General features: G+C 39.6%; 1 protein-coding gene, 2 long non-coding RNA genes and 1 other non-coding gene across 5 annotated transcripts; 1 reads left to right on the top strand and 3 right to left on the bottom strand.

Annotated features, from left to right (window-relative positions):
* Positions 1 to 6,870: 6,870 nt before the first annotated feature.
* On the bottom strand, positions 6,871 to 13,811 carry LOC147655894 (uncharacterized). The gene is made up of 2 exons (XR_015278007.1): positions 13,323 to 13,811; positions 6,871 to 11,573 (listed from the first exon to the last, which is right to left on the bottom strand). It is a non-coding gene; the product is annotated as an uncharacterized LOC147655894 (long non-coding RNA).
* A 50,265-nt stretch (positions 13,812 to 64,076) lies between these two features.
* LOC147655893 (uncharacterized) lies at positions 64,077 to 68,636 on the bottom strand. Its single transcript, XR_015277939.1, has 3 exons — positions 68,440 to 68,636; positions 65,809 to 65,964; positions 64,077 to 65,638 (listed from the first exon to the last, which is right to left on the bottom strand). It is a non-coding gene; the product is annotated as an uncharacterized LOC147655893 (long non-coding RNA).
* A 25,221-nt stretch (positions 68,637 to 93,857) lies between these two features.
* Positions 93,858 to 132,832, top strand: COL1A2 (collagen type I alpha 2 chain). 2 transcript variants are annotated; one of them, XM_086857229.1, is made up of 52 exons: positions 93,881 to 94,055; positions 96,510 to 96,520; positions 97,147 to 97,164; positions 97,849 to 97,884; positions 99,502 to 99,585; positions 100,851 to 100,907; positions 103,035 to 103,079; positions 103,176 to 103,229; positions 103,514 to 103,567; positions 103,944 to 103,997; positions 104,495 to 104,548; positions 104,807 to 104,860; positions 106,506 to 106,550; positions 106,756 to 106,809; positions 106,916 to 106,960; positions 109,008 to 109,061; positions 110,381 to 110,479; positions 110,565 to 110,609; positions 110,714 to 110,812; positions 111,404 to 111,457; positions 111,557 to 111,664; positions 112,474 to 112,527; positions 112,632 to 112,730; positions 113,591 to 113,644; positions 114,019 to 114,117; positions 114,875 to 114,928; positions 115,467 to 115,520; positions 115,647 to 115,700; positions 115,800 to 115,853; positions 116,680 to 116,724; positions 118,791 to 118,889; positions 119,544 to 119,651; positions 120,480 to 120,533; positions 121,102 to 121,155; positions 121,745 to 121,798; positions 121,907 to 121,960; positions 122,062 to 122,169; positions 123,092 to 123,145; positions 123,231 to 123,284; positions 124,236 to 124,397; positions 125,112 to 125,219; positions 125,666 to 125,773; positions 126,700 to 126,753; positions 126,862 to 126,969; positions 127,182 to 127,235; positions 127,561 to 127,668; positions 128,390 to 128,443; positions 128,575 to 128,682; positions 129,096 to 129,342; positions 129,760 to 129,953; positions 131,583 to 131,825; positions 132,411 to 132,832. In XM_086857229.1, exons 1-52 carry the CDS (start codon positions 93,986 to 93,988, stop codon positions 132,555 to 132,557), a joined length of 4,095 nt encoding a protein of 1,364 aa, XP_086713355.1. In that variant the 5' UTR covers positions 93,881 to 93,985; the 3' UTR covers positions 132,558 to 132,832. The 2 variants fall into 2 exon arrangements, with proteins under 2 accessions (XP_086713346.1, XP_086713355.1); XM_086857220.1 differs by lacking the exon at positions 96,510 to 96,520 and having other exon boundaries at positions 93,858 to 94,059.
* Positions 132,833 to 139,024: 6,192 nt separating this feature from the next.
* Positions 139,025 to 139,098, bottom strand: TRNAN-GUU (transfer RNA asparagine (anticodon GUU)). The gene has a single exon. It is a non-coding gene; the product is annotated as a tRNA-Asn (tRNA).
* Positions 139,099 to 144,179: the final 5,081 nt, after the last annotated feature.

Raw genomic sequence — 144,179 nt, 5'->3', positions numbered from 1 at the left:
GGGGATGAGGGACATCCAGAGTAAAAAAGGATCTGAGGTCTCACTGTGCAGGGTATATTCTCAAGATACGTCTCCACACAGGCTAATGAGGACAAGGGATCACTTTTCTCTCCTTTCATAGAGTCATTTAGTGCACTGGGGGGCAGTAAAACTGAACAGCTACATTAAAAAAAAAAAAAGTGGAAAAAAAATCAGCCATTCATTTCATGGGCAAATTACTCCTTTTCAGGATTTTCTTAGGGTTTGGTGATAAGTTTAGTCCTTACCATCATTAGGAATCCCTAATTTTTTTGTTGTTCGTGTTATGGTTCCATGCTTTGGAGCTGCAGGATATTGCTGAGAAGGAATGGGTTGAGGGAGCAGGAAGAAGAACACAGTTCCCTCCTGCCACTTGCTGATGGGAAGAAAGGATGAGACCCAGGTAAGAAATATTCACCCTTTCCAGTTCTGGCAGTTGACATAAAAATGGAGGAATGTCAGTGATTACAAACTTACTAATTCATCAACCTGTTCTGTCCAGCAAAAACTTTTACTAATGAATTCTTTAAAGAACTCTTCCTCACATATCCAAGTGATATATTATGAGTTTTTCTTTAACTGGAATATTGGATACAAGATGAACAGACAAATTCTGAAGCATATATGAATTTCAGAAGACTCTAGTAAAAGAAAACATTTTCTAAACAATTAATTAGTGCTTCCTAGTGGGCCTTTGTACATAAAGGTATAACAGAAGAAACTAGATGAGATTTTTTTTTGTTTTTTTACAAGGAGGGCATTAGGAAGCCAGCCTGTAGGAGAGGCATGGAGCTCCCAAAGGCCTTGGCAGAACCATTGGAAAAGTGGGGTTGTGTGGTTGGCTGCTTCCTGCAATTTTCTTCCAGTTCCTTATACCAAAATATTCTTTAAATATATAGTTTATTTCCCCTCTTTGTTTCATTGGGGTTTTTTTGTTTGGTTGAGTTTTTTGTTTGGTTTGTTTGGTTTTCTTCACACACAACTTTTGTGGTTATTAGACAGCAAACACTGTGAGGTTATTTAAATACAAAGTCACTAACTGCAAGATCTTGAGCTCCTCTTGCAACAGCTCTTTTGATGCTGGATATATTATTTAAACATTAGGAACTCAAGGAAAAAAATCACACACATGGCTGTAGAAATATGTACAGAGAGGATGAAATTACATCACAGATAAATGTCATTGAGAATACCTATAAACAAGTTACATGAAGTGAGAGAAATAAAAAGAAGTTTACAAAATAGAAATTAACACAGTTACAAGAGAATGTTCACAATAATATATCCCAGTTATTGTTTTTTTTTACTGACATAATTATGAAGATGTGGTAGTGCAGACTTACATGGTAATTAGCATGTCAGATCAGTCTAGAGAAGATTCACACTTATCACAACACCTCACAAAATGCTCTAAGTGTATGAGTGCTCTAAACACCTACTCAGCAAAATGATTGAGGTTAATAGTGGTCTGTGGTAGCTACAGTCTCTGCATGTTTATTACATCCTTAAAGTGGGTATAAGGTACAAATCTAAAGTGAAAAGAAATGAAAAATTAGTATGGTGGAAAAAAAGAAAATATGACTGCAAAGGTAGATTCTCGTAAAAATCCCACTAAGTTACAATGTCTGAGCCAGATATTTAACAAGCTGCTTCTTATTCACCTGGAGTTCATAACTGAAATCCTGCTGCTTTTGTGTATGCTGAGATAACATTCTTCCATTCCATTGCAGAGGAAGGACAGAAGGCAAAAGACATTGCACTTCATTATTGTAATTGACTGTTCCTTCCCATTATCATTCACTTTCATTTTTCTAAATAGAAACAATGGAAGAGTTACATAATGGAGAAATTTAGTAGGTATCAGATTAAAGATCAAATGAGCAATTATTTCCTGACATTTATAAAGTAGGCAACAGCTCCCAAGACATCTGAATTAGATCAATAGGGTACTATTAAATTGAATGAAAAGCTAAGTACATACTTATTAGCAAATTCTGAATGGCTAACTGAATGGATGATTGTAGCTGTTAATGTACAGCAATTGCAGAATATAAAATGTATTTAAAATTATGTCTTAATGGACCTTGGTAGAAGTAGTGATCCACTTCAAAAAAATAAATATGGACATGGCTAGTCTGCAGTTCAGTATTTGCAGTCAGCTTGTCTACAGGCTCTTCTGGAGGCTTTGGTATCAGAGAATAATTTGTATGCTAATTTACAATTTCATTTTCTCCTTTGCCACCTCATAATATCAAGGTAGTCTTCACTAATTCATAAAGAATTAAATTACTCTTATGCTTAAAAATCAGTAATGTCTCAAGTGTGTCACGAAAAAGTGCCTGGCTAGCTCCTCACCAAGAAAATTAGGGAGAATATGTAATAGATTAATAATAGATTAATAGTTGTGTGAACAGAAATAACAAAGCCAATTATTACCAATAATTTGATTTGGCATTTTGAACTTTTATACTTTAGAATTTCCCATGTAAGATTGTTCCCATGGGCATTATTTAGTTATACTGATCAGAGTATATGCTAAATAAATGAAATATTATTGTTTTAAAAATTAAAGTTAATTCAAAAAATAATTTACTGTAGATCAATATGTGCAGCATGAGTCTGCACACTGGAGAATCTAACACCATTCATGCTTTTAGATCTAATCTAATGTTTAGGGCAGGTCAAAACTCAGAGCACTAACATCTACACCAAATTTTTACTCTTTCAGTCCAGAGAGGGACAAATAGTTTAACACATTAATATTTTTCTTTTAAAATGCTAAATTTTAGCATTTGTTGTGTGTGCCTCACACACAACCTTACTCTTTTTTTCTACTGTGTTTTAATGTATATATATATATGTAGTATATGTAGTCAGACTTTCACAAAATGTTAAGAAACTTTTTTTAGAAAAACTCTTTTCTCTTTAGCCCTGGAAAAAACTAGGCTGCTTCATTTGCCTCATTAATCATAGAATCATGGAATCACTTAGGTTGGGAAAGACCTTTGAAAGATCATTGGGTCCAGCTGTTATTCCAGCGCTGCTGAGTCAATCTGCCGAGGCAGATAAAAGAGTAGCACTGGCACATCCATATTATACCCAGTCACTCTGTGGGACTTCTTTGTGCTCAGCACCTCTGTAGAAGTGCCTTTTAGGCACCAAAAATAGCTGAAAATAAAAAATAGCTGACACCAGGCAGTTTTAATATGCAAACCTATGTCCTATGGTATTATCAGGCCCATAAAGGAAATATGCTTATTTTCCACTCTGTTTGCTACCTGTTAGAGAAATGGGATTGCCAGCTTTAAAACCTGACAGTTTCTGATGTTTTGGGGCAAGGAGACAGCTCTGTGCTGTCTGCCAAGCTGGGGATGTCTCTGCAGGGGTGAGTAACGTTCCTGTCACTGATGCAGCAGGGCTGGAGGAGCTCAGCCTGCCACGATTCAGCGACAAACTGTCCTTGTGGAAATGTCAGTGAGAAAACCATGCTGGGAAGGGAAGCTACAGCAACTTTACCCACCCACATGTTAATGCCACCACGTGTGGCGTGTGCTTTTGTCACCCTACAAGAAGAGGCTGCCCAGTCACTTCCCCTCACCCCAATGTAGGACATCCATAGGTAACTCTAGACAACCATTTCTATTTTCCCATATATCTGTTCCAAAAACTTCATAAAACTATCCAGGAACATCTTAGAATCAGCTGGGATGATAGTTTGTGAAGACACTACAAATGAGTGGACTGATAAATCTCTTAAGCATTTGTGCTGCATATGATTGCATGTTATTAAGGGAAATTAACTAAATAGAAGTAAGTGAATATTTGATAACTAAAATATGTACTTGCTCTCTTCATTTAATAATTTAATTTCAAACTCATTCTTAGGGTAATTCATGCAAGTTAGATAAAATTATGAAAAACTCAAAAATCTTCAAGAGCAAAAAATAAGTTTATAATAAAATGGAAAACCTGGAATATCTCAGTTTTTTTCAGAAAAATTAGTTATCATATTCAAAAGTATTGTTACTCTAGGTCAAGCCTATCTTCTTGCTTTGATAACAACCATTCTAATTGCCTCCTGGCAATTGTTTCAAATACACCCAGTAGTGTTCTGACAAATCCTTTTCTTCCTTGGTGCCTGCCTTAGTTCTTTGAGGTTTTTTTCCTAATGTTACTCCTCTGACTTTGTGAGAATTTTGTGTTTTCCATAAAGACAGCATAAGCCAATCCTTTATATATAAATTTAATTTACTTACCGAAGATGTTTTGTTTCACCTGAGGTACGGAATAATCAGTAAAGTTTCATGCACCATCATACAGAAGGAAACAGCTGAATACAGTTGAATATAGGTAAGGCTTATCTTTTTGAAACATTCATGTCAAAGTGTTTTAAATTATCCCAGAGACCAATGTGCCACCAGTATCCATCAATCACAAAAGATAAAAATGTCTTTATGCAGCCTTTATCATGCATCCTTCCCTCTGAATCATACAGAGAGCAATGGGAACATTGCCCAGTGCCTGGAGCAACATTTTGCTTTTATGCTCTGATATTTACCACTGCGAATCCTTCTGGCATTTTCTTTCCTTACCAAAGAAGGTGCCAAATATTTTGCTAGGAAGTCTTGTGTTCTTAAAACTTATAAAAAACCCCTGACTTTTAGTCTTTGGCCAGCTTGTGCTGAGTCACACCAGAAGGTCCTTGCTTTAAGTTCTACAAGCAACCTGGGCATTGATGATTTGGGGTTTGCTCTGAGAAACCCACTGCTGGTTCCTTGCAGGGTGTAGGGGTGTCTCAGCTAAGCTGTCCATGTGCTAAAGAGTATACAGGGTACACCGCTATTCATGTGCTCAAATATGCTCAGATCTTTGGGAATAACAGTGTCCCTAAAGCATGACAGCAATGACACTTCAGAAATTACACTGCCAGGTGGTGCTGAAGCCATACAGTTCATGCATAATTGAATGACAAAGAGTTCACAGTGAAGGTAAACAAGAGGCTGACTGCTTTTTCATCAGCTTTTTGACTGGGAAAATAGCAGGAAGGGTATTTTTATAGTTGACCACAAGATTACCAGATTGCCTACACTTCCAACTACAGCTTTGCTTATCCAGCACTAAAAAGACAGTCAGACTTGGATGTTGAAAATTGCCTGATGTTTTCTCCATAATTCTGTTCTTCCTAATGACATCATTAATACCTGCATTTAGTCTTTTCACATTTATGCCCTGACAAAGACATAAGAACACTTTTTTCTCAGCTGTTTTACTTCAGTTAAGAGAAAAAGAGCATCACTGTCTGCTCTGGCTAATGCAAATTAAATACCCATTCTGAACATTATGACAACTATAGATCAAGTGTTTGCTGGCAGCAATAAAGAAGAACAAACTGTGTAAGAAAACCAAACTTAATCCATCAGATCTAAGGAATGTAATGAATATTCACATAGGACTCGGGGAGTAAACAATAAATAATCCTCCATCCAAGCATGCCTAAGACGAACAGATCCTATATTCCAGGGGAAAAATTCACCCTGACAGTGCAGGCAACAGAAATCAGTGTAACAACCATTTGAAAAGAACTTTGAGACAAGGGTTTCTAGGAATAAGAATAATTGGACAGTGATGGTGCCTGAAGCAACAGAAAAACAGAGACCGGAACTAGAAACACTGCAGACAACAGGATGCTGCAGGAGGCCTTGTGAATTGGTAGACTCTGATGTAAGTGGTGTGTACAGCAAAGTCCTGTCTACTAGCAGGTGGAAATGCAGCAGGAGATTGTGGAAGAGCTCATCTAGGGGAGTCATGGAAGAGAGGAAATGGAGCATGCACAACTCCAAAGTTTCTGACCCCCAAAAGTAGTTTTCTGAACAGTAATATGAGAGCTGATCTCTAGAAATATGTAATAATTTTAAAAATGTGCTGATTCAATTAATTGAAACTCAGTATACAAAATATCATCTCATATTGTTATGCTGCAGAAATAGTATTTGAATAAATATTATTAGAGAAAAATATCTTGTAATTTTTAATTTATGAATGACATGACTTCTGTATAAAGTCTAGCCTGTATAGACAACCCAGTGCCATGAAAACATGTTAAAGAATGAAAAACTGACAGCCACCTTTAGAGAATTCATCTTTCTATTAAAGTTCCTTTTACCTTTATCCATTTTAGATGGTGGTTTCTGAGCAAGTAATTACAGACATTCTCAGAAATTCTTACAGGGTAAGATTCTTCTAAAGGTGAGTAAACTTACTGTTCAATTCAAATTTGCACATAAGGATATCTTGAGAATAAAACTCCCACCCTTAAGATGGATATTAATTAAGATTGCATTATCTTAACATGCTAAAAAAGACCTGGAAACAGTCACAGTAGCTTTTAGTAGTTTCCAGGGATCTGAGCATTGCATTTTCCCATTCAATGCTCAATATTTTTATTTGGAAAAATACTGTGAAATGTCTGTATGTGCCATCTGAAGGTCATGTCCTGCCAGTGCTAATAACTTGTAGTATCTCTGCCATATTCCTATTAGGAGACTTTATTATTACAAAGTAACTGGAATAAAGTTTCCAGGGAGGAGGCAGAAATATTTATATAATCCCATTTCCACTATAATAAATTGGCAATTTGTTGTCATATATGACCATTAATGAGAAAAATAAAAAGATAAATATATAAACCCCCAAAACAAACTGTCATGATTTAGCCTTGATAATTGCTGCAAAATAAGGAGACTCTCAAGTAAACAAAGGAAGCAATGCATAAGTTGTTTTGTGAAGACATGAAAGAGCTTATGAAACTGGATGAAGCATGTGGATTCAGGGAGACATTTAAACAGGAAAATACACAGTGCAGAAAATATTGTCATTTATTGATAAATAATTACATGTTTGGCTGCTTCACAGAATACCAGAATGAAATCCCCTAGGAACATTCAAAGCTGGAAATGATTATGTAACAGAGACATGTATAAAGAAAATATTACCCCCATCTATTTCTCAAATATGTGATAAACCTTTGGACTCATTTCTAAATTTTTTGCGGCACTGGTATCTTAGTTCAGACACCTGATCTAGAAAAATCTAAGTCCTTGTGATTTCATCTGACAAAGCTTCTTCATTCTCCCATATTGTGGTGACACAACTGGCACCTGCCACTGGAACAAGGACGTAGCTTGCATTTGTTGGAAGATGCAGAGGTGCAGATTTAACCAACTTCAGCACAGGCTACAAATGATCTGTGTGCCATTCTCAGGAAACATACTTCTTTCTGGCAAAATGGAGAAAACAGCAAAATTCATTCTATCTTTATCTATTTTGACTGTAGACTCCTCACACAAAGGGACTGCCATTTGGCATTGACATGCAGAAAAACTGTGCCATCATTTCCCTCATGGCTTTGGGGTACTGTCATGGTTTAAGTCCAGTTGGCAGCTCAGCCCCACAGAGCTGCTTGCTCACTCCTCCCCAGGTCAGGTGGGGTACAGAACCGGAAGAATGAAAGTGAGGAAACTCTTGTTTGGGATAAAGACATTTTAATACATAAATCAAAAGCTGTGCACGTAAACAAAGCAAGAAAAATAATACATGGTCAGGTGTGGTCATGGTCAGGCAGATGATCAGCTATGTCCACGACATCAGGGCTCCAGCATGCACAGCAGTGGCTTTTAGAACACAAATACCACCACTCCAAACATTCCTCTTCTTCTTCCACAGCTTCATATGTTGAGAATGAAGCCATTTTGTCTGGGATATCTCGTGGGTCAATCTGGGTCAGCTGTCCTGGCTGTGCTCTCCCCCAGCTCCCCCTGTACCCCCATCCCACTTGCTGGTGTGGCAGTGTGAGAAGCACAACAGACCTTGACGCTGTGCAAGCACTGCTCAGCAATAGCTAAAACACTGCTGGATTATCAATACTGTTTCCAGCACAAATACAAATACAAAATACAGATACAAAACAGGCACGCACCATGGTATAGAAATTTAACTGTATCCCTGCCAAAACCAGCGCAGGGAGAACGGCAGGACATTAGTTACCAGTTCCAGGGCTGCCTTGTTTGTCATTGGCTCTGACTTACCAGCGCTGCAGCTCTCACCCTCAATTTTTTAGGAGTCTGCCACTTCCTAGCAGAGCAGAAAGGACGAGTGAGGAAAGAGTCCATTTATATCAACAGCCTACAGCACAGATGATGCTGGGAATGTTTTCTCTTAAAAGAATTAGTACTTATCAGTCAATTAAAGTCAAGCAAAGGCCTGCAGTGTTGCACACATGAGCTGTTTCATTCCTCAGCTAAGCTGAACTCTGGCAAGACCACAGCCCAGACCAGCAGCCTGCACCATGTCTTGTGTTTTTCCTGCTTACTGAGCAGAGAAATTGAGACAGAAAAGGCTTTAGTCCTGTTTTGAATTCAAAGAAAGAGAATTAGTGAAGGTTAGGAGAAGTGATTGCCTACAAAAGCCACAAGAGCATTCATCAGAGTGAGGCATCGTTCTTATTCTGTTCTTAATGCTCTAATGATTCATTTATGCATATAACTCTTATTTCTGAGGACTGGCCTCTCTCTCTCTTCCCATCAGAATTCAGGCTTGTTTCCAAAGAAATTCTTTTTCTCTGGAAAAAAAATTGCCTCTATGTAGGATAGCAAATACTATTGAGACTTCTTTTTTAAATAAAAATGTATAAATTCTAATAATACAACTTGCCACTATTTGGAACTCCATAGCATTTGCATTTGGGGGAAATTTGTTGATAAAAACTGCATATATGTATTAAACCAAACTTATTACTGGCCAAACCATTAGTGGATTTTTAGCTTGAAGTTGCAGTTTTTGTAGAGAAACTGGACTTTGAGCTGATTTGGGTGCTTCATAGAACAAAAGTTGAGCATAGGACCCCTGTTCCTGGCTGAGGTGGTACAGAGGAGAGACCTTGGGCCTTTACAGCTGGGAAAATGTGGCTGGGCTGCCTGCCTATTTCCCCTGGGAGAATATTAGTTTTTTAATCTCTGCCACTTGAGAGAATCTGTTACTTATAAAAGATAAACCATTCACTCCTTAAAAATACTGTGGAAGTTTCACAGAGGAACTTTCTCAGAGGAGTGCTCCCAAGTCTCTTGCTTTACTCTTTAAAGTGATCTTTACTGTGGAAGAGGAGCCATCCATAACTTTCCCTCAGTGCATTGTTAGCAAGCTCCGATTTTAGAAGTTAAGGGCTGGCATTTCCAGCATTCAGCATGTGCATATTACTGCTGTAAATTTATGGCACTGATATCAACACTCCTTTTTTTTATTTTTCACTGATTCTTTCCTACAAAAGGCACAGGACTTCAGATAGGGATGCTGTACTTTGGGATTTCTGCCAAAGGGCGTTTTGTGAATCTGACAAGTCTTTCAGCCACCCAAACTAGAAGAACATTGGTAATATGTTGTGGAGGCCCAAGGGTCTATGACTGTGGAGACCTGAGGGCCTATGATGAAAATCCCCATTCGCCAGTCTTGGAAAGGAGGCAACAAGCACTGCTTCCCAAGACTGGGGTTAGGGAAAGCCTCTTCCCCATAGGTCTTTGAAAATATATTTTAATATATTGTTGAGTTTTCTCTCCCATTACTTCTCCAAGTTTATGTCACCTGGTTCAGCCTCTGTTCCCCTTATCTGTACTTTCCCCAGAATGTTCTCTCCTCACCTAATCCCTATTGGCCCCAGTTTTGTGCAGTGGTGTTCCACTGTTTTCCTATTGGTTCCCCTGTTTTATTACTCTGCCTCTGCAACACTTTTCCATTTTCCCATTTGCTCTTGATCCTTTGCTCCGCCCCCTCTTTCCCATATATAATTCTGTACCGTCACTTGCCACCTGTCTTTGTCCCTGGACCTCTTCAATGGGTGGATCTGGGAAGTCCCTTTGGAACTCTGTACAAACACCCTTCCTGCTTTCTTTGCTGACAAGCTCTCGGGCTGTGTGTGGACTGAGCAATGGTTCTGTGCCTGCCCAAACGCCCCCAGCTGGAGACACTTTCAGAAGGTAGCAGCAATTTACCATCCACCCACACTGCTACAGTATTTCACTCACCCTTTCAAAAGCACTGACAATTTTTCATATTGCCCTTTCGATACTCTCAAGGATTCAGAGTGGGCTTGGAGAAATCTTATGAGAATATGTCTCATAAAAGGGCTGGATAGATGGAATAAATTTTGATGAGCATATGAAAAAGACTGAAATGAGATGAGATACAAATGGTCTTGGGCGCAAGAGCACTAAATCGAGAAGAAAGTGGCAACTAGGGCTAAAGAAGAGGAGAGCAAAAGTCTTTCAGGACAGAAAAGGGAAAAACTGAGCAAAACAATATAGTTGACCCAGCAGAGAGAGAAGAGTAAAATGGAAGGGACTGAACAAAGGAATTCAGATGAGTTCTTCTCTGTGGGTGGAAATGGACAGGCTTACTGAAAATTTTGCACAGAACCTTTTATTTGGGAGAAAAAAGATAGACTGAGAATAATCAAATACATATTTCTAACAATTAGCATTTTTTTCCCCAGCTCTCCAGGTGAACTATGACTCGACCAATTTCTCCCCTAGGATAAAATGCAAAATTTAGTGGATTAATTAATTGAATTCTCTTCAGTTTCTGTATTTCTACTTTTCTCACTTATAGGCTGACTATAGGAAAGTTCTGATTTTTGAACACACTCTTTGTTCTATTACTATTTGATCTGAAAAAATAAAATGGCTTATCAGTCATCTCAAAGTCAGTGACTCTAGCTAAGCAAATATTTTGAACGTTATTGTTATAAATACAGGTTTTTGTTTAAGTAATCTGAGCTTAACTAACAAATAGATCTAAAGAGCTATGACAACCAAAATAAAACTGGAATTCTATGAATGAAGACAAATGAGAGTCACCAATGAATGCCTTCTCTTTTTTTGAACTGCTCAATAGTCATTGCTTATATAGGTTGAGATATGGACAGGTAAGATAAAATGAGATCACTGTCTGCATCACCTGAGGCCTTCTGAATCAGGCCATGTTAATGGGATATTTTCACCCTAGCCTACCAGGAAACATGCCTAAAAGTAAGGTCTGGCTAATTGTGGCTCTTTTCATCTAAGCACGTAAAAACAGCACAGTGTGACACGAATAATGTGCAGCTTATTGTCAGAAGTGATGTTTTTTCTGTGTGATGTTAGTAGTCATCTAAAATAAAAATAAAAGATAATACAAAAACAAAAAAGGAAGAGAACAATTGCAAAACAGTTGGTGAATACAAATACATTCTTAGTCACCTCAGCAATAAAATAGGTTTTAACATGTTCCCAGGTCTGAAAATTGAGTGTTTTTCAAGGGGGGGTGGCAGGGACATTGACACCCAACACCCTGGATGGAAAGACTGATCTGTGTTTAGACCTGACCTCTGTAATTTAATAAGGATGTTGTGTTATAGCAGCAGTGGCAGTAGCCTGGTGGCTTTCTTCAGTGTTTTCCTAAGGAAATGTAGTTTATGAGGGCTTCCTCCTCAGAAGTTTAGGCACACCTTGAGCCAATCAACATCTTTGCTGAGGGAAATGAAGGTTCCAGTTGCAGATAGCAAAGCAGAAAAATAAAAAGCATTGATACAGTGTAAGTCAGGATCTTACCAATTTTGCATCTGATGTAACACATAAACTACACAGCTGCACCAGTTGGAAAACACCTAGTAACAAACAAATATCCACTGCTGAAAGAGTTTGATTTATTTCAAGAGTTTGGTTTCTACTGTTCTACCATTCTTCTCTTTGTTGTGAGATATAAGAAAAAAAATTTTTCCTCATGACATTACATCACATTACATTGGAAAAGGTTACCCAGAGAAGTTGTGAAATGTCCCTCAATAAAAATATAAAATACTTGGATTGACAGAGCCCTAGATAACCTGATCTAAGGGCTCCAGGTGAACCTTAAAGAAGCTCTTGGAGCAACAGGCAGAGAGTATGATAGGATGTTGCCAATGAGGCTGGTCAAGGCCATTAAGGCCTTTTGGTGGCCTTGGAGTCCTGAAAGATTCTGTAATATGTGACATTCCTAATAAAAATCTACCTTTCCAACTGTGAATAACATATCGCTAAAGATGCTATTCTTAAAATGGCTATTGGTTTTGGATTTAACTTGAAAACTAGGAAAATATTATGCAGACATGTGAACACATAAAGTTTTGGGGTTTATTTGGTTTGAGATTATGACTATATTCTCCAGCCAAGCCCTGTGCAGTAGTGCCAGTGAATCCTTTACATAGCAAAAAGGAAGACTTACTTAGATTCTGCCTTGGTTCAGCCATCACAACTTCATGTATTTAGTCAAGATACTTAAATATAACACTTCCACCTCTGTAAGTGACAGAGAGAAAGATGCATCTCTAAAGGGGATCCCAGTCCACCCAAGCTTTGGATGTCCCAAGGTAAGTTCAGAACACATCCAGGCCATGTGTTCTGTGTGGATTTCTTCATGTTTTGTGTGTGACCCTTAGCTGTTTCTCTGTCAGGTATTAGCTTTCAAACACAGAAATTCAAGCAGTTGCTGATGTATCAATCCACTTATTTGATACATAAGGCAGGGTGGAGACCAGCTGTGTCATGTAGTCATTCTCCTGCTCTCCTGCTGATTCTTGAATTACAGGGCCACAGGTTAAACTAGTAATGCTCTTGTTATATCACTACTTACAGTAAGATTGCAACCAAGTGAGCAATCTTTTCTTGGCATTCCTTAGCATTTTATGTTTCACAAACCTTAAGGGAACGTCAGGTTACTAATTTACTTCTGCGTATTTCCACAGCCATTTAACAACTTCTAAAGTGTAGTATGGAATGTAATGAATGAATATCGGCGGAGGGAAAATGTGTTTAGAATAGAATCATAGCAAAATTTGGGTTGGAAGGGCCCTTTAGAGGTCACCTAGTCCAACCTCTCTGCAATGAGCAGGGCCATTTTAGACTAGGCCAGGTTGCCCTGAGCCCTACCCAGTCTAACTTGTTTCCAGGGTCTAGTAGAGGATCAGGAGAAGATCATAGTAAAATCAGCCCAGAATGTGGCAGAAATGATCTTCAGGTAGGATAAAGCTGACCATTCTTACATTACTGCAGTCATTTTGTGTAAAGTACCTGAACGCAAGCTGGATTGACTCAGTGTCTGTTCCAGGGTCAATCTATGGTCAGGCCAAGGGCCTCGATTTAAGGCTTTTCAGCTTAAATGCAAGCTGCTTTAGAAGGTAAACATTAACTTTTGTCCCCTGTATAACAATGTTAAATTCACACAGTGTGAATGTGACTTACAATAACTCATGGTGTGATTCTTGAGGTGATCTTGTGCAAGGCCTGCAGCTGGACCTCGATGATCCTTGTGGCTCCCTTTCAGCTCATGAGATTTCATGATTCTGTGATTCTATGATGATAAAAGAGGATGCAGTGTAACTGTTACTCAGTCTGATGGAGTAAATCTTGGTCCATGTCAGCAGATGTCAAGTACAAGTATCTGGGACTGCTTTTCTGGTGACAACCTGGGTCTAAAGAAGATCATTTGTATAAAGATCAGTGCATAAGGCATCCTTGACACTTCAACTAGATCTTCATATCTAAGACTTTATAAATTTGTCTTGGGATAGCATTCTGAAACATACTATTCACAGTCAGTGTTCAGAAGTTTAGGAATAGCAAATTACTTGAAAGTGTCAATAAGTTGAAATAATATGCAATTCAAATTCTTTCTCAAGTCACTTAGCTTTCTTTTTTGTGTTTTGAAAACCCTCAAGCAACCTCTCGTATTCGTGTGGGTGTGCATCTTGTGGGCTATAACTGCACTGATTTTTCTTTGGAGTAAGCTGTTGCCTAGAAGCAGTAAAAGAGGAAGATTTGGGGTTTAAGCTTGAAGCTTCTTAGCTGGAGAAGGCAGCCCACACCTTATAATTCAGGACCAAGAGGATTCCAGGCTTAATCAAGTAGAAGGAGTTGAGATAAAATGTTTTGTTAATTTTATTTCATTCCAGAAAACAACACAAGCACATGGTGCACATTTAGTAAGCCTCAAACTTAGAAAACACTTGAAAATTTTGAACTGTGCCACAGGGACCACCATAAAGCAGAAAAAAACCCCTCAGCTTTAAGTGCAGGGAGGTATGATTTCTAGCCAGCTGCTGTTGCAACCAGAGTTTGTCCCTGCATCCAGTTCTGTACTGGCTGGTCAGTGTGTTACATTTCTAACTAAGGATTTATCACAGAGGTGGCAACATGTCCCTAACCAGGTTCTGCCCAGACTCCCAAAGGTTACATGCACACAGCAAGGGGAGCTGCACTTACAGCTCTCTCCAGATACCCCCTAAGACAAGGGTACCTGAGGGATCTACAGTGATGTTTAGTCTAAGGGTGGTTATCTGGAAGCAGGAAGTAACTAATTCCAGTTAGCATTAAATAAAGTAATTAACGGTTTGTATTTGCATTGTAGTCATATATCATCACATCAGGAAATAAAGTATTTCCAAACAAGCAGAAGATTTCTGAACAGTTATGAAGAAAAATTTAGAACCTTTGGAATGAAGTACTTTGAGGAAACAAAATCTGAGAAACATTTGGAGTGAGTTTCACTCAACCTAAATCTTATTTATTTTCCATTTATCCTGAAATTTAAACTCAGATTTAAAAGCTACGATATTTATTCTGAATTTTATCATTGCCCCGATGGTCTGGGTGTCTAAAAAAAAAAGAATTTACAAGGCCATCAGAGGTAAAAAATGACCCTATCGAGAAGGTTTTTTTCTCTCTTTTACTAGCCCAATTCTTTTTCGATTTCAAATCTCCTCTCAGACTAACCTTTGCTTGAAAAATGCTGTTCTTGTAAATCAGCACACTCTGCTGGTAAACCAAGAGAATGTGACTGACAAAAGAAAAAAACCCCAGAAATAATGCAGCCATTAAATTAAATTAAATTAAATTAAAACATAACCAGTCATATATTCTGAGAAAAGGAAACAAATCACAGTAATATGTAGCCCACAACTCTCCAACACAGCAGAGTTAATTAGTGAATACAGTTTGATTCATATCAGTATAGCAAAAAGGAGTTGGTTCATAGCCTTAACTCTTAACTCTGTATTGCAGACAGCAGCTGTTTCAGAAGGAATTATTTAGAGCACAGAATGTGCAGTGCTCCTCTGGGCCTACGTCCGGGTGTCATTGTTTCATGCTTGAAAACAAAGGAACCTGAAACACATCTTCAGATCCTGTCCTTGAATGCAAAGGGTTGGGGACAAGAGAAAACTCCTTAAATCTAGCTGTGATCACGGGGCTCTAGTTCTACTTTTGATCTCCAGTCACAAGGAAGAATCTTTTGGGAACTGATGACCATTGCTATTCTTTATGCTCTGTGTTCAACATAGATCTTGGTGCAGTGTAGTGGAGCACCAACTATTGTAAAACCCAGACAGGAAGAGTTGGATTTCCTTAATTTGCATGATGAAATTCTGGGTAAATATTTGTTATTATCATGATGCTGTTTATTTTAAAAGTAGATAATAATTACACAAAACATTATCTCTGAAATTGCTGGAGACTTCTATAAAGTCTCCTTGTGTGTCCTAATTAATTTTGCTGTTTGACCAAGAAGCCCCTGAATCCAAATTCTTTTTGATCTTATTTGCTGCTAGATATTATATACTTATATCAAAATTAGCTCTACTTTTGGAAAAGCTAATTCAGTGACATTAATCTATACTGAAAATGGCTTTGGAAGAGGCAGTAGAGGAAAAGGACAATAACTGGGAAGATGAGTTGTGTACATGTTGTAGATATTCAGAAGTTCTTATATATGCTGTTTTACATTTTGAAATTAATTTGCAATCCACTCTGCAGAGAAAACCAAGCAATTCTGTTTACTGTGGATATAATAGAACAAAGTCTCTTATTTGTAGGTGTCTGTCCTAAGTCCTAGCACAAACTCTTTCCACATACTACCTCTCCTTCCCATTTTCTCTATGCCCTTCATGACACTTCAGATTTCTCTTCTTGCTTTATTGATGAACTCAAAAAGTGTTGGTGCCCACTCCTGACTGTCCCAAGTGGTGCCTTGCTGCCTGACCAGGCAGTGCACATAAGCCTAGTGACCTCATATGGCTTTCAAAGTGTAAACAATATCTATTTTCACAAAACCTTTAGGAGCAAGATTATCCTGCTTCCACAGCTGGTTGAAAATGTCCAGCAGGTCCAAAAGTTTTCACAAAAAAAAAGAAGTACAGGAGCTGATGGACACACAAATTACTAAAAGAGCATCCATATTATGCAAGTGGAAATAATGACACAAATTCAAGTTAGTAGACAAGGAATGCTTTCCTTCATTTCCATCACCAAAAGAAAGCAGTATATTTTTGATTACAATTATTCTGTTAAGATGTAAAAGAACTTTGGGCTATGAGAAGCAATTAGCCACTGATTTAAAAATGCAGTAGCTTTAATGTTGATTTCAAGTGCATGAAACAGTTTTCTAAGAAGCATCAACTTTCAATTATGTTTAGTGCACAGTCAGCCATTGCAACCATTAACATTTTCCTGCTCAATCACACTGTCTGTAACCAGCCACTAATAAGAATTAATGAGACAAATCTGCCTTGATTTAGTTTCAAGGAACCTGCAGGAGTTCTGTCTTTTGGGAGAATTTAATTTATTCACCACCTGTATCCTCAACGTTTTTTCTCAATTTTGGAAGACCAAGAAAATCTGCCAGTCTCTTTGTTCCATTGTTCCTGTTCCTTGCGTCAAACTTCGCCTTCCTCAGGGGCTTTCCTGTTAAATCCTCCTTGTGTGTGCAACATATTTCTGAGAGGCAGACCCAGCCTCTTAAATCCCATGGACTCTGCAGGTCACATATGTTGCATGTGTCCTCTGGAGTGAATAATCTTTGGCGTCTGCTGGAACTTGCCAAATGGGTTCAAGTGCTTCCAGCAGCTGCTCCAGCCAGACAGTGCGGCGACAGTGAAGAGATGCAGAGCCAGAGGTGGCTGCAGAAGTATAGGTGGAGAAGGAGGTATTCCAACAGGAAAGAAAGCAAGGTTACTTCAAAAGAGGATTCTGCTTTCGTAATCTTTCAATTAAACTACAGTTTCTTCATCAGTTTCATTCATTGTTAGTACCATTTTAGATTTTTTTGTTGTTTATGTAGTTATCTTCTTTCATCTGACACATGTCACTTTAGGAGCCAAAAATAGAATGATACAACAATATTACAGATTTCTGTACTGGTGAGAGCACCCCTGGCTTGACTATGGCAATGATTTCTGATGTAATTCAGATATTTAGGCTTCACTGTCCTAATCGGGACCAGAAAACTGTATCATCATGTTTCTACTAAAGTGCCAAATTAAGTGCAAAGCTGTTTGTATCGTTAATGTCACAAAGTTTCTCATTAATACAAAATACTGAAACTGGAAATAATTCACTATTACCGTTCATCTTATATGCACTGTTTACAAAATGTGAATTATATTTACATTTTTTTAGCCAGAAGACATAAAATAACAAAGGAAAAATGGAAGAAGAAAATGAAGGAAGAAAAATTAGCAATCAATGAATTGGAAAAGCCATAAGAAATATTAGAAAGGAACAAAGAGATGTTACAAAAGAAGAAACCTTGTGGTATCATAGGGACCTCTCAGTTAAAACTGATCAGATCAGGAAAGCATTTTCCCAGCACCTTTGGACAGAAATTTACTTTGTATCGAATATTTTATTAGTAGGAAACAAACCATAAAGCCATTCTCTGAAATTGTGAAGGGCCAAAACTGTTTCCATCCTGCATCTCATTTTCATCTCTTGTGTTGAGGAGGGAAGATAAATCAAGAGAAGCAAAATGGAATGGACTGTTGCTATTCACACTATGCTGTATTGCAAACAAAATTTAAGAAACAAAGGTGTCACAGAGCAATCACACCAATTCTCCAGATAGCTTTTTGCAAAATTTAAACTGATAAATGGAATTCTTATTTTTAGGTTTTTGTTGCCAAGTACTGAAATACCTCAGCAGCTGAATTAAACTTCCGCAGCAAGTGAATTAAATTGCAGATTTCTTACTTTTAGAAGAAAATTGAAGGCAGCTTGAATTTTTATAATCCATATCAATTCATATGTGAAGGACTTCTCTTTCCATTACAGTAACTTCTAAGACTTTCATTTCAGATACATTCTTATCTTGAAATAATTAAAGCCTTATTGCAAAGATATTCTTCCTTGAAGTCAGTAATAATTTCCAATATGTGTAGCTTCAATGCTTGTGTGTAAATATGAGAATATAATAAAATGTACTGCATATATAGTAAAGGGCAATAGCATACATTACTATCAAATGGATGTGATTCCTTTCTGAGCACTCACCCTGAAAATGGCATCATTATAGATTATAAAATATCCAGATGATAATTTTATTGACAGCTGTGCACCCTTGATGGCTCTTCTCAAAATTGCAAATCTGATCCCATCAGTCAGGGTTCATAGGAAGCTGTGGAATTTCATTTCATACACTCTCCTCTTCCAGTACACCACTCCACTTGCTCACTCCCTATACTGCATCTTAAATTTAATTAGCCATGAAGTCTTTTCTAAGGTAAGACTGAATCTTGCATCTGACAGGTTATGCAGCCTTGAACATAAGCCCACATTTCTTCTCTGTGTACCTAGTGAATGATTAGCACACATCAGTATGCTGTAAAGGGTCCCACACTGCCTTCTAATGCTAATATTCCTACATTATAATATGGTACTGTCTGTTTGCCTCTGGCTTTTAATTTCTTTAATAAAATGGTAATGCGTCATGTTTTAATATTGTGGTTGTATAATTGTCTCAGGATGTGACTGGCAATTTCTTGGCTATGATTTTTTCATAGCAAAATGTACATTTATTGAAAACTAAATTGTTCCTGAGAATCCTGTAACCTAAAAAAACTGGAGAAAACATCAGAACGTAATGTATTGAACCTTTTTCAAGGGAAAATTCTCATTTTCCATTTAAAAATTACTTGCTTATACAGCACAGTAGATTTATACTTAAAAAGCCACATTTTAAACCTGTTGAAACAAGTTGCTTTAATACCAATGATTTGGCCTAAGTATAGTTCTAGTTCAACTGAAAAATTTGTCTCAAAAAACATTTGTCTCATGAATATCTTCAATATTTTAATTTTCTTGTTCCGGCTGATGGATGATAAACCTCAAACACTGCTGAATGGGGAGCCCTCATTTTCAGCCACCATGTGTCCTTACACTTCAAGTCTTCTTTGGTGTGTTTAATGTCATCCTTTAACATTGCTGTGCAAAGCCTGGTGATATCTTTAGTGTGAGTGCCATGTCTGACTGTTGCCATCCTGTGCTTGGATTACAGAACACTCCTGAATTTTTATCAGCTTGACTAGATGTCCAACCACCATCCCTCCTCATCTGACCTCAGCAGAGACCGCAGAGACCACAGAGACCTATGGTCTTCCAGATGTTCTGAGTATTTGAGTATTTGCTTTTATTTCTATGCATAGCATCACTGGAAGGTGTAACTCTGACTTCTTTTCTAAGTGAACCACATGTGAACATGTGCATGTGAGCCACAAACATTCAAAGCTGTTTTTTATCCCCTGGGTTGCAAGATGGAGCTGTAGTGCGTGTTCTTCACCAGTGGTTATCATGGAGCTGGGCTGTACTGCAGAGAGGGCCCAGACACAGAATCACAGGATCACAGAACAGGCAGGCTGGAAGTGACCACAGCAGCCCAACCTCGTGGCTCAAACAGTGTCATCCCAGCACACATTGCACAGATTTTTGTCCAGATGGTTCTTGAATATCCCCAGTGAGGGAGGCTCCAGACCCTCTCTGGACAGTCTGTTGCTGTGTGGTTACAGGAAAGCAGTTCGCCCTCATATTCAGGAGGAACTTGCTGTGCATAATTTTCTGCCCTTTGCCTCTTGTTCTATTGCTTGGCACCATCAAGAAGAGCCTGGTCCATAACCTCTTGGCACCCTCCCTTCAGATACTGACAGACATGGATGGGGTCCCCTCTCAGACATCTCTTTCTGATTCTTAACACACCTTTCCTTGTGACAAAGATGCTCCAGTCCCTTAATCACCTTGGTAACTCTTTGCTGGACATGCTCCACACCTCAGACACAGCCTCACTAAGACTGAGTGGAGGGGCAGGATCACCTTCTTCATCTTGCTAATGCATCCCAGGATACCATTGGCCTTCTTTGCCACAAGGGCACTGCTGGCTCAGGGCAGCTCGTGTTCCACCAGGACACCCAGGGCCTTCTCCACAGAGCTGCTTTCCAGCAGGTCAGCCCCTAGCCTGTGCTGGTGCCTTGGGTACTATATCTGGAAATTTTCAGATCAGGAAGGAGGTGAGAAGGGTAACAAAAGTACTAGTTTCAACACTGAGTAATAGGTTCTTAGGTCTGTCAGAGGAAAGTGCCCTGATTTCAGACTAGCTCAGCAAATGCATAAAATCACATAACCCTTGCCCCATCCCCCAAACTTCACCATGTTCTCTAGCTTATTTTGCTTTTCAGAGTCTGTCTGACTCTGTGTCCTAGTAGGCAAACTGGACTGTGACTGCTCATGTTGAACATCTAGGAGTGACCCTGAAAAATACAGAGGTAGGAACTACAAGATTTTGTTACTAATTTAGGTGGATTGATTCAAAAGAAAATAATCTGCTGGAGAATCAGAGCTGTTCCTACCCACAAGACCCACAGTCTCCAATGTGAGGTACCTAAGCCTTCCCAAAGCTAGTACTTGTTCTATTATCTGCCATGTGTGTATTAAATTTAACATTTTCAGCGTGAACTTCTTAAAGTATGACCCCTCATCTCCTGCGATAAAAATCTGTGCAAAATCTGCAGAAACTTAGAAGTCTGAAATTGCTTGCTGCCTCCTCAGGGCACATATGTGAATGCTAGTTGATTTGAAGAATAAAGGACAAAATGCCATTAGGATACAGCTGACTGATTCCACAGTCAAAATCTAGTGGTTTACAATGCGCTTATGTTTCTAAATCAGTATTGCTGTCAGCAAGGAATAGCCATTTCAGCACTCAGTATAATTTAAAGCTGCTAAAGGACTTTTCTTTGATGCTGTGGTTTTACTATGCCATTTTTAGGAAGCAGTTGCATTTCTGATTGTCCTTTTTTCCCTTGATTGGGCAGGGCTATTTCTGCTGCACTTAGAAACCCTGCTATTTTTGCTGATATTTGGAGCTAATGCTTAACAATACAAAATTCACTGACAAAAATCCTGAGACCAAATCCCATTCCACCTGCAAACTCACCATCTGAAATTGCAAAACATTTTTCTATTTCTAGACTCATTGCAAGCCTATCAATTTTCTGTGGGACTGGTGTGAGAAAACCCCATCAAGTGACCCAAAGGAGAACATTAAGGAGGACTGGGCTGCAAATGGACCACCAGGAGACCCCTTTCATTGAGGAGTCTCACCAGGAGACAAGTCACCTCAAGGATGTATCATGTCTTCTCGAGCATGAGTGGCTGATTAATAATTATTTGTGAAATTAAGCCTCACCACCCTAGCTGTCAAGGCAATGCCTTCATCAGTAATAAGAGAAATTCATGGGAGCCCAAAGTTAGGCATGAAAAGATTCTTGCCTTGGTGTCCCTGTTCAGCCAGTACAGTCAATTGCTAGAAGCTCCTCAGCATATCCAGTACTCACTCAGAAACCCAAAACAGCAACAACAATCACAGTTGCCACAGTTCCTGCAGCTTGGGAAGAAGTCCCAGAGCAGGGGCACAGACCTGGTGAATGTGGCCTCCCTTCAGAAATAACCAAGAGTTCCACTGCTGATACAGAGGCTTTTCTGGTTCTCTCGAAATTTGGAGCTTTTTTCCCTTGCAATTGAAATATTTTGCAAAGTCATCTCCTCCTCCTTAAAACGTATCCTAACAACTTCAAGGGACGTTGCTAAAGACAAAAAGCCTCAAGAAAGATGAGCATGCAAAGAAGTGCACTGACTTTGTCAAAATAGAGCAGAACATGATAGGAACAAAAAATTACTTCAGTGTGAGTGCAAGGAACTGGCTTATTTAGGGTAGAATCACTGTGAAACTCAAACTCCAAGCTGAAGGCAGGAGAATAGTGTTGGAGAAAGATTAATAAAATGAAACATGATTGCTCTAAGGCTTAGAAGGTGAATAATACATTAGCTAATTAAATATAAAATTATTCTCATTCATGAAACAAGGAAAAGCAGAAGCCACTGAATAATACTGAAAGTTAGTAAGAAAGTTCTCTGAAGCAGTTACATGGAGTTTTATGAAGGGGTCAGAGAAGGTGATAAATAACCATGGGAACTTCCTTCCCATTTCACAGGAGCAATTCAGGTTTTCCTAAAACATTGTCCATCAGTGATGTTGGTGAGATGAACTAGCAACTAATCCTTGGCAAGGACAGCTGTGGTGGGGATGAGCTGGTGATCCATTAAACTGCCCAGGCAGCAGCCAGCACTGGAGCTGCAGAGAGAGGTCACCTGCTGAACACAGCCACAGGATCCACACTGAATAAAGAGCTTTCCTTCTTCTGGCACTGTGCATGGAGGCAGTTTGTGGTTGCATGGTCAGATAAAAGCCCTTCCTGCTTTATTTGAAACACCTCATTGCTGGACCCTTACTGCCTCCTTGGTCACATCTGGTCAGCTCTCTCTGTGACCCTCTTCCTGAACCAGACTTTCACATGATACTGTTTAAATAGAAGGCAAACATGGATGGGATGTCAGAGAGCCAAACAGTTGTATAAGCACTCACAGCAGAGGGGAAGGCAGCCTGCAGAGGGGAAAAATATCTGGAGAAGGTGGGAGGTGACTAGGGTGATCCTCTTTCCATCTGCACTTCCAAGGCATCTAGGCAACTAGTTGACTAAAATGTCTTCCCAGATGCTCCCACAGGACTGGTGCTCCACACTGTAAAACCAAGAGTCCTGCTCCCAAAGTACTGCCAGCTGGCAAAAAGATAATAATCTCCAAAGTTCCAAAGCAAAGCTGATGCTTTTTTAATATGTGAGTCAGAACAACAGGGCATTACTTGTGGTCATGATCTAATGATCATTTTTAAGCATGGCAGTGACTAGACTTTAACACCTATTTTATGAATAGCTGTGATATGAACACCTGCTCATAATACCTATTTGCTCTTCATGCTCCATAACAGTATGGATATCTGTCTTTATAGCAAACACATTGACAAAGGATCCAGCAGCTTCTAGCCCTTCTGGTTGAAATTTCCCCTATTTTCTTATACAAAAATTCTAAACTATTGATTAGGGATGATATCAATGCCATAACAGAGTGCAGAGGGCCATAGTCTTTTTTTTATTCCTGACTTCACTTTCACAAAGTAGTCCTGCAGGCAACTTTGAGTCTTAGGACACATATCTGTTATATAAAAAGTACCATTTTTTGTGTGCAACTCATCATTGCAGATGCTGACAGTACACAGCTTGACTTGCTGCTTCCTTCATCACCTGTTTTGTTGCTAGGAAACTTTTGAACAGGAGCCAATACACCATTCAGCTTGTTCCTTCAGTGCAGTTGTATGGAAGAGGACCTAGGCTGATCATCACTTACAGTGCCCTCCAGTTGTGGAATTTTTTACCTGGCACTGCTAGAAGCAGGGGATGTGTGCTATACAGTAACATTGGTTATGTGTATGAACAGATGTCCCAAAGTGGAAGAAGAAGAAAGGCAGGATTCACATCCAGTTTGGATTTTTTCGCAGCGATCTCATTTATCTGGAGAGTGAAAATTCATCTGCATTGTTGTTGGCCTCTTCATTTGGGCAGCACTATACATTTTATTTTTCCATTATTTGGGCTACAGTTTGAGGTGTGGCTCCAGCCAGAATGACCCCTCCAGTGTGTGACAGTGCCCCTGCTTTGAAGAGTTTATAGCCTGACACTGTGTTGTCTTTTATTGGAAAATTATGCCTTTCTCCCCTGTTACCCCCCTCCTGAACAGAACTTGTCTGGTGGTTAGGGAATACAAAAATGCTACTGAGGCTGTCACACACTCTGTAGACCAGAGCACTCTGAATACTAACCCTCAGCTGTAGTGTAATTTCCCATTGTATTGCATTGCTCCTGTGCTTTCCAGCCTGAGTCACCTAAGCTAGCAGGAAAACTGTCATGCTGAAGAGCCAGACACCCAAGACTCATGAGGGGGTAACAATTAGGAAGACCTGTTCCCCTGTTCCTGATTGTGGTCACTGAGAAAGGCAATAGCTTTATTGGAGAATTCACACAAACTCACAGTTAAAACTTTCTGTACCTCGAATATTGTCAGAGATTTTGTTTCATTCCTTCACATTTTCTGTGAAGCTAAATTAAATACTCAGTATATAACTTGTGTTGAGAAACAACTTTCAAAAAAAGCTTTCAAAAAAAGACAGATTTTCCCCCCCAGGGTCACATATGGAGTCATGGCCCAGAGGCCATAAAAGCAACCTGGTGACACAGAGTTTTACTAAGTACTGCACTCCAGGAAAGTCAGGGAGGAAAGAGAAATAAAAATGGGGTTTTACTGCTCCACAGATGTGCACAGGTCCTGAAGATTTTACTCTTCTAAAATTTGGGTGAGCCAAATAAATTCAGAGAGGCAGGATGGTGTGATGATTTGGGATGATTTGGGAAAGACTTCCCAACACCTTCCTTTTCCTGCACAAATCTTCTGAATGGTCACTAGATGTGGTGAGTACTGAAGCTGCCAGTCTCACCTGTGTGGGACTGCTTATTTTGGACCAGATTTAGAGTACAGGATGATTTCTGTCTCCATCTACCCTTTGCTTTGCCAGTTCCAGGTCTTCCATTTCACAGAGTTGTCTGCCATTTCTTTGGAATTCCGTCACCATGCAGCTCAGAATATCCAAGGTTTTCAGCATCTATCCTGAGGTGTTCACCTATCCACAGAGGCTCTTTAAAATGCTGAGGTTCACTGCAGATGCTGGTTATGGATAAATGAATCCTTTCTTTTTTCTCTCTCACTTTTTAATTTCACGCCATCATAACCGTAACATCAATGCTCATCATACATAAATTACATAAACTTTGAAATAGCATCATCAGCAATGTTTCTTTAATGTTCAGTGTTTCACTCTGTACATCTAAAATTCTTCTGAAACAGATGTTGGATTTTTTTTTTTATGCTTTATGTCTGTTTTTAAATATTCATGTTGCACTGCACTTTGCATTTGTCAAAATTTGTATGTGTCTTCCTCTCAGGGAGTGTAATATTCCATTATCTTAGTACATAATGAGATACTACCATTATAGCAACATCTCTATAGCAACATAACTTTTCTTTGTGCTTTGTAAACCAGTAGTGTTTACTACAAAACCTTACAAAGTAAGATAATGCAAAGAAAAGGAGGAATAAAATGCAAGCATTAGCTCAACAACCAAATGCTGAAATCCAGTATTCCAGAGCTACTAATCAGGCAAGATGAACGCTAACCTGAGGATATTGATTCCATTCCATACCAGCTTTTCAAAACTGCTTTTTTTATTCTGAGTTGAATTTAGAACAAAATACGAACAGAATTTTGATGGAAAATATATTCTGGCATGAAAAATTAAGATTTTTGTGGATATGAAAACCTGATATTAGAAGACCAGCTTGTGTAAGCGTTTCAGGTGTTTTGCACTGACTATTCCAGCTAGGTCCAGTGAAGGCAGGGCAGCACAAGCAAGGATGTGCTGTACAATATACACATATTCACATGTACTGTATAACATATACACATATGCAATAACAGAAGTATTGATTGGAGAGGGGTTTTAGTTTAGTTAGAGGATTTTAGCAGGACCATTGCCAGCTCAGGATGAGATTGCTTCTCTCAGCCTTCTCACCACCATTCTTTTATGAAGCCCATACCAGTACACAGGTACTCCATAAAGGGTCTCACACCCCATTATCTCTGCAGCAAATTAACACTGTCAAGGAAAACACTTAACATTGTAGGCAGTTTCAGAGGACTTGCTTTTAATGGTTCAATGAGTACATCACTGTTTTATGTTCCTCTGTGCTTTGTTTCCCTTCTCTTTGGTTTTCGTCTAGTGGCAAATTGCATTTTCAATGTTACATTTTAATAAATTGCTTTTTACAAATGAATAACTTCAGGTTCCTCTGTGTTAGAGAAAAAGACAAAACCACAGAGATAAAACCATAGGTGTTTGAAGTGATTAATTTATTCTGAAGAAGTTTCTTCACCTGCTTAGATTGTTCACATTTTAGCTTTTTTAAAAAAAGTGACTTGTGTAATGTGGATGTCAATAACAGCAGTGAAGAGCATTTGAATGTTCCTTTTCTAAAAGAAACAAAATTTAGTCTGTAAACACAGGCAAGTTTTTAAGTCTGGCTTTACAAATGTAAAGAAGCACTTTGGATGGTTGGTCAGAGAACAGAATGTAGGGGGCTGGGGCATTACTTCCCCTTAATTTCTATCTGTTAAATACCTGAGACATGAACGGCAACTCTACAGCCCCATAAATTGTCATCTGGATGACAAATGCCTCCAGCCCTGACCTCTGAGGTTACTCTGCCAGGATGCTTTATCAGGTATCTGAGTTCAGAAAAAAACTTGGTCCCATAGTTTGGTGTGGCTACATAGCTCTGTTGGGGTGAAAGGCCACAGCTGACAGTTTGAAGGGCAGCATCTGTCTTCTTTGAACAGCAGACTGAAAAGAGAGGATAAGGCAACAAGACCTGCATCTGTTCTTTAGCTGTATTGCCTTAAATCACTGTCAACATAGTAATTAATTTCCTTCACATATGAAACATATTGTTAAATATCTCACCATTATTTTCTAATGGCTTATTAGAAGGTAAATATTATGATTCCTGCTTAGAATCCTTCTGTGTAACAAACCCTGTCATTTTCTCAGTTGATCACATAATTAGTGTAGCTTGGTTTCATCTTGTCCTACAGGAAGATCAAACAAATCACACTGGGCAATGTAATTCCTCCAGAATGGTCTATATATACATATACACCTTACTGGAAATAAATCAATGTCTGGCTTTTGTGACATTTGCTGTATGTGAGAAACTTCAGTGTGCTCTGGAATATTAAATACGCTGTGCACAGAAGACCAGACATTATGCTAACTGAACAAAGCACATTCAGCACATTACATTTCTAACAAAAACTAGGTAACAGCAACTTCTAGTGCAAAAAGACTTAGCATATTAATTTCACTTAAATATGTCAGGAAAGAAAAGTGACAGCTGAGAGGGTGCAGAAAATGTTGATGTTTTACAAGGCCACTTTCCAGGGTTAGTTGAGTGCACAGGTGAAGTGCATGGCACTGCATGGGATCTCTTCCAGATGGGATTACTGTCCCCTGGAAAGAAAGACAGCATGTCCCTGCTTCTGCTGTGATTCTTGTTAAGCATTCCTAACATCTTATTCAATATTCACATTTGAATGTGATTGTGAGAACGATCCTCACCTCAGATACTTCAGTGGCCCTCATATTTAGTGGGGAGATCTGCAGGTGAAAATGAGCTGAGCTCCAACTACTAGTACAAAAATCTTCAAATTATTTAAGCATTTTACTCAAAGCACCATGTGAGCCCAGCCCTCACAACATAACCTCTAGAAAGAAGATTGTTTGCTTAATTAGGACCTACGTGGATGCTACAAACTGAAGGATGCAATTAACTTGTCTAACTTCTCTCAACCTGCATAATTTGTTTCTTTCATATTAAAATGTCTTATGCATTCCAGATAGTGGCAGACAAAATTAGAATCATAGAATTATTTAGAATGGAAAGGACCTCTAAGATCTTCAAGCAAACCTAACACTGCCAAGTCCACTAATAATCCATGTCCTTAGGTGCCACATCTACACATCTTTGAAATACCTCCAGGGATGGTGATTCCCCTATTTCCCTGATCAGCTTGTTCCAGTTCCTAACTAACCTTTCCATGAAGAAATTTTTCCTAACATCCAACCTAAACCTCCCCTCATGCAACTTGAGGCTATTTCCTCTTGTTACTTGGGACAAGAGACCAACCTTGCAACAACCTCCTTCACAGCGATATTGTCACCCTCCTGTGAGCCTCCTGTTCTCCAGACTAGTTTCTCCAGGAGAAAGCTGTGGGAGATGGTTCCAGAGCTTTCACTGAAGTCCAAGTAGACACTCACAGCATTTCCCTTATCCACTAAGATGATCACCTTGGCATACAAGAACAGGCTGGTGGAGCAGGACCTGGCTTTCACAAACCCATGCTGGCTGGGCCTGATCCCCTGCTTCTCCTGTACATGCCATGTGAAGGCACTCAAGATGAAGTGTTCCATGACCTTCCCCAGAGATGAAGTCAGGCTGGGAGGCCTGAGTTTCCTGGATCCTCCTTCTGACCCCTCTTGTAGATGGGTGTCATGGGACCTCCCAAATTAGCCAGGACTGCTGGTAAATGATGGAAAGTGCCTCAGTGAGCACTTCTGCCAGCTCCCTCAACATCCTTTAGTGGTTCCCATCCAGTTCCATAGTCTTCTGTGTGTGTCTACATGTTGCAGCACGTCTCTGACCCTTTCCCCTTGGATTATGGGAACTCCATTCTTCTACCCATACCTGTCTCACAGCTCAGGAAGAGTTCCAGCCAAAATTCTCTGTTCAGCTGGGCTTCTTTCCTGATGACTCAGCTTTCAACACATGGGGTCAGTCTGCTCCTGTGCTTTACAGATTTTCTTCTTGAAGAATGTCCAGCTTTCCAGGACTCTTTTGCCCCAAAAAGAGACTCTGCCAATCTGTCTCTCTAGCAGGCCAAGATCTGCTAAAATCCATTTCACTTCCACTGTTCAAGAGGGGTAAAGGCTTGAAATTCTCATTGAAATCAAATGCTCAACACCTCATAAAATCAATCAAGTGATACCTCTTTGTTTATTATAGAACTGAGATCCATGTAGGAAAAAAAATTCTGTGGCAAGAGGAGAGTATCCAATTAAAGAGTAATTATCCAATTAAAAATATGTGTGTTGGTGGTATTTATGATATAAATAATTTTCACTGGAAAAAAAAAAACCACACAAATATTTCAAAGAGCAGATATGCACCATTAAACAGAATTAATATGTAGTATTGTGATCATGCAATGTGAAGGATCCATATGATTGTGTGATGTCTGTCTGCTGTGAAATTTCTTGGACTACAGGTCCAAATTTTCAAGATGGCTTGAGAAAAAGTTAGAATTTTATCTTTTTAATCACATGTAGCAATATTTAATCACAGGTAGCAATTAATGGTTATATCTATGATTTATTTTTTTTTATTGTTTATAGAGATATGACATGGCAGCTAGTCTGAAGCAGTTTCCAAGTGATATATCCTAGAAATAAAAGTAAAACCCACCAGAAAACCAGAATGGAGTTTGAAATTCACTGTGGGGTGGGATCCTGTGGTTCACTGCAATAGGTCTCAGATGGTAAGGTTTTGTAAAGAAACAAAACACACACATGTCCATGGAGAAGACAGCTTGTCACCTGTCACCTTGTACCCTGAGGTACATATTATCACTCTCTCCTGGGCAAAATGATCAACTGGAGGACATCAGGAGACACAAAAATGTGCCAGAGAATAATTCCACTGCCAGCTTATTCACCTCAGGATCTTCTGGGGAATGAAGTACCTTCTGGAGAGAAGGAACAAAACAAAACTTCTCTCATCCAAGAGAAGCCCTTTTGAAATGGAAAATAAAACACCTTTTTTTTTGGCCCATGATTATAGAAAAATGCAGCCAATGGTGGCAGAAGAATCACTTTTCAAACACCTATGGCTAAATTTCTGGTGTCTGTGGATTCCATTGCTTAGTACAAAACTGGTGGGCTTTAGTCTTGAGATGTTTCCCAAAGCATCCCAAGGTAAAGCTGGTTTTCAAAGGACTGAATGACAAAGACAGCAGGGGAAGGGGAAGGAAGGGAATGTTCTTGAGGCAAAATGTGAGCTGTTATGCAGAGAGGATCAATGCTTCCATAACAGCATCCTTAAAATGCTCCCACATCCAAGGGCAAGCTCAGACCAAGCTGCAGGATAAAGATTAAGCACATGCCAATTAAGCTGATTAATCCTGGGGACAAAATTAAGATCTACTAGGAAGTGGGAAAGATTGTAAACACCTGGAGTGTATGCAGCTTAAATAAATAGAATCATTTATGAGTTACCCAGGACCAAAAGATCCCAACCTGCTGACTGGAGTACCTTGAATGCTTCTTAGTGCAGTCATTTTTATCTTGTCTCATGAAGTTTTAATTACTATCCTAATCCACTTGGCTACTTTTTGATGGAGCAAATTTTTACTCTGAGGCTTTCTGAAGTCAGGTGACTCTGCTTTTAGTTCTTTGTGGTTCAAACAGGGCTTATCCTGCATGGAAAAGGTAAAATCCTGATAAAAATCAATCTTCTCAGCCTCAGGAAGGCAGTTAAATACAAAACTCTTATAAAACTGTATGAGAGCTATATCCAGTCACTTTGGAGTTAAATTTCCCAAGTCATCTGGATTTGAGCATTGTAACGATAAGGGGAGTCTTTCTGCTGACTGCATTTTATTCCCCAAAATCATGAAAGATTCACTTATACGCCAAACTTTGCATTTTAACCATGTATCTTAAATATCTGCAATGTTTGACGTATGCATTTTGTAGCTGTAAGTTAATCCAATTTAAAATTTTAAGAAATAGCTGTAAACAACTTCTGAATCACTGTGATGATGACAATGAGAAGTGAATTCTGAATAAACTTGTAGTTAGTCATTTTGGAATTGCTTTGTTCCTCAGAGCATTATTTTAAAATCCTGGGAAGAGTGCTGCCAGCAGAGTGTGCCATCTTTCCATTCACAATGTGTGAAGATGGAACCAAAGTTCTATCAGTGTATATTTGCCTTTAGAAAGCAGAGTGATATCATTCAAGCAGAAATATCAGAGAAATGTTCATAAAATATGGAAGTGAAAAACACCCTGGAATTATTTTGCCTCTGTGCTTTTTTATATGAGACCTTAATTTCATTCAACAATTAAAAAGCATATGAATTTATGAAAAATACACTATGCTTAATATAGTCAGATATGCTAGACTGCAAATTTTACAGCAGGTTAATGCAGCTCTGAAAAGCAGTGAGATTCTATTGCCATAAACAGCAAAGTATACATAACATATGGAAAAATCAAGAAATATAAGCCAGCTCAATATGATTTCTGTGAGCACTGTGTTGATTTTTTTTAAAATGTATTGCTTTTATTTATATAAGACTAGAAATAAACTTTATTTTGTATGTTATACTTCTGGAAACAGAGTGCAAACAAAACATTTCCAAGCTGCATAAGTGATTTTGGGTGGGTATATAATTACTTTGATGGTCCTGGACTCAAGATCTTCTATTTTGATTACTCAGAACTTCAGAGTCCTTATCAGAACAAGGATTTGGGCATCATCACAGCCTGAAAAGGTTCCCTTTCCCTTTCCCTTTCCCTTTCCCTTTCCCTTTCCCTTTCCCTTTCCCTTTCCCTTTCCCTTTCCCTTTCCCTTTCCCTTTCCCTTTCCCTTTCCCTTTCCCTTTCCCTTTCCCTTTCCCTTTCCCTTTCCCTTTCCCTTTCCCTTTCCCTTTCCCTTTCCCTTTCCCTTTCCTTTTCTGTAGTATTTTGGTTCAGGTGTCCTGGTCCACCATGCAGTGATAGCTGTGTCTGGTTGATGGCTTGGTTTCACATATGTGCCCAAACCATCTGATGTTTGACAACGGCTCTGCTGCACTACAGGATGTATAAAGACATAAAACACTGCTCAACAGAGCCTTCGTTCTTCCAGTGCCTCAGTTCAGACATAAAAAAATAATCTAAAAGTAGTTTCAAAGTAGTCAGAGCCCAGCCATTTCACACCCTAACCTTTACAGAAGTGTCCCTCTTGCCCCCTGGCTGCTGCCAGGACCACCTCTTCCCAGCCACTGCTGTCTGGTGTGTTGGTGGCCCACTGGAATTAGCCAAGGGCAGAGAAGTCAGATATTTTGCACTAACAATTGCAGTGTGTTTTTTGTTTCTCAGAGGTCAGCACTGAGACAAGGTAGTTGTTTTCATGTGACAGAAAGATTGGCATGGTGCCTTTTTGTTTCACCTTTTGTTTGTTAAGTATGGGCTTATGTTGGAGACAAAATGTGTGATGTGGGATTTGTCACTACTGCCCATGGGTAAAGATGCAATAAACTAATAAAGGCCATGCACTTTGATCTAATCAAAATAGTATGGGATATGCAAACATCTTCCAAGGGTGGCAATCCATCCTCCTCTAGGTGATTTCTGTGCTTCTACAAAAACCCCATAACTTGAAAGTAATTTCTACACCCAGCTCATGTCCCCACCAAACGCCCCAGTCAGCCAATGGCTTGGTATATACTGTGTCTGTCATCATAAAGGACACTGGCTATTAATTTCAACTCTTGAAAATACTTTAAAGAGTAAAAGTTTCCCTACAAAGGCAGTGGAGTGTGACAGGAAGAATTTAGTAGCTTGACTTTCGCAGAATTTTTAGTAGAGCTTTATTGTCAGTGATTTCTTTTCTTATTATAATTCTCCTCATTACTATTTTCACACCACTCCAAAATCAAGCTTTCAGCTGTGAATGTGTTGTGGGTGGCTGATTAAATAATGTATTTTTACAAAAATTTTGATAATAGATCTTGAATCTTTATCTTCCAGGTACCAGAGAAGGACCCCCAAAAGACAGAAAAACTCCATGAGAAAATGTGTGTCTTAAAAGGATGAGCAAGAAAATCATTCAACCACCAACTCACTAATAAAACAAATACTTTTATTATTATTCATGAAGGAGCAAAAATCCTGCCGTAAATCTGCAGACCTTGTTCTGCATCTCTTAGCATGGATCGAGAGGATATACATGCTATTTACAGGAATTAAGAACAGAAGGATCAGGTTTCACTTTATTTTTATCCCTTACTTATAATTTAAATGATTGCACATCTCAAATAGACTTACACAGGCCTTAAATAATGTGCAAACTATCCATGCAAATAATTTGTCCATTAAGTGCAAGTGTAGTTCCAAATGAGGGATAAATTTCTTTTTGATTAACAGTTGTACTGAGAGTCTTGTTAAATAGGAGAAGTGCATAAACACAGTTAAAGTGCCAAGACAAATCAGAAATGTAGAGGAGAATTAGGATACCAAACCATGACTTGGAACAGAGACTGAAACCTGGGATTAAGATACATATTTTGTAACAGGTCTTCAGCCTGTGTCAGCCATTCCTGGTTTCCTGCAGGTTTAGTCATTTGTGCCTGAACCTGCACACAGCCACAGCTTGGCAGAGAATTGGTGACATGACCTATGTGAACAAATATTATTCCACAAAGGAATAACTTGTTCAGAAATTGGAAGCAAGGCAAAAAGGAAACAAAATTTGCCCTTTAAGTCAAAGATAGATACAAATACTTTGATTTAGTTAGTGTGTTCTGCTGAAAGTTTCTCACTGATGATTAATAAAGAGAAAAATAGAGATTTCATGATGCTGATAAGGATTTCTTTATAACACCTTTTCTCAGGGCTAAAAGAAAAAGCTAGAAGGGAACAAGAATAAGTAATTATTACTAAGGGTAGGTGTTAATTATCCAGTTGTGGAGGGGCATAGGAAGTATAATATAAGATCATTTTGACAAAAAAATTAACAATCATGGAGTTCAGTTATCAGGCAAAAACAAAAAGAAAGGCTGAGCTACCAGGCATTAATACAGAGTTATAGCACAACTGCTTGGAAATGCAAGGAATAGAATGAGCTGCAATTAACACAAAGCATGCCCCAAAAAAAGTTAAAGGGAAGAATCAGTGAAGATACTAAGACACTCTTCAATAAAAAGAGCACTATCAAGTGAGGTAGCATAATTTATATGTGTCAGGAAAGAAAGACCTCATCTTTAAGTATTTAATATACTTGATTCATCTGGTTCTGATGACTGCATCCCACAATACCTAAAATTGGTTGGATAATTCTCTGCACTGCTAACAATTATTTTTAGTTATTCAAGGAGAAATGTGGTATTCATTAGCATAAAACATGCTTATCTTAAAAAAATTAAAAAGGAAGAGTCAGAGAATCAAAAACCCCAGTATCAAAACCTCAGTTAACCTGAAAAAAATGCCAGTCATGATCCAACAAACCGTTTGTAAGTCTCTAGGGGAAAAAAACCCCAAAAAAATAACAAAAAGAAAAACCAAAACCAAACAAACAAGCAAAAACCAAGCAAAACAGGAAAAAAACAAGGAAATTGCAATCAGCATTAATTAATCCACCATCAGACTAGGCAAGAGTAGCCTAGACTAAGCTATTGGAGAGTGAGTGAAAGTCATCCCCTGAGAGTGACTGTGAGTGATTAACTGTAAGAAGGGAAGACTGCATTGAGTGAAGTCCTGCAGAGGTCTCAGCTGCATTCAGATATCTTTAATGTCATCACTGGTGCTCAGGATCTGCAGACATGACTGCTTTGAGAATAGCACCAGTCATTGTGAAGATTAGAGTTAATCATACCCTTGAAATTTGGAGATAAAACTCTGGCAAGTCATGCTGCAGGGATGAGGTACTTCATTTGATCCAGAAAAATTAATTGGACAAGAAACCAACTTTTGTCTGTTACACAGAAAAAGAAAAGGGGGATTTTTTTTAGAGATGGAAACCTGAATAAAAATTAAAAATATTAAGGAAATACAAATACGACCCTACAATGGAACATACAATTTGAGCCAGCAAAGACCAAAAGTCATTACCTCTGCTCTGCTCAGAGCAGGTAAGGTCTCCTTTGAAGAGTTGAGTTCAGTCTGAGTCACTGTACTTCAAGAAAGATGTGGACCAAATGGACAAAATTCAAAGGAGCATGGTGAAAGAGTAAAGGAAAGATTTGGTTTCAAAGTCCATAGTGATGGGACATCAAGCAAGAAAGACTGAATGTAAAAAAAATAAAAATTAAATCAAGTGCTAATTCGAGTGAAACCCTGGAAGAAATTCCTTGAAGATGTAGGGGAATCTTACTTTTATATCTTCTTCTCTCATCATTCATGTGTTTTTTACAAATACTTGATGAGAATGACATGGATAAAGTTGCAGTACCAGATGACCCTTTGAGATCCCTCCAAGCCCTATCTTTCCATGTTTCTAGGTTCTCATCCCTGGACACTTTCCTGTAATGCACCTGTTAGAAAGCAGCAAGTGTTGTATTACTTTCGCTGCTTTCTCCCTCTTTCTCACTGAGTGTGGTCAGTTTCAAAGAAAAAAAAAAATAAAATCCACTGCTAAAATATTTCAAGTTGCATTTCGTATGAATTCTTTTCTTTAGCACTATGGACACCGTGTGGTGCTGCTGATAACTACACAAATCTCATAGCACTTTGGTGCTAGGAATACATTATTGCAAGATTAGAACTGGTGCATGTCAGGAAAGGGAATTCTTCCAGCAACCCTCTAAGACTGGAAAGAGAATCAGAGGTAGAAATCACCATGTTTGCCAGGAGAGTTAAGTACTGTTTGGGGTTACTCTGAGTTTCATTAGATCCCTGGCCAGAGGCTCAGTCAGTCCTTTCTTTTACAAAATGCATTTTTCTCTGACATTTAAGCTCTGAAACCAGCAGAGTTTCATATATATCCTTTCCTTGAATGTTTTGCAAAAATCAAAGTCACAGAGGAAAGCTATGTGCTTTTACAACAAAAGAGCACTCTTATTTTCATTACTGCAAGTGATTTTAATTCTGTCATTATTATAATTTGATGCTAGATAACATCTAGATCTTCATAATATGATTTAAAATCTGGAATAACTCCCTTGATTTGTGTTAAATGATTCATGTGTGGAGATAAACAGGAAAATATTCTAGCCTGCAATATCTGCTGTAAATAGTTCATTATTTAAATCCCTGTGATTTTCACTAGTCCATTACCTGTAAGACTGATGTTTTGTACTTTACTTTGCTAATATTCATCATATACAGAGGGAAACCATATGCTTCATTCTCATTTATCACAATTTTATATGATGAAAAGGAAAAAAAATACAAAATTTATAAGAAAAACAGAAAAACAAGCATTAATAGAGACCTTTATGTGTGTGATAGTTTTTTCTCCTTGAAGATAGGCATATTGGTTGCCTTTGAAGGTACATTAAGGTACCAGCAGTCACAGCTATAAAACATTGTGTTTTTAAAAAAACAGTCTTAGAATACATACATCTCCACAGCATCTATGCTAATAGCAAAGCTGTGCATTTTAAAGCACAGTAGTTTGGACTTCAGTAACATTGAAGTCTGAAGACAGAGTTAAAAATGGTCTCTGTTAGGAAATACTTACTAGTCCAGCTGCTTCAAATCTGGCCTTCAGAAGTTTGCTGTCTAGGAAAGGTAAGGAACAGCAGCTCTGAAGGACAAATTTCATTGTATTATATAGCTAATCAGGGAGCCTCATCTCATCTGTGGTTACCATCATTACAGGCTGTAAAGGGCTGCTGCTATGGCCTTCAGGGACACAGCACAAGCTTGTCCTCATAGCTCAAAAGGCAAGATTGCAGCAAAAACTGCACACTTGCACAATTGCAGCAGGAGCTGTACTTGTATTTTGCATTTGTATGTGCCCAACCTCCTTTTAGCAGAGCTTCTCTCCTCATCCCCGCTCCTTTCTACCTCCTCCAACACATGCTGCAGAGATTTTTCTAAAGTGTCACAGAGTTCTGACATGGATGGAGGTGTCTGAACTTCACAGTCCAAAAACACCCCTTGTGCCATGTTACTAAAGAATTCAAGTTATTTGGTCTGACAAAACATGGCCACTAAAGGGAAAACAGTTCTTTTGAAATAAATTCAGGCTCATTAGAGAGCCCTGGGCATCCAACCCAGCACACAAGCCTGTTTTCAGCTTTCACACCTCTGTGACCTTGTTCACTTGAACCATGTAAGTGCTGGTGCCAGCAGACAAAAGGAGGAGGAGATGAGAAATCATAGAATCAGAGAACTGTTTAGGTTGAAAAAGACCTCTGAGATTATTGAGTCAAGCAGTTTGACCCAGCACTCCACCATTAGTCCATGTCCCCAGGTGCCACATCTACACATCTTTTAAACACCACGAGCAATGGCAACTCTGCCACCTCCTTGGGCAGCCTGTTCCAGAGCTTGACAACCCTTTTTGAAGAAATATTTCCTAAGATCCAATCTAAAACTTTCCTGGTACAACCTGAGGCCATTTCCTCTTGTCCTATCATTTGTTACTTGAGAGAAGAGACAGACTCCCACCTAATACAACCCACTTTCAGGTAATTGTAGAGAGCTCTGGGCAAAGAGCAGGATTACACTGAACAAAAGTGACTGTGGACAAAAGTAGACACCAGCACAGTGTGCCAGGGCACTTGAACATCTGCAGCGGGCTTACTTTCACGTCCATCACAGACCTGTTTTCCTTAAACTATGAGTTTGTGTGTGCAACAGCTTTTTCCATCTGACTGGGTCTTCCTCCAGTAACTTCTGAAGTGGTAAGTAATCTCTGCAAGATCTGAAGGAATGGCAGCTATGTCAGCGAGACATATCCTGAAAACACCAGATAAAGCACCTGGAGGAAGAAGACTTAAATTAGTGACTTCATGGAGGTATTTACCCCAGGAAAGCCAGTCAACACAGGCCACCCTGTATGCTTTGAGGACTGCTTTGCTTCTTGCCTGATAAAGGATGAGGAGGCAGAGCTGTGGTGTTGGAAGAGGGAGGGCATGGACAAAGACCACGTGAACAGAGCATGGTCACACCTATTCATTACAATGTGATGGATGCACACCAGCTCAAAACCAACAGCAGATGGTCTATCAGTGTATAAGTCTATCAGTGTATCAGTACAGAAAAAAGGTCTAATTTAAGAAATTAAATACTTCACCAGAGAAATAATTTTAGGTATTAAATATTACTCTCCAAATAAGTTTGTTGTTCATTCTAAAGGAAAGTAGTTTAGAATGGTTTTGGATGGAAGAGACATTAAAGACCATTTTGTTGCAATACCTCTGACATGGGCAGGGACACCTTTCACTAGACAAGGTTACTCAGAGCCCCATCCAACCTGGCCTTGAACTCTTTCAGAGATGGGGCATCCACAACTTCTCTGGGCAGACAATTCCAGTGCCTCACCACCCTCACGGTAGAGAATATTTTCCTAATATCTAATCTAAACCTACAGTCTCCTTCAGCCTAATGTCATTTTCCCTCGTCATATCACTATGTGCCTTTCTGAAATGTCCCTCTTCAGCTCTTCTATGGCACCTTTTAGGTATTGGGGGGCTTCTTGTGGAGTGTCCCCTTGACTTGCTCTTCTCCAGGCTGAAAAGCCCCAACTCTCTCATCTTGTCTGACAGGCCTCTCAGCCCTTCTCTGGACTCACTCCAACAGACCCATGCTTTTCCTGTGTTGAGGGCCCCAGAGCTGGAAACAGCTCTGCAGGTGGGGGTCTCACAAGAGCAGAGAGGCAGAATCCCTTCCCTTGACCTGCTGGCCATTCCTCTCTTGATGCAGCCTGGGATGCAGCTGGCCTTCTGGGCTGCAAGCACACACTGAGAAGTCATAACTGAGTTTTTTGTCCACAGACATCCCCAGGTCTTTCTCCTCAGGTATCCAGTCTTGATCCAGTCTCTTCCCAGCCTGTATTTGTATTTATTGTCCCTCCCCAGGTGCAGGACCTTGCACTAGGCCGTGTTGAGCTCCATGAGGCTCAATGACCCAGTGCTCAAGCCCATGAGGGTCCCTCTGGATGGCATCCCTTCCCTCCAGCGTGTCATCCAAACCCCACAGCTGGGTGTGGTCAGTGACCACGCTGAGGGTGCTCTCAATCCCACTGTCCCTGCCCATGTTGTCAGCTAAGATGTTGAACAGTGCCAGTCCCAACAGCAGGGTTACCATTGTTGTTGTGCCTGTCCCAACACAGGGTTGTTGTTTTTTTAATTTTAATTTTTTTTTACTTTACATCTTACTGAAGCTCCTTTCATTTTCACACCTTTTTTCTTTGTTTTGAAAAAAAAAAAGCTAATTTTCCAGGCTTTTTTTAAAAAGAACTCTAAATTTAGTTTTTCTGTTAGCCCACACATCACTAAGGGTGTTCCATTCATTTATGTGCTGTAATTAAAAATCATCATTTGTGGCTTGCTAAATGCATACAGTGGAGACCCTGACAATGTCTATTGCCTATTAATATATTGCACCTTAATGTGTTTACTGTTGAGTTTAACACAATATATTTCCTGCCTTGCTCATGATTATGGAACACAAGCAATTTGACTTGGAGTGAATATTGTGTTTTATCTCAATTAATCAGAGTAAGTTTCCCACTTCAGGAGCATGTGCTGGCATGGTGAAGGTTCAGAAAAGTGCAATTCACAAAGCTACAGTAAAATAATATGCTTGGAATATTCTGGTGAGATTTTAACACTTTAGAAAAATGTTGAAGTATTTCTTACACTGTTCCATCTCACACAGGATAAATGTTATGCCTTGCTGTCCTGTTCCGTGGAAACTTTTACAACAATTCACAGATTTCTTCCCACTTTAGTCTCTCCTATTACTTGGGGGATTTTAAGACATGTCCAGGCTTTCATTCTGTCAGAGCATGACACAGGGCTTACATCTAGACCACAAAGAAGAGGTGCAACTATAGGTGTATAAAATGAAAAATACTGCATAAAATTCTTCTTTGTTTGAGCAGCTGTTTGGATTAATATGAAATAAAATATTTATTTAGATTTTTGACATTATTTAAATTCCTTTAAAATTAATAATGTTGATATGGAAGTAGAAATACATTTTGAAATCAAATTTGTTTTGAATTACTGACATTCTTTTCCCATTTTCTGAGATATTCTGCCAGCTCTTTCTTACTTTTTTTTTGGCAGGCTAACCCTTTTTGGGAAACAAAATACTTTCACAGACTTTTTGGATTGTGCAAAGACTTCTTTTTTCAATGAAAAAATATCACCCAAATTAATTGCTGTGCAGCAGAATCCCATTAATCAGACTTGTGGGGAGTGTGTTCCTTTTTTCCCTCCCTCCATGGCCTCTAGATGTTCTTTTGAGGAATTTCTTATCTGCAAACTAAAATTGATTGAGTGCCTCTATTTCCTTAAGATCCTCTGCCTCTTATTTTTCTTTTCAAGTGGGACTGTGGCAAGTTATCACAATTCACTAAAGTATTCTGTCCTATTTACCTTTTAAATCCTGGAAATGTTCAAGTGTCCAAGCATGGAAAGAGACACTTCTGCACTTCTGCTTGGCATCAAGACACAGATAATGTTTATATTCTTAGAACAGGTATTATTCCCAAACTTGCTGTCCTCTGCAAAAGCCTGAGACTCTGAAGGGCCAAATTTCTGTCTGCAAAAGGAGAGTGGGAGAGGAAAGGCAGTACCCTGTGGTGGAGGGGAAAGGCAGCAGGATATGCTCAGCCCTGGCTGGTGTGGGTGGGAATGAGGTTTGTAGCAAGCACAGCCCTGACACCGTCAGCCCTGCCTCACAGCTTCATTTCCAGCCTCATTTTCCCTTTCAGGAGCCCAGCTAGAGCCCAGCCTGCAGTCATGATATGCTCCACCCCATCTCTACTTCAGCATGTTGGAAATCCTCTCTCTCCTCCATACCTCAGCTGACCCAGGAACATCCTAATTCTCCATTTTGTCACTCCTAAATCTAATGGCAACCCCATGTCTCTCCCACGGGTGTCCAGCTCAGCTTTCTCTCACTGCATGTCCTGATCCATGCCCAGGCATCTCAGCTGCTGCTCTCCAAGCACCTCGTGCAGAGTGGAGCTTGGTGCCTTGTGCTGAATGTGTCAAAGATGAAAACTTTGGACTTTCTAAAGCCAGATTCTTTTGTCCTTTCCACCCTCAATGTATTTTCTACTTTGCCTTTAAAAATATATTAGCTGAAAAATAGGGATAGATTCTCTGCGATTATGTTGAAAAGCACAGTTTTCATTTTATTTAGAGAAGAACACCTAAAAAGACCACTCAAAAGTACTTTTCTCATTTTCTCAATTAGAACAGCTGAAAACTAGTTGTGCTGACCTATAGTATTCAGGTGGTATTTGATTTCTTTCTCTGAAATGTTAGATATTTCATCCAGCAGACTGCAGAACATTAACATCTGTGTTACACAGATACAAGGCACTGCTACTGTGGTGGTGCAGGCTGAGAACACTAGATGGTCCCTGTGATCCAGTTTTGCACTTCAGAGCCTCCATAGTTCCCTCAGCAAGTACAATCATGCCATATCCTTGCAGCCAAGGGGAAAAAAAACAATGTTGGCCATCGGAAGTTACCACCCAGAACCACATCAAGAACTGCAGAAGTAACCGTGATGGTTTTCTCAGCCTTTATAACGAAGGAGCGACGTGGCACTCTCAGTCTCCCAAACAGAGCAGTGCAGTCCATAGGAAAGTTCCTCAAAAACAATTGGCCAGAGGCTTTCCCTGAATTTGGATACACCCTATAATACAGAGTGGCAGTTAGACTGAAAAAGACTAGGTGAAAAAAAGAGAATATAAAAGTACAATAGGGAGGTTTCGAAAGTAGTGGTATGTGGGGTTTTTTCCCACTCTCAGATGAGTAAGTTGGAGCCTGTGCAGCACAAGGTAAGGAATTAATTTAAAAAGCAGCAGTTGCCCATCTTATTTTCAGAATTAAAGCCATGGAATGAATAAAAAAATCACTTGAGCCTAATTTATTGTACAAATGATCTTTTGGCCATGTTTTCAAGTCAGATTTATTTGCGGAGATCCCACTCAAGGTTTAAAAAACTCTTTTTCTGATATCACCTGGTTTTTGTCATGTGAGAAGTCATAAAAGATTGTTATTTTTCAAAGCTATTGTCCTTGTAAAAATCAGATACAATTTTCATTCGAAGTCATTCTTGATTTCAATTGCAATGTATGTTCAGACAGTTTAAAAGTCTTTCAAGGGTTAATGAGGTCTCCTAAGTCAACCCTTACTGAAATTTTCCAGATATTCCGAAATGAGTTCTGTTAAATAGGTCAGCATCAAATTTAACTGAAAAAGTCAAGCAGGAGGAGTCTGGAAAGAGGTGTAAAAGCCTGCTGCCTTGCTACTGTGAAAGCAAAGGAGCCAGACCGGTGTTACTGATGAAAAAAAGGATTGGCTATGAAAGCAAATGTACCACCCCCCCCCCCCCCCCCTTAGCTTGCTTGGGAGTGAGGGGAGTCAGAAATCTAAGGAATTACTTCTATTTCTGTGGTGTATGAAAACTCAGGGAGGATGGTGAACACTGTTGTCAGTTCCTGCAGCCTGTCCCTCTCCTGTTTTCCTACCCCCCTCTCAGCCACATTCCTCCTGCTTGAAACCAGCCCCACACACCATAGACACGCTGCTGCTCCTCTGCCTGAAGGGGAGGAGGGCTGGGCACCAGCTCCAAGAGCAGTCTCCAAAATTTTGGATTTCCTCTGGCGCAGGCTGTGGCCAGCGTGGATGAATTTGACGTGAGCACCGCAGACAAGGAGAAGTCTGGCCTGGAAAGAGCTGCCCCCTTCTGCCACAGCATCCATAGCCTCACTGACAGTCACCACAGCGATCCCAGATGGAGCACCCACACCCCACCCAAAGTGACAGGTACCTTGAACTGTATAAACACCAAGAATGACTGAGATTTCCTCACAAACAACAGGAACCTTCCTTTGAACTTAGGAGAGGAGAAATTGCCTTGGTCAGCACTATGTCTCTGAGTCTGAAGAACTGGAAGATACAGTCTACTCCCTGACACCCCTTTTATGACCCATCTTCATAAATAGCTCAGTCAGAAAGTATAACCTAGATCTGGGAGATCTTCTCCAGTTAATAATTTTGGCCATACAAGGTGCAGCATTTTTTATGTTACAACCCTAAAATTGTGACCTGTTTCTTCCTTAACCCAAGTCACCCTTCCTCTCTTTCCTCTCACACTACCTGAAAGCCTCTTCTGCTAAGATCTCTCCCTACACGCTGCTCATGCCTCCTGCCAGCTCACTGTTCTCCTTTGCTAATGAGTTGTCTGTGACACCTTCCTGAATCGTGCCTCCATCATCTTACCCTGCTGAAGGTAATTCTTGACCCTCCAGGTGTGTTGATTTTCTGGGGGTTTCTCCCACTTGCCGTAGTCCTGATTTCCCTGGCATTGAACATCTCCAGTTTCTCTTCACCATCCAGTGAGCACATCCAGCTAGGAGGCACAGCACTCTTCATGTCCTGCTTGAGGATGCTTTGGTTGGTCTGTAGGTTGTCTGCATTGCTTGTTGAGCTTGGGAAGGACAGGGAGAAGACACATAAGCTGCATATCTCAGGTCCAGTACAAGAATTTCAGGTGGGGCATAGGATAATTCACCATAGTGGAAGCTCAGGTGGTACATGGCATTTCAGAAAGAGCACAAGAGCTAAACCACCATTAATATTTATTATAGTTGCCAGGTCTTCTCATATTCACATCAAGTCTTCATCCTCCAAATACACATTTGGTTCACAAGTGCATCACCTTGCATCTATTTAGGACACAAACACTACCATGCAAATACACTTTCCCATACATGATGCCTAAAAATACATAGATACTTTTATGTGTATCTATAGATATTTTTTTTTCTGACAGGGAAATTGCTAGAGTACCATTAATAACAAAAAAAACATTTTGAGGCTAAATTTTAGAGGTTTTGTTCACATAAAAAACAAATGTGTAGTCTCAAACATCCTTCCAGAAGTGTTCAGCCCTTTGTCTCTATGTACATACATACACCATACACTCACAGACACACACATGCAGACATGTGCCAACACACTTTATACAAAATGTATACAGCCCCATTTTGGGGGTAAAAGCTTCCCATTTAGTTAGACTTTACCTCAGATCTGTCTGTATGTAGCTATTGAGTTCTGACATTGTTGTTGCAATCCACGTGACTGCTGGACCCTCATCACCAGGATCTATGAAATGGAGGGAGCAGAACAGACTGGCTCAGTCATCCAAGGAGCTGCTGAGGCACCACAGGGCTTCCCACAGACCTCACAACCTGAGCCTAGATGCTGCCTCCAGCTGTGCACTGCCCCAGGACATGACAGCTACTAGTCCCCAGAAGACACACACCTGCACCTCTGCACTGCAGTGTCCTGGTTTTAAAGGTGTGTTCTTTACGCCAGCTCCCTTTATTTTATCTGGAAATGAATGTGTGGATGTTCAGCAGGAACCTGTTGAATGCTGAAAGGCCTCATGGTCGTGATACTGTAACACCTGCAGAATGTTATCCAAAGGACCTAGAGAGGACCCAGTGCACTGAACCATTCTGTTGGTCCTACCAGACGACCTGTGTCAAGATTACAAGGTATTAAAATAAGTGTGCGGTATTGAGAAATGAATCAAAAAATTAGTATAAGTATCAGCTGATGGGTCCATTTTGCAAATCAGAAAAAGTTTCAAGAGACTTACAAATAAATACAAATAAAATACTACTTTCTGATTTGTGGCAAAGACTCAACCCAAAACTTATTTAAATAATAATATTTATGTTTTCCAGAAATATGCTAGAAATTTCAAAACGCTTTATGAATATGTCCCAGGATTTATAGATTAAAAAAAAATTAGGCACAGAAAATGCTGCTGTCCTTTTCTTGAATCTAGATGACATCCTGGTTTTCTATTCTGACTTCCCCTGAGGCTCAGAGCAAAGAAAAACTGCAGGTCATCAGACTACAAAGCTGTATTTGCATAATGCCACTCAGACATCTACAGACTCTGGATCATTTCACCAGTGTTACTCCTCTGTGGGGCCAATTTACTCATTCATATTCTTCAACCCTTGCAGGTAAAACTCAAATGGAAGTGAGTAGGATCTTCTTCTAAGGAAGATCTGTGGTCTTGAAAAATAAATAAATTTACATTATTTCTTTATCAATATCAAAACCAAATTTACATTATCAGAAAAAATGTTATAAAAATAAAAGGAAAAATTTGAAGCAGGGCAACTAGAAATTAACAAGAGTTTGGGGATGTAGGTGCACTGTCAGAGTGCTATCAAAGCACAAAAAAAAGTAAAAAATACTTGGGATAATTAGGGGTTAATGAAAGCCATCAGGCTTTACAGAAAAGGAGATGGAAATTTCTGAATCTCCAACCACACAGTTGGGGAACTGATTAGCTGGTATCCAATCATCTCTGAGCTGATGTTCCCTTTAGCACTGGTTAAGCTCATTAAGTGGGTGCTGTATGAGGCCTTCGCATTGTTTTACAGTCAGAGAGAAAGATGAAGACTCCTACAGACATACTCTGGCTGACTTCCCAGGAGCAGCTCTGTAATGAAACTGGTTTTCCCCAATACTGGCCTCTGCATTTTTCCAGCCTTTTCTCTTCCCTTCCCTTCCCTTCCACCGCCTACTCTTCTCAGTTTGAGTTCTGTTATCTCTATTATGTGCTCTCTCACTCTATTGCTTTCCTCAAGCATTTATTTAATTATAGCCTTTATTTATCAGCTGCCCAGGGAATTTCATCCAGTCCTCCCTCCCCTCTCCTCATAGGAAACGAAGGTGGTAGGAGCTTTGCAAGGACTGGATCCATTTGGGGCAGGTGTCCCATTTCCCCAATGGAAAAGGCATCAGTTGTTTTGTAGGGGAATGCTCCCTGAGGTAGCTAATCCCAGCTGCACAGAGAAGTCACCTGGGATAAGGATGGAGGAGCAGCTGCAGGAGGAATGTGGAGCAAGAAGTTCACATAACTCCACCAACCATATTGGTTAGGTATATTTTAAGAAAATTAGATGGCCCTAAATCCCGAGGTACCTCCAGTTTGAGGAACAAGTACTAATTATGTTAGAACAAAATTGGTCCCTGATGAAGATACCTCATTAGTTTTGCTTTCCCGTAAAAAACAAAGCAGCCATAGCAACAGGGCTGAGTGCTTATTTTCATTACTGCAGGGATATCCAACAGAGGCAGAGAATGTAATGTTTTAAAGCATCTTTCTTTCCCTCTACCTGCTTTTGCCTCTTCTCAGAATTTCTCAGAAACTTCTGCTGTTATGTGGTAATCTTTCTTTTTCACAGATTCTGGTTGTGCCAAAAGGCCAAAAGGCCCCTGCATCTGATAGCATATTATCAATTCTCTCTCTGTTACTTACCAAACCATTACATTGTTCTTCCTTCTTGCCATTCTTGGCACCTTCTTAAATACTTCACCAACCATCCTGAAGACAGTAACCCTCAGTGTGACACTGTGTTCAGCAGCCTGGAGGGCTCTGCTGTTCTTCCACACCACCCCATCACAGGTTTATGCCCCACAATCGTCCACAGTCCACTCCCACTCATGTTCTGCTTTTCCAAGTACAGTTTCCAAGCCCCCTGAGACTGCTATGCACATTACATGCACTTCTTACCTCAGCATGCAGCACATATATTTTTTTGGTGATGAGACTAAGACAAAAGGACAGACAGTAACAATTAAAAATGCTCTTAGTGCAACACAACATCTACATAAAAACTTCCACAGTGATTTGTGTTTGTGTTTATAATTAAGGCCAGGCTGATTCCCAATCTCTCACCTTGGGTAAAGTGAACCATATCAAGCTATGTGTCAAATAATCAGCAGGGATTTTAAGTGCTGGGATATGATCTGAGTTTTCAAAAAATATTGTCTAACAGATTAGGGGCTAAAGGAAAAACGTGAAAAATGGTGCTAAGAAAATGTTTCTGTCATAGAGTCAAACTGAAATTAACTGAGGCTGAAGATGTGGGAAATCACTGGAACTTCAGTGTGATTTGTATTAATTTGAATCTTTATTCCTTAAATTCCCTTTCTTTCACTGGTAAATGGAGAGCTGGAAGAAAAATTTCTAGATCTAATATAGCTTTTTGAAAAGGATGAAGAGTTCTGACAGAGGACGTGTCTTTCTGTGTCCCTTGCCCTGGCTCTGCTTCACGGTGTCCACGTAGTCAGTGGGCTGCACACCAAAAAACAGAAAGGGGAGGTGGGGAGAAGGAAGGATGGACAGAGGGAGGAGCCCAACTAGGCAGTTACTTAGATGAATAATTTTTCTTCACCCCGTTCTAAGGACAGGAAAAACAGTTCAGGAAAAGCTGCATGATGCAGGACTAATTCCTCTCAGTCATCCTCGCTTCTCTCCAGTGACGGTTCTTGCGGGACACCAGCAGCAGCGTGGCCACAGGCTCTGCTGAGCAATCCCAGCCCCCAACAGCAAGACAGCCTGGAAGCAGGGGAGGAAGAGGGGTATGGATAGCTGGGAAAACAGTTCCAAATCCAGTTTCCAGAGCTCCAGCTCTTTTTTTTGTGTTTCCCTTTTTGTTTTTCTTGTTCTTTGTGCCTTGGAGGAATGGTGCTGGCCATACAGCTCCTACTTCTGGATTAGCTTCTCATTCTCATGGTCTGGGATGATGCCTGACTGCAAAGAGCCTCATGATTTTTATTTTAGTAAAAGGGAAAAAAGAATTTGTGCATGTTGCTGACAAACTATTTCCATAGACGCACAGCCAGCCCTCTCCTGCTGCATGAAACAAAAATGTTTGAAGAAATGGAGCATGCACAGTTGTAGTTAAAGGAAAAGCTGCAAAAGGCAAAATGCGGAGGAATTCCTTTCTCCCCCTGCTTCCTCAGCCATGTACACACTTGCAAGTGACTACAGGCTTGCAGCAGAGAGGTGTTTTCATTGGGAAAGGTCCCAGCAGGCTGATTGGGTGGGCCAATGCCCTTTGAATAAATGCCAAATCCAGCAGTCTAGGAAGAAGGAAACTTTTTTTTTAAAAAAAATTCTGCCTCAGGCTTAAATCAACAAAAACTGGAATAGACATCCTGGAGGTAGAATTGTCGGGGTTCAGGTGGGAAGGCAGGTGTAACCAAGATTTCTCTCCACTCCCCTACTCATCTGAAAGCTCTTCTTTCCCATTAAATTCAAAACTGTTTTGCAGAGGTCTGCTTCTTTTGCCTTCAGCAACATTTTTTCCCAGTAGAACCTGTACAAAGCAGAGCTCAGCAGCAGTGCATGTGGCACCCACACCCTCTGCAACCCTCCTGCCACTGTAGCTCACCTCAAAGCATCCCTCAGACCTCCCTGCTCTGTGTCTCTTGCTAAGGAATGTGGAAAGAAAACATGAGTGGATAAGTGAGCAGCAGCTGGAGAGTCTTGGAAGGAAAACACTGACCACATATTCAAAATGTGGTAAATTGAAACAATTGGCAGCAAAATTATCTGTAACTTAATGATCTAGTCTGATTCTAGATGGTGTCATAGCACAGGAAATGTTCTGGACACTGAACTGACCTGTTTCTGGTGCAGTCATTATTTCAACCTGGAACAGTTTAATTAGGCTACATGGCCTTCCTGCTTCTTGCCTTGTCAGCTGATTTTGGATGGACAGGAAACCACTTCATAATTCTTCAGGGTTCAAGTGTTTGCTATCAAGAGTGCAGTTCTTTTTCTAACATCTCTAAATACAGTCACCTATGCAAGAGATAAAATCAGTAGGGACAGACGTGCACACACAAAATTATAGGTAGGGACACACATGTATTTATAGGACCATGCAAATACCTAGAACATGCTCTCATAAGAATTGTGCTTCTCAATTGTTGGTTCTTAGCCCTTTAGACAAAGGTCATTCTAACTGATAGAACATAGTTGTTGGAATATAGGCCAAAATAATAGAAATAACTGTCATAAAAAATATGGAAGTTCAAGGATGGCATATAAGCCCTACATCCTTGTAGCCAGGGTCAAAGTACTCAATGCTCTTTTGTTCCTTTTGTTGAAGGAGAAAACTGTTCTTACCCTAGTTTCAGGCCATTGGACTAAGAAGTAGCCATTTCTTAGAAGAAGGCAGGCAGAGGAGCAGGAAGCAGAGCTATCATTATCTTTTACACCTTTTCTAGATCCCCACTAATTTTATTTTCCTTCTACCAGAGAAGCTGGAGGAGAATACATTGCTCTTAAATCTGTTTCAATTAGATTCAACTTCTTTATTTCCATTTCTATTGCTTTCCATCTATTTTTATTGTTCACACAAATCTTCACATAAAGCTCACATAAAACCTTCAATCTTTAAATTATATTTAAATTATTTGAATGTGTATTCTCCACATGGAGAAAGAAAAAATTGAAAGACTGATATACTGAGCTTTTTTTTAAAAATGCTGATAAATGGGTAAGTCTGCCCTCATTTTTATTATTTGTGACTAATTACCTGATTTTTTAATCATGAAAGGAAACTGATCTTACTGCAGAAGTTGTGCAGCAGAGGATTTGGTATAAGTCCTTGGTGTGGGCTTGGTGGGTTCATATGAGGTACATATGGTACATATTGGCTGCTGAGTAATAAAAAAAGCAGTAACTCCTTAGGCATTCTGGTAAACCAACTACAAGAGACTGTTCTGATACAGGGGCTGCAGAAAAATCAGTAGTCCCACCGTGTTGCATGAGTGAAGCAATGTGTGAAGGGAGGTGGATGGGGTGAATGGAGCAAGCCCCCTACCCCCAGATGGCCAAAGGAAGGTTTGCACAGGAGGGAGCTCCCACTGCCGCCCTTCTTGGTGAGTCTAATTGCCATGCCTGGCACTGTGGTCCAGTGAGATCCAAGCAGACTGGCCAGGCTCTATTTGGAATCCCCACTCTATCATTTAGAAGAGCTGTATTTGGCATGCAGAGGCTGAGGCCTGAACTCCTCTGGTTGATCCTAACTAGCTGTTGCTACTGATAGCCACGTCGCGTCTCCTACCTCAGCCTGCATTCTTCAATTTCAGAAAATTCCCTGTCATCTTCATCCCACAGATCATTGCCTTGCTTCAGCAAAGCACTTAGGAAATATTTTCCTTGTAGGTCTGTTTGCATTAGACAAAAGTCACGTCTCTAAATTAGATGTTGGCTTGATTTTGCAGTTGGTTTTGCTTTAAAGACACTGCAGTAACTTCTGTTCCAAGCAGCCTGTAGTCTAAACCAGGCTAGCATGGAAGGCAGGCAGTTCTGGAGCTGCTTTGGGAAGAACTGATATGCACAATGAATGTATATACAACAGGAGATGAATGATCCTCCCAGACTAAGATTAAAGTGCTTTTAAAGCTGTGAAATTTGAACCTATTCCATAGACTTTCAAAGTGGTCCTTTGCAAAAGGTTAAATTTTTAGTACAGCACACTCAGTTATTCTGGCAGCATTACACTTTTTATACTTCTGCCAATAGCTGAATTTAATTACTGTTGTATTTATGGAAATACTTACCAAACTAGAAGAGCTACATATGAATTCCATCAGCTTCGTATAAAGCAAAGGCAGAGATGTTGGCCTATGGAGAGATTGTGGAGAACTCTGAAACAGAGCTTTGCATAACTGCCTCTAAGTTTCATTTCGTCTCCTCTCTGGTTCAAATGAATTGTAGCATGCATGAAAAAATGCAAGGAATTGGAGGAAAGCAAAAAATTGGGGAAAATAAACTCTCCTGTCTATTGCAGTAGAGTCAGCAGTCCCTCCCATGTTTTAAGAGGTGAAGTCACTGGGGAAGAAAAGGTTGTTGAGGTTTTCAAAAGCAACAAGGGTGGACTGTATCCCCCTCTTACAGTGTCTCTGGCAGTAGTTTTGTGCAAGAAGTACTGAGAGCAGGCATCTCGCTCATTCAACTTTAATCCAAATACCAGCTGCATCATCTCATTTTCCCTCCCATTCAGAAGGCAAAATGGCTTATGCAGAGCTCCACAGTCACAGTCCTACAACCTAAATGTGAGGCTCCTAAAAACTTCTTTCTGTTAAGGTCATATTTTTGTAGATTCCTTTTTCTTCTCTGCTTATCTGATATCCACAATCTGTCCTACAGCTGAGTGTCTGACTTTTTATTGGTCTCCTGGTTTACCCTGTGCTTGACACATACAATGATGCAGTTACCACCAGGGAAGGGGATCAGGCAAATAAAAGAACTTTAATTTAATTTCATTTAATGTCACGTCATTTCATTTCATTTTCAGTTGTTAGTACTCTAGAGAATAATTAATTGATAAAGAAAAACCTAGTGAAGATGCTTTTCTCTGTGGATTTAGGGTTGGACAGACTTCCTTGACATTTTGAATGTGACATTGATAACACAATTAAAAATATGATTTTCATTGCTGGCTTGAGTTGTACATATCATGGATTGATTATTCTAAGTACTGAGTAAATAGAAACATGGGAAAGCTAATTTCTTAACATTGATTTTAGGTAGATTTAAATCAACCTTCTAAGCTAGGACTTCAATTTATTCTAGAGTGCAACTCAGTCACTCTACAGGAAAAATATAGTCTCCCTGAAGCAGTAGAATTTTATTTTTCTTTTACAATGCTACCATTACTTCTTTCTGTAAGGGCTTAAAGCCTGTGACTGAAGCAGTAGAATAAAATAACTGAGTGCTAATATCAGTAGATGTCAAAGTGCTTCATGGCAGCAAAAGGTTAACAAAGAATTTAAGAGAGGTTTTTGGCACCATTAGGAAAAGTAGTGACTGGAAATTATTTTATTTTAAATCTGAGAGCTATTGCAAACAAATCAAAACAAGACAAAGCAGAGAAACAAACAAAAACCACAAACAAAAAAATGAAGAAAATAATAGAGAAAAGGCTGTTATGAGGTAGACTACAAAAATGTACAGGATTGAACTGTAAGTGGTGATACTGCTATGGGAACATAATAATGCAATATTTTGACTGAATGAATTAGGTATTCAAATATTATCTCTAATGTAATTTGATTGATTGTTTAGAACATTTAAGATGACACATAGGTGGCAAGCTGGCACATTTTCCTCAGCTCCCAGATAGGAATAAAAATTATCTCCACCTTATATTGAGCAAAATTCTTCTGTTGTCAGAAAGGCTGCAGTTAACTCTATAGATATTAATTTCAATCAGGCTGAATTTTAATGTGTGAAAATTTTACAAACTGTCATCATAAAAAATAATGTAGCCTCAGGTTATTATTGTCACTTTAAACACAGTCTACTGGCAACTATTGGGGTGGAAAGAATTCCAAGCATCCCTGATAATTTTTTTTCTTGTTTTTCCAGTGTTTTCAAGTGAGGCTGACAGCTTTGTGATTTTTTAGATCTGAGAGTATTGTTATGCAGCCATCTATGAAGTAAGGTTTATAGAAGAGTTAATACCTTTTATTAGCATATCCACGGTAAATATAGGTTGGGAATTGTTAATTCAATCAATTTGAGTAAACAAAGATAACTGCTTCCTATGGAGAAAGAGGGTGTTACCATGAGATGGAATAGGAGTCTTTTACCTACATGTATGGAGCACTGAGAGGAAAAGAAAAGGTAATCGTGTATCAATGAACAATTATATATATATGAAGCATAAGAAAAATTGTAATGTGCTGCAAAGTAAATACCTCTACTGGAGTTCTTGAAAATGAGAGTCAGCACCCTCACAGACTACATTTCCCAGTCTTGCCTTTTAAAAAGATGTTTGTAAACTTTCCCATCAGCCCCTCTCAATGATCAGAACTACTAGGTCAAAACTAATCACGTGTATTTTGAAAATACTCTCCCACTGGCTGATGTATGTTCCTGTACTTGCTTTTCTGAGTTCATACTATTTAATGTAGAGAGCTTGCTTGCTGTCTAGGACAATGCTCTGTAAGAACATTTAGGGAACCAGACAAAGTACATAACTGTCTAGGGAGCTGCCTGTGTTTCATCTTTGCCATCAAACACATTTTATGTGTGCCATGTTTCCATTGTTACTGGCACAGGGCCACAAATCCCCTCTCCTCTGCAACACTCAGGTGTGGCACATGCACAGCCACAGGGTGCTCACAACCAAATTCTAAACTCCTAAATCCTGTTGGATTACCAAGATCCTGCATATTTCTTCCTAAAGTGAATTAATGAGGCAGTTCTGCCAGCAACAGAGGATTTCCAGCCATGCGCCAAAACTAATGTTCTTTAAATGTGCTCCACAAGGCCAGCACACCCATCTGCCCATGGGGGTGAGAGAAGGTGGGATCTACACAGATCCTAAGTCTAAATGTCTTGGAGCACTTGCAAAGAGCAAAGATCACTTCTACTACCACAGATCTGTAACAGTACACCTGTTGCAATGGGTGCCTTCAGGAAGTAGTCACTAAACAAAATTTCATTATTGACACTTGTGTTGAATTATAAACCTAGTCTTAAATATGGAGTTCTAATTCGGCCAACACTGAAAATCAATTGTACTTTGGAAATATAATAATATTTACTTCTACTCTACAAAAAACCCACAGTTTATTAAAAAGACCAATAAAGGCTAGAAATATCTCAGCATTTGACAACCTGTTGGTGTGCCCCTCTTCCTGTCCCTGACTCTGCAATTTTTGCTTCAGGAGCCCTCATCTCTATATTCCTTCTCTGATGATCTTGGATAAACACTAAGATCTATTTTATTTTTCACCAGCTATGACATTCAATTTACAGCTTTGCCAATGTGTAGACAATTCTGAAGCCACTGCAGATGTTGTCCTGTCATAGTTCATACTCTGATTCTGAGTGATGATGTACCAATAACATGCTGCAGCGAAATGTCAAAATACCAGCCCCAGATGACTGTTCGAATCTCCTATTATAGCTGGAGGCCTAGTTCAGACACAAATTCCTTTGTTCTTGACATCTACCTTTAGAGAAACACAATCTACCCTGGGAATTCCAAATCAGAAAATGTGCTGAGTTTTATGTAGGGAAACAGAGCATAGGAGGGGATCATCAGGTTCAATGAGCCCAGCTGCCAAACATAAATTACAGTGTAGCAGATTTCTATTTCAGGAAGATCTGCAGAAAAATCACCCCACATGACCCTTCTAAGGAAATTATTTCCTTTTGAATTTTCAGGTTTTTTGACTGCTGAAAATATCTTTCCCTATGTCAAAAGCAATCTAGCTGACAAGTATATATGTGATAGTCTGAAAAATAAATAAATTTAATTCTTCATCTTCCTTTCATTGATGGAAACCACTCCTTATTTACCTTGTGAGGCTTTCAAAGGGCAGTTCTATCTGCAGTTTGATTCTGTTGTGCCAGCTATGGTACTGAAAGAAGTCTCATATTCTGAGACTTCTTTATTTGCAGCCTAGTTGGATCCATCTTCAGCAGTTTCTTCTTGTTATGTCTCGTGGAGTTTCACAAAAGCTGCAGCTCTCCACAAGTCCCTCCATAATAACATGTTGCAGGTAATTATTGACTTCTTGGAATGCACTACCCTTTACTTCAAGTCATAATTAAAGGAATCAAACTTTGGAACAGTCTCTGGAAATCTGAAAATAGGAGTTTAATTTACAAATGTCAGGGTGGAATGGGAAATGAGTGAGCCAAAATCAGCACACTACAATGCTTATTTGCAATGCTCTCAACAGGACATCCCTTTCGTTTTGGCCACCAAGACTTATCCAAAGGGTCTTGTATATATATGGAGTGGTGAGAACAAGAGCAGGTCCTCTCCAGAAAGAGCAGAGTGCATTTATTATCAAGACAGAAAGATATTGCTTGAAATTAATGAAGATCTACTGTCAAAGGGAGAATATTGCCATAGGGGAAAACAAACTGCTACAGACAAAGCCTCTTAAACCTGTTCATCAGTGTTGCCCACACACTGCATGCTGAAGCACACATTTTAAATGAGGATCTGGAAATATGTTTTGTTTAAACAAGTGGAGACCTTCAAGGATGTGAAAGGGTTGCAGGAAAGGATAAGGCTTCTGTTGGGCTTTCTGTATCTATGGCACCTTTATGTTGAATGGCTGATTTCAGAAAAGTCCCAAAACTTTGTTACAGACTCATGGCTAAATCCAGGTTATGTACTTTTAACTCTTTTTCCAAAGTTCTTCAGATATGGTCTATGAATATTTCTTCCTTACACAGTGCTGGGTTATATTCAATTCCAATAAAATACTAGCAGCAGTTTTATGGGGTGGTCTGTACAGAAATGCGAAGCTTCACTTGGAGATTAGGAGTCATGACAAGATAGGCCCAGAAAATTGTACAGTGCAATCAACCTGGATTGTATTATCTTCTTGGGGTTTTGTTGTTTTGCTGGTTTTTTTTAAGTTTTAGTATCACTGTGAAATTTTTATGAATTCTCAGCAAATAAAAGCATAATGTTGACTAAAAATAGAGCAAAGTACTTACCTAGGTACAGATTTGCAAGTAATTCTCTGCCTTTCTTCTGTCAACTCTTTCTCACTACTCACTAGTTCATTTCTTCTTTTGTGCCACCATCTCTCATTTCTATAGTTGGATTATTCCAGTTTTTTAGGATCTAACTCATTTTCCACTCCACTCCTCTCAGTACTTTTAGGCCATCTTTGAGGTTCAAATTAGAAACCCTGTGACATCACAACTTCCCCAGATCTCTCTCTTGTAGTTTTAAATAAGGTGCTTTAATTTACAGATTCTTGAGACATATCTTGAAAGTGGGGGGCGAGGTTTGTTTCCCTCCAGTTCATTCATAACGTGGAAAATTGAGTATTCATTTCTGTCCCTTCCATTTTCCTTCCAGTTCTTTACAGAACAAATATTATTTTTTTGCATAGCTTTTTTTTTATCCATAAAGTCTCTTTCTAATATCTAGGATTAAATATCTTCTCCTGTGCCTCAAGCATCTTCCCATACACTTAGAATTTCCCCCAATACCTATCTATATAAATATTTTTGCTTAGAAATTTAGGGTTATATTTGTAATAGAAACATGCACAGAAGAGAAAATTTCTATCATTTTGTCTCAACATCTTGATTTTCTTTTCCCTTATTTCCTTACTTCCTTATTTCCTGTATCCTGTGACAGGAGGGAAGATTAAGGGCTGATCACTGACTGATTCCTTAATCTGCCATTTCCTTCTGAAAAGGGATGATTTAACAGAAGAAAACAAGAATTTGGGGTGATGCTCCAATATGCAAGTCTTTGTTTTGACCTTGGGCAAGGATCTGTGTCTTTGTTTCCTGCATCACAGCTAAATGTCTAGCTCCACAGAATTATTTTGGATTGCAGATCTATTCCTGCATCATCTCTTTCCATTTCTCCCTCCCATGTTTAGTCTGCACACTTTGAAAGGCATGAAACCCCCTGATTCTTCAGGACTGGAAAAGCAGTCCCCACACCCACTGTGCTTCTTTCCTGACATGAAAATCTCACCTCTGTGAAAAAGTGGGTAACCTAGAGTAATTAATTTCTGAACTGGTGACAGAACTTCTGGTTATATTGGCAAATGACCATTGTTTCTTGTGGTTTCCATGTCTGACCCCAAGGAATTGGATAACTGCTCAAATGGAGGAAAATGTGTAGTCATTTGCTTACTTGATCACCAATACCTGATTAAAAAGGTCAGGATGATACCATCAAGGCAATACACATGAAGCTGTTTTAAAGATGTTTTCCATTTCCTCAGAACATATTCCATTTCCTTTGGGAAAGGTCAAAGCACAGAGAATGGGGAAATAAATGAGCACTATGCTAATAAGCTTCCTGGAGCTATCATTTACATTAATTACATGTTTTCTCTGCCTCCTTTGGGTATGCTAACAGAAAGATGTTAATTTCACAGGGAATTTCACCTCTATAAGTAATAACTTAAATGTTATTTGAGAAGGACAAGAAAAAAAAAGTTGGAATAAATAAAATCTCTTTAGTTATAGAGCAGCAAAATGGGAGATGTTTATGCTTTTCTTCTAACATCTGACATCCCCACACCCTCCTCAGGCTGTAGTTCTCTTATATCAATGTCTGGAAAACCTAGCATTTTCATCCATTATCATTTAGGTGCTGCTAATGAATGCTGCTCTTAGAGGTTTAACCAAATAACTGAAAATAGGTATTCCTAATCTTTTTCTTTGGAAAGCTACTCCAGTCAGAATAATGATCATTAATGTCTGTTTACCTGTGATTCTCTTCATCTTGGGAGGCTTACCTCCTTCATTCCCACGCTCTACTCACCTAAGCAACTTACTGATTTCAGTGGAGGTAGTCATGGGAGAGAGAACTCCAACACTTTTACTTGCAGAAAGACATCTGGAGTTGGTCCCACGTGGCCAGAGTTAATTTTCTTCCCTGTGTTTTCAGCCTTCTCCCACTGTTGTACGTCTCACATCTCTTCCCATTTGGATTTTTCACTTTCTTTTTGACCTTTGTTAGAAAATTAAGAGAAATGTTACAGAAACAGGCTCTTTCAAACGCTTTTCCCAGTGCTATTGCAGGCATTGGGAAATATTGTTTATTTTTCCGCTGCACCTGCACCTGGTTTCAAGCAAAACCTCTTCAGCCCCAGATGGTCAATTTTTAACACTGCTCACAGCAGGAAGCAATAGTTTGATGGCTGACCCCTTAGTACCATCACTGTTTCTGCATTAAATTGAGAACTGCCAAACAGAAAGAAAATATTAGGAGAAGAAAACAGGACATAAGCATCTCCAAAGTTCAAATAAGAAAAGAAGTTGAGGATTGTAAAGTGCAGAGCACGGATCTTAGGCTAAATACATACATTTCTATAGGGAGATGACAAGTCCAAAACAATACATAGGTTAATTCCTGTTAGCAACATTTTACCCATTTGTGTTAAGGCAATGGGAGGCTGAAAGTACTTGTTCCTCTCAGAGAAATGCCAGGAAAAATCCCCATATATGATTTTCTCATACTTCTTGAGGAGACACAGGGTGAAAAGCAAAATGGTCACCTGTGCTCAGGCAACACCTCTGTGTTGCTGCAGGCACAGGGCAAAGCACAGGCTGGTGGCCACAGCTCCCTGTCCTTCTTCACTCTGTAGGGCTCCTGCCAGGTGAAATGGCAGGAATGGACATCTTCATATGATCTCCTATTTCCTAGAATACAGTTTTAAACTGTTACAGGGCACAGGAAAATTAATTACTTCATAAGAAGTATAAATAATATAATAAATAAATAATAATAAAATAATTAAAAAATTAATACATGACAAATTAATTTCAGTGCAACATTTGACCTGTATTTATTTGTTCATTTTTAATGTTCTGCAATCGTTTCAGGCAGCATATGCCTTAGTGGTATAGCACTCTCATAGCTGTAATATTTATATATCTACAAGTGCAAGACTTCAGATTGTGTAAACCTCATCCAAGTGTTAAAAAAGGACCTCACAACACCTCTGTGCTCTGATAGATACTTGTCTGACCACAGACACTCGCAGAATGAGGGGCTGAATATCTGGCCAAGTCCGCAGGACACTCCAGTGGCAGAACAAATGCATTACTGTTACCAGTTAATGTATGGTCATTCCAGTTTTTCACTGATTTCCATCTTTTAGAGTCAAGAGCATTGAAAACAATATCACCCCTCTTTTTACAGACAAAGTGGAGCACCACAAGCTTGCCAGCATAGCCCTTCCATCAGCTGAACATCGTACAAAGACTGAGTATGGAAATACAAAGTGAGAGATCTTTTCTTTTTTATCTTTCCAGGCACAAGTGAGAGTGTCTACCAATTTAGCTACTGTCTCCCTGTCTGTGATGATGGAATGGGATCAGCTGATGTTTCTGTATGATGTCACGTATCTTTAAAATTGGATGAGAAAAGTGGGTTCTCATATTTTTGACTGCAGCTGATTCTAACCTTACAGTAGATTAGATTCCCTGCTAGAGACAGTTAAATGTGCAAGGGAAAAAAAATGGACTTAAGGCAGAATAGTAAAGGATGAAGTCTTCAGCTTTTTCATCACCAGATATGCTAAGCAGAAGGAGGTCCTATGAGGGGTTTGCAGCTAGTTAGGAAAGGAGGACCCTGGCATTATTTAGCTGGCTATAATCGCTGCATTCAAGGCATGAATTGGCAGAAGCTGCTGGGAGGAGACTGTAACAGCCTGGCCCACAGTACTGATGTCTGCAGGAGGAAAATGGCTAGCCACAGGCAAACAGACCTGTCAGCAGAAGAAGTTCAACAGAAGATAGATCTTCATTCATAATTTGGTTCTTCTAATTCTCTACAGGGATTTGGGGTTAATGCCAGACTATATCCCTCTATTTTACAATGCCAGCATAATATTCTAGCCATTCTTTTTAATGTTAAGAAAAAAGTTAGAACATTCTAGTGAAAACTATGACAGGAAAAACAGGCAGAGCAAAAGTAAAGCTATTTGAACTCTTCTAAACAGTGCAGGGAACTGTGTTCAGAGACATTACAGAAAGGTTTATTAGAATTGCCTTCAGGAGGGAAATGGGGGAAACTTTTCTTGGTTGCATATTCATAAGACTTAAAATGTGTTAGGCTTTGATTGGGTCTAAAGTTGTACTGTGTTTGAATGGCTTAGAAACTATAACAGGAGGAAAAAAAGTAGAAATTCCATCCTGCTTTAATCACTGCCCACTCCGAGCTTCCCTAATGACTTCCAGATGCATTCTTTTTAGGCTATTGTTTTGGCACAGTTTCCAGACAACTTTTGGGTCTGTTAACAAAAAAAAAAAAGAAAAAAGGAAAAACTCTGCCCTCTCTTCTAACAGAAAACAGATTTCACTCTGGTTATATAAATGTGTGATGAGCTGGAGAATTAAAATGCCTGTTGCTTTCTCTTCAATCTCCAGGAAAATTTCTGATATAAAATGAAAGAAAAATACTCCTTGTAGGGAAAGAGTTGAAAGCAGATTCTGTAGAATCTATGGATATTTTTGCAAATACAATGAAGTTGAATAAACTAAAAAACATTTCCTCTACAAACCTAACTCCCCACCACAAAATAATTTTCATGCTGCTGTCTCTGCCCTGTTGAGCCATCTGAAGCAAATAATCTTGATTCTTAGTGCCTCAGTTTCCCCCTTGTGAAATTGAGACAATAGTGCTTAGTCACAGTATCAAAAATTTCTATGATCTGCAGATGGAAATCACCTTGAATGGCAGGGTCAGAACATCCTCTAACACACCTAGGGGATGACACAAGAGTCATGATGCATTTGTTAAGCTGGAGAGCAAAACAGCAGTCCCCTCTGCAGTGCTGTGTTTGATACCCATGCACGGCTGCCAAGTATTGTTTTTGTAAGGTACTCTGTTCCCTTTGGAACAAAATAACATATTAGTGCTAAGAATTCCTGTCTTTGAAAGCCAGGTTGCCACTGCCTCCTCCTTAGGCACCTCACCAGCCCTACTTTTTTAGAGGATAAAACCCAGAATGCATTATTCTATATCTTTTAAGAGAATTCCACCATTCCTCTACTCAGACATTCTTTCTTCCCCTAACACTGTTGTCCATCTCAAAATGTCCACCCCCATAGCTGCTGTGTCTTCCAGCCCTCCCATCCATAAGGGAAGAAGAGATATATATCCCACATCTTATGAAGAACATATCCTTTTATCAGTCCTGGACTGCCTCAAGAAGTCTGAGGTTTAGGTGCTGGCATCTTCTGCATCTTGGCTACCAAAAACTCCATCCAGCCTGACCTCCAGTCTTCCCAGGGATGAGGCATTCACCACTCCTCTGGGCAATCTGTTCCAGTGTTCCTTCACTCTCATAAAATTTTCTTCCTTCTAGCTAGTCTGAAAATACCCTCTTTTACTTTACAACTGTTATCCCTTATCCCATCACTGCAGGCCCTGCTGAAAAGTCTGTCTCCATCTTTCAAACCTCCTTTAAGTACTGGAAGGCAACAATAAGGTCATTTCAGAGCCTTCTCTTGTCTGGGATGAACAATCCCAACTCTCTCAGCCTTTCCTTATATGAGTGGTGTTCCATCCCTCCGATCATCTGATGATCCAGGCCTCCTCTGGATCCACTCCAACAGCTCCATGTCCTTCCTGAGCTGGGCACCCCAGAGCTGGGTGCTGTGTTCCAGGTGGGATCTCTCTCACCAGAGCAGAGCAGAGGGGCAGAATCCCCTCCCCTGCCCTGCTGCCCACAAGATACATAATTACCTGAGGCTAATTGCTTTGTGTTTCAGAGATGCTTTAAGCAGTACCAGACTAGATGGTCTCCAAGCAGCAAGCACTTTTTGAGAATCAACCTTCTGGATTATGAATTATTGAGTAACATTATTTTATGTAAAAGTAAAACCAGCTGCTCCTGATAAGCTGGGAGAAGAGGAGTACTTGGGAAAGCTGTCTCTAGAAAACTTTCAAAGTGTTGGCCAGAATTAGACTGAGCTAAGGAATTTTGCAACCCAATTTTTGCTTAATTTTATGACTTGTAGTAGAATAGGTGGATCTGTCTGTTATGAGGTACTGAGAAAGAATTTATTTCAGTATTCAGCACACTAATCAAGTGCAAGTCAAAGACCAATAACTCTTAGCAGGACAACAAAATCAATGGTAACAAAAGGAATTTTGATTTATCCCTTCTTTTTCATCAGTTAATGAGTTCATATTAGACAGGAGAGATCTATGACAATTCTTCATTAAATAAAATGTTTACCAATAAAGCAAAATTAAAATTACTCGTATTTCTCTGCCAAGAGAGCATCTAAAATGGTACAGAGAACATTGCAAATTTTAATCTGTAAGAAGAAAAGAACAATGCCTCCCTCTGCAACTGCTAGCACCAATTTGGATTTAAAATGACATCTAGGTGATAGGCACAGATCTCTCCTGAGGAACTGGTTTAATAATTCCTTAATCCTAGTAGAATATACTCTTTACTGTATTTAAATTATAAGACTTTGAACTTCTCTTTTGCTGCCTCTTACAATATCTCAACATCTGTGAAGCCAAAACATTCTCTTTGCCCATGGAAACATAAATGAGGATACACCTTTGGATTCACAATGAGGACAAAGTGTGTCCATACCAGAGCACCGGATGTACCCAGAGGGATTCTGTACACAGAGGAGAGCTGTAGGTACTGGTTCTGAGCCAGGAAACCTTTTTGGATCACTGTGTTACATACAAGGATGATTTTGGGGCTGATACCTGGAATAGGCAGAGAACCTCACAACTATTTGGCAGACTATGAGCTGGCATGGGCCAAAAACAACCCAGGAACCATTCTGACAATACAGAGCATTTATAGTGCCCAAGCAGGCCCCTTGTTCAATTTCACCTCTGTGGTCATAGCCAGCATGGCCCAGGTGTAAAGGGGAATGTACAAATTTTGTGCACATACAAAGCAACACTTGGCAGAAAAGTTTCAGACAGCTTAGAGGCAAAACTGGAAGTTTCACATCAGAAAATCCACACTATGTCCTTTGATGTGCATAGGTATCAAATAATTTTGGACAGGTGGATCTAAGTTTCACTTTTCTTTGCCAGATTCTTCTTGATCACCAGCATTACTGTTGTCATTAAAAGTTCCCAGCTCCTGCCAAGGTTGTGCAATGCTGAGCTCTTTGGGCAGACATTGAAATAACTCCTTTATTAGCAAGCCCATTTAAAATTTAAGAAATCAATTTATTAAATATAACAGAAATGTAGTGCTGAGAAATCACTTATTAAAAATGAAAAATCATCTTAATATGTCTCTTTACTTCTAATCAAGGTCAAATATTTCTAGATGAATGTGACACATACTTAACATCATTTTAAAACTCGTAAGGAAATTATTTCTGTCTCAAGAGTGGCAGTAGGTAACTACCATCAGCAGAAAGTTTTTCTCTAATTGATAATCCAAGATTTTTGTCTTCTGAAGAATGAAAAAATTGCTTGTTTTGCTCTAAATGAAGTGAGAACTACCTTTCATGTACTCAAATAATGCAGATTATATGTCCATTCAATCTTCATTTTCTCAAAATTATTTTGTTAAACCTCTACCTTATTGAATGACTGCTTGCTCCTTTGCTTGCTCTCACTCTTGGACTCTCCAACCTGCTCCCCACGCATCTCAAGAGTGAAAAAAGCTGAGACCTCATGAGTGTGGAAAAATGCTATTTAACTGCTGACACACAACATTTTTATTAATACACTTCTGAATGACACAGGCAAAGCTGTTAAGAGGCTGTGCCATTGACTCACACTCAGTTTAACCTCCTTTGTATCCTCCAGATCCTTCTCTGAGGTGTTAACACCCACCAAGGTTAACTATTCACTGTGTATGAATTTTGTGTATGAATGTTTGCATTCCTTCCTAAACTTATTTTGCTAGTGTTTGTTTTTATTGAATTATCTGGGTTTGCTCCCTCTCTCCAAGTCGTCAAGATCACTCTGAATCCTAATGGTGATGGCTTTCAACCCCTGCCACCACTGTGGTGTCACACTTAAATGTTTTCCTGATCTGTTGAAATCTACCCTGAGAATCTTGAGCAGAGCAGAACTCACATAAAGCTCTTTCAACATTAAAAAAGTATCCTGAATCAAACATTTATAATGAAAAACTATTTATAGGATACTATATTTATGACATTGTCTAAGACTGTCCCACTACAGGACTATTCATCCAAACCTAATTTCTAAAACTTGTCTCCAACTTCTTTTTTCTTCATCCTTTATGAATTCTACTTTCAGTGATTTCTCATGAACAGGGTTTCCCCTCCCTAAAACTGTAAGAATTAAGTGCAGTGATATAATGTAGACTAAGTGTAGAGGGAGAGTCATTTATTTCATTCAGATTTATTTTTGGCAGGTGGTCTTAAAAAATTTTTCTTAACATCTTCACTCCCTATTTATTTGCCCTTTTTTTGGGAAGGGCCTAATGAGAAATCTCATCCCAGAGACAAAAAAAGTAACAGCCCCAGGATACGAGTTACCTTTTCACTCATAGGTGACCTGATACAGCATTGGCAACTCTGATGGCTCAAGCAGGAAATTGAATTAACAGACTTCCAGAGACCCTGATCAACATACCTGACTCTGTGAAGTGGTACTTGCTACTGCTGAAAAGGGTTTTTAAAATTTTTTCACATGAACTTTTGTTTTTTAAGGAGTTTTTTTCAAATCAGAACTTTTTCCTGATGTTTAATTAGTTTTAGTGCATTTCTGGGTATTTTTAAACATTTTAGTAATGGTTTTCCTTAAAAATTTTAAAAATTGTTGTTTATAAACCCCCTCCCCCCACTATCATACTATATACTGAAAAGTTTTTGTAAAGAAAACCCAAAAAATGAATTAAAATATATTTAAATCCTTTATTTTTAAGTAAAATAGGTGTTTCTAGCAAAAATGTTGATCACCAAAACTATCAGAAACAAAAAGGAGTATGAAAAACTTTTCAAGCCATGTAAAATGGCATTTACTAAACTTTCAAAAAGCAGAAAACTCTTCAGCATTCTTTTCATTAAAAAAGTAGCTTAAAAACTTATTGTGCAATATTGTTCTCTCATTTTTCATTGGTGATCTCGTATTTTCTAAAACCTCAATAATTTAGGGCACTTCTATACATAAACGTTAGCTTCCCCTTTGTTTACAGGACCTTGAGCCCTGGTGCATCTCCTCCTCGAGATCCAGGGGGCAGTTTAACAAAAGTTATCCCTGGTTTTTGCCCAGGCCTTGTGTTCAGCCTGGATATGGTCTGTCATTTGTATCTTCCTGACACGTCATGAAGTGAAACAAGCCAGCTTCTCCTAGCAGACATTCCCCACAAGATTCTTTTTATCTTACTGCGCACACTGTTTGAAGCCCTGCCTCTGTCCTCTGTGTGCTTTACAGTTTGTTTTTTCACTCTTTCATTGCAGATATGTGAATCAGCTCAGATTAAGTTAAAAAAAAAAAAAAAATAATAATGCAGCATACGGGGTCTATGTTGCGCCAAGGAGCAGGGAAAAATTTTTAGGCATAAAGGGGGAGAGCAGGGAAGTTTAGACATTTGCTTTTCATTAAAACTGCTCTTCTGAGTGCTGCCGAGGAGAATGCGGCTCAGGCTCCGTGTGCTTTCCGAAATGAAACGCAAACACCTCGCTGCAAATTGCTTTTTATGCACTTCATGAGCTCAGTGACAAACTGCTTCCTACTCAAGGTATGGAACTGAGAACTTTCCTCCCTCCTTCACGTTATTTCCCTGTGATTTTTCAAAAATACTGGTACCTCCCTAGCGCTGTTTTTTACAACCAAGTATTTTGCATTTAAAAACAGAAAGCTTCAGATGTGATAGGGTAACTTCTAACCCACAATAATAAAGCACAGGCAGAGAGGAGAAGGCAAAATGTCCTTTTGAATGGCAAGAAGGAAAATTTAAAATTCTCTGGTGTTCCAAACAAATCCATAGGACGCAGAAATACCATGGGAAAGAATGTTGACAAAATTTATGCTTGTGGGTTAAAGATGCAATTGCTTTAACAAGAAAACTTGCAGGTCAAAAAGCAAAGGATTCCCTTCCCCCCTGCTCTGCTTGAATATTTCTTCCAGGGATTTCAGAACTGCAGGATGACGTGGAAAGGGGTAATAAAACCCTTCGAGTCTCCGGGTGTTCCACAGCCTGGCCTCACTCACAGCAGCTCTAGACACTTTAAAATTAAAAGTCCCACAGAGTGAGTCATCTTGCCTCCCAGCTTCTCCCCCTTCAGAAAGAATACGTGAAAAAGGCTGAAAATTTCCCCTGCAAATGTCTCCATCTTGCAAGCTTTAGTCAAATCGTAACAGCATTTTTTTAATGTTACTGAGAAACTGCAGTGAACAAAACTCAGATCCTGAGATCTCACAATTCTCAGTCTATCAGGCTGTTCTGCTACAAAAATTTGCTGTGATAAGAAAAATAAGAAGAGAAAGTCTTTGTTATTCTTCCTGACTTCTCAGGTTTTGGATGGGTTTTTGTTTTTGTTTGGGGTTTTTTGTGCTCTGTGGCTCTTAATTTGGAATTGTTGACTCTCTTCTTGTCCTGATGGTCACAGGGGACATACAACATGCATACCATATAATTGGGAAGCGGTTCAGGAAGCTGCCACGTCTGTAGGGCTCCAGCGCACAAAAGGAGGCGGAGGTAGCAGGAATACCTTCTACTTGACGATCTTGGAAATTCTGGTGCCACATCAGCAGGAGCACAGCCCAGCACAGCACTCTTCAGTCACTGCAGAGATGAAATGCAGAAGTGATTCAAGGCACAAAACTGCCCAAATGCCTGCTAATATCTGCCCTTCTGCCCCTCACATCTCAGTCAGCAGGGGATGGTACACACTTTAAACCTGTACTTACCACAAAGTGCCTAATTCCATTTAGTACACTAGGAAATTCCCAACTCTATATCCACAAGCCTCTCAGCCAGCTTCTCTGTGAATCAGAGAACTGAGGCACAGTGAGACTGAGGATATATCAAGACCATGCAGTACAATTTCACAGCCTTGCACCTGACCTGACTTGGGAGTCAAAGCCTAGCAGACAGAGAGAGCCAATGCAGCTCCTACCCTAAGGAGACCCAGGTCCCGATAGCTTCTGGTTCTAGAATTAATTCAGGAATGTCTGTATGATGTTGTGACTGCCATGAAGACATAAATGTCATTCTTGGCTAGCTTTGTTTTCCATTGTGCTCACATTCTGAGTAGCCAGCATACAGGAAACTCGAGCTTTTTTGTCCCTGAGGTTGGGAGAGGGACTTTGAGCCACACGTATGGGACACCTTACCTGGGTTTGGGCCCATTGCGTAGTTTTTTAACAGAGTGAGTTCATTTATAAACAGTGAAGTGTATTTCCAATTCTATGCACTATGAAGAGGTGATCCAGGAAAAATTCATGATTGTATTAGCAAGGCCAAACAGTGACCACTTGTATGGACGCTTCCTGTACGGGTAGCAGCACAAGTACGAGCATCCCATTTACCTGCTCAACCCCTAAAAGCAGCAAAGTATGAATTAAAGAAAACCTTTGATTCATGCACCTTTTTACACCTGTTTAACCATATATCTGAAATAAGACTGTGTGCACAGAGCCATGGCTCTACCTCTTTCAGACATGATATATTTGAGGACAGAAGAGCCTGTAGAAGTGTCTGCTGTAAAAACCATCCTTGGAACCTATGAGAGCTGGCATCATATGCTGATTATTAAGATTTATATTCACATGTACTTGGGATGTTGAAACATGCAGAAAAGAAGAGGGACATATAATGACTTAACAGGGACTATAAAAAGCTTAGGTTGGGAGCAAAAAGGAGAAACAAATATCAGAATTCAGAGAAAAATGTAAGAAATAAGTGAAGTCTCCTCCCCCCCAAGTATGTTTTATCTAGACAGAAGCAAGTTGATTTAGATGTTTAAAGCTGGAAATTAATGTATTCAAGTACCATTTTTCAAATATTTTCAAAAAGTTTGAAGGAAGCCATAAATACAGCTACACAGAAGAGTGTTGGATCATCTAGAAAATAAATACAGTTCTGGACTTTTCTCAGTTGGTGGCTGGTGTTCAGTTATCTCTTTTGTCTAGTCCAAGTGCACTTTTGAATCATGTAAACATAATCTCCTCACATGGGGAACAGAGACAATTTCCCATTTCCCAGAATAGATATGACTGAATAATTTACACGTTATTTACCATACAAAAATTCTGTGAGTGTGTGAATTGTGGAATTAAATGTGTGCACAAATCCAACTGACATCAAATTGCTCTGTATTCTATACTTCCTATATACACATCCATGTTTATGTGCTGAACGCTGCTATGAACTTAGTGTATAGATATCTATTTTATGACAAAAATCAAAGTGGTGTGAGGTGGCTGCAGTGTCATGGCAGGGCAGCAGCCATCCAACTCCACTACATTAATACCCCACCTCTGATAGAGACCTGCAGGACTTAGATGCCAGGGTAGAGGAAGTATTTATTTTTCTGGAACAACATCTGGCTCATTAATGAACTCCACAGGTGGCTATGCTGGTGGTTTCTAGTCCCTTATGTGGTTAAGCTCTGTGTGGACAGCTTAAAAAGCCCATCATGTCAATGACTGGCTCATTCAGCCTGAACTATTTTCGTTGGACTTCGTGGTACTGTGGGATCTGTGCAACCTCAGCAAAGCCTCTCCTGAAGTAGGTGCTTAAAAACACCTACAGTTCAGACCGGAAAAAGAGGTGGTATGTTTGTTTACATAAAGTTTAGCACAGGCAAGCTACCATCTGCGCAGTATTTCTGAAACTGGTTAGCCAATTTATAAGATTTTTGTTGTTAATAAAGAAATTAAACATATTATATGCACAAATTAAAAGAGTGTTTTAAGGCTAAAAAGTCAAGCACCCAAATTCAAAAGATTGGAAGAATTAAAAATGTGTGGAAAATATTCAGAGTCAAACAAACTGATATTCTTTTATCTTCAGAAATGTTTTTGAATACTTAACACAGCTCTGGACAGATTGTTTAAGACTAGCTGCAATTTTCTGTAGAAAACTGAAATTTTGATTCACTAATTCAATATTGCCTCACACCATTTTTAGTGCTCCACTCATAATAGCCCATTGTTAGCAATGTATTTCTTCACACTTCCTGATTTTCCCCACTGGAGCTTTAAAAACCTTTGGATGGGAGGAAAAAAAAAAAAGAAAAAAATCCTAGTTTCTTACCTCTTTCCACCTCTTTACACAGTGAGGAAGATAAAATGCATTAAAAACCCCACTTAGGTAGCAGAGATCGAAGAAGCAGGGGTTTTCTCCATTTCTGGTTTAATTTAGGTCAGTCAAACTGGTCCAAAAGTTGAGCAAAAAAGCCCTTTGGTCTCCTTTCTGCTGGTGCTTAGGGGAGTTATTGTGCAGCCCTGTATGGTGCTAATAGAGCAGGATCAAATTGAAATAACCTAGATTCACCTGTATGCAGGGTAAACAACTGGCTTCAGTAGGACCCAGCGTTTCAACCCAGAAGCTTTACCACACGTGTGTAATGAAGTCCACAAAGTCTTCCAACTCCACAACTGACTAGAGATCAAAATGTCACATTGTCTCTGAAGAGATCTTTCAAAGACAAGGTTCAAATGTACCATGAGTTCCACAGAACCTATTTATACTCGGTTGTTTCTCTCTACTTCAGTACAAAATCACTGTGAATGTCTAAATTCAACAAAACTTCTACTCAATCAACACACTAACACATCTGCATATTTTGAACTTATTGCACAGTTTATATGTAAATTGCCTGCCTAAAATCACATTAACTAGATACAAGGCTATGTGTTCCACTAAGTATAAGAATTATGAGTGCTTCTGATGGTGTGAACAATATCTTGCAGCACGACACAAAGGGAAATGCACTGATTACCTATGCATGCAATGAATGTAATGGAAATCAGTATAATACATGTTTAACCCATGGTAAGGGCAACATTAATGTACTCTTCTGATCTGTTGTATGACATCCTGGAAGTTCCTTGGGTGCACAGACAATCTTCTGTAATGCTCCTCGCTTTTTCTGAACACATTATCTTCCTTCTTCACTGGGGCAGTGAAATATCTGTTCCCACACATTTGAATGCTCAGTGCTGAATCAGAAAATCTACACTCAAGCCATGTCCCAGAGCCAGCTGAAGGCAATCCCCATCTCCTCAGGGGCTGGGGTTCCTTCTGCTGGAGAGTGACACGTGGAAGAAATATGGGAAATCTTTGAGTCCAAAGATGATGGAGAAAACCCCAGGCTTGGAATGGGTTGGGCTGGTGGAAGTGAGGAGGATCGCTAGCCTCTGGATGCAGAGTGTGAGATGTTGTATCACAGGATGTTTCTGCCCAGCTGGGGATCCTCCCTGTCCTTTTCTTTCCCTGTCCAATGAGACTGAGAGCCCATCCACACCTGCCTGTGTAAAGTTTGTGTTGTTGCAGTAGGGAAAGAAAAGGAAGGGTGGGTATCTGCATTCTGAATTGTGGCTCTCATTAACTGCTGCCCAGACTGAACAACCTTCAAAGAAGAAACCATGTGCACAGAAACCCTCTCTTCTGAGAGGTGTGTTTCCTTCTGAGATAAAAAGTTAAAAAAAACCACAAGAGGAAGTGTTTGAGTCTCCCACTTTGCAAGTGTTTGCTTTGAGCACCAGCATATTGGATGAAGGATACAAACTCCTTCTGTGCACCACAGTCTGGCAGGACATTAGGTGTTCACAGCATTTATTTCTTAGTTTACTTGACAAACATAAGACACAATTTTTTTATTTCCATTCACACTAATTAACATGAACAATATTCTGTACAGGCTTCCCAAGCAGCCTTCTTTACTAGGATTTTCCTTATACCTTAATTCATAGTATGTGACTTAATTACAATTCATTAACCTAATTTTTGCAGTATGTTTTATATATTATTAAATGTTATCATTAAAGTTCCCACAACATATACATGGAATTTTCATGCCTTTGTTCCTATTGTAAACCAGACACTATACAAACAAAACTATTTTACTGTCCTCCTGGCAAAATAAAACCATTTTTCTTTGAAAGAAAAAATATATATCTATTTTTCAGCTCAACAATAACAATGAATTCAAATATTAAAATTTCTCTGTCTTTTCATCCATTTTTTTTCCACCTGCTCCTGCTAATGGCCCTCCTTGTGCCAGAGTCATTAGTGTGGCTGGAGCTGCAGGAATAGGACTCACTCTGGTTTCCCAAACAAACAAGCCCAAGACTGGAGACCAGAGGACTCAGAGCCCTTGGACAGTGGGAGAATGGTGCCTCTTGCTCTGCTTTCCTTTAAGTTTGTCCAAGGAGCTCAGAACCTGGCTATCATTGATACCATGGTTCACCCCTAAATTGCCGGGCTAAAATGTTTTCCTACAGCTTCCAGCTTGGTCTTTCTCTAGTTCAGAATAGTAACAACAACAATAAAGGAAGCTTAAATATTTTCTTTCTCTCTGTCTAAGGCAGAAAAGATAACAGCATCACGAGAACTTGCAAAAAAAAAAAAAAAAAAGGATTTTTAAAAAAAAATCAAAAAAAACACTTTGAGAAAGCAAGCTAAACTAAGCAGGCTTAAACATGGTCATTCTTTCCATAGGTTTTTGTTTATATATTGAAGCATATCTCCCAGGCTGTGGCATCCAGTTGGCCACAGTTTCTAGAGAAAGGCCTTGCATGAATTCCAGCTCTAACATATGACTGCTGCTTTTATGGCTATGAAATGGGGGAGGGGGTCCCACATTTATATTGACTTTTCTCAGCTGGAGGCTTTACAATGCCATAATCCAAAAGTGAAGCCACTTATGACTGAGGAGACAAGTGTACTGCTAAGCATCATGAACTTTTATTTCTGTATGGATAGGGATTTGCCTGGAGTGAACCCTCACCACTGCAGATGATTCCCCATTTCAGAGTCTTTAGCTTTGCTCTGACAGTGGGGTTCCTGCAGGCTGTGAAGGGTTCAGCTGATACCAAGGTACATTGATTGCCACCCTCTCTGAACTGCACACCTGAGAGCTCTTCAATTCTAGTAGCACACTAACACTTTGCAGGCACACTTCCTCTTGTCACCCAGACACACTGATGTCTTCACTGGTCAGCTGCAGGCTGGAATGGAAAATGAACTCACTCAAACAGCATTCTCTTTAACTTATTTTTCATATCAGATTTAGAACAACTGATTACCAGGTAGAATTCCTGCTGTGGAAAAAAAAAAATCAACAACAATTTTTACAGTAAAAAAAAAACCACATATATTTCTTGCATTTCTGATTTTAAGCAATTATTTGAAAACAGTGTAGTAATTAGCAAGAAGATAAATAGGTGTCATGACATTCTTCTAAAGTACTTGGCTTCTTCAGGACTTTCTGTACTTCCCACTACAGAAGGAAACTGAAGTTAACAGCAAAAAAAAGATATGGATGTGTAATGTGAAGACACAGGTGCCATAAAAAGATGAAATACAGTGCACAGAACTAATGAGTGTACAGTTGAACAACACTGAATTTCAGCAGAAGTCAAAGGATGGTTTCTTTACAATGCAGGATATCATGGAGGTCTTTAGTTTATGTGTGTTCATTTCTAGACATCATCTGAGACATGGTACCTTCAGTAAAGGAATTCCTTTTTTCCCTAAATAGTTTTTACTATTTTTTCTACTTACAGATACCTCCTTGTGTCCTTAGCTAGCTAAAGTAAAATATTTTGAGACATCAAAATATGACAATTCTCCTGGAACTACTTGCAAACCTGCCACTCAGGTTTATTTTTTATTCCATAATCAAATACAAATTAGAATTGTTTTAAAGCCTGTGTAATAACAGTTTCCACAAGGGTAGGAGTGGATGACTACAACACAGCAGACAGAGTCAGGTGCTGGGAAGGAGGTCCTGGAAGACCTGGAAGAGCTGGAAATTCAGCTGGAATCAGGTCTAGGGTCCTTCTGGGAAGTCCTGTCACAAGCAATAGGAGACAGGTGAGAGACAAGGCTGCAGTGTGCATCAAAACTTCTTGCAAGGCACAAGTTACCGACTGCACAGGGCCCAAGCACACCCAGGAGGCAGGGCCAGAAGCAGGGCTGAGGAGACAAGTACAGCATAACTCAGGTAAGGACTCATGGCCCAAGTGCTGAAAGGGAGCTCCTGGAACCAGGGATGAGCGTGGAGACCCAGGGTGAGACTGGTCACCATTCAGGCCTATTAGTGGCCTTAAAGTCCTGACAAATGCCTTCTTCAGGCTTCTCCTCACTTCATCTGCAATGGCCTAACTTCTGCTATTATTTTCACCAATTTGAAGAATTAGGCATTCCTATGGAAGAGCATTAGGACATTTCTTTGGGATCATACCCATCTGTCTCATTAGCCATTCCAATAAGAGACAGATCTCAGCCTTCCCACAACATACACTGCATGTGTCACCTCTGCAGAACAGTACATTCTTCAGGAAATTTTTCAGAAATTTGGAGGCATTTTCTTTCTCTTGCCTGTAAACACAGTGAGATGACTGCTCTTTTCTGATGCAAAACCGGTCTGCAAACCACCAGTGACACCATTACACTTCCACAAGCACAGGGAACCAAAATAAGTTATTCACATTCCTGTGATCCACAGAGAGATGGGACATACGTGGCAAGTTGGGCACTGTGCTGGTGCTCTGCCCAGAAAGCAAATTCCAACATAAAAGATGTGTCAGTAACTTCAGAGGCTGAATGTCTTGATTGCAAGCTCAGTCCATCTGACATTGGCCCTGCAGAACTCTTCTGTAATGGTGAAGAGAAATGGAATAATGGGCAGGTATGCTGCTTAAGATTTCAGTATTAAAGCTGTAGAAGCCACTGTGCACTGTGAGGACTCGGCAGGAAATGCAGCCATGGAAATTCTCTCAGTGAGGAAACTGGACTCTCTCTTCACCTTCATTTCAGACTGAACAAATATTACAGGAAAAAAAAAATTGCCAGGACTTCTGAATCTTCCTAAGCATTCTACTTACTCCTGAAGTTCAAGAAGTAAATGCCACTGCACCCATTCTTATTAAAGAAACGTTATTTCTTTGAAAAAGAATCACATGAAATCTGATATAATCATTGCAGGGTTAAGAGAATGTACAGTGATCTAGTCTTGATTCATAAGTGAACAACAGGAGCAAACTTTCCATTAAAAATGGACTCTGAAGAGTCATTATTTTAGCTTTGGGATAGCCTGGTTTTGCAAAGCACTGCATCACCAGAAATCTGTTTATTCCTACTGTGGTTTTTGTTTGATGTTAAGACAAAGTTCCTGGGGTAGGAGGCTGGTAAAGAAAATACATTCCCTTGCTACAAACTGTTAGCAGACAGAGCTTTGCTTTGCTCACTTTAAGTATTTTGCTTAGTTTGGCCCATAATTCTGTTTTTTCTGGAAACCTCTCATTTTTCTTTTGGTCTGCCTTCCAAACCCAGTGAGCTGAAAAAGAATTCTTACTCTGGTGCTTCTCTGCTTCACGGAATGCTCACTTTATACATTCCTATATACCTGTCCCCTGCATTTTCAGCACCATATTTATACAAGTTAAAATATTTATCCCACCGCATTTTCATTTTGCTGAAAAGGACAGGACAGAAGTTTCAGCGGGTATACGGAGGATGATCCAGCTGGCTTCTCCAGTGGAAATGATTACCACAGAAACATTTGCAATCACTTAGCTTTGCTCTCCCATGATCCTTAGCAGAAAAGGCTGAAAACAATTCAAAATAAATGTAGTGCGATCTAAACAGGAAAGGCAGAAATGAAAGATAATTTGCAGCAAACGAAGGAGAAACCTTTCTCACCATTCAGGGTCCATTAGCAACAAGATTTTACAGTTATTTCAGCAATCCTGTTACAAATGCCTGGAAAATTAACACGTGTGGAGCCTTTATATATTCTGCAGCTCAGCTACAGTCACCCACATCTGTTTCTGATTTAAATTATACTTCACCCTGGCATGGACTCAAAGAGCAGCAGTGGAAGTGAGTCTGGGTCTGGGACTTGACTGGGGTAAATGGATGCAGCTCCACAGAGAGAAGTGTAGCTAAATCCACTAATAACATACTGCTATGTTTCTAGAGACCCATATTTCTAGAATTTTCTTCCCTTTCCCTTCCTCTGTGTCCAATAAATTCTTCTGCACAGGAAAAATAGGGTCCCCACCTTAGCTATAGAATTCAGTTCTATAATTGTATGTGAACTTCTTTTTAATGCCAAAAAAAAGAGAGCTTAAACATCATTCAATTCAGAAAACAGTTCATGTTCCTATCAGATTGGTACATTTTGCATTTAAGAGTGTAATTTATATATGTTTATAAGCACATTAGCTGGGAATGCCCTGTGATGTGTATGTGTGTGTGTGTTTGCACATCCATACATGTGTTCATTGTACGTTTGTACATGTGAAAAACCTTTCATATAAAAATAACTCAGTAAACAGAAAACACATGGGCACCTACAGGTGAAAGTAGCAACATGCTGTATCAATTGCTCTTAGTATCATCTGTATATCAAACAAGGCACTTTGGAGAAAAAAAATCACAAAAAAATTCTCCTCTATATTTTTTTTAAATTTAAGTGAATAAACTTCAGAGCTATGTTGGTTCCATAACTATAGATTTTTAATTTGTCAGTCTGTAAAGACTTCCTGTGGCGTATTTTTATGTTTTCTCAGAATCTTAGAGGTGTGTGGAAGCAGCTAATTACAAACTGAACACATAACCATGAGACATTAATGAAATAGCTTTTAGATATTTATTGGAATCAGAGAAATCATTTACTAGACTTTCAGGTTTTTTTAGTTCAGTCCTGCCAGTCAAAAGAATTTGCAGAGAAAGAAATATTTTGTCCTCCCTTTTAAAACAGCTTTGGAAGGTGTCATTCATCTGCAAGTATTTTACCATTATATGGAATACCAGCTTCTGCACATTTATGACACATCTAGTTCTATATGTGTTGATTTAAAAGCTTTTAGCAAACTATGGAATATAGAGAAACAATAAATTTCTGACAGATTGTTTGTGTTTAATTTGTCTTTCATAGATTAAAATATGGCTTTGCTTCAGGGCATGTCTGATACATGATAAAATATAGGCTGGCCCTTCTGAGGCATCAGAATAGTCAGAAATAGCTAGGATTAATCTGCACATCTAGCAGCAACTCCCATGTCAGAAAAGAAAAGCACAAGTCAACTATTCAGTCCCAAGGAGACAGTCATAGGAGGTTAAATCCAGGATGTGATTTCAGTGCATTAATCCTACTACCACATGGGAAGGAAAAAAAAATAAAAAATCAGGCAAACTTTTTTCCAACTTCTGCCTTATTAGCCAGAGTAGGAAACCCCCACTCATCATTTTGTGAGTTGTGAATCTTCCCCAGAACCCAACTCTCCCCAGGCTCTGGGGGAGCTTGGATTCCCAGGTCAAGCAAGCAGAGCTTGCCATGTGCTTTCTAGGTGCTGCAGGCACAGCATCAGAGCACTTGCAGCCCGTCCTGGGGAGAGGCAGAGACTGCTTTGTGCTTCATTTAATGCAACAGTCCTGCCTGCTCAGTGGGAGCTGCGTGGCTACTGCAAATATTTCATGTTCAAACTATGGAGGGGGAGGGCAGAGTGTGGCTTTTATCCTGTTTTTGAGGCCAGATAATTTTAAGCATAGATTCTGAGAGCTGAACTGCTTGTGGAGCCCGAGAGGAGGAAACGTAATGGTGAAGGAATCCTGCTGCAGCAGGAGCAGCAGTGCCACATGGCTAACTAGCTGGAGCAAATCCTGCCACTGCTCTCCAGGCCCCTCCTTAAGACACAAGCAAACGTGGCTCAGCAGTAAGCTCTCCAAAGCAGGCCTCCAGTTCTCAGATGGAGGGATTTCAAGGAAACTGCCTAGGAGTGGTAGGAGTTCTTACAGAAGTACTATCGCTCTCTTCCTCCCTCTTCTTCTCCTTCTTCATTCTTGCAAGTCTCTTTCTGAGGGACTGGCTGACAAGGCACTCCAAGACTATGATAAGAACCAGAACAATCTTTTCTCGGCTTATTTCTTTTTAGTTTCTGTACCAGTAGGTTCATGGCCCAGACAAGTGCTTCTGACCATGCCTTTCTTTAGAAAATAAAGCACTCTTCATTTTTCAGCCTGTTTGGTGATAGTTACCATATATTTACTTCAGATTAATAAGAGGGCAAAAGGAAACAGCATTACCTGTTATATATATACAATGCAGTTAAAAGGGGAGGCCTGATCAAGAATTTTTCCAAAGTAATTTCCAACAATTCACATCTTCATTCAAGGAGTGTGGTGCATACAAAGCAATTACTCTGAATCAAATGCTACTGAAGGCTAAAATGGGAGTTTCACTGGACATCATGTTTAAATAATAGAGAACTGCTAGATGCCACAGCCAGAGGCTATGGTTGAACCAGTCCTTTCCTGCTGCCTTTCATATATATGTCAGACTAAGAGATATATTTAGTACTTTAATGTGTGTGTTTAAAAAACTATGAGTCATGTGGATTTTGCTGAATGATAAATGGTTATTATGCTGACCAAAGGGTGTGCCCTTCTCTGAGCTTTCAACTTTAGGGTCCAGGTTCATATGCTGCAAGTTAACACAAGATTCACTGCTTGTGAACTGCTGCACAGCACTGACAAGAATTAGAGAAGCAGAAGAAACAAAAGGCTTTATTGTCAATACAAAGTTCTAAAAAAGCAGGTAATATCTCTGTGTTATTATAAGTCCCCTTTCTTTTCAGGTAAGCCCAGCACACTGCTGAATGTTTCTGCTCAGCCTTCCTCTGAGACTAACAACCTTTTTCTTCTGAAAGGCTGCATGGAAGAAAAAAGTGGTTTAAATACAATTATTTACAGTCTGTGATGATTATCTCATATTTTTTCATAACACCACGAGTTTTTAGTGGCTTGTCTCTCCCTCCTCTCTTTTTTTTTATTTTCACCCTCCCTCCTCACTATTTCATAATAGGGGGGTTACTCAGCATGAACTTTGCCTGGATACTGAAATCAAGGAGTTGCGAGCAGTTCTAGCAAGAGAAAGGAGGAGGGGAAAATGGCTGCAGCTATAAAGAGCATTTGGAGGGCTGGAAAGATCCTCTACTTCCCAACAGCTGCACTGCATCAAGACAAACCACAAAATAGTTTTGCAGCAGCGCCCTAGAGCACAGAGGGAACAAAAGTCAGACAAGACTCGTTTGGGTGTTGGGTTTTTTTTATGGTAGAAGACAGGAGGGAGAAAGGGACAGAAAAAAACCCTACCTTGTGCTAATATGACACTGTGTGTATACATCTGTCAATATACAGGTAGCTGGCAATAGTGCTCATTGTCATATGTTACCCATTTGCTGTGATTTACATGCTGGGTTTTTAGGATAGAATTCATGGAATAGTCAATTGCAGTATTAATCTATTAATAGAAACAGCAGCAGATGTAAAGGAATACCTAAGGATGTAGATAATTTTGATTCTCTGACTAGTGACACTTTGAAGAAATTACATTTAGATTACTAGTTACTCCAGATTAAAACTAGTATAAATGTCAGATTGTGTCTTTATTCTCTTCATCTGACTCTCCACAAAAGTATGGACCCTGTTGTAGTAAGAAAAAGATGCACTGTCTGTGACATTGCCTGAAGTTATTCAGATACTTCTAATGAGAGGGTTAAGAAAACTAACTCCTCCCAGGACATGAAAAACTTCAGCTGAAATCATAAGAATGTCTGAGCTGAAGTTCTGTCTCCCTCCCTGCCCCCATTCTTCAGGCTGCACTATTCTCAAATAAACTATTTGGGTTGGAAAACATTCCTTGCGTGTATTCTGACTCATGATTTCTCGCTGCTTTAGAACCTTTAAGTGCCAGGCAACTAGACACAAGTTTCTCTCTGCCTAATCTGCTGGGGGAAAAAAGGCAACTCCTCAATTCCTTGAGCACAGGGAGCCCAGGCCAAAGTAAGTCACCACTTTGGGTGCTGGCTGATGCATGACATGTGAGGAGGAAACATGGGCTCTTTCCTAGATTTCCTAACTGCACTCTCAGACGGACATGAGATGATTCATAGCTGGCTATGAAGAACTCTTGCTTTCCAGGTTTGTTTTTTTAAAATAGATTTTGGGACCAATCCATCAAAAAGTAGCTTTCAACTAATTCTACAAGAAAGACTGACCACTCCATACAGACAGCAACAGAAAACTTTTGCTGGAGCAGGGATAGGTTTTTTGATACTGAAACCAAAGACAAAACATAATTTCATTTATGTGTTTATTTATCAAATCATAACATGCAGTACAGATTTAGGTCCTCTCTCTCATAAAGAGAACAAATGACTTCCACAGGTACATAGTTTTAGATGGACACAGGTAGAGACCCATAGATACAGTCAAATGGGTTCAGATATATTTACATATCAACTGTTTATGTCATTGTCTATATGCATGCAGTCAGGCCATGTAAACTGCAAACTAATTTTGCATACAATTTATTGTACCACTTAAGGGAGTAGAGATAAAGTAATCTTGTTTTCCCATGTTTGTTGCAGATTATTTGTAATGCTCAGAGATGCTGATCACAGCTCAGCTGGTGACAGATCATTTGTCAGACCACCTGTAGACAGGATCTTTGTGCTTATACTGTATATAAAGACTTGTGAAGACAGATAGGGCTCTGTGTTTCTTTTGCCTGTGTTTCTTTTCCTCTGACTACAGCGTACTTTATTCCAAGGGGTACTATATGCTTCATCTGCCATCAAAGGTGACACAGTATGGTAAAGAAATTTTAATATCTCATAACAGTGAAATATAAGCGCTTATAGAAAAGGAAGTAAAGAATGTTCTGTAGGAGCTGGAGCAAACCACTTTACATCCAGGACCTGCAGCAGTCAATTATCAGCTATGCAGACCCAGTTGTGTTAAGCAGCTCATAAACAACAGCCCAGAAATGAAGTGGGAAGTGAGACCCAAAGCACTGCAGTGTTTGTATCCACTCCCCATCTCTGCCTGCTAGTGCAGCTCCACTCATGACCTGCTGCAGTCTTTCCCACACAGCAAACTGCTCCTTCTTCTCTCACAGCTGCAACTCCCAGCCTGTCAGAAGAGAGGCAGATATTTGGTGCCAGATGAACAGCAGCCATTTCACCAAGCTCCTCACTTTCCCCTTGTCTCTTTTCCATGCTGAGTGACCCTAGCTGTTTTCCCACCACACAGAACCCAATCAATTACACACTCAGTGCAGGAGGTGCATGAGAACCCAGGTCAGCTAATTATGGGACAAGTCCTGGAACATTTATTTATTTATTATAGGGAAAATCCAGCAATTATGGGCACTTCTGAAGTCCTGCTTTCTTTGAAAGATGTTAATACAAGCAGGACCAGACCCCAGGAAAGATTATATCACACGCACTTGCATACATATACACAGGCCTACTTGGAAGGCAGAGGGGTTGCCTCAAGTCATCTCCTAACCTTGGCCATATCCCCTCTAGATCCCTCTCTGCATCATTTTCCTCCACTTTGTTTTCTACCCCTGCACTGAAATGCCAGGTGTGTTTACATTATGCCTACCCAAGAGACTTCTGTAAATCTGATCAGCCTAATCATACGGCAAAATATTTATTAGGGGTTCTCTGTAAATACACATATTGTTCAAATTAGGGCTTGAAGACAGGGGCTTCCTGTTTGCTCTGGTTCTTTTACAGCGTTACTTGATGAGCAAAGCCTCTGCAAGCGACAATATAATCCTTTTCTGGAAAACTCATTAAGAAGTATATGTAAGAAATACAAAAAATAGCTAGAGCACAACCACCTTGCTGATGTCTCAGGCCTTCAGAACTACAATCAGCAACAAATATCTTTAGAACTGACTAATAAAGAACAGATCATCAAGACAATATCTTCTAAGTAGCATTTTAATGGCCAGACAACCTCTGCAGACACTTTTGTAGCAGGAAGATGGCTGAAAAACTGAATTATATCCACTATTGAATTCTGATAGCAAGAATGCCTTTTCCCAACCTTGTTGCCGTACCAGCTCAGTCATAAATAAGGCCTGACATTCTACAACTGTGGTGAGCAGTCTAACAGGAGTGTACAGGTGATGACTGAAAGACAGCTCTCGAAATATTAGTTACTTGAAGTGTTGTAATGCCCAGGTGCAGGCAGGGCTGAGTGAACAGACACAACACTAAAGGCTCTGACTGCCATTTGGGCTCAGCCACAAGGTCAGCTTCTGCCAAAACATTAACATTTCAGTGCCACATGAAATTAAGGCTGGGCTGACTAAAAGAAGAATACTTAGCACCTTTGCTCAACTGCATATCTTCAAAGCCTGCATAGAACCATTAGCATGCATCACACCTCTGCAAAGCATCTAAATGAAGGCTCTTGTATGCATAATGCAGGGGCAGAAACAAGGACCCAGGAGGTAAACTCCCAGAGGTTAGCTGCCAAACCAGTGGCTTCAGGTGATGATCAATGCCTGTCTTATGGAAAATGCCATAATGCATCATGGTGCCTTCAGATGTACCTTGTATTCAAACACTCCATTTGTTGGAAATCAAGAAATCGTCTGGGAGCTAAATGACCCCTCAGAATAAGGAGATTCTAAGGTCTGTTAAACTGGCAAATAGTGTCCCTAACTGACCTGAGTCTGTTGACTGTATTAATGCCCTGGAAAATGAATATTGGTGTTTGCATGTTCATCATGTAACTCATTAGTTAGATTTCTAAGTGAAATTTGATTTGACCAGTAACCTGGAGCATAGTAGGAAGAACAGCAAAATAAGTTTAAAACCAAGAGAAGAAAACTATGAAATTTACACTGCAGCAAGTAAATGGAAAGGTATTCTTCACTTTTATCTGCCTAATTTTGGCAAGGATGTTGACAATGAGAGCCAAAGTGCTGTCATTTTTAGCAGTGTGATCCTTGCACCAGTGAAATTTTCTCCTGTGTTGCAATAGATTCCACCAGTTGTAAATACAATCATTCTTTGGTTCTGAGTCTGTAATAAGTGAGCCCCTGCTCCTGCTCTGACCTTAGCTTAGGAGCACTTCTTACTTTGGAGAAGTCAGAACTGAGAACCTGAAATTTGTGTTAAAATTGGTACAGTTTGATTTTTAATGAACAGCCTTGAAACTGTGAAATGCAGCTCCATACAAATAAATTACCTGGAATTCATTAATAAGTTTCCTTTGAAGTAATTGATACAGAACTCCTCAGAGCCTGACATGTTCAACATCAAAGTATATATTTTCTCCTATTTTTGAGATACTTTGGTTAGAAGAACTGAAAGCAAAGTTAAATTTTAAAGACTGAAATGTAACAGTGTAGGAGTGACTTTGCAACATGTTTTCTTCTTTACCAAATGAAACTCTAAAATATTACTGCCTCCCAGGCATTCCCTCTATATTTTGAATTACAGTGGGAAAATCTAACTGTTTAAATTATCATGACACGTTAGTTACTTAGCAATATTTCCTTGTAGAGCCCTGAAGCATTGCCCTCAAACCAGTCAGAGAACTGTTGTTGGAATAAATCAATCCAATGCATCAAGGCTGCAGAGACAGAGGAAAAATAATACTCAAAGTTCTGCAGCCCTGATTCAATTCCACCAGCAAGTCATATATGTGATATGTGATGGTTTTACATAAATTCTCTCTATAATTTAGTACCTCCCTTTCAGTAGATGTGAAATACTCTTGTTCCATGTATGATCAGCAAACACTAGTCAAAGCCTACTTCCTAGAATGAAATAATCATACTTCTTTTGGCTAAACAAATTGGAGGGTTTTTTTCTAATTGTGAGTTGTGTTCTGTTGAACTCTTTCCTTCGGTGTTTCCTTAAATGAGGATGAAAGGAACCTCTACACCATTCTTTAGGTTACCCAACTATTTTAAGTCAAATTTTTGAATCCAGAGAATTTCTCATTAGCCAAGCTAACCATGAGAAAATCAACCCTTTCTCATTAGGCAGAATAGTTCAGTTTTCATAGAGCTTTCCTGTTGATTTAAAATAGAAGAAAACCACTGCTTCCCTATAGTTTACTAAGGAAATCCTAAAATATGAGTTTCATGACAACACTCCCTGTTCAAACAGAGTCTTCTGGGTTAACTCTGCATAAATATCAATAATGTTATTCCTCTTGTCCCAAACTCTTGTTTATGCCTTAACAAAGGGACTACAACCTTATGTGCTTCTTTTCAGTTGAGCTCTTCCCTGCAATAGGGGCAGCAGTTCCAGCAATTTGGAAAGAGCTGAGAAATATGAGTCTGGAAACAAAGCAATAGTTCATCTGGGCAACCCCAGTCAGAAATCATCTGCAATGTGGCAACACTGAGATGCAGTGTAAGTTATGGATTTGGAAGTAGCTAAAGAAAATTAAATTAACTCAGAGAAAAGAAAAAAAGACACCTTCTGTGAAAGTTAAGATGCACATCTCTACTGCAGTTTTCTTTTTCTTTTACCACTCAGACTCCACTGAAGATCCATTACCTGTACAGTGAGGCTGGCGTTTGCACAGGATGGACAAACAAATCTTGTCCTAATTGTCTAATTGTCCTAATTGTCTTGAGCTAATAACGAAGAACATACATGAGACTTGAATTTTGAATCATGCACCTACCTACCTAAGTTAAATGCACTAATTTTTTCAAATAGTAGAGTTTAGAATATTAGAATTTGCAAAGCTGAGTAAACTGGTATGTCTGTATACACATAAAGATTGCAAATGTCTGGGGCTTGGACACAGCTGATGCTGCTAATGCAAAGCAAGAGTTGGAGGGCCAATGAGAGCACAAAGTGTCTCAACATTTAAAATTAAGAGAGAAAAGCATTAGTAGTTAAAATAGAAATTAATAAACTAAGGCTCATGTAACCCTTTCACATTCTTTGTTTGAATACAAATAGTTTCAAGCAATAATTCCTAAAGGCATTTAAACTGAGGTGGTGCTTATAGACCAGTTCTGGAAGACATAAACACAGTTAGACTGTAAGGCCAGGAGTACACAGCAGCTTTCAGAAAAGCTGAAAGCTGCCTCCTCTGAATGTCTTTCTGTTTCATGACAGGGATATGGAGGAAGGCACATTTCACTTGCAACAAAAAATATTTATTTCATTTCATGAAAATGGTGTTATTTGATGGCTAAGAGAGAGTTTGGCACCAGGTGACTGATTAATCCACCATCTAAGCCTCCTAAGGTCATATGATAAGAATGGATATGGTGAAGTGTTCTCATAAAGGGTGATATCATTTAGAGTTTAACCAAATGAAACACAAACACTCTCATGTTTGGGGGGAATGTAGGAGGCATGACCCCCCATTTCTTGTCTATAGTAGCTTTATAACAAAGAGACACCAGCCTCTGTGGTTTGAAACCTTTCAGAGAAGCCTTCCAAAAGTGAAAGACCTTTTAAATATATTTGCTTAATTAGCCAGTCTGGACATTTTAAAAGAACTGTAACCCTTTGTTGATTTGCTCCTTTTCCATTCAGTGAGACCTTTTTGGCACAAATAACTTTAGGAAAATCAATTTGGATATCAATTTGGATAATCTATGAGGTGATGGTAGCCTGTAGTGCCAGCTCTGTGACCACTGCAGGGGAGGCTGAGCAGCTGCTGAACCAAACCTCCTGAGGCTATGCAGGCTACTTAGGCTGCAGCCCTAAATTATCCTGAAAGGGCATTACACTCTGGGCTATCCACACAGCTCATGCCCTTGAGCTTCACAACACAGCATTCCCTTTTATGTTCACCAGCTGTGGTCAGCTCAGAGCAGAGCAGTCTGCTCCCTGGGGATGTAACCCCACTCTGCACCACTACCTTCCCTGTAGGGCAATAGAGCCTCATTTCCACTAAAGACAGGGCTAAATTCCCAGCACTGTTCCTGAGACAAAACCTGTTGACTTCCTGTGGTGAATCCACTGAGACCAGATTCCACCACACTGTTTCATGAGTGGGGCTTTCATGCACACAGAAATTTCACCAAGGGCTCCTAGGTCTTGATCATTCTTTCTGTAATTTCTAAAATTATAAAAAAAATTGGAATAACTTTAAAATATAGTATCATTTGTAAGACAGTAGACATTTGTACCTGGACTTTGCGTGTACTTGCACTGCAAGATCTTCTGTCCAGATCTTATCCATACACCCTACTGAGCATCTTGTCACAGATAAAAAGCAATTTACAAATTAAAATAGTCTCCACCATATCTGTTTAGCACAATCAGACTAACTATTCTCATGTACAGCCTGCTCAGTAATATGGATTCTGTAGACGTGATCCTACTTTTCTCAGAGTCCCATAGATATAATACCTGTCAAGACTTTACCACTCAATTTTTGATAGCAGTCTAAGGCATAATCTACTTTTCCCAAGAAAAATCCAGGAGAAAAAAAATAAATCTGCAAACCATATAGGAAGCAAAAAATATTTTAAATACACAGGCTCAGGACTGACAAAATTATTAACAATTTAATGGATTCTATTAAGGCATCTGGTTTTATTCTGTGATTCTTGGGGTTGTCTTGTGCAAGGCCAGTAGCTGGACTTTGATGATCCTTGTGGGGCACTTCCAGCACAGGATATTCCATGATTCTGTCACTACATTTAAAGAACCCAGCTTTCTTTCAATATTGTGGGGGGGATTGTTATTCACAAGTACTTTGGAACATATCAGGCCAGATCAAAGTTTGTCTAATGCACTGTCTTGTCTCTGATGGTGACCAATAAAATACATTTTAATACATATAAGAGGTGATATTTAAAAATAGTCTCACTGTCTTTAGCTTCTTATAGTGCAGGAACTACAAGCCTCAACTCTCACTTGCAAATTTTCACTTTGTAGAGTTTCAAGGAGTCCACTGATTTATTGCCTAATATTTCAAATATCCTAATAAAGTTTGACATGTGAAAATATCATGCTGTGAAGAAAAAAAAGTGGAGTACAGCACTACAACAAGGCTGCTTAGCATCTCACAAGACTATGGAGGAGTACACCAAGGCAAGGATGAGCAACCTTTCCCAAAGAGAAGAAAATATTGTAGAAGAGAGAATGAAGAGCTGACATTCTTTATCTATTAGTGGCATTTATTAACAAGAAAAGTTAATACTAAGAAGATATTTTGTGGTGAGGAATGCCAGCAACATTCACCCAAATAGATTCACATCTGAAGCCCAAGAGACTTCAGTAAGGAGACACTTGCATCCTCCCTACCTGCCTGCCCACTACATTTCCCCATAACACTGTAGCCCACTTCAGCAGAACTGATGGAAGAATCCACAAAGATATAAAGATTCTGCAAGTTTCATGAAACTAGCATGTTAGCTAGAGGACAAATACTAAAATCAGCATCTCCAAGAAGAAAAGGCTTCAGTGTGAGTCCAAAACTGTCCAGTTTGGTTTACCAGCTGGCTAATAAGTACAAATATGCTGGTCTGCTTGGGGTCAGCACTGACGTGGGCTGCTTTTTGCTCAGCTGATAGCTGCAGAGTAGGAAGCTGAGCCCAGTGAGAGAAGCAGGTATAGATGTAAGAGGGTGATCTAGGAGAAGGGAGAATCTGAGGTTTTTAGGATGTTTGTCACACGTATTCTTCTGAAGGTGTGTGAGACGGTATCACACAGCATCCCACACACAGAACATTCTGAGCTGGAAGGGACCACAAGGACCCTTGAACTCAGCCCTTCAGAGAAGAACTGTGATCTTGGCTTAGTTATGAACATCATGCTCTGGCCAATCTGTTGCAAGGTCTGTGGGTTCCACCCCTCGTGCAATCACCCTGGGCTTTTTACAAAACCACATGCTGTTACAACAAACAACAGCCCATTCAACTGTATTAAGTGCTTTTAACAAAGCACAACCAGCTTTAAAAATGTTTGTAGGGGGAAACAACACTCTACTGTGTGCCATTCATTAATTTTACCACTTAAAAGTGGGAATGTTATGGTGTACAATTCTGGTGAACAGCAACCTGATATTCTCAGCCAAGACGTATATGAGTGATTTCAGCTGTGATTTCAGCTGTGAGGATTCCACATTTGCCTCTGTGTGACATAAAAATATGCCTTAATTCCTTGTATTCAGATGCTATAACAATTTTCCCTAGTCTGCAGCAGTAGATTTATCTTTTCAGTGAATAGGAAAGAGAAAGTTGTGAGAAGGACATCCAAAACTAATCAACACATAAGATTTCCTTATGCATTCTTCTTCCAGAATGAGGGATTCTAACTCCATGTGAAGCAGAACAGAGATCTGTCTGCAGTTACTGTAGGAGATGAAAGCATTTCAGGATGACAATTGGTGAAAAGTTTTAGTCATGGAAAAGCCTGGACTGACCGGGCAATGTTGCTGCTGAATACAATTTAAATCTGGATGCCGCTTCATTTTTCAAAGTAGGATTTAAATGCACTTGAAAATTACCCCCACAGCCTGTGGGAATTTAGTTGCTTCAGAAGCTGGTTTCAGTGATCTGCACTGTCTGAAACAAGCCTTTACTTGCACTGCTGCTTATTTTTTACTGTCAGTGTGCATACCAAGAGGGATCCGTGTAATGAACAACCAGGTTGAAGGTGCTTGCATTACTGAGACAGATTTCTTTCCATTAAATTATGGATTATATGCTCTTTGTTGTAGGTGAAAATTGCCACTTGATCTGCAAAATACCATTTATTTTTATGCTAATTGAAACTCAGGACATGAAGATAAGAAAAACACTGATTCTTTTCCCACCTGCAGTAAACTGTTATAGTTGAGGGCTCTTTTAATGGTTTTGGTTTGTTTGGGTTTTTTTAATTCTAATTGTGCAGCAAACATTTTCAGTGGTTAATTTCAAGGCAAGGTACCAATAATTTGGCAGATTCCTCTAATATTACCTGTCTGATTTTGATTGCAATAGTAATTGTATCAAGCAATAATTAGAGCTTTTTATGATACTGCCCACAACATTGCATGCAAAGACATATTCACACAGACCAAATACAACCCATGATCATGTTTGCTTGCATTCAACTGCTCCACTGATCTCTACTTTTTATGTTTTGCAGTGCATTCTTGATTTATGCACTTCTGAGTTATCGTTCCTAAGCTTGTTGAGAATGTAAAGGAATGGATCCATACCAATCTCTACAAGTGATATTCATTGCATTTTTGTTTTATCACGTATAGAAAACTCTGAAAGTTCCCAGGAGCTGAGGCTCTGTAGATCTCAACTCCATAAAGATGCAATGCAACCTTTTAATACTGTGATTTGATCCCTATTTCAGCAATTATATTCTAAATAACAGGTGGTACAAGCTTGGCATACCAGACCTCATGTCCACATCATGAACTTATGTACAGTCCATCTACACACATCCATTAATGTGTGTTCATGCAGAGAAATTATTCTCACCAGCACTATTTTAATTTGCTTTACTAATATTTGCTGAGATTGATGAGCATCTTGAAGGACCACCTGGCTTTATTTCATTCTTGCCTTCTGTTTTAGTTGAGAATTTTGATTTCCTTGAGTCAAAATTTTAAGGCTGGCAAATAGAACCGTGTAAAAAACAATTAGATGGTTAAAGCTGAAATCTAAAAAAAAAAAAAAAAAAAAAGTTCAAAATTCTGTGATATGGGTTAAATACTTGTGAGATATACAGCTATAGTGAATATTGACCTGGCCCTGATATTATTGAAGTCAGTGTGAGTTTCCATTGAATTATCAGAATGAGAAGAAAATCAGAGCCAGTGTGGAAGGATATTTATAACAGACATGCAGGTTTATGGTTTTATTAAATGAATTAGAAGTGAAGTCCAAATGACCTTAAAAAATAAAGTTTTCAAATTAGCTTTCTGATGTAAAGTAAGTTAGCATATCAATAATTTCATTATTTTATTGGATGAATTTCAGTGTCACAGAGCAATAGATTGAATTGATAATGACATGAAAAGAGGTCAATGCATCCTGAATTTATTTAAACATGATAAATTAGTTTGTCTCCAGTAACAACCAACTGAACCTTCTATCAATAGGTAAACTAGGCCTTTGTTTTGACTTCCTCAACCCCTAAATGTGTAACCTTTGAGAAAAACATAAGAAAATAAAGAAAAAAAAATGAGAAAATAATGATATATATTGGATAACTTAAATACCTCCCAGAAAGCTCACTGATTGCTTCTGTGGAAGTTAACCGCTCTAAAGAAGAATAACTAGACATCTCAGTTTTAGTAAAGCAGCCTTGAGTCATTCTTTTGTTTGCCTTTACTGATGTATAATTGAAGAAAATTTTCCATTAAATTTATCTACTGATCCCTCTAACAGCACTTCCACAGGGGCTGCCTATCAGTTGCTTCTTTTTGAGAACTGATGACCATTAATCCTACTAAGGATAATGGATGATGATTTATTTCAGACACGAGACAGCCACTGGGGAATAGAAACTAAATGAAGCAGCAGCCATAGCTGTTCACATAGAACCTGTTTGTTTCCCATTAAAAATCAGTTTGCTGGACTACTTCTCAAAGCCACTTAAATTGATTCTAAAGGAAGTGTCTTAAAACATCAAAGTATTAGAAGTCAATGGCTATGAGTTCTTTTCACAAAGAATGATGTTCCTTCTTCCTTAACATTTAGTGGCACCACATGGACTCCCTCTAAATTAGGATCCCTGGAGCAGCCAAGTCATGACTCTGTGTGCCTGTGCCATGCTTTTACATCTATGAGTACTTTCAGTGCTGTATAGGAACAGTAGGACAGGCCACAGGAGCCTTAGCACACCTGGCTCTTCAACACTGGATACAGAGGTCTGCTGGAAGTTCCTTGCAGTATCTTGTCTTGCCACAGGATTTTTCTGTAAGAGCATAGCACAACCTTATTACTTTATTTCTTTTTTCTGGTTTTTTTCTTTTTTTGTTTTTTTGTTTATTCCTTTTTTTCTGTTGTTTTTTTTTTAACAAAGCAGTCAAGAAGAAAATAGCAAACATGACACAGTGAAATGCAGTGAGGGAGATATATGGTACCACTTCCATATTATCTTCACTGACAATGTACTATTCTCCTTGTTAATGCACAATATTGACTAATGAAGCTAAGGTATGAAGCCCAGAATCATAAACAATTCCATTAAAGATAGCTCTAAGGAAGCTGACATGGCTACAGAGCAGACATCAAGCAAAAACTATCCAAGGTTCAGCTTAGTGTTGAAATCATAGAGACCCTCCATATATCCATACAAAGGATATATAATCTACAAAAGGAAGATTGAAGCTGGATCACATCACTGAACCAGCCCCAGTACTCATCCCACAGGGAAACCACTTCCCTTAGGCACCTTTGCTGCTCACCCACTGCTGCTGTACAGTGGGGCATGCGTCCCTCATCTGAACAAATGTGTGAAAGTTTGTTGGAACAGATGAAAATTAATTAATAACTTACTTGCACCAACCACAAACACTGTTGCTCTCCCATCACATCAGCTGGAGGAGAATTTGGACCTGAGAGCACACCAAATGCAGCTGTCCGCCCTGGGGTATGAGGTTTGGGGACAGCCTAAAAAGACACAGATCATTGTCCAAATTTTAACATTGTTCTGTGATTTCTTGTAGTAGGGTGCTGGCCAGACAGTATTAAATTGTTTGGCTGGATAATTGTTTGGTGCCTCTACTCCACTCTGTTGAGATCCCACCTTGACTCCTATATCCAGCTCTGGAGTGCCCAGCACAGGAAGGACATCAGCCTGCTGATGAAGTGAGTCCAGAGAAGGGCCACCAAGTTTATTAGAGGAATGGAGCACCTTTTCTATAAGGAAAGATGAATAAATTTAGGTTTGTTCAGCCTGTAAAAGAGAAGACTTTGGGGTGACCTAATTGTGACCCTTCCAGTACCTGAAGGGAGCCTACAAGAAAGACAGAGAAAGAGGACTTACAAGGGCTTGTAGTAGCAGGACAAGGGGAAATGGTTTCAAACTGAAAGAGAGCATATTACATGCTGAGAAAAAAATTCTTTACTGTGAGGTTGGTGAGACACTGGAACAAGTCCAGAGAAGTTGTGGCTGCCCCATCTTTGGAAATGTTCAAGACCAGATTGACCATCCAATCTGGTCTAGTGAAAAGCATTCCACAGCAAGGGGATTGGAACTAGATAGTCTTTAAGGCCCCTTCCAGCCCAAACCATTCTATTATTCTGTGATAATGGCCCAGTGATTGGCTCATAAGTTTTGAAACAGCATACAGGGAAAATGCTTCCCAGTGTACACATTAAAAAGTTACAGTTTTCATTATTTTTCATCTGTATTCTAACAATTTTTCAAAATAATGAGAAATAAATCTGGTTATAATGAGAAATAAATTCCAGGTTGACATCACCTTGAAACTCCTCTCTTTTAAAGCCTGCCCTGACAGCAAATCTTGTAGAGGATAATTCTTTTTGTTATCATGAAAAGTTTGAATTTAAATTGTGCCATAGGCATTACTGGCTTTAGTGTGAAATAGTTCCTTTAAAAAGGTATGATCTAAAGGGAAAAAGAATTCTTAGATGTTTACTTCTTTAAGCTGTCTGATCAAATCAGTTCTGGTGTGCTAATGGCTCCAAAAGCTTTCATGTTACTTGTATTACTTCAGAAATACTTGTACTAGTAATGATATTTGCACACTAGCAGCCATTTACCATAATTATATTTTATTGAAAAAGTATTTCTGAATTCATATTATAGAACCAAAGTTACTAAGCACTACTTTTTTAAAGAAATAGGTTTTTTTTTCTTTCCCCCAAGTTTCTAAGATTATTTTTGCATGCTCAGGTAGAGAAGATGAGCACTGTAGCCTGTCTTCACAACAGAAACTGTGGCAGTGCCTCTGTGACAGAGATACCTTGCAGGAAGATCAGCATAATAGGCCTTTGTCACTTACCCTAAAATCATTTGGGGTGGCTTGAATAACTGCTGATGCTAGAGGGAGAAGAGATTCCTCTCTTTCCCCCCTCGTTTTTCCTTGAAATACGATGACAATAGAAGGTTGAAATTGAGGAAAATGGCCAAGAGCTCCATAGGTTCCAAAGGCCAGGAACGTGTAATGGGAAAAAATCCATATAAATTAATTATTCTTCTGCATCTCTTTCATTCTGTCCATATGCAGCAATCCTGAAATGGCTGGAGTATATCAAGAATTCATCTCTTTGGAAGCCTGAGGAGTCTCATACCATCTCAAATGCTTTTGTGTGTTGCTGAACTTCTGGTTCCACGTCTCCCTCAGTCATTTGCGTTATGGGAGACGTGGTGATTGAGAATCCACATCTTTGCAGGGCTTTTCTGTTCTTTGGGTGGGAGCTTGTCCTCCCTGTGTGAAACTTCATGGGTAAGATGGATGAGAACAGTGCCTTAGTTTTATTTGGTCAAGATACATGTGTCTGCATCCTTGCACCTTCCCCGTATTTCATTAATAGAAAATGGCTATCATTTATTGAAAATGTGCATAAAATAGGTTTGTATGTATGCATTTAGAACGGGTTTGTCTCAGAAGTCTCTAGTTACAATTATAATCCTTCAATAACTGTTCTAGTGATGCATCAGAATCAAAATAAAGAAAAACTGCCTACAGAGCAATGAGTGATTTCAGGGAAAAAGTTCAGAAAAGAACAAACTGTTCACTGAAAGTGGTATCAGGAAATACTCAGACTTGAGCCACAGTGCTTTGGGTCTGTAATAATAATACTTTATTACTTTAACTTGTTTGAAGCTCACTGAGCTATTTTAGGTATATGCTGGTATAAACTTTCAAATCGTTATCTCCAGCGTTCAGGTTAATTTAAAATCTTTCTTGGTCACCATTCACATGAAAGACAAACTGAAAGAATACTCGTGTACCGTTTATGCCATACATACATACTTTTATTACAGTGTTTCAATCACATAATTCGTCGTGCTACCATTTTGTGGTCAGACACCACACTTCGTTGGATCACCTTTTCCTAATGCTGTGGATTTTCCTATCCAAACCACAGGCTTTTCCATTTCGCCGGCACTCTTGACAGCGAGTATCAGTCCTGTCCGCGGAGGCAGCTTCAGGCAGGCTGTGCAGCCGGGAGCGGCTGGCTCGCCGGGACACGGGTGGATGCGTGGCACAGGGATGCTGCTTTCGGTGCTGGCAGTGCCCCCGAGACGCGACCCCTGTGTGGTCCCCGCTCGGGTGCACATCCATGTGCATCCATCCATCTTTCCCATGTTTTCTGCACACGTGCCCCCGACGGCAGCTGATAAATAGGGTCTGGATACACCCCCGGCACCTCCCCTAAGCCAGGCTGGGGGCGAGACGACCCTCTATGCTGCGGGGCGGTCAGGAGGCGGTGCCGAGCCGCTCTCCCGGCGGCTGTCGCGGCTCGCTGCTGTGCCCGGCCAGGGTCCGCCTGCTCTGGACCCGCGCCGGGGGAGGGAAGGGCAGCGAGGACGGGCGCTCTCATCGCATTTTCCGCCCCGAAGAGGTTCCCCCACCCTGAGGCGGGGCTCCTGTTTGCTTCGCCGTTCCCTCTGCTCGGGACTCCCTTCGGCGAGCGGAGGGGGCCTGGAGGGGGCGGCTGCCCGCCTTGGAAGAGCCCCTGGGCGGGGAGGCGGGCTGGCCGGAGGCACCACGTCAGCTTCCCCCAGCCGCGATGGGCCCCCCCAAGTGCCTGCGGCCCCGAGCCCGGTCCCGGGGCGCAGGAACGGTGGGGCAGCCGGCCCTCGGGGCACAGCGCCGGCAGCTCCCCTCACACCCACCTCGGCCCCCCTCCTCCGCGAAGAGAAAAGCCGTCTGGCGGGCAGACGTGGCAAACAAGCCCGCCAGCTTTCCCTCAGCTGGGCGGGCGGGTGGCGGTCGCGAAGGGCGGCTGTCGGGAGTGCCCATCCCCTCCCTGCGCCCGGACAGTCCCGTTCAGCCGGCCGGGAGCGCTCGGGGCGGCGGCCGCGGGGCACCCCGGGCTCCCCTCACACACACACACACTGCCCGAGAGCCGCGGAGCCGGGAGGCCAGCCTGGCGTGGCTCTGTCCTGGACGGAGCAGTGTCCCCGGGGAGAGCAAACAGCGAACGGGCTCCGCCGCGGCTGGGGCGCGCTCAGGAGCCGTCGGTGTCCCCGGCTCTCGCTGTCCGCGGGACCCGAGTGACCGGAGTGGGGTCTGGGGAGAATGTCGCCTTCTGCTTTTGGTTGCAGTGGGACTGCGGAGAGAGGTTGAGCGGGGATCCAGCCTCCTCCCGGCTGTCCCGGCCGCTTCCCCGCGGGGCGGGAGGCGCCGCAGGCCCTGGACAGCTCCCGCTTTGAACGCCGTCGGGGCGCTGCCAGCCGGCTGCCCGGCCAGGCTCCCGGAAAAGCGGGGCGAGAGGGGCGTGGGACGGCTGAGGGGAAAAAAAAAAAAAAAAAAAAAAAAAAGGAAAAAAAAGGAAGAAAAGGAAAAAAAAAAAAAAAACCGAGACGACGAGTCAGATTTTCCTTCCGAAAGCCTCAGTGTCCACGTCCTCAAAGCATGGAACCAATTTAGAGTCGCCGCCCCCCCGGCGCCGCCGCTGCCAGGGCTGCCGGGGAGGGCTGGAGACGCGGGCACGTGATGGCCTGGGCGGCGCCGGGACCCTCCTGCGGTATAAGTACGGCGGAGCGGGGCTGGGTTAATTTAGCGTCCCTGGCAGCAGGTTTCTGCTAAGGTTGGAGTTACTCCTCGAGACTGTATGCCTGCGTCCCACAGGCGATAGCTAACCGACCGACTCGGCACCACAAGGAGTCTGCATGTCTTGCAACTAGACATGCTCAGCTTTGTGGATACACGGATTTGGTTGCTGCTCGCAGTAACTTCATACCTAGCAACAGGCCAACGTAAGTGCTTTCCGCTTGTTTGTGGCAGGGGTGGTGGCAGGGGTGGCTGTCCGGCTCTGCGCTCTGTGCTTTGTCCCGACGCCCGCCCCACGCACGGCAGTCTGCGCGGAGTTGCCTCTTCCCGAGCGATAGAAACCAGCTCATAAACTGCCACCTCCGTCCCAGATCAGACTCTAGATTCTTTCTTTCCCTCAGAAAAAAAAAAGATGGCAAATGGCCAACGAGTATCCCCTCTACCAAAAAAAAAAAAAAAAAAAAAAAGGGACAACCCACAGACGGGCTCGTACCTGGAGGAGAACGCAAAGCCTCACCCTCACAGATACAGATGCAGGCTGGGAGGAGAGTGCTTGCGGCGAGCGGAAGAGACTTTTGTGAGACGTGGGGCGCGCTCCCCGAGGCAGGCAGGGAGCCGGGGGGAGCGGGACGGCGGCGGCTCATCCATCCATCCTTCCATCTATCCATCCATCCATCTATCCATCCATCCATCTATCCATCCATCCATCCATCCGTCCCTGGGCTCCCGGCCGGGGCTCCGAGCGGGCCCGGCTCCGCGCGCGGGGCGCCCCCTGCGGGCCGCTCGGGGCGGGCTCGGAGCGGGGGCTCCGGCTGGGGGGCACCGTGTGGGGCGGGAGGAGGCAGGCAGGGAGGAACAGCGCTCCGCTCCAGGGGGAAAAGGGAGCGCGGCTCCCTGAGGGCTCAGCGCAGCGCTCCGCCTCTCGTTGGATGAGGATGTGGTGCTCCCTCGTCGCAGTCAGCGAAGCGCGCACACCCACACCCCACACGCTGAGGTGGGACGGGGTCGCGCCCCGCCACTCGGCTGGGGGCGAAGCGGAGCCCTCCTGCAGGGCAGCGCCCTGTGAAGGGCCCCCCGAGACCCTGGCCACGGTGGCTCTGACCCGGGGTTTGGCCGCGTTCCAGGGCGGAGGAGGGCGGGAGCAGCGGTGTGCTGCCCGCTCCTGGCGCCGGGAGCCCCCGGGGTGATGTCCCCCCCGGGGTGATGTTCTCCCCGGGGTGATGTTCTCCCCGGGGTGATGTCCCCCCAGGGTGATGTCCCCCCAGGGTGATGTTCCCCCTGGGATGATGTCCCCCCGGGATGATGTCCCCCCGGGATGATGCCCCCCAGGGTGATGTCCCCGGGGGATGATGTCCCCGGGGGATGATGTCCCCCCTGGGATGATGTCCCCCCTGGGATGATGTCCCCCCGGGGTGATGTCCCCCCGGGGTGATGTCCCCCCGGGGTGATGTCCCCCTGGGATGATGCCCCCCGGGGTGATGTCCCCCCGGGGTGATGTCCCCCCGGGGTGATGCTCCCCGGGGTGATGTCCCCCCGGGATGATGCCCCCCGGGGTGATGTCCCCCCGGGGTGATGTCCCCCAGGGTGATGTCCCCCCGGGGTGATGCTCCCCGGAAGGTGCCCCGGGTCGCCCTCGGCGGGGCGGGAGGCAGCGGCGGGGCGGTTCTGGACGGGCGCTCTGGGGACACGTCCCCGGTGACGGGAGGCAGCTGCGCCTTGGCAATGCAGACGGAGAGGTTGGTGTGGGGGTCCCCGAACTGAGCACCCCGCGCTTGCCGCAGGGGTTTGGGTAGGCGCCGCTCTCACCGCCTCCTGCGGGCAGCAATGGCTTTAGTTTGTGTTGGGTGAGCGCAGGCTGTGTGTGTTCAGCATTGCAGCACTCTCACCTTATTCTGGTCTGCACGAATCATCATTTGGTGTGCTCATACACTGCCAAAGTGACACGTTGTGGAAAAACATCCAACAACCTGTTAGTTAGTGGTAATGTTGCTTGAAATTACAAATCTCAGAAAATTTGTTTCTTCAGCTAATGAAAAAAGCACATACACTTAGCAGTGCATAACATTCAGAGATAGTTATTTGCAATTTGGTGTTTAATAACTTCAAACTCTTCCCTGTTACACAGTTGTACAGGAAAATGTGGAAATAGGGATGTTTAGCTAGAATCTTTCCCCATATAAGTGGGATTGGGTCATTTATCTGAAAGTTTCAGATTACTCCTACAGTTTAGTATCTTCACATGTTTCAGTCTGCCTGGGTTTATTAATCTCTTGCATGAACGCATACGTGGAAATGCAGAAGTGTGGGAGGTTTTCAATGGAGGTATGTTGAAGCATATTTAGAGCAGGTTTATAGCTGATACCTGCCCTTTTACTGTATCAGCCATATTACTTGTCTTGATTTAATTAGCAAGTCCGTTTTGAATTTGAAATACATGGCAATTTCTCCCATGAGTCTTTCCAGTCTAAGATAATCATCTTAACAGTAAGAAATAACATTAGGAAAATGTTTATTGCATTAAGGAAGTCAACAAAATTGCATTTCAAATTTAAAGCAGCAAATATAATTTTGAATTGAAAGCAAGTTTAAAATGCAAAACTTGTAAAATATTTGAACCCCTGCCCTAATTATCTCTTTTTTTCTTTCCCTTCTCTTTGCAGATGTGAGAGAGGTCAGTATAATTTTTTTATCTAAAACGTAACGCTCCAATTAACAGGCTAGGCTATTCTTCTTGTGGCAGTATTATCTTCTAACATTCATTCCCAAGATGGTCATGGAAAAGTGATGATCGAATCCTGAAGGCACTGCCTGGAAAGGTACCCACCCCAATTTCACAAGTGGGACGGCCTTTTTGAGAGACTGCCTTCATAGGTGTAGAGACCATGAGGAGAAAGTAAAGGAGCAGTGCTGTTTGGACATTGTACCTGGAAGTTTGGATTGAAGATGACTCTACTTTAAAACCAGTTTTACACTCTAAATTTCTTGCACATTAGGATTATGAAAGAGCTCAGGTGTGACTTCTTTTTTTTCAATTCTAATACTTTAGATTGCTTTATTATAGCTGCAGAATTGTCAGTCTTCAGCACAACGTTTTAATATAGTTACATTCATCTTTGCAATATATAACCTCCTAGCTTCAAAGTAATTTTAAGTCATAGGGGATAGTTAAATATATTGGACTGAGAAAACGTGTAGGTATGTAAGAAAACATGTCTAAGTTTATGCATTATTTTGGTTAAAAATACTGGCAGAAATTGTAACTCATTTTTTGAAATTCTCTTCCTTATATTTTTCCAGGCACCTGCAGGGCGCAAGGTAAGCATTCTTATTTTTCTTATGTGAATATGAAGATGTATCTGGCAGTCTTCAGCAGATTAATGTTTTCTTGACTATTGGATGAAAGGAAAATCGACTACATTGCTTATTTTCAGTGTTCTCTGAAAATACCAGTAGCGCTGAGATGAATAGGTAGGAAAAAAGGAAGGAATGATCAACGCAGCATTTTAACACCAGGGTAAATTCAAGTACTGAATTAAAGGTGCTTTTCCTGTGAGCAGAACTAAGCCTACCAAAACCTTAATGGCATCAAAGTATCATTCTTATTTAAACAGAGCTCCTCTATAAAGATTTATGTGGATTGAATAGTACAACAATATCGATACAGGTCTAAAAGACTAAATTGATTCTATATTATTTTTAAAAGTCACTACTGTTATATTAGAATTAGTTATTCAGTAGAAACAAACCAAAATTTTGCAAGTACTTCTTTGGTCCACGCAATGACACTTTTAATTCACACAACAGTGGCAGTGGCTAATCTATTTCCAGTACATTATTGTGGACAATAATGCACTGACTGTGAAAAATAGCTGTTGGACCTCTATATGCAGCCTTCTTTTCCTTTTTAATGTGCACTAATTATCCTTAATCTATCTGTTTCCCTGTATTGTCCTGGAAAATTTCCACAGTAACTCATTGAGTGTTGTTTTCTTCCGGCAGGGCCCTAGAGGCGACAAAGGGCCTCAGGGAGAAAGGGTAAGGAATTTGATTGACATTTACTTGTGATCTTTGAACAGTTGTTGTTGGAAGACCAGTAGGAAAAAACTAAGTTTAAGCATTGCTGTGGGATTAAATGATTGTACCTGTAAAAGCTTGCATTTACAATTTTATTAAAAAAAGAAACCGAGTTACCTGTGTAGCAAATTCAGCCCAGTTATGTTCAGTCTGCCTGAGCAGATGTGGTTGAGATCATAGGGCAGCCTAGCTGTTCAAGTGGTGATTTGAAAAATGTTTTTCCAGCTGCTCACAGTGGAAATAATGCATAGAAATGCAGAGGGAAAAGCTGACATGCAAAAATGTAATCTTTGAATAATATAGTGTATGGGTAAGCTCTCTACATAAAACCTGAATAGAATAAGCCAGTTTTGAAGATAATTCATTATTTGTGCCTCCAACAATGTTTTGGAAAAGCTCTTTTCTTGGTAGCTGGGCATTTGTTATCTTCTGCTAGTCAAAGTGGGTGTTATACTGCTGAAGGCTCTACTGTAAAAGTAACCATAAATAAGGGCAGTTGAATAATTTAATTGTAATGTTCATTCATATCACTCGTATCTGCTATTCTGGTTTGCTTCTGCATCATTGCTGCTTTTTGGAAAGAAACTTCACATACTTATCTGGGTTGTGTGTAGCTATGTGTCTTCTTTTATATCATCTGAAAATGAAAATTCCATAGTACTATAAGGGAGCTCTTGAAGATTTCTGAGATCATAGTGTGCTGACAAATGTAATGGAAACTATTAGGAACACTATATAAGTGTGGTCAGTTAGATATTTACTTTAGGCTGCCACTAATTAAATTTGTTTAATGAAATGCTTTTAACAAAGCTTTCTTTGTTCTGAAAGCAGCAAGCCTAATTCTGCTCCTTTAGAAACCCATTTATTATGGATTTCATTAAGTACTGGGTCCAAAAATCTCGACAAATTAAATACCCCACATCAATTGCCATGATGCCAAAACTGGACCAGCTTTGTGTACCGAGGATGAAAGAATGTAGGGACAAATATTACTGGAGTGAACACAGGTAATTTCAACCTGTTGTAAAAGAAGTTCTGACAGTGGTAGCAGACAGATGGTATCAACAATCTGTAGAAGACCACTGCTAAATTTTAATTGGATTTATGATTATACCAGCAAATTATCTATACTGATTAAAATCTGGTGTTGGACTTACTATGGATCCATGGTAACTCATATCAGTAGGGCTGACCTTCTCTAGTCCTCAGCTGGTCAAATTTTAGGCTCTCACTAACAGGATCTGCTAGGCTGTGTGGGTCCACATGGGTCACTTGGGGTTTGTAGGTCCAAAGTTTGTCACTTAAGAGGAAACTACTTACTTTGGTAGCATAAATCCAATATTGCCCCCATAAATGTTCTCAATATGAAGCTCCAGTGCATACCTGATACAAGGTATAGCAAGGTAACATAAAATCAGGCTATTTCCTCAAGTTAAGCATTTATTGAAATGATTTATTGAAATATGTGGCAGTGCTGTAGGGTGTTCTGTGGGTCCCTGGTTGTTAGCGAAGTTACCACATCGGAGATTTCTTCAGACACTTCTAATTCTCACTGTATAATTCTCTTTTCACCTCTAGGGTCCCCCAGGTCCACCAGGCAGAGATGGTGAAGATGGTCTACCAGGTCCTCCAGGGCCCCCTGGTCCTCCAGGTCTTGGCGGAGTAAGGCATCCAAACTTTCTATTACCAAAACTCATAAGCTGTGCTTTGTGACCAAGATTAAATTTGTATCTGCTGGAAAGCAGTGTTGTTGAGCTGAAGAGTGGAAAAAACATTCTCTTGGGAGCCATAAGAAATTGATGGTCCCAGTTGTAATGAAACCCTCCTTGGGGTGTATATATTCCGTGGAAAATTTGGATTCTGTATTCAGCAGGGATTTAGGAAGAAGAGCAAATCAACCCTGTGATTTAGCAACAAACTTACACAGTGATAACGTGATAATGTTAAGTGGATGGGGAAAAAAAGCCTTTGTGGTTGGATTCAAGAGATAGCAACTGTATTGGAATAAGTGAATGAGATGACTCCTTAAGCTAAAAATCAATTAAAAGTGTATAGAATTTTAGAGTATTGTCCTTTAGAAATTTTTATTTTTATTTGTATTCATGCTGCAGAACTGTAAATGGGCTGTTGCCTACACAATCTGTGCACCAGTGTCCATTATGTATTCTCTGCAGAATGCTGAATTTAACTCTTAGCTTGACATTATCTTGCATAGGGAGCATGAAGGCAGTGTTGTATTGATCTAGTTTAGTCAATCCTTCTGCACAGAAGAATGCTCTTTTGATTTCAATGTGAATAGCAATACTTTATTTTGCTAGCTGCAAATATCAAACTGCTTTCATTATTTTTATTTTTTTTTCATTTTAATGTGTCAATGAAACAAGCAAGAAAAGGGGTTTGATTGTGTTGTGGAGAACCTTTTTCTATTTTGATAAAATATCAAAAATCCTTTGCAGTGTTTCTGAGGCTGCACTCTCCTCAGATGTTTCTGAAACTGAAGGGCCCACCTTATGCAATAGCTTCTCTGGGCTGGTACATGAATTTTACTTATGCATATTTTTTTCACTGTTTTGCTTGACTTCCTTCATTGGAGATTAGGCAGAATAATTTGAGAGTTTCAAGAAAATTTTCAATTTTAAATGAGCACTGAATTTACATTCCTTATTTTCAGTTCACACTATTGGATGCCTCTCTATAACTTCTGCAGAGATACTTAGGTTTGAAAACGCCTTCCCAGTAAAATCAAGTCTTTTTAGATAGAAATGTATTTATAATAGGGCTATATTTACTGAGTTATATGTATTCTGCTTTAAAAAACCCCATAGCAAGTATAACAAACCAGATGATATTTAGATACAGAATGTTGATTAAAAGTACTTTTTAAAGTTAAGTTTTTGTTTTGATTTCAACCTTTTTATTATCTACAGAACTTCGCTGCTCAATATGATCCATCTAAAGCAGCAGATTTTGGCCCAGGACCTATGGTAGGTATATGACATAGCACTTGATAACTCACATGAATGTGTTTAGGATTTCCTTTATTTCAGCTACATTAATTTTTAAAAAGTGTGTTAAAATTAGTGGTTTGATCATCTATTGACTCAGACTAGAAACTGATCCTTTAATACAGAATGATGATGTGTTTTAAGTGGTCTGAGGACTTGAAATATGGTCTTGAATCTGCATATTTATCTTAAATATAGCACTGCTGTGTCTCGTGATTTAACTCTGTTGACCACACTTTTATGAGTCAATGAATCTCATAATCTGACGTTAGATAACACATGTACTTTTATACAGTATTACTTTACCCATATTGAGACAGAAGATTGCGTTTTAGGAATAAGATTAATTGTAAAGCTGCTCTCTAAAACAGATACAGGCCTAAAAAGTAACTCAACATCTTGGCTCCAGTTGGTGATGATTTTTCCTCCACGGCTGTACAACTCTTTTGATATCCTTGGATTGCAGAGGAATTTAGGAAATTGGCTGCTGCATTTGATTCTCAACATCTGAACATTAGTACTTGGTACTGTGAGGCTGTTCTGAGGAGGACTCTTTATAGCTCACTGTATACTATGTACAAATGGAATTTAAGGGGTCTCATTGCCACTCCATATGAGTTTCTGACCCCTCCTTATCTTAGCAAACATTTTCAGTGTACATAGGTAGCAGAATTAGGGTTAAATTCACCCCACACACTGATGTCACAGACAGTGCATCAGATGGGTAAGCAGCAGGATGAAGGATGACCAGGATTATTTTGGGTCAAGTGCTTGTGTCCACTTCCAAAATCACTCTAATATTAAATGGATTTTGAAAAATACTTTGGCACCTATTTAGTTATGGAATATAGGAAAATATGGGTACCTTTAATCAAGTTCTGCTCTCAATGTCTGATGATTAATCAGAAAACATAGATGAGGATTTATTTGAGGTGTCACCATTTCTGTTTTCAATGGAAATCATTTCAGTTTTTGAATCAGTTAGGTTTATTTGGCAGTAACAGCAGTAAAATTTACCTATTGTGAGGAAGATTTTAAGTTTCACAAATAGTATGTAAAAGATCAGGAAGTAAAAAGTAGTTATAGAATATTATTTGTGAAGAAATTCACAGGGTTTATGCAGCAGATATGATACAGATTGTCTAGGAACTGTTATTTTTCCTAGAATTACTGGTTTTTTTAGAATTACTGTGTGTTTTCATATCCACAACATCGCTTTAACTTCCATGAGTAAATTCCTGTAATTAATGTGCGTTTATTCATCTTAATAAAAAGTTTTCAGTCTTTTGGGAAAGCTACATAAACCACTGAAAAGTTGGTGTATGATTTTAATCTTGTAATGAGAAAATCTAAAAGACTTTCCTAGAAAGCTTTAAAATGAATTTAAAACATAATTATTTCTGTTGAAGCTTCTCCTAAATAATTTGTTTGGAGTGTAGAAGTCCAAGTTAAAATTTCAGTTTGCAATTGTTTTCTTGCTTAGTAAACCTTAAAGTAGCTGTTAAGAGAGAGCACAAATCTATGGAAAGTTCCTTTTTAGGAGTGCTTTTCTCACCCTGTGTTTTCAAGATGTATATAAATTGTAATAATGTCAAGGAGAGTATATTAGTGATTTAATTTTCAAGTGATATGAAAAGAATTTAATCAACACCAGAAAACAATTAAATATTATAATAGAAGTAGATAATTATTGGAAATAGTTGTATACACAATATGTATAAGAGCCTTTCATAATGCATTACAACCCTCATCTTTAAACTCTGGATTTTTCTGCACAGGAAGAATTCAAAAAAGAATGAACCAGTTCATTTTCTAGCAATCCAGAGTAGATTAAGAAGATGAATCATAAAGTTCACAGCCATGATGGTACATTTCTAATCATCCCACTGGATTCTGTGTTGGCTCATTGCCATTAGAAGATGTTTGCACTTGGACTGCCTGTGCAAATTCATGCAGAGCTCTTAACTTCCTCTAATTTCATTTGAACATTGCACAGTGGAAACTGTGATGCTAACAAATATTTTAGGAATGCCCAGAATTGGTGTTACAGATGAGTTTATATAATTGTGATGTTCTTAAAAAGATCCTGTGATTTTTCTTCCCTAGGGTTTAATGGGACCCAGAGGCCCACCTGGAGCATCTGGACCTCCTGTGAGTACAGTCTTCTCTCTCCTACTGACATTGACATACCTGTAAAGTTACAAATTATCTTGTTTGGAAACCAATAATATCTTCCTCATTTTCTAGGGTCCTCCTGGTTTCCAAGGTCTTCCTGGTGAGCCTGGTGAACCTGGTCAAACAGTAAGTACAGATCACACACAGACACTGCTAGCATTAGGAACAGCACACCAAAGCTGGCTTGCAATGCTTTGGACCGTTTCTCCTGTCCATATGCACTTCTCTGAATGTTTGGATACTCCTGCTTGATCCTGTTACAGAAACAGAGCTGAACACTCAGATTCAAGCTCTCTCCACTTGGAATCATAAAGTGCAAAGTCAGTTAAGCTCCAGCTGAAGTCAGAAAACAGTGGGAAGACATATATGAAGAATGATGCCTCAGGTAATTCTCAATTTATTTTTAACAGGGTCCCCAGGGTCCTCGTGGTCCCCCTGGTCCTCCAGGAAAGGCTGGTGAAGACGTAAGTGGTTATTAAATGTTTCTCTTCTCTTTTGGGGTGGTGATTCAACTCTAACAGCAAGATAATTGTTAAACTTAGAATTCTACTGGCTGTATGTTTTACATTGTTAAATAAATAAACCCCTGAAATAATTATTTTATGGTACAAGAGATGCAGTATGCTGGAAATGTACAGAAAATTGGGTAAATTCCAAACCACTCCAAATACATTATTTAACTTCCCGAACACAGGGGAAAGAAAACTTAAAATTAAGAATCTCCCTTATCTATGGACAAAAAGAAGCCTTGCCAATGTGTTTTCTTTTTTCTTAGTGGTTTGTGTTGCTATTTTTTAAAAGAAGCTTTCCTTCTTAGTGCATCTTTATTGCATTTTTTAGGGTCACCCTGGCAAACCTGGAAGACCTGGTGAGAGGGGCGTTGCTGGCCCTCAGGTGTGTAGTGATCCACTGGATACAATACAAACCAGATCACTAATCAATTAAACCTAACAACCTTTCTGAATTTCACCACATTAACAGTCTAGTAATAATCCTTATAGAGATAAATACAATTTCAGCCCTTACTTGCAGGGATATTATAGTTACGTTTTTATTTTATTTCCCTACCCCATTCCCACTAAGGCTAGTAATGAGTAACTGAAGTGGCAGAGTGAGGAGTTACACATGGTAAGCTGTCACCTTGACATAGAAAGTTAAAAAAGCTGTGCTGTCACATGGTAATGCATGAAATTTCTGAGATTCAGAACTGTAAAAATCAGGTTGATTACTGTTAGTCTTGAAACAGGTTAGGATCTGGATTCTGTTCCTTACTTCAATGATTATGACCCAAATCTACTTGTTAATTTTACTGAAAGATTTATTCATTATCTTTCCTTTTTACTGCCCTGTGTAATATGAGAGACAATCATTCATGCACTGTGTGTTTTTAGGGTGCTCGTGGTTTCCCTGGAACTCCTGGTCTGCCTGGCTTTAAGGGAATTAGGGTGAGTACATATATACTTTTCCCTGAATATTTAAGGCTAACATCACTGCAGTGTACTGAAAACCCTTAGAAACCCTCTGAAAGTGAAGAGTGCATGAACCTCTTTGAAGTTTTTAGTATCACCTGATATGAAAGACTAACCAGAAGATAATATTAGGAAATAATTCTGTGTAGGAGGAAGGTTTTACAAGACTAAGAATTTTCATATAGCCATTTGAGAGAAAATATGTATCAATATTTATTTTTCTACTCAATATAGGGACACAATGGTCTGGACGGTCAAAAGGGACAACCTGGTACTCCTGGTAACAAGGTAAAGACAAAATCTGAACATGCAGGATGCATTTGTAGCTCTTCCTAGCAAAAGACATGTGAAGTCCCATCCAATCAGTCTTCCATGTTGCCATTAAACATTGCCCAGCTGCAGTAATCTAGAAGCCAGTGGATCCATGTAGAAAAAATACATGCACCTTGTAATGAGAAAACATTCCTGGGGCCTTAATCTTGAGCCCTCAATCAAGTTGTAAGCAAGGTAATGCTTCCAGTGAATAAAGGCTGCAGAACTGGGCTCTTGATAACTCACTATTCAGCAGCGCTTCAGACTGATTTTGCTATCTCTGCTCTTCTCTAGATTGTATTCTACATTTGGGTAGGCTTTTTTGAAGTATTCTAAAATGAAAACATCTAATTTTTCTGCAAAACTCACATCACAGATGTGTGAGAAACATGTTCAGTGTAAGACTTCCTGCTAAAAAATTGGATACATGCAGTGCTTTTCTGAGTTAAGGATATTTGATCCTCACAGTCTTTTTTCTTGTGAGCATCTTCATATTAGTGCACACTTTGAACACTTTTGTCTTTTTTCTTCTCCCATTCAAATTCAGTGCCTAATATCAGTGTTCTTGAAAAATTTACTGTTGCATCATTGTGTTACTGGAAATCCTGACTGATTCTCAGGAGATTTGTATTCACAGACTTCTAATATAACAACAGAAAAGTCAAATACTAATTATCCATCTTTCTTGTTTCTAAGAGCTTAGCACTACTTGGTTATAGGGTTTTTAATTATAACACAGCATTCTTCAATATCACTGCAAGTTGTTAACCTTTAGAAAAAGTTTAGATGGCAAAGTCTCTACTTACAGCACATAAGTAAAGGATGGAACAGTTACTAGTAAGAGTGCTAGAAAACACCAGCATATTAAATCAAGGTTGTTCATTATATAACTGTGCTGAAAGCAGCAATGAAGATAAGAACTTGTTGTCTTTGCAGCATTTAAGACTAGGTGCATTCAGGTATATTCAGGATACAAGTGCTGTAAGACAAATCTTATCACTGTAGATCAGCCTAGGCCTGTTGAGAAGGCTGTTGAGACTACAGTCCTGAAGGGAGAGGAGCCATGTATTAATGGCTGTTACTCAAATACTCAATATTATTGGTCTTAAGTTAAAAATACCTTTTTAAGGTAATAATAATACCTTTATATTAAGGTATTTAAGGCAGATACTTATTTTAAGCCATTTGAGAGGACTTTGTCAACTTATATTAAGGCAAAAGTAGCATTGTTCTGCTTCTGTTCTAGCTAAAAAACAGCTGCTGATTGATCTGGATTTGTAGTTCACTATCCAGATCCAATCTCTTAAATGTGTACTACAGAGTAAATGTCAGCATAAAGAAAGGGGGTGAGGAAAGCTGAGCAAGTGGCACAACTTTCTCTGGCCCTCCCCTTCTAAAAGGATCCCATCGGGCTGTGTTCCAGTGTATGCAGGGACAATTGCAGTCTCTGCACCCTCAGGACTTGATGTGCTGTTATTGAATAGTGTGATGCAGAAACATGTGTTATAAAATGCTACAGAAGACAGTGGGATCCAGTAGCTGAAAACCTCTCTCATAGTGTTTGACTATCTGTCTAAAGCATCCTTAAGTAACTTAAGCCTCCAAACTTTCTTCTTCACAGGGAGAGCCTGGTGCCCCTGGTGAAAATGGTACCCCAGGACAGCCTGTAAGTATTCACTGCTGCTGTGGGAAATTATAATCTTAAAGATTTCAATCAGCCAGCATTTTCTTCAATATTTGTCATTATTGACACTCCAGATACCCAGATAATGTAATAATAATATGCAACATGACTTAGCAGAGGAAAAAATCTCTATATTTCTATGTTCAATGAAGAGATATAAATAAGTTCATTTAATTTTTCTTTCAAGGGTGCTCGTGGTCTCCCTGGTGAGAGAGGAAGAGTAGGTGCCCCTGGACCAGCTGTAAGTGGCTTCCCATGTGTCTGTTGTCATGAACCAGCCACTTACTGTGGCTTCCTCTGATATTCAGTTCTCTTTTCAAACTATTTATCATGTTCTCTCCTCACAGGGTGCTCGTGGAAGTGATGGCAGTGCTGGCCCCACTGGACCTGCTGTAAGTTTCAGTCTTGCTTTTTGACAGCCTGGTTCCATTAGGCTTTGTGCTTCTCTTCCTGTTTTTAGAGGATTTCTTGGGCTTTTAAGAAGTTGATTTTGTTGATGTGTTTAACATGGTTCTTTGTTGCTTATTAGACCATCCCAAAGAGAATTAGTGAAACAAATCTTTTGCAGACTGTATCATGAGAGCCTCGGGATTTATATTAAACACATCCATAGTGAAGGAACCAAATATTCTCTTGTTTGCACTGGTGGTTTAATGAGAAGGTTTTCCAGCACGTCTCACTGGGAAATACTCACTGAACAGAATTCTCATTTCCAACAGTCTAAAGAATAATTCTCATCCCAAAGCTAAAGAGACCTTCTACTTTTTGACAGATACATACCATGCACATGTTACAGATGGTTATATACATCCTGTAAATTATACATGCAAAACAGGCTATAAATGCTTTGTACCTGCAGCACTGTCCTATCAGCCTAACAGGCACTGACCTTTTTCATTCACCACTGATACCTGAGATGTGAGCTAGTGTGAAAGGCCAGCAAGATCCAGCTCTTCTGACCTGACTGGTAAACAATAACTATTCTAATAAAAGCTAATCCAATGCAGATTTTCCCTTTTTAAAAGGAGTTAGCGTTGCCATAATTTACCTCTGACTTCAGTAAACCTCATTTATCTCAGTCAAACAAATATGAGTGCAAGGATATAGTTTTGAAACTGTAAAACAAATCTGGAATACGCAAGAACAATAGTAATAACAGTTAATAAGGTTTTTTTCTTCCTATCTTCAAAAACTGAGTCTATGATGAAGTTGTACTTGGTTCTGTTTTGCCAAAGTTGATTTTAATACCCCTTGTTACTTCAGATACCTGTTGTGCTTTAACAGAGCGTGTGAGCATGGCTGTGAATTTCTCTTAAGTTCTTCCATGGAGAGTATTGAAAAAAATCTGTGATTGGGCAGTTAAATTGCAGGCAAATAAAAATCTTACAGCTAAGATCTTATGTAGGAGAACCAAAACATTTTAGCTGAAGACATTTTGAATGAAGGCAGTTGAGTTGCTGCAGGAAAAATGTTCTGAAGCTGGCAATTGCATGGGCTGTTATTCACAATGGGCACAGTGCTCCATGATGTCCCAATGTCTGTCCCAGGCTGAAGTTATTTGTCACATACTTAGGTCATGATGCCTTAATACTCTGCAAAACAGTTATTAACACTCATTTTTTAAAACTAAAACGGGAAAAAAAGTTCTATCCTTCTTTCCACTTGAAATTTAAAATGTGAAAAAGTCACTGCAGTGAAAATTCTGGAAGTTGATGCTTTCAAACATATCCAAAAGGGCATTTGGTCTTTTTTTTGATTATGCAAAACTAGTGGCAATTCCAGGTACTCCCACTATAACACTATAACAGTAGGTTATAGAACATCTGAAGCCAATTCCTCTTTGTCATACCAGCTGACACATTTTATACCTTGGATTTGTGAAGCAGTTTTATTATAAATATTTCTAACTGGAAGATCTTAGCTAACAAAAAAGTAGATATTGATGCAGAATATCAATTAATGAGTTGGATTTTTAATTAATAATTGAAAAAAAACTAACCCTTTGTATGCATTAAAAAATTAAGGCTGTGAATCCACCAGTGTATCTTTTCTTGTAGTGCCTGGTATGTTGGAACTTTGTCCCAATATAATTATAAATCTCACAGCAATAGGTGAACTTTGTGGAATCAGTCATCTTGCCTTGCAGAAGCCTGCCTCTGCTCATCCTTTGTTCTTTCTCAGGTGTTTGGCCTCAAGGCAGGGTTTTACCAATTCTTGCTTAATTTGTACTGCATATGTTCTTTAAGCATTGACCTGGCTCTTTACTGTTTGTAGTGAACCAAATCTGTCAGTTTGGAACTGAAAAAGGCTAAGGTGTGCTGAGGTGGTAATGTGTGGAATAAGTAAATGTGCATATTTTTAATCTGTTTTGTCCAACAAGCAAGATGTTTCTGTTGCTGCTGAGTAATTTTACACAACTGCTTCCCTTTCATCTCCCAGGGCCCTATTGGTGCTGCTGGTCCTCCAGGCTTCCCAGGTGCTCCTGGTGCTAAGGTATGAACATCCTCTTCATGGTGGTACATTTGATAGTGAAGCTGAAATGTACTAACCAGAGTTTCTAAGCAGAAAAAAAAAAAAAACCACCCTCCATGAGCTAAGAGTTCTTTCTTATTAGTTACTTTTGGATTTCATCCTCATCCTGATCTGTATTTGGAGAACATCAGCTATGAGCGCTAATTTAAAATATAGCACTTACTTCACAGCGGGAGATGGATGCTATGCAGGTTCAGGAAAACACATAACCCTTTTACTGCTTCCTATGTGGTGCACTTACATACCCCTTCCAAGGGTGGCATAAATCATGATAAATAAGCAAAGTAGCAGTTAACATCACTTTACAGAAATAGTGGGGGATGAAGAAGCTGTGTTTGATGATGGGGCTGCTTCCAATCTAAGTCCTTGAAATTACAGTGCAGAAATTGCATTAAAATTTTTCAGGTTTAGGGCTCTATCATTTTGCTCTTGCAGACTATAATTTAAATTATTCACCCTATAGCTCAAAGCTTGGCTTTTTTTATCTGGTAAGAGCCTCAATATTTTGGGTGTCCAAGGAGGGACAGAACATTTGAGGAAAGTGTTGCATATATTTCATGTAAAAATTTTGCTGACCATGTCATTCTGTGTATCAGACAAAACTTAATCAACTTTTAAACGAAAAAGAAGTATTATTTTCTAGACCCTTTAATTTTAACTTCAGGGAAACTGAGAAAAAAATTGAGATCCCATTCTGATTATTCTTTTCAAAAGGCAAGCCTTATGAAAGCCTTTAAGTCTTCTCTAAAGCAGATGTAAGTGTAGGTATATCATGTAGTTCCAAGAGGAGACTGTCTACCTATCCTGGATGAGCTCTGACTGAACTGTTGAAGAAAACTTGTCACTATATTCAGGTTCTTGTAGTCAAATTAGGGAATACAACCTTCTGAAAATAAAAGCAAGAATCATTTTTCTGTCAATTGCTCCACTGTGAACACTATTCCACAGCAGTCTGAAAGTGCAAAATAATGGTCAGTTAGGTGTCATGTCCTGTGGCACTTCAGGCCAGTTCTGGAGGCACATGGGTGCACATGATTATTTTGGTCTGGGTAAGCATCTGTTTTTCCTGTCTTAGCCATTACCTTAGAAGGAGCCTAAATAGACATCCCAACTTGAGTGCCTTTAAAATCCATTAAAAGCTCTCAGCTGCTCGGTTTCCTGCCCTCTGAAGTGGGAATACACAAATATGATTATCTTCATGCCAGGCTGATACAGGATTGCTTCACTGTTGCCATAATACTGTGTACACTGATAGAGGGTTCTGCCTTTCTCTCCAACAGGGTGAAATTGGACCTGCCGGTAATGTTGGTCCTAGTGGTCCTGCTGGCCCAAGAGGAGAGATTGGACTTCCTGGTTCTAGTGGTCCTGTTGGCCCTCCAGTGAGTAACTAGCCAGATTTTATCTATGGTCAGATGTGTGCACTTTTGATTCTGAACTGACCAGTATTGTTATCTTTTTTAACAGGGCAACCCCGGCGCTAATGGTCTTCCAGGGGCTAAGGGTGCAGCTGTAAGTACAACTGCACTTGTTTGCTCTAGAAAAAACCCAATTCAGTTAATGCAGCAGAAAAGACAATGGGTTCACAATACCTTTTTCCCCCCTCTGTTGGACAGGGTCTTCCTGGTGTTGCTGGTGCTCCTGGTCTGCCTGGTCCCCGTGGTATTCTTGGTCCTCCTGGCCCTGCTGGTCCTAGTGGTGCTAGAGGACTTGTTGTAAGTGACCTCTTATATTACATGTATTTGGAAACCAGACACAGTGTCTGTCCACAGTTGTAAAAGATCTCCTCTGGATATATTTATGTTATAGTGCAGACATTTTTTCTTGATGCACTATAATTGAACATTTTAATTGATTTCTGTATCTCATTACTTGCTTTAGATGCTGAGACTGAAAAGATTCACTTTGCGTTCCCTATGAGTGCAAGGAGTAGTTGGACTTAATGATCCTTGTGGGTCCCTTCCAACACAGCATAATATTATATGACCGTGAAGTTCTGTCCATGTTAATAGCATTGAGAGATGTGGCAGCAGTCTCACAACTAAGCCCTCAGTGGGTATCCTCAGTAGAGGAACCAGCCCTACCTAAATGTGTCATTGTTCAGTACTGTCATTCCTAAGCATCTTTAACATGTTTGGTTTTGTGCCATTTAAGTCAAAAATACAGTTGTGTTCATTGACCATTTTCACAGTAGAGGGAAGCATGCCATTAGATGATAAAATATTTTTTTTGTTTCATGAGTAAGCTCTCCAGGTAGAAGAGAGATTTTTGGAATGCTGCCTAATTCTTTTTGTTTTGGACTCTAGGGTGAACCAGGCCCCGCTGGTGCCAAGGGAGAAAGTGGTATGAAGGGTGAGCCTGTAAGTATGGCAAAATGTGAAGGCTTTTTCAGTCAAAGGCCTAATAATATCTGCAACACCACATCTGATATTTTCTTTTTCTCTGTTTGTCCAAAATAGGGTGCTGCTGGACCTGCTGGCCCTCCTGGCCCTAGTGGTGAGGAAGGCAAGAGAGGCAGCCCTGGTGAACCTGGCTCTGCTGGTCCCCCAGGTCCTGCTGGTCTGAGAGTAGGTTTTCTTTTCATTTTCCAGAAATAAAAAGAAAAGTGGAAATCAATCTAGAGTCCCACAGGCAAATAAAATAATTATGAGTAATTAAATTTACATTAACGCTGCTAAGCAGTGATAATTTTCAATCCTTAGCCTTTTGATTAGTTGGGACCAAACCCATTTTTGGTTTGCATTAATGCTTACTTATCCCTGAAGTATTTAGAGATTGCTTTTATTTACCCACTGTGTAATATTTAGTGAATTATCTTATTACTCTTAAAAGTTTGTGATGGGATCTAACTGCTTAAAACAGATAATGGGCTCACACATAATGGAGGGCAAAAGCTTTCAATTCAGTCTCTTCAAGGATGGCTAGTAAATGTTTCACTGGGTGAGAAAGCCACTTCATGAAATTCAGGAGGCATGTAGCTTTTGTGAAGGAAAAGAATTCACAGGAAAATAATAAGAAAAATAGTAGTGCTTTCCCCAGATTGTTTTTTGGCAGAGATAAAGAATTCAGAGTCAGTAACTCTCTACAGGGAATGTGGAACAGTGTGGGACAGGTTGTGGGTTCCTAGCTGCTGGCTAGAGCCACTATTAGTAACAATGAACACTGAAAATAATACAAACAGATTAGAATTTAAGCAAATCTACAGGGAACAGAGATCCTTTCACAATACCTGTTTACACTGTGTGCTTAAAGCTGTGCTTGCCTCAAATTCAGCAGACCTGCTTGGAAGGCTGAAATCTAGTAGTCACTATACACCTCACAAGAACAGATTTATTTCTTTCCCTTCTTTTCTGATTTGTTTTGTGTTGACTTGCAGGGGGTACCTGGATCTCGTGGGCTCCCTGGAGCTGATGGCAGAGCTGGTGTCATGGTAAGACTTTTGTCTGGGTCACTATTTCTGAACCACCTTTTATAGACAGATGTGCAATGCTTTTTGCTACTTCTGCCTAATTTTATTTTTATTTATTTTGGTAGGGACCTGCTGGTAACCGTGGTGCTAGTGGTCCTGTTGGTGCTAAGGGTCCTAATGGTGATGCTGGCCGTCCTGGTGAGCCTGGTCTTATGGGTCCAAGAGTAAGTTTGAACTCTGTGGATTAAGTTTGAACTACATAGAAAGAAAATAACTTAAAAAACAAAATTATTTGGAAATCCAACTGCATAAATTCAACATGTGTTAACCACAGTCAGGGCACTTCTACCACTCAATTTAAAAAACTCCACTAGGAATGATTAAGAAGCATCAAAATGTTTGTTGAAAGGAGTTACTTTTGTTAGGGAAGCATTTGATTGCCTTGGGAAGGAACACTGTCCTCTTGTACTGGATACTGCATTGACCTCTGTAAGGGGTTTTCATTTGTGATTATTTACAGTGTGATCATTATGATCACAATGGAGGTGTATGTATTCTCTTTAAAGAACTCAAGGGAAAGGAGACCCTACTAAAATGATGTGAAATTGCTGATCTCAATTATTTCTTTTTTATTTTGCAAATTATGTCACTGAAACCAGCCATTCACTTTTAGTAGTGTTGGCTGCAGCCAGATTATGTTCATTTCATTATATTTATACTCCTTATTCTTTCTCTTCCTACCCTACCCTGTGAAGTGAAAGTTTGCAATGCACATATGAGTATTAGGCATCTGCAAACATTGAAACACACTGTCCTCTAAAGCAGAGCCTAAATTAGTTTGTCTAAAATAATTTAGGTACTTCCCTATACTGATTTTCAGCTGGCATGGGAGCACGCACCACCAGATCAACAGTCAGTGTGGTTCAGGTGGAAATGTGATAGCACCTACAGTCCTGTTTAAAAAGTGTACACTGATAACTTAGCACTCCTGTGTGTGTGTGTGTGCATGCATTAGAAAAAAATGGTGGTTATGTGTTGGGTGAGTAGGTTTCCTTCTAAAAACATGAAACTTTTCCTTTCTCAGGGTCTCCCAGGTCAGCCTGGAAGCCCAGGCCCTGCTGGCAAGGAAGGTCCTGTGGTAAGTACCTTGCTTTTTATTCCCTCATTGCATGGGAAAGAATGAAGTACAACTGTATAAAGCAGACATCTCAGCACTGAGCTCTAACACAACTGTGTAAAAACAGGAAGATTTTCTATTGTGTTACTCAGAAGATCAGTGTTAAGTTTTCCATTCATTTCTGTGGGTCCCAGATCAGGCCTGTGTCCTGGAAGGGGAAAAATCAATACAGAGTTTTACTAAAAGGAGAAAAAGGGAGGGATGCATGAGCATGCAATGTATCAACAATGGTGAAAAGTTAAATGACATTTGCTCCCTGTCAGTACATATTTCTCCTAAAGCTGAGCTCTAATTAAACTACCTCAGCCATTTAATAGTACAATTTCTTTTTCTAGGGTTTCCCCGGAGCAGATGGTAGAGTTGGGCCAATTGGTCCAGCTGGTAATAGAGGTGAGCCTGGCAACATTGGATTCCCTGGACCAAAAGGCCCCACTGTAAGTACAGTACAGAAACTTTTTATTGCTATGAAAGTATTTCCAGACTAATCTGTAGGTTCTCAACTCTATCATTAATCTAACACATCTCCCTGTATTCTCCTGTGCTGCTCATCAGATGGCTTACATCTGCTTACATTCAAGAGTTTTGTTTAAAATTATTTTCCAGTTACCTAAAATCTGATTAAAGAAAGGAAAAAGCAGTTTAATTAGCTGAGGGATATTTTGACATTGAAGTGATTAGAATAATATAGGTATATTTTATGATTTCAGCATGTCCATTTTATCACTTCTGTATATTCACATCTGTAAAAGTTCTGTCAAGTTCGACTATTAATCCAGTTCCAGAGTATTGTTATTTATAGAGCACTATACAAAGCTCACTCATCTTAGGATAAAAGCTACCAGTGACTTCAGTGGAGTTCTTTACATGTCCTGGACTTGGGTGTTGATGTACATACAAACATGTGCAAACCTGTAGTGTATTGCATAGGACACTATGAGGAGTGCCATCAATTACGATCTCAAAACACAAAGGCATCAAGTTTTGAAAAGACTTTTCTTTTTAGCTCATTATTTTTGAGCTAATCTAAGTTATCCAAAAAGACAGATGGAGGTTGTGTGTGTTTTAATTTGGGTTAAAGAAGTATTACAGTAAATCTTCTGACAGTGAGAGTATAAGTCTCTGCTTAGTAGTTCAAGCTGCATCTAATATGAAGTGTTGGTTAACTTTTATATCTTTTTCTTTCAACTTCAGGGTGAACCTGGCAAACCTGGTGAAAAAGGCAATGTTGGTCTTGCTGGCCCACGGGTATGTAGATATATTTTCTTTATCACCTTCCAGAGAGAAAATAAAAGTAGATTTTCCAAACCTCTGTAATAAGATTACATTGGTTTGTGCAAGTATGAATAGATGATGAAATTAGAAAAGCCCTTGGGAATGCATTCTTTTTAGCCTCATGTCAGTGGGAGCTATTACTTAATGGATAAATGGAAACTCCCCTTCTTGGGTATTAGTTGGGTAATTAATCATGGGGTATTATCCTATGGAAAGGAAAATATAGCACTCCCTGTTCTTAATTCTTAGAGTATGGTATATGGTTTCTACTTCATCCTGTAAATTTCCAACTTTTTACTATAGTTGAAACTTACTAATTCTTCCCTTTAAGTGACCCAAAAACCAGTCTGCTGTGGGAAAAATGCTATCAGCAAGGTTTCTATATTCTGTAATTCCAAAATAAGTTTTCTTAAGTATGAATGTGCTGCAATAACTGGCACATAATTGTTTGGAGATATTGCTCATAGCAAATCAAAACTTTGATAATAGCTTTCTACTTGAACATATATAGGGTGCTCCTGGTCCAGAGGGAAACAATGGTGCTCAAGGTCCTCCTGGTGTCACTGTAAGTAACAGCCTCCACACAAATCCAATTTGTGATTTACTTTTCATTAATGGGACTTCCCAGTTTTAAGTCCACTTCCCTGTGTTTCTTCTTCCAAGTTAATAATTTGTTTTTCACTCCATCCAGGGCAACCAAGGTGGAAAAGGTGAAACAGGTCCTGCTGGCCCTCCTGGCTTCCAGGTAAGGAACTGTGTGCTCTGTTCAATCTTATCTACATTTCCCAAAGCATGAGGAGCTTCTGCCATAACTATATTTGTATTCTTGTTTCTTTACACTCAGGGTCTGCCAGGTCCCTCGGGTCCTGCTGGAGAGGCTGGTAAACCAGGCGAGAGGGTGAGTGACAGACGCAGCATTCCATGGATGGGGCAGGCATTGCATGAGGGCTCTGTTTGCATTGGCAGGGTTAAAAATTTCGGGGTTTTTAACCTATTATTGTTAACCTCAAATAAGCAAGAGCCTGTTGAATCTATTTGCCAAAACAAAGCAATCAGGGTAACATGCGAACTTTAATAGTCCCTTTTGCGTTGGAACTTGCATCATACTTCCTTTCTCAAAGTTTTGGTATGAAACAGACCAAAGGTAGTCCTTTGCTTTTTGGGCCTTGAGTAGCAATTAAATATGCTTCTTCCCCCAGAAGAGACAGTACATGAAAAATATTTTTCTTCACATTTCTTTCAAAATCTTCAAGGTTCAATCTAACCTGCACTACTCCAATTATGTTTTTGTACCTCAGCTGATTTCAGGGAATGTACAATGGCATCCAACTGAGGCGGTTCATTTATGGTTCATGCTCTAGCTGCTGTATAGTTAGTGGGAGATGTAGTCTGCAAATTGTGCATTCTCTGCATCATAATCACTTTTAACATTTATAGTTACATCTGTGTCCCTGTAAAAGAGTTTACATTGCATGTACCTGAAAAAAGTTTGTCATTTAATAACTAACTCTTCAGATGAAAAAATATTATCTAATGTGTACCCTGAAATACTGTGCAGCTGGAGGAAAAGGGCTTATTTCCATGTATGTAACAGACTGTCTCAAAATTTGTCTGAAACTTTTCAACATGCTTCTGTAATTTGAGAATTTCCATTTGTTGCTAAGAAACAAAGTACAGTTTAAGGAAGTAAAATAAACTTTACCACTCTATCTACTCTCTTCTAGGGTCTTCATGGTGAATTTGGTGTCCCTGGTCCTGCTGGCCCAAGAGTGAGTAGCTCATTTGAAATCTGGTATAGACTGTCTTAATAATGTGTTGTAAACACACTTAATGAAGTGTTCCGTAATAATAGTGGCTATATACATTTCCATGTTCCTCAAGGCAAAAAGCTCTTCTCTGTTACAGAATAGTGTATTGCAGCAGACTCCCAGGAATGAAGGATGATATTCTCTGCTCTTTGCAGGTGTTAGGGTATTTGAGTTAGTTAACACAGTTGCCAGTCTTTGTAAATTTCTGTATAAGTATGAATATTACCCAAATGATGATATCCTGTATTAACCTTACAATGAGACTATGGATGATAAAAGACTGAGGCCTGACAAATATGAGAGTTTTCATCTGCAGTGCCTGTGCACAGACCTTCCTAGCCTGAGCATTTCAGTTTTACTATCCCTTGCTAGGCAGCTCGTAGCTCCTCAGTACTGACTTTGAATAAATAGTAGGCTGAATTCAGAAACTGGAATAGTCATTAGAAGGTATTGCTTCCCCTTTAATTCTGAAGTGTCAGTGAACATCCTCAAAGAGCTTTATGTGGACACCTTCCTGCATGACAGGAAGATACCATTTATGTAGAGCAAGTAGTAGTTTATAAAGGGCTCAATTAATTATTTGCTTTCCAAATCTGCCTCTAAAGAGATGGATGTTTAACCTACTTCTGTTGCTTCTTCTTTTCTTCTGACTTCCAGATTAAATGTATCCAGTGACAAGTGTTCCCATTCACTCTTACAAGTTATTTCAACCAGTTTAAACAGGACTTTTGCTCCCTATGTTTTAGTGCCCTGAGTCTGTATCAGAAACCATGTCTTGCTCTAAACTCTCATTTTGCCAGTGCATCTAAGCCTAGTTCCCTTTGTCATAGCAGTAGGAGTTATTTTCCTCTGCTCTAGATTGCCCTAAGCATCACACATCCAGCCCTCAGTGTATTTCAAAATAGGTCTTACTGATGCTTTATACACAAAACTAACACTTCCTAAGAATACCCCACTGCTTGTGCCAGATCACATTCTCCTTTTATATGTCTGTGACATATTCTAGGCTATTACCTTTCCCTTTCAGTCATTTCTCCATTTACAGCAGAATTCAGTTTTGGTGCCTAAATAAATGGTCTGGTACTTGCACTCTTGAATTTTATCCCTTTGCTGTTACAGCCATCTATCAGGTTATTCACTTCTTCCTGTGTAGCCTGCCAGTCCTTTGTCCTGTTGACAAATGCTTCCACCTTTGTGATATCTGCATATTTCTTCTTTTTCTCCCTCTCTGTAATTAACAAAATGTGTGGAAAAAAAATTAATTTAGGAACATCTTTACAATATAAATTAATCTGTTGCATCATTGGTGCTTTCTACTGGTGCGCTATCTCCCCTTAAGTCAGTTTTTTTGACCACATTATAGTTTTTACACAAATTCCAAATTGTCCAGCATAACTAAAAACTCTATTATGCCTTATCAGATTATTCACTGATGTCCAGCTTGATCACACTGAGATAATTTGAGATATCTTTAGTAAAACTAGTGTTTCTATCTTTGATAGATCTGTTGTTCATTTAAATCAAGTTTCTGGCTATTTCTATGTCTCCAGATCTATGGTTCAGAATTTATCCTTCTACCTATTATAATGTACAGGTCACATTAGTAGGCTTGAGGTGTTACCTTTATTCCCCTGCCACCAGGCATCTGCCACTGTAAAAGTAATTGTTTGCCAATTACTAACCCTTTAATTTCACTAGAATCCATTATTTGTTCTAAAACAGAATCTCCATTTGACAGTAGAATGCCAGACACTGTTAACAGAACAAGCACAGTAGCCAAAATCCATTTTCAAGAAGTATTAATACTTTAGTTGTCATCTGTTGTCATGATGCAAGACTTTATTACTTAATTTTGATATTTTTGTGTCAAAAGCTAGAGCCAGTTCTTATGACCAGTTTAGTTAATAGCTGCACAGCTGTGATTAGTTTGTTCAGATAAAAATGTGTCACACTGTCATGGTACCTAGCCAGTGCTTTCAGCTACAGACCAATTCAAGGAAGCTCTCAGATCAGGCTGTCTCCTGTAGGGTGAACGTGGTCCTCCTGGCGAGAGCGGTGCTGTCGGTCCTGCTGGTCCCATTGGAAGCCGTGGTCCCTCTGGCCCACCAGGCCCTGATGGTAACAAGGTATGCCTTTTCCAGCTGCCAGTGCCTTGCTCTTGAATTCCTGATGAATGCAATCCAAAACCTCTCTCCAAGTGGTGAAGTTCCATCCCAGCTAGTCCACACTAATGTTAAATGGGTTTATGTTTAGTACTACAGATGATGGGAGGGGAAGTCAGTTTGAATACAGGTTGTCAGCTGGGTATGCTGTTATTCTTTTTGGACATAGGATCTTAGATTCTGACCAAAATTCATGCTGACTTCTGTTTATACCCAGACCTAACTTGTACACAGGAAGCTCTTGTGTCTAGTAAGCAATATTTTCCCCCAAATAAAAGTGAAATAATAAGTGATCCCCTAGCAAATGTGATGCTGGCTTGGTGCTAAGTGAATCTGGGTCTTGGTTTTCTGGATTCCCATGGCTAGTCATTCTACAGAAGTTTAATTTGGAAAAGGGACCTAAAACCTCAGGATCCCACAGAATAGGAGAGAGACTGTTTACATCTAGCATCTCGACTAGCTGGAAAAGTAAGACACATACAATAGCTCAAGACAAAAATGTTACTACTCAAACTGTTTGCAACCAAGTAGAATGGTGGGCAGAATAGTAATGATGATTTTGTTCTCCATTATGTGAGTGACTTGACCCTGACTTACATGATATGCTCTTGCTGCTAGGGTGAGCCTGGCAATGTTGGTGCTGCTGGTGCTCCTGGTCCTGCTGGCCCTGGTGGAATCCCAGGAGAGAGGGGTGTTGCTGGTGTTCCAGGAGGCAAGGGTGAAAAGGTAAGATGGACAACTGGCTTGTTACTGTATGCGCAGGTTTGAGATGCCTAAATTTCATTAACTTGGAAAAACCTGCAGGTTACCACAATGGGACTTTTATTTACTGTAAAACTGTATTACTCAATAGTCAGCAAGTAGAGGTTTTGTTGGTCTGACAGACTGACTGTCTTTTATAAGGTGCTGTCCTAAAACTTTTTAAAAACCCTATGTATCAACATGCAGATTAATGCAGAACACTAGGCTGTATTAAGGAAAAAAAGAGAGAGAACAGAGTGCTGATCTGATTTCTTGACTCTAGTGATGGCCTGAAAATAACTTTTTGTTACATGAAATGTGGCATTTTATGTGTCTGTCCATATGACATCATTGTTTGTAATAGCTGTTTTCTTGCTTCATATAGAAAGTACAACATGAAAATCTAGAAGAATTTTTACAGATGGACATCTATTGACCAAAAGAAAAGAGATTTTTGAGGGGAATTTATATGCATCATTTGTAATATGCATGGACATTTTCAGTGAGCTAGATTTTCAATTTCTAATTCCATTCAAAATTCTTGGGACCTGGGAGAAACCAAGGTTTCCCATGACAGAAGGTTTATTCTGAAAAGCATGCCAAAACATCCAGACATTCACTTCGCAAGTCAGTACCTACTCAGCAATAAGAATGAAATAATAATCAATGCTCATTTCTCCAGAAAACCTAGCATGATAAGCTTTTTGTATGATGTCTAAGTAATGTACAGATACTCAGCAAGCAGCTCAAGACTTCTTTCATACAAACTGTTGAGTTCACTACCAATACAATTTTTCCCACTGTGTGTTCCAGGGTGCCCCAGGTCTGAGAGGTGATACAGGTGCAACAGGAAGAGATGGTGCTCGTGTAAGTATCTTCTGGTTCTACTTGACTTAACCTTGCTACACCTCAGAACTTAAATAACTGAGAAGGGTGCTCAGAGCTTGCATTTCTCACTGTATTGCATTACTGCTTATATCTGCTCAATACAAATCAATGTAGTTTTTTTGCCTCTTGTCCAAGGATGATTGAATTCAAGGGGAGAGAGAGAGAAAAGTGATCATTTCTCATGCATCCAAGCAGAGAAATTACATGAACAGAGCATTACACAGACATTGCACAGCTGTTCAGTGTGACAGTGTCCTCTTTAATTTCATGGGCTAAGCCCAGACAGATAGTTTTAAAGGCAGCCTGCAAAGTTACACAAGACTATCCTTAATTTGAGATTTCAGGTGCCTTTCTTAGAATTCATACTTTGGGAAGGAAAGTAACTGAATAGATTTTTTTTTATAAAATCATGTATCCTTTATAATGAGAGCATCTGAAAGAAAGTTAGTTACATACCTTTCTCCAGGAGGAAGGAGAAAGTTTATTTAAAGTAGTTGGTCCTACTTAACATTTTGTTTGAAACAGTGTGCTATCTCTTGGCCTATAGGGTCTCCCTGGTGCCATTGGTGCTCCTGGCCCTGCTGGTGGTGCTGGTGATCGGGTAAGTCTGTAATTGTATTGGTCTACTCTTTGAATGAAAAAATGCCTTGATGATACAGTTTACGAACACATAAATATTAAAGATGAGTTCCATAAAAACCAATTCCACCTTTAAGTTTTTCAGATTGAGGAAGCAAGAGCTGTTGGGACTATTCAGTGAAGCTTGCCATAGTATCCCAAACCTTTTTCTGAAAGGGCAGGAAGGAGGATGCACATCTCCACAGCAGTGGGTTATTTCTGGAGAGGATTCTGGTTCAGCCTTGGGCTGAATTTTTCCCAGCTGAGGTTAAAATCCACAATCCTACTTGCACGTGAGAGGAGGTTTTGATACAATGATGAATAACCACACGTTAGCTGAATATATATATATTTATATTATATATAAAATATAAAATTATATTTTATGCTGTCTGAGAATCATTAGAAATTATTAATATAGGGCGGACCAAAACCAGAAACATTTTCAGTAACATTCCCTGCACTAGAGACTCAAGGAGACTCACTGTATGTATCTGTACCACAGGAGTAATCCTGTTCTGGCTGCAGTAAGGCTATTTCCCAATGTCAAAATGTTTTGGGCTGTCTTTTAGGGAGAAGGAGGTCCTGCTGGTCCTGCTGGTCCTGCTGGTGCCCGTGGTATCCCTGTAAGTAGCGATTTCTGCAATTATTCCTGTGTCAAAGACATGATGTTCAGAAAACTGCCCTTTTAAAGACCATTCTAACCAGTTGTCTCTTCTTTGTCCTCTCTCTAGGGTGAACGTGGTGAGCCTGGTCCTGTAGGTCCCAGTGGATTTGCTGGACCCCCTGTGAGTTTTGTTTGCACTTTTCTCATATTGATGCCATAACCTTCCTCTGTTTCCTCTGCAAGGTTTCCAGTTCCTCATTTTGTCTGTTTTTCTGCCCACAGGGTGCAGCTGGTCAGCCTGGCGCTAAAGGCGAGCGTGGGCCCAAAGGACCTAAGGGAGAAACTGGACCAACAGGTGCCATTGGCCCAATTGGTGCTTCTGGGCCACCAGTAAGTGAATTGTCTTTGTGAAATGCATTGTTCTCAACTGTGCCATGCAAGCAATACATGGCCTGAAAGCCTTGAATTCTGAAAAGGTAATTAAAGAAAGAAGCAAAACTTCAAACTAGGCTGTGAGAAAAGTTACCATTCTGATTTTCACACATTATGTAAATTTTATCAATCTATTTATGTGGGCTCAGATCGTGAGTCTGGAACTGAAATGAAGAGAAAAATAATAGCTAATTTTCAACTTGCTCTGAAGATCAGCAAAATCACTCTATCTTGGACCATTCAGGGTGTGATTGTGGGTAAGTTCAAGCTGAGGACACTGGCACTTTTCTCTCAAAGATGGGATGTGCTGCCACAGTCTGATCTGTAGACTCAGTCATCCAGAAGCATGTGTGCAAATTTGTCCATGCACCCATTTACACATAGGCTTTTCATGCACTGACATGGAAACTGATTGAAATGATGCAGAAAGTCAGACTCACGTGCTTCAAATACTTCAAAGTGTTGCAGGATAATGTGGCTTGGGTTACTTACTGTATAATTTTAATAGAACAATACCAAGATCTTTCACTATGTGGCTGTATTGGTCACACAGTGATTGATGGAATTGATGATTTTGCCCTGCTTTCACATTTTGACTTCCAGATCTGTTTAGATGCATGTAACATTTGCAAGGAAATTAATCTGATTCAAAAATGCCTTATGCAACTTTCCTCAGGCCTTATGATACCAATTTAAAATGTCTATGAGAATTTAATACCCTATTATCAGGATAGGCAGCATGGTTTTGGGCCCAGTCCTCCTCCTGCTGGTGTAAAAATTACCCTTAGTTTTCACAATAGTGAGACTGAGCTCTTATTCTAAATAGAGAGCATTAATTGTCTTTGCTTGATCCATCTCTTTTTCAATCCTCTCTACTTAGGGCCCCGCTGGTGCTGCTGGACCTGCTGGCCCCCGTGGTGATGCTGGTCCTCCTGTAAGTCTTCAGGCTTTTATGTACTGACATTGTTGCTTTTCATGAAAAGATTAAACCTAATCTTCATTTTCAAATTTGTTTTTAGGGCATGACTGGTTTCCCTGGTGCTGCTGGAAGAGTTGGTCCTCCTGGCCCTGCTGTAAGTAACTAATGAAGAATTCTAATGGGAGATAAGTCAGATGTTTCTTAGGGATAATCCTAACTTTTGTTTCATTGATGTGAATCGTAATTGCACTGAAATAACCTCAGACACTTACAGAATTGGATGAGAAAAAAATCTAATTGTTCAAACTCCCAGAGTGCAACCTATGTATTTAATTTGTGAGTTTTCATAATCCATCAAGCATCACTAGGCATAGTACCCAACCCTTGAAGTTGGAAGTCTTGAAGTACCCAACCATTTCCAAAAACCTGTGTTTATTTGCTTTTGTTCAAATCAATGGCTATGCAATTACCCCTGATGGAGTGGAATAAGAAGGTCATGTCCAATCTTCAGAAGAATGTTAAGGTTATCCTATGTCTACATTTTCTAAAGTACCTGCAGTTCTAGCCCCTGTCTTGAGTAGGGCAAGCACACTGTGTTTTGGAATGTGAATCTTTTTTTATTTTTCAGCAATAAATTCTCATTCTAGATTGACATGGTAGTTTTTTTCTTTCCAAAGGTGTTTCCAGTCTTTACCAAAAGGCATATCTTTTCTTAGATACTCTAGATTTAAATAAATTTTAACTCCCAGTATTCAAAACAAATAATCCTCTTGAATTACTTGAATACTGAAGATACTGTTTGTTTTTTTTTCTCATGGATTTTATAGTTGCAATTAATGTCTCCAACAAGAGACAGATCTATATTTTCCCACCAAATTTTGCCACTTTCACCTGCCCCAGAGTTAAAAAAAAAAAAAAAGCAGTCAAAAAATTCTACTGCTTCCAGCTTTCCACTGCTAACAAAGCAATAGAAGTTGCTGCTTCCGAGCAGGTGATGACCTGCTTATTGCAATGGACTGTTTTTTCACATGGACTTAAAATGAAATTTATCTGTGTTATCCCCAGGTTTGTATTGTAACAATATCATATTCATACTCAATCCTAGGGCATCACTGGTCCCCCTGGTCCTCCTGGCCCAGCTGGCAAAGATGGTCCTCGAGGTCTACGTGGTGATGTTGGACCAGTTGGCCGCACTGGTGAACAAGGTATTGCTGGCCCACCTGGTTTTGCTGGTGAGAAAGGTCCATCTGGAGAGGCTGGTGCTGCTGTAAGTTACTGAGTATCACATCTCATTAAATATGTTTCTCTTCATGTAAATGTTATGGCTTCTGAAATACTTTCTGTGTTTGTGAAGGGCTTTTCTACTTCATCCACAAATTTAGCAAAGCCTTTAAGTAGAAGTTCACTGAGACACAGGCAATTGTTTATAGGCATGTTTGACAAACATGCCATAAAAAGTGAACCTGATCCCTGGGTCAGGGTTTTCTTTCTTTTTTTCTCTTGTGGTGAGTTGTATCTTTAACTACAGAAGAAATTGATGTTTAGTCTGAGAAAAGGAAGCACATCTTCTGCTCTGAAATTGATCCTCATGGGTAGAAAAAGAAGAAACCTGTGAATGTCCATGTAGAACAATCTCAATTCATAGCTGCATCAAAAACTCTGATTTGTGGGAATCACAAGGTTAAAGTTGTCTGTCCGCAGCTTGACTTACAATTATGCAAATAAATTAATTACTTTTAAGTACCTTTAAGCTTTCACATCCAGAATTACTGTCTTTTTAAAAAACCATACATGTTTCTATCTTATTGAAGTAAGCACTTGTGTGAAATACTACAATTGTTACTCAACAAAAAATTATAGAAAATTCTTCTGTGGTCTACAGAAATTGTAACCGAGAACGAAATTTCAGTGTCATTTTTTGGTATGTATGTTACACTTATTTTTGTCTATTAATATAAATATTTTTCTCTTCATGTCATAGGGTCCTCCTGGTGCCCCAGGTCCTCAGGGTATTCTTGGTGCTCCTGGTATCCTTGGTCTGCCTGGCTCTCGGGGAGAACGTGGTCTTCCAGGCATCTCTGGAGCAACAGTGAGTATATGATTAGTTAACTGCTTTAAACAGATAGCATGTAATAAAAAAATGAAAAAAAAACCCCATACCCATGAGGTCCCATCTTCTGGGAAGCCAGGGAGATGCAGATTATGCTCTTCTTGTTGCTGATGGAAACAGAGGATATGAGCCTACCAGACCTAGATCAATGGAAGAAATTATGGCTTGTTGCAGACAAACCAGAATTGTCTGCAAGTGAGCAAATTTCTGAATGTCAGAAATGTCAGAAATATTAAGAGGTTTCTAATAGTAACATTTAGAATGAAGATAACATTTGATATAGATAGGTATTTTTCTGGTGTCCTGATTCTTTTTTTCATTCCCAAACTCATTGCAGAGAAATGTTGCTCTTAGATAAGGCTAATGTTCTGTAAGTTTGTGTTGTATTATAATGTCACATTTTCTTGCAACTGTTCCTGTATTAGGGTGAACCTGGTCCCCTGGGTGTTTCTGGTCCTCCTGGTGCCCGTGGTCCCTCTGGTCCTGTGGGTTCTCCTGGTCCAAATGGTGCTCCTGGTGAAGCTGGACGTGATGTAAGCTGTCTTTTATCCTCTTCAGGTTGCTTTTCCTTTATTCTGATCCAAATACAAATACTTGGGAAAAGTGGATGGAACTGGAGGCTGTTCTGCTAGCAAACTTGTACAATGTCTTCAGAGGAAATTGTATCAGGATTTTTATAGACACAGATTCCTATGCCCAACTAGGTGACAGAGTTTTTACAGCACAAATTGTGTTTGAAATACATCCTAAAGTCACTCCCAGAATCTTTTCACTTTTAATTAAATGCCAAGAAAGGTGGAGTGGGGAACATATGTATCTTTCATGAAAGTATAAAAATTGCAGCCTTATCAGGGAAGCTTATTTGATAACTTGAAGTGTAGTTAATACATTGTTAATAAAAATCTTGCAGAGACTTTGCAAGATTTCAAAGAGAACAGAGAATAATAATTTTAAAATCCCAAACTTTCTTTCACTGGAATTTTCTGAAGGAAAAGGGGTTTTTTGACATAGCATAAGTGCTGAAGTGAAATTAACATTCAAAAATTAAAGCATTTAATCTTGTGAAGTACCACAGCAAAGTAATATAGTTGTGGCTATTGTTTAGGTTCTTTTCCTTCCACTGGCATTTTTCATCCAAAAAGAAAGTTAAAAGAGTGCAAGCAACTGAAGACCACTGTTGTCTTAGCCTTTTCATTTAGAGAAATGTTGCAAAGCCCAGTAATTTTTTTTCTTACTTAACTTTTAAAACCTAATATATTTGAAGACCATTTCTGAGAACATTAGTATATTTAAGGCATTTGAGAATGGCATGTGTAAGGAAGAGATTTTTTGTCTTTAAAATTTATATTGTCTTCTCTCAATATCTTCTTACTCTCACTGTAAGCAATTAGACTGAGACAGTTCTGTGTGAGATGAAAGGTGATGGAATTTAGTAACTTTTTTCACGGTATTTTCATAGGGCAATCCTGGAAATGATGGTCCTCCAGGCCGTGATGGTGCTCCTGGTTTCAAGGTAACTTGTTTCTTTTTTCTTTTACTTCATTTTTATGGAAGAAATATTCCAATATGTATAAGTCAGTAATAATACCACGTGTCTCCTGTTGCATTCCTTTGTTCCCAGGGTGAGCGTGGTGCTCCTGGTAATCCTGGTCCCAGTGGTGCTCTGGGTGCTCCTGGTCCTCATGGCCAAGTTGGTCCTTCTGGAAAGCCTGGAAACCGTGGTGAACCCGTAAGTCAATGAGATGATGGTATACCTTAGCCTTCTGGATTAAGGCCTAAGAGGACTAAGACTTGTCTATCATATATATACATACATACAAAGTACATCCCACCTCTACAATGCATAGATAATTACTTCACTTTCTCCAGAGATGCATTGAGCATGGAACCTTCATTAGAGCAATATAAAGCAGTGACATGTATTCTCTATTCCTGTTTTAGGGCCCTGCTGGTGTTGTTGGTCCTGCTGGTGCTTTTGGTCCAAGAGGTCTTGCTGTAAGTCCGATTTTTAAATACATTATCACATTGGTGCAAGAAAAGAAAACATGCTTTATCAATAACTATGATCAAGGGGCCCAAAAAGTAATGCTTAAGGACCTGAAAATATTTAGGAACTTAGAATCTCAGTTAGAATTCTCTTTTGTGGGATCAATCATGAAGCTTTTGGGATTGGTACTCTTCCTCGGTTATTTAAGGTTATGTCCATTATATATATTGAGATATGGCTTAATGTAGAATATTACACTTAATTCTTGCTTGGACAGGAGTATGTTCTTGAAGCCTTCTAATTTATTCCTTTGACACCTATATCCCTTCCTAGGGCCCACAAGGTCCACGTGGTGAGAAAGGTCTACCTGGTGATAAGGGTCCTAGAGGTCTGCCTGGCTTGAAGGGACACAATGGATTGCAGGGTCTTCCTGGTCTTGCTGTAAGTAAATTATTTTCAGGGTTTTATTTATATACATATATATTAAAAATAATAATGAAAAAATATATATAAAGAGCAAAAAAACCAAAATAAAGTCACACTACCAAGGAATTATATATGTACAATACAGCATGTAAATACCACTTACTCCACTCTGCAGGACTTTTTAACTGAAGTCATAAACAGTCTCTTTAACATTCACCTTTTTTGTACAAAATGGCAAATTCTGGTATTGGCATTAGAACTGTGACTACCATTGATCCCATTGAAGCTCAATTGCATTTGGCTAGCAAAGAATTAAAAAGTCTTCTCCCTTTGTTTTAGCATTATTCCTTATTTTGGCCAGAAATTGTAAAACTTTTATCTCAGAAAGAACAAAGTAATTTGTGGTTTTTCTTCCCTTTAAATTTGGGTACCAACTTTAGAAATTCTGACTTTTATTTTAAAGCCTTCTCTGAAGATCAGAAGAAACAATATAAAGAATTTTATTTTATATGTATATATGTAATATAAAGAATTTTATAGGTTTTACTCTTAAATATATATTGCCCTCTCTCCTCTCTTCCCAGAACAAGTATTTTATACCCTAACTCCACTAATAAATGTCATTAGCCCTATATTCCCATTCTCTGAGCCCAAACACACATTACATATTACAATCAAGCAAACACAAACATGTTCCACTCCTCTTTTTTTGATGACTGTGTATCTTTCCCAATAGGGCCAACATGGTGATCAAGGTCCTCCTGGTAACACCGGCCCTGCTGGCCCAAGGGTATGTGAATTTCAGAATATCTTCAAATAACTCCCACTCTCTTTGTGCAATCTATATGTATGCTCCCATCCATGTGAATCCATATTTTTAGCATTTTTACTGCCATTTAAACTGTTCAAATTTCCTTTTAGGGTCCACCTGGTCCTTCTGGTCCTCCTGGTAAAGATGGTCGCAATGGTCTCCCTGGACCTATTGGCCCTGCTGGTGTGCGTGGCTCTCATGGTAGCCAAGGTCCTGCTGTGAGTATAGCCTTTTTTTGTTGTTGATCTAACACATTCATGTTACACTATAAACCTAGTAATTACATCACTTCAGAATCCTAGCAGTTTAATAATGCACCTGGCTTTATTTCTTAAAAAAAAGGTATTTAATATTAGGGAAATGTTTAATAGACATTAAACATTAACAAAGCTAAAAGGCTTTGTTCACTCCTTATGGCCAGAAGGAAAATACACAAAGGAAGTGTCGTAGTCCTGCACTGTGCATCTTCCACTGCTTCAACTCACTGCAGTCACCGCAGGGCAATCCATGTGTGCTGCCTCCTATTAGAGCTGAGAGAGTTAACCAGGACTATACATACATAGAAGCATTTCATTAAAAGCACCATATCTCTAACAGAATGCTTTTTGTCTGCTGCCTTTGAAAACTTCAGGGTCCTCCTGGTCCTCCTGGTCCCCCCGGCCCCCCTGGCCCCAATGGTGGTGGATATGAAGTTGGCTTTGATGCAGAATACTACCGGGCGGATCAGCCTTCTCTCAGACCCAAGGATTATGAAGTTGATGCCACTCTGAAAACACTTAACAACCAAATTGAGACCCTGCTGACCCCAGAAGGCTCCAGAAAGAACCCAGCTCGCACCTGTCGTGACCTCAGACTTAGCCACCCAGAATGGAGCAGCGGTATGTTAGTGCCAGATGTTTGCTGTTTCTGGCTCAGGGAGCACATCCAGGGCATTAGCTTTCTTCAATGGAAGGTATTCTTGGCCATGTGGAAAACATACTAAACGACCAGTGAAACAGTTCTTTCTGTCTCCAATGAAAATAGATACAGTTACATCCTGAAAAGCTCTTTGTATATATTGTTGTACATTATTGCAATAATTTTCCAAAGTAATACAAAAATATTTAACCCTTGCTTTCAAGTACAGTTTCTTATACATTAATAATCCAAAATATCTGTATCCCACTTATCACCTTAATATTGCACCTAGCTGTGATATTTATGGCCTGAGTTCCTATATCAGACAAGTGAATATGAACTGAATGCAAAGTTTATGCTGAGTGAACCACTGTTCACATTTCTTCCCTCAATGACAGGCTTCTACTGGATTGATCCCAACCAAGGCTGCACTGCAGATGCCATTAGAGCATACTGTGATTTTTCCAATGGTGAGACTTGCATCTATGCCAACCCTGACAATATTCCTGCTAAGAACTGGTATATCAACAAGAATCCCAAGGACAAGAAGCAGCACATTTGGTTTGGTGAAACACTCAATGGTGGTAGCCAGGTAAGTGATGTATGGCAGGGTGATTGTTTCCTACAGCACTGTCTGAAGAGTTCCCAATACACTGACTCTCAGGAAGCAAGCAGATAAATTAAGTTCTTCAGGGGGGAAAAAGCTACCTTTTATCTCAAGGGTATACAGTTCTGATTCTAGTTTAGATCAGTTTGTTAAAAGTACTTCTCAGTATTGTTCTAACTTTTCTTGATATCTGCAAAGGACCAATTCAGCCTGACTAGTGGTCATTGCAAAGGGAAGCCTGGACTATAATATGGTTCATATAAAGATAGTCCAGAAAAATGTCTGAAAAAATAAGAAAAACATCAGTCTTTTGAATTGATATTTGTTACATAAAATGCATTCAACACTATTCCTGGAAAGATATTTATATTACACATCAGAGATTCTGAGTGCATACCATAACATTCAGAATTGTTGGTGCTAGTAAAACCAAGAACTACTAGTTGCATGTTAGACACTGTCCCAGAAAATTGCAAATACATCACTTTTGTACAGCTAAGGAGATTAATTACATCATTCTTAAATAAAATCTAAGATGAGATATAATCACATTGGATCAGAGCAGTCTAGGGTCCTGTTTCTTAGAGTGGCTAAAAGTAGATGCTGTAAAAAGAATATGAGAGTGAAGAAAACATTTGTACTACAGACTATTACATTAAAAAAAATTTCAAAATTCTATCAAAAAATGTTTCACAGTTTTATTGAGACAGGGATTGTTTGTGTGTAGCTGTGGAAACAGTAGATTGTCTTCCTTGAGCGTATCTGATCTTGTCTCTGAATCCATATAAACTGTTAACACCGTATCTTGGAACAGAACTCTACTGCATGTTTAACTACATCCACTCATGTCTGGTTGTCAGTGTACCTCCTTCTACTTCTGTTTTATGATCTTTACTTCTGGAGTGGCAATGGAAAAGTGATTGCAGACTTTTGATACTTTTTTGCAAAGTTCCTGGCTGTCATGGTTTAAACTCAGATAGAAATTAGGTACCACTGCCACTTGCCCAACTCCCTCTCCCTTCCCCCCAGTTCACCCCCATAGAAGGGTGAGGTATCAAAGTATCAAAGTAAAACTGGCATGCTGAGATAAAAACATAAGTTTTAATAATAATTGAAAATAAAATACAGTAACAATGGTAAATAATAATGATAATGAAAAGGAAAACAATAAGTGATGCACAATGACATTGCTGCTGACTGGTACCAGACCCGCCTTCTTCCTGAACCCAGATTGGCCGCCCATTTAGGTTACTTCATCCCAGTTTATATACTGGGCATGATTTTTTATGGTGTTTGGTCAACCTAGGTCATCTGTCACAGCTTTGCTCCCTCCCAGTTTCTTTTGCACACCTCCTCACTGGCAGAGCATGAGCCACAAAAGAAAAAGAGTCCTTGATTTAGGGTAATCATGACTTAGCAAAATCCAAAACATCAGTGTGCTTTCAACACCATTCTCATTCCAAATCCAAAACACAGCACTGTATCAACAACTGAGAAGAAATTCACTCTACCCTAGCTGAAACCAGGAGCCTAGAGCAGCTATCACACATTTTTATTACGAGCATCCTCCTTTCCCCAGCAATACAACTGACTGGGTTCCTTTCTGTTTTTCAGTTTGAATACAACAGTGAAGGAGTGACCTCAAAGGATATGGCCACCCAACTCGCCTTCATGCGTCTGCTGGCCAACCATGCCTCCCAGAACATCACCTACCACTGCAAGAACAGCATTGCCTACATGGATGCAGAAACTGGCAACCTTAAAAAGGCTGTTGTGCTGCAGGGATCCAACGATGTTGAACTACGAGCTGAAGGCAACAGCAGATTCACCTTCAGTGTTCTCGAGGATGGCTGCTCTGTAAGTAATGCAGAAACCACGGGCATGGTGACTGCCCCGGCCTAAGCATGTGATTAGGGATAGAGTTGTGCTTCAATTAAGAATTAGATTATTGGGAAAACCAGCAAAATTTTACTGGTGAAGATACATAGCCTACAAACCCGACCATAGCAGATCCTTAACATGTGGGAAGGAAGAGGTTACAAACACATCCTATGTTGTACTGTACATGTGGCCAAAAAAATGGTTTTCAGAGGGACTAGATCCAAATTCTATGTAAACAGAAGATTGCTAAGAAAACAGTGCACAAGCTATGGGAGGGGCAGGATCTCTTAAGTCCTGAAACAATCAGGCAGGATTCTCTTAGGATCTAACATCCATGTGACTAATATGGTAGCTTGTATATGGCATCACATAGGACTACAGAAGATTCAAGTAAATATTTTCTCTGTATTGGAGATCTAAGTAGTTGGATATGGGTATCTTATTTGCAAATAATAGAAGCAAAATTCATATTAAATTATTTCAGAAGTTATTCATTCAGATGAAACAATTCTTAATACTGTGAACAATGCAATAACAATTGCAATCAATCTTCTCTTACAGAGAAAGAACAACGAATGGGGCAAAACAATCATTGAATACAGAACAAATAAGCCATCCCGCTTGCCCATTCTTGACATTGCACCTTTGGATATTGGCGGCGCTGACCAAGAATTCGGTTTGGACATTGGCCCAGTCTGTTTTAAATGAATGAACTAAAATTAACTTAAAGCCTCTCCCAAATTATTCTCTTGTCATTTCTTTTTATAATGAAAGCTGACTCCTTCCATTTCTTCTGTTCATCTACTTGCTTAAACTCTGGGCGAAAGAGAAGGAGAAGAATTGATTGGAGCATTGTGCAATGAAATTTAATACAGCCCCAAATGGACTTGGAAGTCTTTCAAGATTTAACACCTTGTTTTGGGAAATGTCAACCTTTGTAAAGAAAAAAAAAGCAAAATAAAAAGTCATGAAAGTTTGCACCACTTGTGGCCTTTGAATATCTTCCACAGAGGAAGTTTAAATCCATGACTTCCAAAGGTTTAAACTACCTCATACACTAAATCAAGAGTGATCCACATCTTTTGTAGGAACTTCTCCCTGTGATCTGAGGTACTTCAGTTCCACTCAAAGTACAGTGGTGCTAATTACATAATTACAAAGTATCTTTCCAATACTTGAACTTTGATGGTGCTAGTAGCATTTAAAGTATTGCTTCTCTGTTTCTTTGAAGTCTGTCTTAAAATTTAGGATGTCCTGTCTCACCCACAGCTTAAGCATGTGGATAATTTTTCTTCTTCTTCTATGTCTTCCTCCAAAATCAGGTGTTCCTGCTTTCAAATTTCATTTCCACCTTCTACTATGGGTAAAAAAAAATCATCATTTCTCAAAAAAAGAAAGAAAATGTATTTTGTATATGTGAGATGTTTAAATAAATTGTGAAAAAAAAATGAAATAAAGCATGTCCAGTGTTCCAAAAGAAACTATTTAATGAATTACTTGCTTAGATGCATAGGTGATTCTCAAACCCAGATCTTACAATACTGTTAGCATGTTGCTATAAAACATTTTTTTAAAGCCTCAAAAGATTGCCTACAACTCTCTCAAGGGTGTGACTGTCTACTTGACTGCAACACTAACTTTTGAAAAGTTCTAAGAAACTCATACAGTAACTCTGTGCCTCATAGTATGAGAAGTTCAGAAGCAGAAATAATTCCTTCCTTTTTTCCAAATACTAAGTAGGATTAATGTCTGCAAGAAGGATCATCATCTCACTTAAAGGTGGAAGGGAAATGAAGGTTTTGTCTTTCACGTGAGGATGGAAAGCTCCTGGCTGTTGATAGAGCTGTGCTGGCTGATGCTGTGCTGTAATGAGCAAAACTGGGCCTGTGCACTTTAGAAAGAATGTGCAGAAGCCAAGAATCTCAAATTTAGTTGTTTTGTCAGGAAGGTCAGTGTTTGGTAGGCCCTTGGAGTTTATTCAGTTGTGTATGGGATGCTTTTTCTAACATTAATAATTTTCTGTCACAAAAAACACAATGAGAAGCAAAGACTTCTCAGACCTAAAAATGAAAAAACCCTAAATAAACTGTAATTCCAACAGCCATGTTTTTGTGATGAGGAAGGTGCTTGAGAGAACCCACAGAGGACCATGAAGACAACAGCAAAAGCATGTAAGGCAAGAGGTGAGATGGCCAGCCAGAACCCCCAAAGAGAGGCATGAAGAAAATATCCAGAATGAAGTCCCCTGAAGAAAGCACCACTCCAAAGATTAGCAGCTGTCTGAAGGCAGCTCCCAATGGTGCAAGGGGGAATAAGCACTAAAATCTGTTTCTGAAGACTTTTTTGTTGTTGTCGTTCTTGCTTGCAATGAACTGATTAAAGAAAATAAGGCAAATACCAAAACATGATCTTAAGTGCAGCTGCTATATTCCTGCAGCTGTGTGTTGAATGAGTAAAATGGGAATTTCCATGATGAAATATAGCCCATTTTTTCTTCACTGAGTAAAACATACTGTAGATAAATACCTGCATTTTTTCATTGGACCATGATGGTTCTTAAAATATTTTTATTTTAAGCATTTTTTTATCATTTCAAAATAAGTTTGTAGTTCTAAAAAGAGTAATTCAATATTTGAAAACAGTAAAGACTTTACTCGTATGGATTAACTACAAGACAGGAAGTTCCTACATGGACCGAAAAGCTAAAATTTTGTCCCTCAGGTTATGCAATTCACTATAAAGTATGAAAAGGTTATTGCTAGGATAGGGAGGTGGCCCTTTGTTGCCTGGGGAGAAAAAAAAACCAAACCACAGTTAAAGGAGCACTTGAGTTTAGAAGGGAAACTACACCTAGCAAACACTGTCTCCTTTTGTCATCTTCTGATTTCTCCTTTGCTCTCTGTGATCTATTCCATGGCATGTCCTCCTAGGCAGAAAACACTTTCTACCAGCTCACTGACAACATCCAAATTATGTGTTTCAGATCTTTGCCCCAAAGGCAGCCTCATTTGGAAATTAAACCTGGTAAAATATATAGTGTCTACCTCACAAATTCCAGCCTCATTAGCACTGGAAAGATATTCAGTCTTACTTGCAGGTTTTCAGCTTATCAGAATTTACTGCGTGATCAAGTATTTTACTTATGCTATGTATGATATTGAAGAAACTATTTTTCAAAGGTCATAGCCAAAAATAAAAGATAAATGGCAGACAGGGCAGAGAGCCTTAATATTGTCTAGTTTTGGGAATATAAGACATTGAATATACTTCTGGTAAAGTGATCTTAATTATTTTTGGGAGTGCTCTGACCTCCCTATAAATGTTAACTTTGGAGAATTTCATTATCAATATATCTAGAGTAGTATCATAAATTAGCTAAAACAATAGATTAAAGTTTACATTTGTAACAAGAATCTTGGAAGGAAAGGAAAACAGCTGGAGTAACTGGGTGGAAGGCAAAGTTTGTAGCAAGCCCTGGCTGTGCCAGTGGGAACAGAATTGCTGGAGAAGCTCTGTAAAGCCGGGTGGAGAGACAGCTGACGTGTAGTGCTCGGTTGTGATACAATTGTGCAAACCAAAGTACTGCAGCATTCAGACCATTTTCCTCCCTGGAATCTGTGTGACTGATGACCCTCACCTGTGTGATTAATAAATAGCTTCTATCAGCTTCTCTTACACCCTCCCCCCAGGAGATGGACAGAGATGAAAAGGCTCCTGTCAGTATGTACTTCAAATTGTATCTAAACTGACTTCTGATGTCTCTAGTACAAATATTTCTTTTTGTATCCACGCAGTTTCCTGTTGCAGCAGGCTCAGCTGGCAGCACATTGGGCTCTCTGTAGCATGTGCTTTTGCATTAATATGGACTAAGTGAGTAAAAACTAGAGGCAAGGAGAACACCAATGGGACCGACATGGAGCAAAAAGAAGCTCAAACCATGTAGCACAGCTCTAGAAGGGCATTTGTAACTGTGCAGCCCCATAGGGAGAAACACTAGCCACTGCCAATTATCTTCAGGATCTGAGTTTGTCAGTCTAAAATATGAATACTGTGCTACAGAGAAATATCCTTTAATACAGGCGAGTGACAAAACATTAACAGACAACATATCTACACTTCCACCACTCAGGTTTAAGCTGAAGCTTTTGACGTGACTTTTGATTAGTTTTCTTGTTGTGGTTTCAGACAGGATCTCCTAGAATCTGCCTCTCTACTACCCTCTTGATGCAGTGTTTTACAGTGTTAGAATCATGTATCCAATTCCAATGAGCAAGCTTAAACAAAGCTATTAGACATGCAAACAGAAGTAACCCACTAATTCATTTAGCGTTACTTGTGCCTCATTCTGAGCTCATTAGAAATACACTATTTTTTATAGGACTCTCCCATGAATCTCAGATGCATAATAAATGCAATCTAGAGTGTCTAAACAAAGAAATTACTGTATGTTTATATTTTAAGGCTGGAATTTATTTGTACTTTCCAGGAAAACATGTGGTTGGATATTACAGGAGAAAAATTTCCTACACATGAATCCATGCTTACGTACACAGTCCAACTACTCGGGAAATTATGTTTCTCATGAAGGCAAATATAACTATCAAAACAAACAAAACACATAATTTGAATATTATTTTGAACACAAGCATTTGAAATGCATATAATAAATATATACATATAATAAATTCCAATAATTATCAATGTTTTACTATGTTCAAGCTACAGAAATTAGACCTTCAGGTGAAATGAAACTTTTTCCAAATTCTGAAGACACAGTGAAACAGCAGAGCAGTTCTCCAACATTTTCATAGCTGTTGTGCACCACCTACTGACTCACACACTAATTACCAGCCCCTGAAGGCTTTTCCTAGGGCTTTTATTCCCGAATTCACTGTCAAGTTTAAAGTTACAAAATATTCTGAATTGGAAGAGATTTTCAAGGATCATCTAGTCCAACTCTTAAGTAAATGGCCCATAGAGGTATCAAACCCACAACTGTGGTGTTATTAGCACCATGCTCTAAGCAACTGAGCTAATCTCAGGGTTGTTGCTGTCAAAATCTCCTGTGCCAAGACTATCCTATAGGCTATTTCTTCAAAATGTCAGCATCAGAATTCACCCTAAATGTGCAGTAACATATGAGGAGAACACTCATCCAAACAGGAAAGCTCTTGGCTGCAAACTGCAGGCTCACTCAGAGCACAAAAATAAAGGACAATAATTAGATTTACTCCTTTAGTTGTCAGGTTCTATGACTCTGAAATTATCTTCTCTATGTATGTGATGTAAAGGGGTTTTCTTCATTACATCCTTCCTCCATAATGACTGTAAGTTTTTCTGGGCAATTTTATCCAAAGGATTTACCACTACATTTTGGTTAAGGTATTTAACATCTCAAGGTGTAAGTCTCTGCTCCCAATATATCCCACTATATTCTCTACAACAGTGCCTAGAATGTGTGACAAGAGGAATCACCCAAACATAGCCTGACTTAATTTGGGAAAAATGTTTTTCATTACAGTTTCTACTTAATAATGAGCTACCTTCTCATTTATTTTCACCTTTCAGCATTTAACAGGGAGTAAGACTAATTCCTCCATTCAAAAGAACATCCACTGCTATTATGGCTGTCTGTACCTGCCTCTATACCATATTTGCTTTCCCACAGTCACTTAAAATTCCAATTCCTACAGAAGCTTACAATAGCCAAAATTATTGGTTCCTCAGATTCTGCACTGAGATCCAAAGGACATTTGCTTATTCTTCTCAGAAAGAGCAAAGAGAACAAACCACATCTGTGAAGAGCACCTGCCTCACAGTAGACAAAGACTAGAAAATACAGTTTTACTTCATTCCTCTCCTCTACTTCAATTCTCATATAGATACAAGAGATGCACATAGGTACAACAGATACAGACAGATAAAAGAAGTCCTTTGAAGATTTTCATATGTGATTCTGGAGTACAGTTTTAAATACTTTATTTCATGTAGTTCCTGTAACCTTAGAAACTATTCTTTTCGTTAGTGGTCTCCAATTTTCTGGAGATTAAGAGTTAAGGTTAAGAATTAGACCTGTGCAAGATGAGCTGGTGGTTTTTGCCTACAGATGACAGTGTCCTTGTACTTGCTGCAGGTGAGAGGAACCCACATTTCATCTCCCTCCTCCAGTGCTGGGATGCCCTCAGCTGCTTAGGGAGAATGAGCACTTCGACTCTCCTGGTGATTCAGGAACTACATTCCTAACCCCCATTGACCACCCTCCCACAAGTTAACCATTAAATATGTATTCTGACAAGCACACCCAAGAGTAAAAAATGCTGTTTCTAACACCCTGGTCGTGTTTAAGGCAATGTTTCTCTGGCCCTATATACAATGATATTACCATCTCCAGCGTAATGTACTGTTGTCTGTACATCAGGATCTTATAGATCTCTTCGTTGTAATAAGGCTTGGGTATTCATTTCAGGTATGACACCCTGCTAATAAAATTATGGGCCAAGGACTGACCTATGGATTAACTCAGTTTCTCTCACACCACCTTTCCTGGTCCATAGCAATGTTCTCATGTTCTATTTATCCTCTGCTGCAGAAGTTTAGTCTAAAAATCCATTCTCTATGTTAAGTCTACATAAATACTGTGGAAATTTCATATGCAACAATTCAGTAGCTATTTTCTGTGAGCTTTTTCTGTACAACTTCTTTAACCCTTTTCCACTCACATGAAAATGCACTACCCAGACACATTATGGAGACTATTTTCATTGATCTCTACTGACTCCTTCCTCTGTTTCTTAGTATGGTTATGAAGCTTAACACATCTTTTAGTTGAACGCGTAGCCTTTTACAACCTGAAGCTCTGAAATTTAGAACAGCATGCCTTCATGAATAATGAATTCAAAATTTCTATATTTTTAGACAAACAAATATGACAGAATAGGGAATATTTGGCTAAAATGAAATGATTTCTATGCAATTTCATTTTTAAATAATGATGCATGGAAATATTTTAGTCTGTTAACCCATTGCTGATACTTCAGCAAACTACGGTTTCAGTGAACCTGAGGCTAAACAGAGAATTCTATATGTCTAAAATTTCACAGAATGGCTAGGTTTGGAAGGGACCTCAAGGTTATCTGGTTCCAACCCCATGCCATGGAAGAGGAAAATGAAACACACGTCCCTGGGTGGGCTCGAACCACCAACCTTTCGGTTAACAGCCGAACGCGCTTACCGATTGCGCCACAGAGACTTCCTCGGCACTGGAATCTTCATAAGAAAAAATATTTTTCCTACCCAAAATAAATTTGTGTTCCTAAAAACATTGATTTCAAGTATCAGGGATTTAGTGCAGAGATGCTAAAAGAGAACATGGTCATCACATGGCATCTGCATTGCTGGCAGCCAGAAGTGCTTATAGTGCTGCACAAACACTGCAAAGCTTGCACTGTGGTTATGGAGGCTTCCAAAGGCTGCCCTGTAAATTCTGAATTTTAATTCACAAGGGAGAACCAGAAAAAGGAACAAAATTAAACCAAGTGTTCATGAAAAAAAGGATAACTCAATTTGACAAGGAACTAACATTGACTGACATTTTTCTTCAACCAGAATTCAAGAAAAGAGGAGGGGGAGGAACTAGAAAAAACTTCCACCTGCATACAAAAAAACTCATCTTAACCCATTACTTTGATGGATACAAAGCTTTGAGGATAAAAATGCAAACAGCTGAAAGAAAATGAATTTGTATCAGTGAGCTGAGCTGGGTTGTAGCCCCTTTCTCAAGACTGTACGCACACAGCAATGACATATCCTATGATACAGAAAAGTGTGGCCCCTTAACTGTCCTTAATGAAAAGGGACAGATTATTTAAATATTTTCTATCTGCCCATTTCCCTTCTTTGTCTTCATCTGATCCATCTTTGTTACAGACCCAGAGAAGCCTGAAATGAAAACACTATCAAGCCTCATTATAGAACAGCAGATGTATATATCTCTTAGTGATAAAGCTAGACATGGCCTTTGTACATGTGATTTCATAATTACTTCACTTAATATTAGTCTGTTTTTAGTACAGATTATTGAGAAACCATTTTTATAACTTACAAAATTAGAAATCTGTAAAAGCAGTAATTTCTGATAGAACTTCCAGGAATCTTACAGGTTTGAGGGCATATTTTTTTCAGCATTTGGCTACAAATTCAGTACTCAGGCTACACTGCTTGATTGAACAAGTCCATTGAGAGAAAGACTTCTTACACTTTGTATTCCCTCTTCATTAATGCAATCAAACATTTGCAATAGGCAGCTACCATGCATACACATGTCACATGGAAACTTGATTCTTAGGGAAAAATTGATTATCATTATGAGGCTGAAAACCTGGAAATTAAAATGTCTGATGCCATCATCTGAAAACCCAAAAACTGCCCAGGCAAAAGCTATATAACTGAAAATTCTACACCCAGGAATCCACTGGAAATACAGATTTGTTTCTGGCATTACAATTTGACCAGAGCAATCTGGCAATGCTGCACCATTTAAACTAAGAAGTGATATGGTTTGGGGTATGGCAGAAGTTACTAATGAATTAGTCAACCCTTAATCTGTAAATTAATGTAGGGAATATTCTACTTATTACATAACAAACAGTATGTTCCTTATGAACACATGATCATTTTCCTTATGAAACTTCAAGACTAGAGGTAAGTGACAATATTTTTCTAGCTCTCGTGCTTATATTCCTTGTTATCTATACTTCTGAAGAATTAATTACACTCTTATAAACATACATAAACTCAAAGGGGAAAACATCATGAGAATGCCCTACTATTCCTCTGACTGAGAATATTTAAGTATCAGCTGTCTGTTACATGTGACTTTATACTACATTAGCCACTTTATCTTTTTACATGCTTCCAGTCCTTGTAATTATATTGTGCCTTTGCCTGAGGACAGTAGCTCCAACTCGAGAAGTTACACAGGCTGTAATGCTGAAAACAGGAGAAAGAAGACCTCCTCTGAACTCAATTTATCAGCAAACATATATGCATGCCAGGTTTGACCCATGGCACAAAGTTCTCCTTTCATTTATGCTGAACCTGCCAAGCAAAGTCAGGAAGCATTAAAAGAAAAATTACCTCATCTAAATTATACCTGTGTAAATTGACATCTGTCCAACTTAAATTTATTTTCTAAATTGAACAGAAAGTCACCATTCTTCATGGTAAGTCATTCACCTCATTCTAACTTACAAGTAAATTACCACCTTACTTGCTCTCTCAGTTCTACAGGGGGAGGGTGAGTAGTTTAAAATAGATTGGTTCTCTCTGAGTTAGTGGAATTAGGTGGGATGAACCCCTTCATTCCTGACTGTTATTAGATTGACTCATAGAGGAAATACATCAGCCAAAAACCACAGTAATGACAGCGTCAGTCATTAGTGACCATATAAAACACCACAGCCTCTTATGAAAATAATTAATCCAGTTAACCCAAGGCTACACCTGTAGCAAAAACAAATGTGAAATTCTTCCAGAGCCATTTTACTTTTAATATTCATAGACATTATCCCACGTGCACAGCAGTGCCACATCTCCACTGCCTCCCAAAGGCACTTTTCCCTTCTCTGGGTCCTCTCTCTGTGGCTGCTCTAAGTGTTCCCCTCCCACTGATGGCCCTTGGAGCTTCCAGCAGAGCAAGCAGAAAGCCAACAGGAAGCTATAGCATTTGAAAACCAAAAATCAAAAACTGATTGGCTGATCAGAAGAGCTAGCAGACTGGTTTAATTCCAGCACACTAAGTTGATCAGCAGACAGGAAAAAAAAAAAAAAAAAAAAAAGTAGGTACACAATTTACAAAGCTGCTTCTAGCTAATAATAGTTCATGTCTGGAGTTGGTTTTATAGGGTACTTAGCAATCCCTAATTAGCCTTTTCTATCAGGCCTTTTATGTATAGTGGTTTTAGCGTGAATTACTTAGGTATATGTCATAATGCCAAATTCAATTAGCTTGTGAAAAACAAGGAGGAACCTGTTAGAAATGAGACCACATGCACGCAAACCACTTCCTAACTCGCAGCACTTCAGCCAAAAGCTTCTGACTTCTGAATGATGGGGATCTCAATTATCAAACACCTAAGCAATGTTTCCAAGGAAACAAGGAAGCAAAAGCAGATGTCTTGCTCACATACATATAAATATTTAATATGCACAGGGAGATTGATTATCTCAATTAAGATACTCCGCCTGCAATGGTATCAGCTGTTTCTTGTGTATAGTATCAAACTGTATTTGTACAGTCTTATAATAACACAGTTGAAATCCACACATGGAGTTTTCAGGCATTACTGAAGGTAAGTGTTAGGTCTTCATGGCAAGTGAGGAATGCCCAGGGACTTCCAGGAGCAGGCAGCAGATCTGAAAGAGCCCTCCAAAGGCTACAGGACAGAATTACTATTTCTAAGGGTTGTAATTTTCTGAGATATCTATAAACAGAAGTATGGTTGTTTTGATAGCATTTTAGTTCCTGCTGCTCTTTTAGAGAAAGAACATGATTTAGTTGAAGATCCCTGAAATTCTGCAGAGACACCTTGCTGTGGACACTTGAATTCATTTTTTGATTTTGAGAATAAAATAGTGTATTAAATTTCCCTGCTTAAGCATTGTAGCAAGCCTGACTGAGAAGCTGAGTCAACACCCCAGGAGCTCTGGTAGAACCCCATGCTATCTGCATCTACACTGATTACAGTAACAGCAGTCATTTCGGTAAGTTTTGAGGAGCTGCACTCACGGTCATAAAAAATGCACCTTGCAGACTTGCCAGGTAGCCCTCAAACTTAACATAGTTACATTGTAGAATGAGACAGACTGAAGTAAATATGTTTTGGTTGGATGAAAAGTCTCACTTGTTCATGAACAAATATTATATAAATAGATGAAGAAGAGTATCTGTGGTCCTTAATGACTGCAGGAAAGATATATTTTATAAGACTATAAAGAATCATTAATGAGCAACAGTGCAAAAAGCTACAAAATATTCTAGCTAGAGAATATGTTAAAAAGTGTTTAAGTTGCTTCTTAAAGTGAAAAATGCACATGAAATGAAGACAAAGAAACTTGCTATTCCCTAGCAAGAATATTTTAACAAACAATAAGGTTTGTTCTCAGTGAGAAGGCTTTGAAAATTCTTGGCTTTTTGAATGAGGCATGAGAAAAAAAATAATGCATCAATGAGAATTTTTCAATTATTAAGTAAAAGAATCCCTACTACAACCAGAATTGGGGGGGCTTGGTTTGTTTGGATTTTTGTTGTTGTCATTGTTTTAGTTTGGTTTTGTTGGGGTTTTTCTAGAAAAACATAACCAAATAACCACACATCTGTATACTGTACATCTGTACAATTTATCTCTTTTCCTGAGAGACTAAACCCGAGCACTTTAAAATAGTGTTTTTATTATTTAAAAACAATACTGAAAAAGTGAATATATCAACAGACATATTTGAGTAGAAAAGAAGTATACACTACATGTTGGCAGATAGTATTGGTCATATAGAAATGGGATATACATTGAATATATACTAACAGCACACGTCAGAATAATACTTAGAACTCAAATTCTGTATGTACATTACATTATGTGACTACGTACTGCACGCATTCCCTAAGTTTTAAGTTTGCTTATATATGGTTACTTTATTTTGTGGAAATGTCTTTCCCATGACAGTCTGCCCTGTTCTGGGCCTGCCGGGTTTGGTGGCAGCTCCCAGCCCCACCACTGATGAGGGTCTGGATTTGGAGCCTAGATTTCCTGACCAACTCAGATAGCTGCTTGTGGAGGAGCAGGATTTCCCTCTTGTAAATCTTAGCAAGGTTTGATTTCAGCAACCATTTCATGCATTCTCCAAAGCCAGGTAAATATGTGGAGGTCGACCTCTTGTCCCAGGAAAATTGCCATAGGATGAGAAGACAGTCTTAAGATGCAGCACAGTAGATTTATGTTGAATTTTGGGAAGAATTTCTTGAGAAAATGTGATTATGAGCTGCCCGGGAGGTGGTGGAGTCACCATCCCTGGAGGTGTTTAAGGAAAGACTACATGTCTTTCCTTAAGTTTAAGTGACATGGTCCAGTTGGCATGGTGGTGCTCGGTCACAGGTTGGACTCGATGATCCCAGGGGTCTTTTCCAGCCTAACTGATTCTATGATTCCTTGTGTGTCAGCTTGCTTGTACAGTTACCCGTGTTGAAAAGCACCGAGCGTCACCCAGCCTGGAATGACCATTTCCTTGTCAACAGAAGCGTGACAAGTGTTAAAAAAATCGCATTATTTGGAACGA

This window comes from Cyanistes caeruleus, chromosome 1, assembly GCF_971803275.1.
Source record: "Cyanistes caeruleus chromosome 1, bCyaCae1.hap1.1, whole genome shotgun sequence".
Classification (NCBI taxonomy): domain Eukaryota; kingdom Metazoa; phylum Chordata; class Aves; order Passeriformes; family Paridae; genus Cyanistes; species Cyanistes caeruleus.
Note: the sequence above shows the minus strand (reverse complement) of the source record. Positions and strands in the feature narration are given on the sequence as shown.

Coding starts and splice junctions, on each gene's coding strand:
- COL1A2 (XM_086857229.1), top strand. CDS start 93,986: ATGCTCAGCTTTGTGGATACACGGATTTGGTTGCTGCTCGCAGTAACT. Junction 103,080..103,175: donor CTGGAGCATCTGGACCTCCT/GTGAGTACAGTC, acceptor CTCATTTTCTAG/GGTCCTCCTGGTTTCCAAGG. Junction 104,861..106,505: donor CTGGTACTCCTGGTAACAAG/GTAAAGACAAAA, acceptor TCTTCTTCACAG/GGAGAGCCTGGTGCCCCTGG.